This window comes from Dermochelys coriacea, chromosome 5, assembly GCF_009764565.3.
Source record: "Dermochelys coriacea isolate rDerCor1 chromosome 5, rDerCor1.pri.v4, whole genome shotgun sequence".
NCBI classification, from domain to species: domain Eukaryota; kingdom Metazoa; phylum Chordata; order Testudines; family Dermochelyidae; genus Dermochelys; species Dermochelys coriacea.
Genome location: NC_050072.1, coordinates 94,184,706 through 94,328,884, shown reverse-complemented (window position 1 = coordinate 94,328,884; position 144,179 = coordinate 94,184,706). Strand labels below are relative to the sequence as shown.

The window sequence follows — 144,179 nt, the reverse complement described above, 5'->3', positions numbered from 1 at the left end:
CTTCAGATGTCCTAAGAAAATTCAAAGTGCCTGAATTAAGCTGTTCTCAGTTTCAATAATGTGGGTGTTTGGAATTAGCACTTGTCACATTTATCTTGTGTCACAGCAGTTACAAATAATGACAGTTTAACAGGCTACCAAGGGAGGCTGGTGATAGAATAATAATATCTACCTCATATTATACTTTTTAATCCATCAACCTCAAAATGCTTTATAAAAGGAAGGTAAGTATCATTATCCCCATTTTACAGATGGTGCTACTGAGGCTGGTGGCTGAGGCTACTGTGGATGGTGCTACTGAGTGGTGAAGTGACTTGCTCAAGGTCACACAGCAGGCCAGTGGCAAAGCCAGGAATAGAACATAGAACTCCTGAATCCCAATCCAGCCCTCTATCCACAGGGCCAAATTACCTCTAAGTTAGATATTTGTAAAGTCTATCAGGGAAAGTTGCAGAATGGTTTTTCAGACAGTGTGTAATTGACTGTGGAACTCATTGCCACAAGACACCTTTGAGGCCAAAAATTTAGCAAGACTGAAAAAGGGATTATATACTGACTTAGATAATAAGAATATCCAGTTATAATAGTTAACACTAACATACTTTGAAAGTGATATTAAATCATATGCTTCATGGCAAAACCCAGTCTCTAACTACTAGTAATTAGGAGGCTTTTTTACACCTTCCTCTGAGGAATCTGGTTCTGGCCACTGTCGGAGACAGGATATTGGACTAGATGGACCCCAGATCTGATCAGTTATGACAATGCCCATGAATAAATAAAACAGTCCTCCCACAATGCAGGAGGACTGACTAGGTAACCCAATAGATGTCACTTCCCACCAAAATGATTCAGTGATATTATAAATCCAAGAGAAAAAAATTATATTAAGACGGAGTTAGAGTTAAGAGTGTGTGTCAGTAATTTAAGGGTAAAACACAACAACATATTACAAAGATGTTGTAATTACCCCCAAACAAACCTCTAACCCAGGAAATTCAAAGTTAAGGTTACTCTTAAAAATCCAAACACATTAAAGCATGGAAATGCATAGCTAAAACAGCCATACAATAATCATGAATGCATTTTAGCCTTCATGGTCCCAAATTAAGTTTAGTTTCCCCCTCATGGGGACAAAACAGGTTAAGACTATCTGGGGGCCTTAATTGTGCATTTCCATATCTTCAGTTTTTGTGAGATTAGCCTTAATTCCTTAGGTTCATAATATTTGGTGCGGGGGGGAGGGGGGAGAGAGGAAAAGAGATGTTGTTGTTCTAACTATCCAAAACAAAAAAATCCCTGTAAGATGTTTACCTTCAAGTTAGCAACATGTACTCCCACTCATAACTTTAGTTTAATATAGTTTTGGTCTGGGAACATCAAGGAGTTTGAATCCTTGCTGTAAGTGCAAAAATCCAGAACTTAACCTTAACTATGGAGCCAGGCTTGGCACCTCTGTAATACACCTGAATATTACACCCCCCCAAAAAATATAAGCTTCTGGTTTTTCGGTTGTCTGTGCCCAAACCAGTTTTTACATGGGTGTAATTACTGGAGCCAAGTGAGGTGAGACTCAAGCCTACAATTAGTTTCATATCAAAACAGCAACAATTGGTTTAGACTGCAGTATACTCCACAAGAAGACTTTGCAAACAAACTGACTTTAGGTCAGTCCTTCTAGTTTGATGTTATCATCTACCCTATCTTCTTTCATTAGGGGATATTAAAGCTTTCTTTTGCGATCATGTGGCCATAACAGAGATAAAAGGAAAGTTAAACAGAGCAAAAGAAGGAGACTTATAGCTCCTTTTGACTGAGGATTGCAAGAGTAATTTAAGGAGTAAGTATTACACAGACAGAGCAAATGAGGTAGGGAGATTGATACCCAAATTTTCAGAAGTGGCCTCTAATTTTTGGCACCTCTGTTTCTGAACACTCAACTAAAGACATCCAGTCCTGAACACCCAAAACTCCAGTTTGAATTCGTGAGAGTAGTGTTTGGCACCACTGATTATCAGATTCTAGGGCTCAGATTCTTTGCTGCTGCTAAGGAGACTTTAAACCACCTTTGTCCCCTCCCAATCCTGGATTGCTCCAGGGGTTGGAGTAGCCCTTGGGACAACTTAGACAGCCCTGGAGGGCTGCCTGAATTAGGGCAATGTCCTTGGACTGCCCTATTGGCCACAGCACTTCCTGAAATCTCCATGGTGCTGTTTAGGTCTTTAAGGGCATATTTATGCCACTCTGGCTCTTTTATCCAGCATAAAGGGCTGGAGTGTGAATGAGGCTCTCACCCTAGATGTCTAAGGTTGAGCATCCAGAAAATGAGGCACAAAATAATTAGAGGCTACTTTTGAAAGTTTGGCCTTATGTGATTTTGCAAGATAACTCAGCAAATAAGTGCCAGAGTTGGGAATAGAACTCTCTTTTGGCCAAGAAAAGTTTTCAGGTCTTGGAGAAAAATAAAAGAAACTGGTCTATTTAGATTCTATAACGCTACCAAGGCACCTCATGGGAACTGTAATCTGAGAGCCTTTTGCTCCAATTCTCCTCTATAAGCTAGGATTCCTGGTCAAACTACATCTCCCATGCTTCACCATAGCCTCTTCTCTTGGTGTGGAGAGGCAGTGAATCAGGGAAGTCACATGGCTACACTGCATCATGGGAGATGAAGTGTGATGGGGGCACTCAACCCATGGAGAAGAATAGGAGCTTGAGGCACCCAAATTACCACCCCCATGAGGCACCTCTGTAGCATTTCAGAACCTAAATATTTTGGGGTTTGGAAATTAAGTTTAAAAAACAAAAACGAAAACAAAAAACCCCACACAAAAACAGTTTTCCACAGAAAGCAGACTTTTTTGCCAGAAGTTGTTTGGTCAGAAATCCAATTTTACTTCATAACAGTTTCAATAGAAAATTTTCCACCAGTCCTAACCTGGACCAACAGCCATTGCATTACACACACCATTGCTCTTGAAAGGTGCTCAGGACTGCAAGCATACAAAAGCAGCAGCTATACAAACCAAATTCCTTGGGTTGTTCATTGTAACAACAATTAATAAGTTTACTTATCTGATACTAATGTGAACATAAGACGTGCTTCCATGAAAATTTCATTGCAAATGAGCAGGTTACTGGTGTCCCGTAATTTTCACATTGCTAGTGTGATGTACATTGCACATTAAAAGAGGCAGAATTATTAATTTTTGCTTGCAAGTCATGTTTTTAATCCTTGGTTTTTTTATATAAAGTACAAGTGCACAAAGGAAATGCAAGCATTCAATAAACTGAATCCACAGTATCCAAGAGTTTATACATTTACCCTTTTAAAAGATTTTTGGCAGTTGGTGCTTAAGATATTTACATGCTTAAATATACATTGGTTAGATTATTCATTTGTGGCTTTCTACAGTGCAAATATTTAAACTGCAATTAGATTTGTCAGAGTCTCAGGAAGTTGACAATGGTGTCATCAAATGTGGTTTAAAGGAGGGATAGGAAGAGAAATAAAGAAGCAGAGAGAAAAAGGAAGAGCACATGATTGTAAAGTGTGGGTATTCAAAAGCTTTCAATTGCATACAAGATGGTACCTGCAAATAACCCCAGTTTGAACTCTGCTGAAACACAAGAAGATTGGGGAAAAAAGAGCATGGGCCTTTGTATGGTTATATATTCCAGCAAACAATGGCACATGACAGTTCATAGCCCTCCTATTCCCTGAGCTAATATTTGGATACATTGTATCCCAGAGGCAATTTCTGAAGCCCTCCACCTCCCACAAAGCAAATTGGGAGTAAGGAAAGGTACACTTTTATCATCAAAGGTCAGTATCTTAAAACTCTACAGTAAGTCAAAGATGGAATAATTAAATGCCCCGTGAATAATTACATTACCTTAGAGGGCTAAATAAATGTTTATGGCCAGGATCCACTTGTGACAATCCATGAAGTTTAGGTTATTTGCTTCTTAGAGGAAGAAGAGTAAAATCACTCCCAACTCACCAGATCATGCACAGACCCCTCTCCAGTTGTCCTGCAGAACCCAGCTTTGATCTTTGAAAATTAAGATGCTCCCTTTTCCACCCCTGTAGCTCCTCCCCAGACAGCTTTGTTCCTTGCCTGTGTTTTCTTCTCAGAGGCAGCCCTTGGAGCGCAAAACCTTCCTTTCTTACTTCCTCTATCACCTGTGCTAGCAGAGTGGCATTGCCATTTCCATGGAGCCAGAATTGCTGTCCCTCCAACCCCTAGAGAGAGGTCTAAGAAATGCTCACTATCTGAGAACTCCCAATCTAGGTACTTACATGGAGACCATCAGCGTAGTTTGAACAATCTTTAAGATATTCAGAATGCTACCTTGGAAAATTTAGTCACTCTCACATGCTTAATGAGCAAGAGAACCTGATTTCTATGCTCATTTTTGGATTTTAGACCTTTTCTTAATGGAATAATTTAAGCTAATCCATCTTTTTGAAAACTGAAGGAATTTTAAATTCATTAAATGGGCATCACTGAACTCTGACTATGCTACCTTCTGTACCCTTTGGATCACCACAAACAGGCTTGGTATTTTCCAGGTTTATAAGCACCAGGATGTTATTGAACTGGTGAAAGGAACCTAATAATCAGTATGGCCTTATAAAGCAACACACAAATTGGCATAAGCTTCCCCCTTAGCTACTCTCCAGGGAATGAGGGGGAAAGATCTCCTCATTCTGAGACCCTGGTCATCTTCCTCCCCTGGTCTTTCCTTCCACTCCCTTAGCTGTTCCCAGTTGATGGTTCTTGTTAGTGCATCAGCCTCCTGCCTAATTAAACCATTGCGCACTCATCTCCCAATTAAGGCCAATCCTGGGGGTAATAGCTAGTACCTTTGTGACCAGAGTGCTGGGTCAGATCTAGACTTCTAGCACTCTGACTCAGGGACATATAGTAAAAATTTCAAAAGTGATTTTTAGGCACTTGAGTCTAAGTCACTTTGTAGCTTACGAATTTTCTTACCTGTAATTTTTTTCCAGGTAGCAGAGGTTGGACTGTGATGTTCTCTGGCCTGCCTCTTCGTTTAGTGAAAGCATTGTACATGTGCCTCCTGGTATTAACTGTGACCAAATATTGCAAATGCCGCTAATGTAAGTTTAAAAATTCGTAGTGACATCGCAAAGTCTTGTTCCTCACATTTTATTTATTTATTAAACAATAGCGACATCCTTGCATTTTGTCAAGTGGGATCTTCAGCATACAAGAGAGAAAATTACAACAGGTTTGTGAAAGAACAGCTGCATGTTAGGGGGCTTTTGAAAAATAAAAATAAAACCATTAATGAGATTCAGCTTCCCTTCTGAAGGCTGACAGCTGTTTAAGATGTCTTTCATTCCAGGGTAAGTATCCCCCATCCCTCACTCATACTGGATAACCCAGAGATATAATTTATGATGGATTCACAAACAAAATGGTCAATGGTTCAATACAAACCAAACATGAGCAGACACATTTCTAAACCCGTCAGTCATACTGCTTACACAATCTGTTGATCCACTGAACAAATATATGTTGAAAGATTAGGCGGGAGTTGACTGCCATTCAGCAAGATAAATGTAGAGTAGACTCATTTTCTGCCCGACTTAACACTTAAGGATTTGTATTAAAGGGGGATAGGGGGAGGAATTCCAGCCACCTAGATCATTGGAATGAGATAATCCTGCCAAGGACCTCACACAGAGGTGCCTACCAACCCTCCTTCACATGCTGAGCTGCCTTTGTTTTTTCTGCGCAAAATTGCTAAGAAAGCAAATGGGTACTCAAGGAGTACTAGCTCTGGCTATTCACACTTTTTGATGGCAGAAGGGGTGGGGGGGAAGTAGAAAGATGAAGATAGAGTTTTATACAGTATGGTTTTGAGCTGAAAAGAGCCAGCTGGGCTGTCATAAAGTCTCTTTGTGAGACAACAGTATAACAAAGGAGCTGCAAGCTATTAAGCCAGACTGAGAACTGAAGGCCTTTAAGTAGAAATCACCGTGCTCATGCTGCCCAATGCCATCCCCCGGTTAGACAGTATCTCTAACCTTTACTCAGCTGTTTGTTGACACTTTCTCCAGTGTGGGGATGAGGCAGGTTTTCTAGAGCTGTATTTGTCCAGTTTTGCCAGCTGAAGGAGACAGCCCTTGCCTAATAAGAACTTGTTTTAAAACCTGTATGTGCAAGGTTATCAGGACTATCCTGGCTTGTAACAGAGCAGGATGGATGGAGGAAGGTAATTCTGTTTCATGTGTATGTTCCCATTTGGGCACCCTGATACATGACTAATATCAGGAATGCTTACATGCAGTTGTCCCTGCATCATATAGTAGTTACTCTGGTAGACTTTGACTTAAATAGATAAGGGCTCATTGTGCTAAGCTTATCCTGTCTTCCAAAGTTTGTTTAGTTTATCTGTTCTAACATAGATTACAAACCCTTTAGCAACGGGGTGTGTTTTTAAATAAATGTTTGTACATTTTCTAGCATAATGGAGCACTGATCCTTACTGAAATACAAATAATAATGTCTTAAATAGATAGCAAATATTGTGCAATATTATTGAATTCTTTAAGGTAATTGTCAAGTTAAGGGTAGCTATAGGTCACTCAAATATACAATCACCAGTATCTGCATATCCTTTCAAGCTAACTTTCCTGTAAATCTTACTAACATTTTATTAAATAAAGATGTTTTTGCTTATACTGACCTAATACATATGGTAACAAATGCAACTTCACTCACTTTTCCAATGTGTTTGATATTAACATAGTTCTGCTCTCAGACACGGTCTGTTCCTTCTTTGATCTTTGTATCTTTATTGTGGTACTGTGGACATGGCAGATGGTTTATGTGCCTCTGAATACTACTATCCTTCATTCTAAAGCCATATTCAAACTGTAACCTCATGAGGCTCAGCAACAGAAATCAGCCATTCCTTGGCCTGTGAACAATCTTGTGATGATGCCCCACTGTACGACTATCACAGTGCATTCGGTACAACGCAAAGTGACACCTGGCACACACCAGTCAGCTAGAATTTGATGTGACCTAGGCTGTTTACACAGGCAGTCTCAACAGAGAGGGTATTGACTGGCCAGGGAGACTGAACTGCTCTCTCAGCAATAGACCTCGTCTCTCCAGGGCAGGATCGACACAGACAACTTAAGGGAGTAGCACAGAGATGTTTGCACTGCTGTTGCATTTGCTGCACCTTTTCTATGATCAAGGAGGGGAAAGGAATCTGTTTCCACTATCATCACTGGTTCTAGGTGCACTTTAAGAGAGAAAAGTGTTACCAAAAAAGTCAGTAAAGTGGAGACTCTTTAAACCTGTGACTTTCATTGCACTGTCTATTTTTTCCATTGATTTGTTAGTCATTTCTTTTAAACAATTTCCTGCTAGACAGTTCAGAGGACACACAATTTAAAAGTCACACCTCTGTCTGGATTTTTTAACCTATTATAGCTACAACTCTACCAGAACCATTTATGACTGTAAATGAAAGTCACAAAAAAACTTTTTTCATCTGTTTCCCCCGCCCCCAGAGGTACTTGAATTGGTGCACTAGACAGCACTTAGTAGATAGTCAGTTTCACTATTTCTCTTGGACAGACATTCCCCCCCTCCCCCGTGGGTTTGTGTGGGTCTTTCACACAACAGAAAGGGGAACTTTTTGTTTCTTTGTTTATTAGAATATATAATTGTCAAACTGCCAAATTTGGCATGGGGATATGTGGCATCTGAAACTGTTTTTTTTTTTTAATATTAACTTGATCGCAAGTTGACACTGTCCCCTTAGAGACCATACAATAGGTCTCCTAATTATGATTCACCTAGTGCTCATTTTTATTCTATTGTCAGATATCTGCCTTCTCAGTTTACCGGCAAGTTCATCAAAAGGGGTTAGCGAACAGCACACAGTGCTCTCTTACATCAGATTTGTTTAAACTTCACTGCAATTTTTAGCTTGAAAGGAATCATTTGAACATCACTAGTGATTCTTAGATTCTTCCATGCCTTGTGTTTATTTAACTTATTTAGATTTATAACTGCAAAAGAGAATCCTATAGGCTTCAGGCATCCTTGACAAATTCTTAATACAGCACATCATAAGTGGACTGTGGATAGTTAGCTGCTAATAGCACTGAGACAGGAGTGGGAGTCAGGGCATGTGAATGACAATAGACATCATGTGTGACTTAGGATAAATTTTTTCCAAATACATGTACTTCAAATTTGGCACCTAAATAAATGACCTGATTCTAAATATCTAAAGGTTGTGGGTGCTCATCACGTCAATTGTTTAGGTTACTTTGGTCTTAATCTTCTATACTCATCTGTAAAATGGGGTGGTGAGATAAGTTAAATGTTTGACAAGCAAGCTGAGATCCTCAGATAAAAGCACTTTGCACTAATATAAAGCCTAATAGGCTTGTTTGCCACCTCTCATGCTATAAAGTACATAGAAAGAAGTTTCAGAGTAGCAGCCGTGTTAGTCTGTATTCACAAAAAGAAAAAGGAGAACTTGTGGCATCTTAGAGACTAACAAATTTGAGCATAAGCTTTCGTGAGCTACAGCTCATTTCATTGGATGCATAGTGTCTCCATTAATTCCATTTGGGAGGTGAGGCACAAACTACAGGATTTGATCCCAAGGACTCCAGAGAAGTCCAGGGCCATCCATACCATCTATGGCCCAGTGTGCATATTCGCCCACACTTTGAAAGAGTCACTCCAGCAGAACCACTCTATCACGGATTAAGCAGTCAATGGTGGCCCCAGGAGATCTGGTATTTTTCCACTATGAACTCCACAGGGCTCTTATGGGGATATAATGTCATCACCTTGAGCCTATCCTCCCCCCACCCAAGACCTGCCCCTACATGGATCCCAAACCCATAGAAAGCCTTCCATAAGTCCAGGGGAAGACATTGCAGTGGCGGTAGCTGAGTTGCTTTGTCCATGTGGGCATGGCACAATCATTGCTCAGAGAGCCATCTCCGTGTATGGACCAGGGCAGAGAGACAATCCGATCCAGTATTGTTATCCTGTTAGTGTATTCCTAAAGCTCACATATCCCTCTCAGCCAAGGCCAGCACGTTATCTGACACACCGTACTCCATGCCATCAGACTTGCTGCAGATTGTTGGGTATTTATCTGCCTTCAGCCCATACTGCCAACATATATGGCTAGACACATCATATTTAGCACAGCAGTAACCTGTGATAGGCAGCATGGCTCTTTTGAAAGCCCTAATCCACTGAAATGAGGGCCGGTCAGAAACTGAAGTTAGTATAGTGAAGCATAAGAACAGACACATAGGGGATTCACAGTAAGGAAAAATAAGGGTCAGTGGCTCTTCAAGTAGCTCAGATATAGGGCCATTCTCAGTAGGTGTAAGCTTATTTGGCTGCACTGAGCTCAATGAAGCTATGCTGATCTACATCTGCAGCAGACCTGGCCCTCACTGTCTACAGAGCATCTAGCTTTACTTCCTGGAACTGGTTAACTGCATTTGCATTCTGCCAGAAGCAAGTATTCACAACCTTACCTTCATGTTATATTAGATAAGCTTAAGACATTCTAAACATATTTCCATGCAAATTTTCAAAGATAATTAAAAGAAACCCCACTTCAAATACAGGACCTTAGATTAGAATCTTTGCATGGAGAAGCCCCACTGTGTTCTAAAATACCAGAATCAGCAGAAGGTAAGAAGCAGCATGAAGCATGTATTTATTATGTCTTGAGATTATACCACAGATCACCCCTGCTTTCTGTTTACACTGAAGTGACCCTTCAAGCTCCTGGAGCAGTTTGTTCAGCTGTGTCTACAACCAAGGTTTTGTACTGTATTTCATCCATTAAGCCACACTTTATCTTACTAGTACTACAGTCTAGATAAAATACACAAACTTTCTGAATGGTCTCATTTAGACTGTAAGCTCTTTGGGGCAGGGACCATGTCTTCTTGTGTATTTGTACCATTCTTCGAACAATGGGGCCCCAAACCCCGTTTGTGATTTTGGTCACCACTACAGTACAAATTAACAGTATACACATGAATTCTACTGCTTAGTGCTATGATCATAGCGAATGTACAGTATATATTTAAATATATATATTATACGTTCTCGACCAGTGGATTGTGGTTACTGGAAAAGTTACATGAGGACAGTTCTAATACTCCCTGTGTGACTATTCCAATTACCACAATGCACTGTGTCTATATTCAGTAGAAATAGATCAGTGTTCCACACCATACTAATACGGCTGGTTTATAGTACAGTCTCATCCTTTATTTTGGAAACTGCTCTGTCAAGATTTATGAAGCCATTGCTCAGGATTAGCTACATGTGATAAGCGCATGCAAGCTAACAGTTTGATGATTTTGATGTTAGTTTAATTGTGCATCCTATTGTAAGCCCACCTCCATATATTCTAGACAGTAATCTTGATGTGGTGCTTAACTCTAGATAGAGAGGATTTAACTATTTCACATTTGGGGACAATCTATACCTTCAAATTAGCGGCACTGCGACGGGTACCCGCATGGCCCCACAGTATACCAACATTTTTATGGCTGACTTAGAACAATGCTTCCTCAGCTCTCATCTCCTAATGCCCCTACTCTACTTGCGCTACATTGATGACATCTTCATCATTTGGACCCATGGAAAAGAAGCCCTTGAGGAATTCCACCAGGATTTCAACAATTTCCATCCCACCATCAACCTCAGCCTGGACCAGTCCACACAAGAGATCCACTTCCTGGACACTACGGTGCTAATAAGCGATGGTCACATAAACACCACCCTATATCGGAAACCTACTGACCGCTATTCCTACCTACATGCCTCTAGCTTTCATCCAGATCATACCACACGATCCATTGTCTACAGCCAAGCTCTACGATATAACCGCATTTGCTCCAACCCCTCAGACAGAGACAAACACCTACAAGATCTCTATCATGCATTCCTACAACTACAATACCCACCTGCTGAAGCGAAGAAACCGATTGACAGAGCCAGAAGAGTACCCAGAAGTCACCTACTATGGGACAGGCCCAACAAAGAAAACAACAGAACGCCACTAGCCATCACCTTCAGCCCCCAACTAAAACCTCTCCAACGCATCATCAAGGATCTACAACCTATCCTGAAGGATGACCCATCACTCTCACAGATCTTGGGAGACAGGTCAGTCCTGGCTTACAGACAGCCCCCCAATCTGAAGCAAATACTCACTAGCAACCACACACCACACAACAGAACCACTAACGCAGGAACCTATCCTTGCAACAAAGCCTGTTGCCAACTCTGTCCACATATCTGTTCAGGGGACACCATCATAGGGCCTAATCACATCAGCCACACTATCAGAGGCTCGTTCACCTGCGCATCTACCAATGTGATATATGCCATCATGTGCCAGCAATGCCCCTCTGCCATGTACAGTGGTCAAACTGGACAGTCTCTACGTAAAAGAATAAATGGACACAAATCAGACGTCAAGAATTATAACATTCAAAAACCAGTTAGAGAACACTTCAATCTCTCTGGTCACTCGATCACAGACCTAAGAGTGGCTATACTTCAACAAAAAAGCTTCAAAAACAGACTCCAACGAGAGACTGCTGAATTGGAATGAATTTGCAAACTGGATACAATTAACTTAGGCTTGAATAGAGACTGGGAATGGATGAGTCATTACACAAAGTAAAACTATTTCCCCATGTTATTTCTCCCCCCCCACCCCACCCCCCACTGTTCCTCAGATGCTCTTGTTAACTGCTGGAAATAGCCTACACTTGCTTGTCACTATGAAAGGTTTTCCTCCTTTCCCCCCCCCCGCTGCTCATGATGGCTTATCTTAAGTGATCACTCTCCTTACAGTGTGTATGACAAAACCCATTGTTTCATGTTCTCTGTGTGTGTATATATCAATCTCCCCTCTATATTTTCCACCAAATGCATCCGATGAAGTGAGCTGTAGCTCATGCTCAAAGCTTATGCTCAAATAAAAGCTTATGCTCTAATAAATTTGTTAGTCTCTAAGGTGCCACAAGTCCTCCTTTTCTTTTTGCAAATACAGACTAACACGGCTGCTGCTCTAAAACTTATCAGAGGGGTAGCCATGTTAAGTCTGGATCTGTAAAAGTGGCAAAGAGTTCTGTGGCACCTTATAGACTAACAGACGTATTAGAGCATAAGCTTTTGGGGGTGAATACCCATTTCATTGGAAGCCTGTGACTGCTTCACTTGTATTTTTCAAGAGCACATCAGTTATTGCAGGAGGGGAAGTGATGTGCATGTGACATCTCTGGGATCCCCGCATATCGGAACCACACTGGTATTTTTAATATACCAATTTCTTCTTCACATAACATAAGCAAAACTCAAAGAGCCCAACAGTTTTCTACATTGAATCACACACAGAGAAGAACACGTTTACTCTCTCAGTGTTCTCTCTTTCTTCCTTCCTGTCTGAGCTTAATCTCTTCCAGTTCCTCTCTCATATACCTCTGTCTGCTAATTTAACATCTCCTACCATCTTCTCACCTCCACTCTCCCCATTTCTTTCCTTCGTTCCCTACTATAGTGTCTCCTCTTTCTCCTGAGCTCCCCCCGCCCCCATAATGGGGCTGATGTAACTTGCTGTCACTACAGAGTGCTGGTTGGTGAAGCTACTGGAATAGATGGTTTCCCTGGTTCCTACTGCTTGCCCCACTTTGCTAAAGAGAGAGAAACAATGAAAACTGGTCAAGGGGGGAAGTGGAGTGGGAGAAATGCAAAACTCGGGTAGCTCTGCTCAGAGACACAACAGTTCATAGGAGCAGGAAGGTTGCCTTACACCCTATTAATTCTCAAGACAGGGGAAGACAGATCACCAAGAAGAAATCTGGGATTTCCCAATCAAATCTGGACTTCTGGCAAGAATGGGCTGGCTGGGAAGTTACAAGAGAGCAGGAACTTAGACACCTTTCTGTGGTGACCAAAAGAACAAGATGTAGAATTTTCCCAGCATGAGGCTTAATTCATTAAAGGGATCATGATGAGAGACTAAGAAGTGGGTATTGAGGGACTTGGCAGGGCGGGGGAGAGAAGAAAAATTAAAGAATGATTAGAGTTACTTAACTGCGATGGGAAGGAGCATAGTCAATAAGGAAAAGAGGAAGAGAATTCATTTAATAACTTGGGAGAAGAGTAATTCCTTTGTGTAAGTATAATGGTGGACATGAGGTGGAAGTTCACATATGTAATTTTGCTTTCAGTTGTACTAGTAGACAGGTTCGGATTTCATGGAGCCTACGCAGAAAGACCTTATTTTCTTCAACAGCTTATCTTCCTCCCAAACAGGTCCTCTTGCAGATGCTTGAATTAGGGACAATGGGACACCTTCAGGAAGGAAATAAAATTTGCATGAAATAGAGCTACCAAAAGAACAAAACAGGTCCTCCCTTCCATCCTGCGTAGGTCTGCTAGACGGCTTCTCATTAGCCCCAGAAGCAGCAAGAGTACATGCTCCTTCTATATCCTGGAAACTCAAGCACAGAAAGGGTGGGATTTATTGCCATCCTTACAAAGCCTTATTTATGAGGTCAATCACAATTTACCTGTTCATATGAAATAGTACAAATAACTCAGCCCTCTGAAGAACTTGGAGAACAGGGTGGTTGTTCTTTTTAAAATCAGGAAAGATAAGAGGATAATCTGATAATTTAATAGACCTTTCTTATCTCCCACACCTAAGACTAGAGAGACAAAGTGTGTGTAAAAAGTGAATCTCTTTTTTTAAAAAGCTCCAACAACAGGAAAGAAATCAGTTAAAATGAAATCGAATTAAAGTTCCTTTTCTAGGAGGTGGAAGTTTGATTGCTATGGGATACTCAGACAATTTCTCTGAAGTGAAGCTGTTCTTATTGTTTAATTTCTGTTTTCTTTCATTTTGCTTTTCATAACATGAGTTTCTTCAGACCAGCATAGCAGCAAGCTACCTCCTAGGGAGCTGGAGAGACAGTCAAATAACGGGCAATGTTTTACTTTTGATTGAATGTCTTGCTTGAGGCGTATTTTCAGGCTTTGGATGAAAGCATGGGAAATTGCTATGGATAAACCTCAGACTTTAAAGTAGTAGTGTAGTGGGGAAGACACTTGCTATAACAAATATTGTAGTACATTTCAAAAACACCACATCAGAACACAATTCTATTCTTCGTAGAAGAAGATTCTAAGTCACCGTGTATAAGATTTTAAAACAAAAACAAACAAACAAAAAAGCTCCACACAATACAAAACCTATTTTAGCCTTTTCTACAGTACCCACAACACCTAAAAAGCAGCACTCTCATCAATAAGTATATTTAGTTATATTATTTGTCATTTTGCACAGCACAGAGAACAAGATTAACTGTAAAGCATTTTTAATAGTTCAGCCTAATGGTTTTAAGGTGACTTTCCTGTAACACTCAGCAGTTTGGGGCCTTTTGTGGCAATGACCTATATATATTATATATACACATATATACATATACACATATACATATATACACACACACACACACACACACACACACACTTCTTGTTCATCTACAAGACAGTTTGGTAGGTTCTACCTACCAACAATAAAGGCGGCAGATAGGACTGTGAACAAGACTTCCTCCATGTAAGCCCCTAGTCCACCTTACTCCCCCAGGCCATTTGTCTATTTTAATAAGGAAGCATGGAGACTTCACCTCACCCACTGAGCTGATATCTGCTCCTATTCCTCCCTAGCTTCTAATTCTGCTTAGGCCCCTTTTAAAAAAAAGCCCCAAACCCCACACATGGAAGAGCCACGATCTTGGACCCTTTCACACAAACCAGTTGGTGTTATTGCAATCAGAGAGAGAGGTTGGAAGACAAAGGCCTATACAGCTCAGACCCCCACAGAAGGCAAGGGGTTATTCTCAGGGGAGACATCTCAAAAGCCAGCACGTATGCTCACCTCTCTAGAATTTGATATTGCAGATTCTCCTGTAGTCCTTTCCATCATATTTGGAAACATGCCTGGATTTCTCTAGCTTCCCTCAAGGGCCAATATGGTCTGAAGATCCCACTATTTTAATCTCTTAAAAGATCTTTCCCCCTTACCCTCTTGCTGCATCACCACATGGAGCCCACCCAGGTGGCCTCGGAGCATTTGGAGGCTGGAGGAATTGAAACTGAGCATCAATATTCTTGAACTTCAAGTAGAACTGGAATCCTCTGCTTCCCAACTCTCATTCTACTTGTCACTTCCCTGAACAGGAAGGGGACACCTGCAGGGAGACCATTCTCAAAGGCCTTCCACCCAAGGAAGTGGAAGTTCCCCAGGAGAAGAACAATGCCTAAGCAAACTGGTTCAGCAACTGACAACAGGGGAATCTGTTATGAGATTTTAATGCATACATTACACTACTGCCAAAAATGTGTCACACATACAGTATACTGGTTAGCCAACCTAACCTGGTGGTGCTCTCTGAGCTCAAAGCCCACACTCATAAATGTGTGCATAGAATTGCAGAGTGGAACTGGAGTACCAGTTCTTTCACAAACCTTCGCCCAAAGATACTTGAAGTGGGAGCAAATCAAGGACAGAGAGAAATATTATCACTGCTCTCTTTGTTGTCCTTACTCTCCTCAGTCAGATCTCATTAATTTGATATTCCACCTTGGTTTCTCCTTGACCAGTGCTCCACTCTCATCCTCACCTCCAAGTTAACAGCTTAAAAATGAGCATAACAGCTTCCTTAAGGAAGCTCCGAGGAGGTTACAGTCAGATAATTAGAAGCAAAAAGCTCTTTGTCATCATCGTATTTGAAACTGGCACCTTCTGGACTGCAGTCTGGAACACAAAGGCTCATTCTCAAGCTCAGCAGGCTACAATGGCCTTCTTACCAACTTGTATTTCAAAAGGGTCACACATTCTGTCTATCAATAACATATCTCAGTGAGTGCAGAGTGGCAACATGGTCATCTCCTCACACATCCATAGAATAATACCAGCTGGATCTACCTGCCATGCAAGACACTTCCTTGGTCAGGTGTGGCAAACTAAACAATGAGGTAAACACTTACCCCATTGAAGGTTGCCACTTCGAACATTTCTTCTTCTCTATAGTTTCCTATAACTTATTCCTGCTATGGGAATTTCTAACTGGAGAGAGAGGGTGGACTGGCACCTTGCCTTCTGGCTACACCTAGCAGGATAAAAGAACACAAAAAACTTGTAGACTGGGCAAAAATTAAACCATGATGAATGGAATTATTGGCGAGTAGTTTTCCTTCCTACAGGCCAGCCAAATGAGTTTCAGATACCCACTTTGACAAATTGAAGAACTACTCTGAATTCAACACGAAGAAATCCCGTAAAGACAAGTGCAAAGTACTTCATTTAAGAATAAAAAACAAAACAAAACAAAACGCACAACTACAAAATGGGGAATAACTGTCTAGAAAATCATACTGCTGAAAAGGATCCAGGGGCTACAGTGGATGACAAATTGAATGAGACTCAACAATGTGATGCAGCTGCAGAAATGGCAAGTATCATTCTGGGGTATATTAACAAGAGTGTTGTATGTAAGACACAGGTGGTAATTGTCCCACTCTACTCAGCACTGATGAGGCCTCAGCTGGAATACTGTGTCTAATTCCAGGTGCCAGACTTTTGTGAACAATGTAGAAAGAGTCCAGAGGCGAGCAACAAAAATGACAAAGTTTAGAAAACCTGACTTATGAAGAAAGTTTTAAAAACAGGGCATGTTTAGCCTTGAGAAAAGATGACATGAAGCCCATAGACACTCTAGAAGCCAATAGAGTTGAGTCCAGGATTTGGTCTATGCCACACTATGGAAGTATAGGGGTTTAGCTTACCTCTCTGACATCACATCTCAGCCACCGCCTCGGTTCTCCCTTTCAAACATGTCTCAGTGTCCCCTTCGAAGACAGTGCCTCTCACTCTGGCAGCTGGGTGATTTGGCTCTCCAAATATAAAGTCATCTTCAGAGGTAAATCCAGAAGTCCAAACAAACAGAACAGTCTTTCTTATTGTGGGGCTCAGTAATACTTTGACCTCAGGTCTCTCTGACCTGCCCCATCCAATTTGCTGCAGTGAATTGAAAGAGTAGGGCTTCTTTTCTGGGATCCCTAAAAAATAAGCTGATATTGATACAATGTCTCGACCCACTCTGTTTGTCCCACCCATTTTCCTTTACTTGTATAGGGACGGGGCTGTGGGGACAGGGGGTGGAATCAGGGCATATCTCCACCAGCCCCACTCAGCCCACTGCCAAACCCAGGCCAGGACCCTGGGAGGCAGCGAGCCATTAAAAAATCCTGCCTGCCTCGGCCCTCTCTTCTCCGCCCTTCCCTGCTCCGGAAAGGGTGAAGAAGCTTGGTCCTGCCGGCGGCTGCTGCTGCAGAGCAAGCAAGGTCCCCCCTTCCCCGCCTCTTCCCCCAGCGTGCTAGATTTCTGCCCCTCCTCCTCTCCCTCCCTGCCCCCAATCAGCTGATGGCCCTTACAAGCAAGCGGGGGGGAAGCAGAGCCGCAACACGCTCGCTACTCCGGGGAGGCGGAGAAGAGATGGGGATGGGGAATCAGGGGATATCCCCTCCAGCCCCCTGCCGTGAGCCATTCAGGACAGGGGGTGGGGAGCACCCCAGCCCACACCCCCAGCCCTCTGCCCTGACCCCTGCACCCCCCACGACCCCAGCCTTGATTACTGCACCCCCACACCTCATGTCCTGACTCTTGCACTCCCTACATTCCCACTCCCACCCCTCGCACCAAATGGGAGCTGTCCAGATAAGCACTCCACCCCCAAATCTCCTGCCCCAACTCTGAGCCCCCTCTCTCATTCTAGCTCCTGGCCAGACTCTACACCCCAACCCCCAGCCCTGTGCTCAATGCACTCCCACCCTCAGCTCAGTGCAGAGAGAGAGGAAGAGAATGGCTAAAACCAGGGAGAAGGTAGGTACCCACCCCATGTGGGCAGGGCCGGGATCCCAGACCAGCAGCGGGCTGAGCGGGGCTGGCAGCCGGGACCCTGGCTGGCAGAAGCCGGCAGACGGAACCCCAGACCGGCAGTGGGCTGAGAGGCTCAGCCCGCTGCTGGTCTGGGGTCCTGGCTGCCTGCCCCACTAGCCCGCTGCTGGTCTGGGGTCCTGGCCGCCGGCCCCGCTCAGCCCGCTGCCAGTCTGGGGTCCTGGCCACCGACCCCTTGCCAGCCAGGGTCCCGCTCAGCCTGCTGCCAGCCTAGGTGAATGGAACCCCAGGCTGGCAGTGGGCTGAGCGGGCCGGCGGCGTAAGATCAGCATTTTAATTTAATTTTAAATGAAGCTTCTTAAACATTTTGAAAACCTTGTTTACTTTACATACGACAATAGTTTAGTTAAATAATATGTAGACTTATAGAAAGAAACCTTCTAAAAAACATTAAAATGTATTACTGGCAGACGAAACCTTAAATTAAAGTAAATAAATGAAGACTCAGCACACCACTTCTGAAAGGTTGCCGAGCCCTGGTCTATCTACTAGGCAGTTACAGGTGTGTTGTGAAGATGGCCTAAACACAAAGTAGCACGTCTAGAAATAGGATATGGGGGGAGGGTTCATTGCATGTTGCGTTATAAGAGAACGTGAAATTAATTTTAAAATTTTCACTCAGATTCTGGTTGTAAATGTCTGGTGGAGAATTTCCTGGCAGAGATGCACTCCTCACTAATTAAAGCTGGCAGAGTTGGTGTGCCAGCTACCTCCACCCCCAACATAGGGCACAGAGAGTGGGCTTTACTCTGCTACAGTGATCCTCCACTAGTGTGTGGCCCATTAAGAATCTAATGCCAGTGGTATAAAACAGAGCAGCACTAGGTTGATTTTACTCTTGCCAAGGCTGGGCCAGCGCAGGGAATTATCAAATTCTGTTGCTTTGAGATTAGTTTGAGAAATTTCTTTTGAACATTTTCTTTAAGACATTTTGAATTTGATTAAAAAAAATGCTGTTGAAATGCTGAAAGGTTGCTTCTGGGTGATAGAGTTTTATCTATAAGTGCCCCAACAACCCCTTTCCATCCTCCAAAAGGGAAAGAAAAAAACCCTATCAGTAATATTTAAGCTTCCTCGGGCAGGTTGGCTACAAGCCTGGCTAGGATAATAATTTGTTCCCTCCTTCAACCACACATAATACAGTCTTTATTCAGAAAATAGCAAAGTCGTTTCACACCAAGCCAAAGGTCAGTTTTTGCTGTATTAATAGCTGCTCTGGGAGGGTCAGTGTCATGCTATCCTACATTTTTTCCAGGGCCTGGAGATGCAATTTCCTACAATCTGCAGGCAATTTCCCACCAATTTTCTTGGGGAGCTAATAGGCTGTGACAGGAGATGGAGCTAGCAAGCAGCAGGCGGCTACAGAAAAGACAAATTGCATCTCTGCCACCTAACTGGGCAATCTAAATTGACAGAGTTTATAGCTTTGTAGTGTTATTGGGTCCCATGCTAACAGAAAATCATTCAAGCTGCCATCTGAATTTCATATTCTTTTCCTTCTGAATTTGTTATCATCACATATCACTTTGTAGCACTTTTACTGGAAACCACAGTTAAAAATGGATAGCATATGATTAGTAGTTTAACTGTCTTTTAAATAGCTTACTAGACATTGTTCACTTTTAAAAGACAGGAATGTACAGTTTCATTGTTAAATGTGCAGTGATGTTTTCTCTTTATTTTCATACCTGTCGGGGGTCTTTGCACAAGGCATGCGTCTACAAAAAGGGATTAATTTGTTGGCTAAATTCAAATGTATTGCATTAAGTAAACTAAGAAAACAAAAACAACAAAGCAGCCCTTGAGGGACTCACTTTTTGGGTGTTTAAAAACCCCTTGTCTTAGACCTCATTTGAATATACATTTGCATGCAACAAGACTCTAAAACAATAATCAGATGTTGCCAACACAATCTCTGAAGACCAAAAGTACTTGAGAACTATAATGTGAAACTGACTACTGTAGTTTCACTTCATCAATTTACTGACACACAACTAAAACTGAACTAAACAAAAAGTAAATATTTTAAATCACCACATTAAAATGATCTAGGGATTAGTAACAATGGCAAAGATTTTTAAAAGTATTATCTTAATATCTTTTTGTATATAGATAGGTATATTGGTAGCTTAAAGCAGCTAAACCCAGACAAAAACAATTTACACTGAAGGAACCACTAAAAATTAACCTCAGCTACTTTTACTACTGTTTTTCCCATTTCAAGTATAGTGAAAATTGTAGGACCAGGGTAAATAATGTAAACATCTTTTTTAATGGCACCTTATAAGTGAACAAGTTTCTAAATGATATTTTTGTCATTTAAAATAATTTTAATACTCAGGAAAGTATAGTCATTAGAAGTAGCAAGGTTAAAAAAAATTCCTCAACATGAATAAGCTAGGTAGAATAAAAAAAATTCCCATTTAAGTTAAGGCTGTCTGTTGGCAGAGAAAATTAATTTGTACTTAGTACTGGGCTTTATAAACTTTTACTATAATTCAGCCCTAAGGATTTTTTGAATTATCTCGGTAATGAAAAATATAAAGTTACTGTGAACAAATGTTGAAATATTCTAACATCCATTCTGAAATCCTCAATTTGAAACCACTTGCCATTTCATATTTGAGTTTTTAATGAGCTATTTAAAAATATTGCAGGAGTAGGGAAATTATAAATACAGTATCAAGACAATGACATGCACATAAAAATATCCGATAAATAACTAATCAAAACAAAAAAAAACCAAGCTACTCATTGCTTAATTAGCTGGACTGGCAACATGCACTGGTATTGTAGCTACCATGATTGAGTGGAGTTTAACAAATCAAAAATAATGCTGGATAAATGTGTATGGACTCATATCGAGTGAAGTACATATTTAAAGACTCAATCATCTTCCAGATCACCCAACTGATGTCAGCAGCACACATATTATACACTGTATTAAATTATTACACTCTCCTTTGATTAGGTTACTTCACTGGAAGCGCTTTGTATAATGGGTTAGAACATCTCAGGAGAATTGATATGCACTCAAATGGATGCAGAGTGAGGCACGGTACTGCACTGGGTCACTGCATGGAATGTGATAACACTCTGTCCCAGGAAGAAACAAGTGTCATTTTAATTTCATGTGAGCTGGAAATAAGAAATTTGAATAATTTGACTCCAAAGGCCTGGAAACGTATGCTGTGTGCTAGGTTACTAACATTCTGGACAGAAGTACATAGCTGAATCAGCCTCAATGAAAACATTTTGTTAAATGCCAGTATTCTTTTAGAATTCGCCAACAATAAAGTGGTGCATTTACTTTAAACCCAATTAAAAAAATTCTTGGGTTGGACTGTAAAAACAAATTATTGGGATCGTCAGAAGAATAAAGGGAAGCTTGGGCATTTTCCAAAATATCCTGATGCAGTTAAACTAATAATTCTTATTTTGTGGGTATCAAAATTGCATCCAATTTTTTCAGGAATGGTGTAATCCACTGTGGATTGCTGCAAGGAAGTGGAACAAAGTGTGAAACAAACAGATGGATTTTATTTTAAACAAATTAGGCCCACTACCAAGGATGTAACAAATGATTTCTTAGTTTTCCATGGTATAGGTTAACTTCCCTTTGTGACCTTCTCAGTCTGCTTGCTAGTTTTTTCCTGCCATTAAATGTTCTTCTTGAAGAAACATGAATGTTTATTATTTTCAGTTGCAAGCTACCATCTCCATTTTCTATGCTCATAACAAAGTGCATCAAAAGGCTAAGCATAGCAGTATGTGTGATTACTTAATCTCCAAACCATTTGTGATCTTAATCTCCTACTCATTCCTGACAGAATTCACAGATATAAAAGACGTTCAGGAAAGATAACACCTTTGTTCTGTGGACACAGCAAAAAGGCAGCCCTCGGCAAGCTATGTACAGTATCAGAATTTCATAGTACTGATTCCATTATCTTGATATGAATTAGTGTGGCATTAACATGGGCAAAATTTGCATGGAAAATTACAAAAAAGGATTAGTCTCTCTATCCAAAACTTATGAGAGGTGAATATAGGTAGCAGACCTCTCACCCACATAGTAGATAGCCAAAAAAAAAAAAAAAAACAGATCGCCAGAATGCACAGACTAGTTCAAGAGATTACTGCACCTCCATTTGTACTCCTTGCTTTCAGAAAAGATGAGAGATGCACCACACCTATAATGTTTAATATTCTGTATAATGTTGAGAACTACTTTTTTTTTCAAAAATGAAAGTAAGACTAAGTTACTATTACCGACCATCAAACTCATATCCCACTATTTATGGTTGGAAGATTTCATCTCAGATTAACAGAAACCACCAAACAATTAACTATGCTGATTACCTGGTATTTGAAAAATACATTTTAAAAGTGTGGCTGTTCCTGTATGTAGGAAACAGTGACACCTTTTTACTCCAGGCTTTTCCCTGAGCAGTTTTCAAATCCTTTCTGCTTACTTCAATGAGATAAGTAAGATACTATAATTTACTCGTCAGTGCTGCAGAGCCAACACACAACTGAGAGAATAAACCAGATTCTTTTTTGGCCCATGCATCATCAACAGATCTGCTAACTAAGGTGCAATTCCAGAATCTATATTGCTGCTGATCCATGAACCAGAAAGAACAGCTTGTTTTTCATATTTTAGGAGGAGCCTGTGGTGCTGGCAAGTAGAAATATAAGAAAGCCATCTTCTTATTTGTAAACTGTAGAGTTGATAAGAACGTCACTGAGATAAACACAGAACCCCACAATGTCAATTTTACAGTCACTTTTTCAGAGCAGAATTGCACTTTTACTTCAACCCAAGGAAATATAAATCCAGCTTTGTGAAGTACTACAGTCACACACATTGTCTCAAGGAAAGTGTCTCTAACAATACTGCGTCCTTTGAACACAAACTGCTTCTCATTCATTTTTCTCATCTCCTTTGTGTGTTTTCATTATTTGTTATGTTCATAATTTAAAGAATGGGCTTTTTAAAAATATTTTTATTTTACATATGTATTTGGTTATACATTTGTAGAACCAAATTTGCCAACACAATAAATACAAACAAAAATGAAAGCAAAACATAGAACAAAATGTTGCATTAAATATTTTTCTAGTCCTATTACCTAGTCCTGGACTAGATCTTGAAGATATTTAGAATTTGAATAACTTTAATCATGTGAGTAGTCTCATGGAGTTCAGTAGGATCACTGGGTAAAATTTGCAAAAGCATCTAAGTGACTTGGGTGCTTTTGACAATTTTACCCACTTACACAAATGATGTTGCTAACATAGTGAAGTGATTTCAATGATGGCCCATATTTTGTATATAAACGTGTATGCCAGATTGCATGATAGACAGAGAATCAGTTTTGACATTTACACAATGGCAAAATGTAATTTTACCATTTTAAATGTCTATGCACTTAATATTCCATTTGCTACACATACTTCTTTAAAATAAGAGCTCTAGAAATTTTAAAGCCTCTTAAAAGAATCCATCACAAGTATTCAGACATATTCAGGGTCTTTTATTGAGGGCTGGAGGCTTTTGGGTTGATGGGGGGAAAGTTCTTTGCTTTGAATGATATAAATAGGATTTTATGTAAATAGGATACATTACTGGGAAATATATCATAATGTCATGCTGTAATTCATAATATAAACAGACAAAATAGATGTGTGAACTAGTACAATGACTGATATTTCCACAAATCTTTTCTCCATCAGTCTTGGTTTACACTGACAACCAATAAATAATTTATAAGGCTTCCTTGCTTCTGTCTGACATTAAAGTGCTCTTGTGTGCTGTTTAGGCAATACAAAGTACTGAAGACCACACAGTAAGTCAAGGTAGATATTTCCAGAAAGGGGCTAAAAAGGAGACTCCTTTATAACTGAAGGGCAAGAAAAAAAAAACAGAGAGACGAGGTGAGTGAGGTAATATCTATTGGTGAAAGACAAAAGTTTTTGAGCTCCACAGAGCTCTTCTTCAGGTTTGGAAAAGGTAATCAGTGTCACAGCTAAATACAAGAAGGAACAGATTGCTAAGCATAAGGTGTTAACACATGTTGGAAGAAACCTAGCTGTGACACTCCAATTACTTTTTCAGACCCGAAGAAGAACTCTGTGGAGCTCAAAGGCTTGTCTCTTTCACCAACAGAAGTTTGTCCAATAAAATATATTGTCACCCACCTTGGTCCCAGGATATGAAAGACAATATAAGAACATAAGAATGGCCATAGTGGGTCAGACCAAAAGGTCCATCTAGCTCAGTATCTGGTCTTCTGACAGTGGCCAATGCCAGGAGCCACAAAGGGAATGAGCAGAACAGGTAATCATCAAGTAATCCATCCCGTCGCCCATTCCCAGCATCTGGCAAACAGAGGCTAGGGACACCATCCTTGCCCAACATAGCAACAACAACACTGCAAAGACGACGATAAATATTTTAAACCACTTTGCAGTTAGTCCTAGAATATCCCGAATACTCATGTCTCTGTGTGTGTCTTTCAGTGCCATTTCTGCTACTGCAGCAGCACACAACACAGGAAGAATTTTGGCCTGTTTCTCTCCCCAACGCACATCCCTATTCCACCCTTATTTTACAAAAAGTTACAGGTTCTACAGCTGCTGGCTCTTGTTGAGAAGTTTGCAGAAGTGTTCCAAGATTTTACTGAGCGAGGGAGCATCTCTTTATAAAAAAAAATTGGAAACATTTAGGAAGTTGATGTGTCCTTTGCAGTGTTTCATGGGAAAAGCTTGACAGCTTGATAGTCATGTTGAAATAATTGCAAAACTTACAAAAATATCCAGAAAAATAAAATGACTGAGATCAAAGAGCAAGAATATGGATTCAATATTAAGGTCCTGATCTGTCAACTTACGTGTGAGAGGACTGTTGCACCCACAATGAACCCCAGTGGGCTTCAGTGGGGATGGTTGTAGACACAGCAGTCTCCCCAAAGGCACCAAAAAGTTGCTGGATCAGAACCTGAAATAAATGTGATCAGGGATCTAGTTGTTCTCATCAAGAAACTGGATTTAAAAGTTCCCCAAATCTTCTATATAACATAAGTTTATCTTCACAAATAACATTCCAACTCTGTGGGTGCAGAGCCTAACCAGACAAATCAGGGGTTGTTAGTGAATTGCCATCGGATTAAATATTATACATAAAAGATGGTGGGAGACATTTTAGGTGTAATTATATTTTTCTATCCCTCTTGGGTTTTTTTTAATGCAAACTGGCATTTGCAAAGATTATAAGGAGCATCCCAGACTATCAAAAGCAAAGCATTCCAGTGCCATTTCCTTGAAAATATGCATGAAATAAAAAATATAAAAGGAAACTTTAATAAAGTTAACATATTAAAAACTTTAGCCCTATTTTTCCATCTAGCATTAGTCTCCTGTAAAACAATAAAAAGAGCACCTTCAGCTAAGATCAAGATCCCTCATGTGCAAAACTTCATGTGCAAAACGAGCTGTGTTTTGGGATCTGCAATTACTGGTTAGCAAAGTGCGATACAGACAGTAGGCTCCCAATAACTAAAATTTTTGAATAGTAGGGACAGTTTTAAAAGAGTACAAGCTTACTCAAAGTTACATTTATTTTTTTTTAAAACTCTTCTTTTTAAAAATGGTTTAACATTTTAAAAAAATTGATTGTGCAGTTATACCAACCATGCTTCTGGATGGTGAAAACCAGAGTGTTTCAGCCTCAGACCTCACAATGTACCAAAGGAGAATGAAAATTTTTAACCACATCTGGTCGGTCTATCATTGTCATACAGATGCACAGCACTAGGCACATGTATGGATATGTATAGATAAAGCATCAATTTTAAACGGCAACAAAACTAGACCATCAAGAATGGTTAACATTTTACATTCGAAATGCAAAGTTCTATATTACGGCTATTACAATTCTGTAGTGCTATGACATGGTTTCAGTAGAATGGTCACATAAATTGAAAAGAAAACTAATGTCTCTGCAGGCATTGGAAACCAGAGAGGAAATTTTCTCCCACCTGGGACACACTGTAGCCAGCTAATGAATCTCTCAACCACAGCCTTGTCTTCCTGGTAACTTTTTTTTTTTTTTTTTAATAAGAGCAGAGATGTGGGCCACTTATGAAACATCAGAAAGAAAATCAGTTCTTTGCAAATAAACCTTAGTTTGCCATTTATATAACCTAAAACATCAGTTCAAAGACTTCCCTCCTGTTCCTCTGTACTCTCCATATATAACATGCTGTTATTCAGCTTATTATCTAGGACCAAGGTACATATGTGACTCTCCTTAGCATAGTATCTGAGCTTATCATGCAAACATTAGTCCTAATTAATAGGATTTTGTCTATCATAACCAAATAACAGATGCAGTTTTCCAAAATATACACAATTTAAGTGCATCAGCAGTAGTTCTCACAAACTCTCTTCCCAGCTCTATCTTTAAAGTACATAATGCCAAGTCAGATAATTTGGGGGCTTCTAGCTTTGGTAATTGGCATCAAAGCAGAGTTCTTCAAAACTACAACAACAGTGGCAGTCAATGGCAGGGATACGATCCAATTTAACTCAGGGAGCCCTCACTAAGATTTCACAGAGCCTTAGATATACAGAATGACCATAAGTTGCAAGGCCACATCACTTCCTCAAAGAGAAACTAGAATCTGAAGTGGTATAATTTGTCCAATAATGTTTATTCACTTTAATCTCCCTTTAATAAATGAGAATTGATGTATTAATTTAAAATGTAGTTCTGAGTGAACTTAATTAATTAGATGTGTGAGAAAAGTCACCTCTTACTGTATGTGTTTTGGAGAGAGAACTCAGTGGGTTATAATTAGGCACATATATGTATATTACATCTGCCAAATCAAATACATATTGGACATCTGAGAAAAATTAGAGTTAAATGCACATCTTTATGAATTGTTCTTCAATTTTTATATTGGCACTAATTGATCAGTTAGAAAAAAAATATTTTCAGTTTTCTGTAGCATAAAACAGTTCCTACTGAATTTTATAAATGGGTCTGTGAAACTACTATTTTCAGATATGATAATGAACTTGATGGTTAGTAAATAAAGTATAGGACATAGTTTTTGCATTTTCCTATAAAAGGTATTTATATCGCCAGAAAGTCTTTAAATAGATCACTTAATAAGTGAGAGCAAAAAAGACTGTTGGTACTAAAGCCTTTACTGTAATAAACCAAATATATTTACAATTTATACAAATGTTTGACCTTCAACAAAAATACAAAAACATATCACAAGATGCAAAACCTGAAAACAAGTTCATCTGAGACACCACCACTCTACACAGGACAGAATGCAAGTTGAACTGCAAGGAAAAGAAAAGTAATCCCACATATTCAGGTAATGAGAAAGATCTGCATGAGGTCACAAAGAAAGAAAAATAAAAATAAAAGGCTTCAACATTCATCAGCAGACTCAATTTTTTTAAATCCCCCAAACCAAGGCTACATCTGTCCATCTTGCCTCCGTGTTTCATTTGGTCCAGGTAGCTGATACCTAGTTGCTGGATGTTGCCTTCTATTTTATTTTGTATACTTGGAGTTGTTTCATGTCAAGGTCTGAAAACGGATATTTTGTTCCTTTTTTAAAAAGTTAAAACCTCTCTAATTCTACAAATTAAGAACATTTGGCCCAGTTCAACTCTATAAGTTATGTCCCAGTCACATTTTTCAGTAGATGACTTCATAGACTGTAGCTTTCTTGTCTCCAGAGCCAGTGACTATGTATTTATCATCCACAGAGATGTCACAACTAAGCACAGATGAGGACTCCTTAGACTAGATGGGGAAAAAAAAAACAAAAATTTGTTACTAATTTGTTCAGTAACTGCTGTTCTTTGAGGCGTATTGCGTATGTCCATTCACTTCAGGTGTGTGTGCGCCCAGTGAACCAGAGGATTTTCCTTTAGCAGTACCCTTCGGGGAGGTGAATGCACCATCAGCCACCTTGTGCTGCTGCATGATGGTATAAAGAACAGAGCCACCCCAGACCCTCATTTCCTTCTAACCAGATGGACTCCGATATGGAGGGGATGGAGGGTACATCATGGAATGGACACGTGCAACACATCTCAAAGAACAACAGTTACCGAACAAGTTAGTAACCGTTTTTAATTCTTCAAGCGATTGCACATGTCCATTCCACTTCAGGTGACGCATAAGAAGTACAATCCAAAGATGGGTTTTGGAGACTACCTGAACAAGGACTGAAGAACTACTTGTCCAAAAGTGGCATCATCTTTGGAATGCTGAGATATAGCATAATGAATAGTAAGGTACACTGATGACCAAGTTGCTCTATAAATGTCTATTATAGGTACATGAGCCAAAAAAGCTGCTGAAGCTGCCCGAGATCTTGTAGAGTGTGCTACCATCCTGTTTGGAGGGGGTACATAGGCAACATCATAGCACAGATGTACGCAAGAAGAAATCCTCTGAGTTGAGACTGGAAGTCCTTTCATTTTTACTGTAACTGACACAAACAGCTGGGACAATGATCTACAAAACCTAATTCTGTCCAAATTCTCTTCTAACATCCAAGGTATGGAACCTCTCCTCATCCTTATGAGAACGGGGCTTAGGAACGAAAGTCAGTAAGTATATCGCCTGATTGAGGTGGAATTCCAATACTTTAGTCAGGAATTTCAGATGTGGGCACAAGTATACCTTGACCTCATTAAAAAAACTGAGTGAGGAGGGTCAGCTACCAAAACTCGTAACTCCACCATCCTTCTCATGGAGATAATAGCTACCAAAACCACTGCTTTCATAGACAGATGTGGTAAAGAGCAGGTAGCCATTGGTTCAAAGCAGGCAGACCCATCAGCCTTGTTATCACTAGATTTTGGTCTTAGGGAGGAATGGGATCCATGACATGGGGATATAGCCTGTCCAGACCTTTTAAGAATCTGACTGTTACAGGATTAGAAAACTCTGAGTGGCCTGCAATTGGTGGGTGGAGAATGGAGGTAGCTGTCAGATGAACTCTGATGTAAGTAATCAATAGGCCTTTTTGTTCAGATGGAATAAACAGTCCAAAACATGTTGGATAATGGCCATGACTGCAAAAACACCTTTCATAGAATCACAGAATCATAGAATATCAGGGTTGGAAGGGACCTCAGGAGATCATCTAGTCCAACCCCCTGCTCAAAGCAGGACCAATCCCCAATTTTTGCCCCAAATGGCCCCCTCAGGGATTGAACTCACAACCCTGGGTTTAGCAAGCTAATGCTCAAACAAGAACTGTTTCCCCTTCATCAGGGAAGCGTATCTAGTAAATGGCTTCCTGCTATTCATGAGAACATTTACATATTCTCCGAACACTCCACCTCTAAAAATGATAACCACGGAGCAGTAAGATGGAAAATGGCCATGTTGGGATGTAGCAAGCAACTGTAGTCCTGGGAAATCATGTTGGGTTCTGTAGATAGTGTCAAAGGAAACCTGGAAGAGAGGCTCAGCAGACTGGAGAACTAATGCTGGGGAGGCCAAGTTGGTGCTATGTGGACCATACAAACATGACTCTTCTTGGGCTTGGGAAGTAGCAGAATAGGAGGGAAGGCAGTTTGTCTTTCCAAGAAAGCAAGAAAGCATCTGTCAGCAATCCCTGACTGTGAAAAGGGCTGACACTTTATGAGTAGTTAACAGGTCTATGTGAGAGACCTGGTTTGAAAAATGAACCTCACAAGCTCCGACCTGACAGACCACTCATGATCTATGCTGAACAAACTGCTCAAGCACTCTTCCAAGCTGCTCTGAACACCAGGAAGGTGACAGGCTTGGAGATGAATTGCAAAACTCCCAAAGATGTATCACCTCTTGACAGAGATTGTCTGACCTGGCCCTTCTCTGTCTGTTCACGTAGAACATCGCTGCAGTGTTGTCCATGAGGACTTAGAACCATAGAATATCAGGGATGGAAGGGACCTCGGGAGGTCATCTAGTCCAACCCCCTGCTCAAAGCAGAACCAGGCTAAAGGTAGGAACACCCGGGCTACTGGAGCGTTCAGGATTGTTCTATACATTGTATTCTCTGAACTGGGAAGAAGACTGACTTGTTCTCATTGTTCAGCATAACCAGAATACTGAAGAGGGATTGGATCCTGGATCCAACTTCCACCTGTAGCTTGGATCGATCCCGTACCAGCCAGTTATCCAGATTAGGAACGAGGGACTCCTGCTGTCCTTAAGAATGCACCCCTGCCATGCATTTTATAAATACACAGACTTAGGGCAACAGATAGGCAGAAGGGTAGGATTGCAAACTGATAATGGGTCTTGTTAACCAGAAATCTTAGGAATCTCCTGTAGTTTTGAGGGGCAGCCACATGAAAATGTGCATTCTTCAAGTCGAGGGCAGCACACCAGTCGCCTGGATCCACAGAGGGGGAAGATGGAGGCTAGGGTTATCATGCATTATTTTACTTTCTTTAAAATTTTTACAAGTCCAGGATGGGTCTGAGCCTCCTTTTGCCTCTGGAATCAGAAAATAATGTGTCTAGAAACCTCAATAATGAGGGGAACCTCTTCTATAGCTCTCAAATGGAGATGAGACTGCACTTGTCAGAAGACAACATACTTGTGAAAAGAGGTGGGGAAGGAAGTTGGGGAGTGGAAATAAACAGCAAGATACTGTTTCACAGTACCTAGGACGCATTGATCTGTGGTAATATGGGCCCAAGGATATAGGGACTAGGAAAACAAGTCAGAAAAAATATGAAAGGGAGAAACTGGCACATCACGATGCAGTACTCTGTCCCCAACAAGACAATCTAACAGACTGCTGGGGATTTCCCTACTGTCTCAAAGTGTCTTCTCACTGAAGAAGAAATCTGAGGAGGAGGTGGTCTTCTCCTGTGGTTTTTCCCCTCATTTTCTAGAGTGTTCAGGCTGCATAGGTGGTGAAAACAGATATCTCTAAAGAGACTGAGAGCAGACTGCTTTCTTTTAGAGAAAGGCATGTAAATTCCCAACAATGTCAATGTGGCCCTCGAGGCTATGGACAGTCTCATCCGTCTTCTGAGAGAAGAGGGTAGGACCTTTCAAGGGGAGACCCTGGGTCATCTGATGGACTTTTTGCAGTGGACCTGAAGACTGAAGCCATGAACATCTGTGCATAGATACTGCAGATCCCATGGTGTTGGCTGTTCAATCTACCCCAACTAAGGATGTTTGCAGAGAGGTCAGATCCACCAGCTTGCCCTCATCAAACAGGGTTTGGAATTCCTGTCGAGCAACATCTCACAACTCGTCTGAGAACTACAGAATATTGTCACAGAGGGAGAAGTTGTATCTGGCCAATAAGGTTTGTTGGCTAAAGATATGAAATTATAGCCCAGATGTAGAATAAATTTTCCTATCAAAAATGTCTAATTTCTTCATGTCTTTGTCCTTTGGTGTAGAAGATGGTCAATCCTGACACACTCTCATTAACCTCCAACATAACTAAGGAACCTGGCAAAGGATGGGTATAAAAACATTCATAGCCTTGAGAAGGGACATGGCACCCTCTGTCAGTTCTCTTAGCTGTCAAAGGCAGAGGATAGCATTTGCCACAAGGATTTTGTAGATGATGTTGATGGGCAGAGCCACCCTGGAAAGCTCTGCTGAACCCATAATGCTGACTCCAAAAGCCTATGGGAAACTCTCCTGGAATCACTTCAGCAGGAATATCAAAAGAGGTAGCTTTTAAAAGTTCTCTATAAAACCTGACGTCATTCCCCGACAGGTGAGGAATCCTGGGGGACTACAGACTCGTCAGATGAGATGAGGGAAAATACAGAGGAGGCAGAGGCTAATCCTCCTGTGGTGCAGTGGATCAATGTTTGGAAGTATGAATCTGGTATTGAGAGTCTTCTTGGTATGGACCTTGTGATTGTCATCTGCTAGGAGATCTATAAAGCTAGGGAACCAGGGAGGATCTGGAAGTGGGAGGCATACCCCATAGGTTCCAGTAAGGCATAGATATGGCATAGGACACCAGCCACAATACTCCAAGGATCCATGTCTCTGTGCATGTGATAGGTACAAGGGACGGAATTCCTGCAATGAAGGTGAAGGGGAGAGTTGTCATCTAACCCAGGAGCAAGGGGCATAGGAGCCTACCTCACAATCGAGGAGGACCCTGATTTGTATGACTATGGTGGTACTGTGCCAAGCAGTGCCAGAGCCTGGGGTTGTCTCTCCAGAGATATTGGAGCTGGGAACAGCATGCTGTTTTACCTCTGGATAGAACTGAACGAGAAAGTGCTGGACACTCCAAAGAGCTAGCCCCAAACAGGATAGAGGGCTGAATTTGTCTCTGAGGTAGGTCCACAGACAGGGCCTTTCACTGGTACCAGCTAACTTGTCTCATGGACCATCAGAGAATCTAGCACCATGAGGCAGAATAGATCCTGTGCTGCCACATAGGTCTCCAGTGTCATCAATACCAAGAGATTTTCCTGGTGCTATTATTGTGGCACTGAAGGAGTCAGTACTGTAGCAGAGGTCCTTCTCAATAGCCCAGGCATGGGTGCTGGAGTTGATAACCCTTGATGAGAAGAGGTTGGTAACAAGGAGCATTTCTTCCCAGAGGATACCCTATCTTGTCCTCCAGATTGCTTACTGATGGATGGTCCCAGGGACCTCAATCTTTTAACGGATCCAAGATTTGGCTCCTCTGATAAATGGTCTGATCTTCCATGCTTCTTTTTTGCCACTAGAAAAGCGGATTGGTGCTGACCTTCAGAAGCAGTGTCCCAAGGGACAGTCCTCACCAATGCCAAAGTACTTGATGCCCTCCTTGACATGAAGGTACAGAAGGTGGATGCAGAGCGGCCTCCAGGAGGATGTGGCACAGTCTCACCTATCTGTCCTTTTTCTTCTGGGGTTTGAAGTCCCTGCAAATCTGGTAGGGATTTTGAATGTGACCCACAACAAGGCACTTCAGGCAGGTGAAATGAGGATCATTCACTGGCACAGATTTCTTGCTGCCAGCACAAGACTTAAAACCCAGAGACCAATGTATACCTCAGTACTGGGTATCAGTAACCCACAAATAAGAGGGAACCAATGCTTCAAGATAAACAACCAATAAAACCTTCCGTAATCTAACACCAATGAATATCACTTAACTATTTACATTAAGGAAGACAATTTCCTTAATGATGATCCCAGGCGGTCAGAAGGAACTAGGGGAGTGTCATGAGGGGACTGAGGGCACATATGCCACCCCAGTGGGTACTTTTAGGAGGAAAATTTCCAACTTTGGTGCCTTGGCTGCAGACACTCCTGAAGTGGAATGGACATGTGCAATCACTGAAAGAAAAATATAACATTAAAAAAAAAAAAATCCTTTCTTCACCCTCCCTCCAACACTTTTTGTTTTGTGAAGAAATTAAAGGGGTGGAGGGCTATTACTCTTACCTGGAATATACTGGCTCCATAGGGGGTCCTCCAGGCATTAAGAAGGTTATCTTTTCCAGTACTCACAAACCATTTACCTAGAAATGTAACAAAGGCAATGATAACATATAATAAAACATCCAACAACTGACAGATTTTACATTTTCAACTCACATTTATGAAGTTTAACTCAACAGTCATATTAACCTCAGGGGTTATTAGCTGCCTGATTAGCACTATTCAAAGCTCTTGGTACTAATCAACATGGTTTTTGCTTACATCTGTGTGTGGGGGGGATGTGGGGGTGGATATGAAACCCATCTCAGAGGAATGCTTTTGCTGCTTGTAATAATTATACTTTTAAAAAAAAAATAACGACTTGGTAAGTAGAAAGCACTTTACAAATATTAACTAATTCTCAACAGCCATAGGAGGAAGGTAGATGGGCATTACCATCATTTTATAGATGACGAATAAGAGGCAGAAAGGTGAAGTGACTTCCCCAAGTCAAAGTAACTGGCAGAGCAAGGATTAGAACACAGGAACCCCTGGCTTCCAGTGCCATGTTCAGGCCAACTTACCACAGTAAGCAAACTTAAGTGACAACACGCAGCTCTCATGCAGATGTAGTTGATACTTGTCTGGTTTATTTACATGTAGTACTTCCACATTGCTGCTCTCCATCCCCACAGCTAGCCATTCACCAGTAGGGCAATATCCAAGGGAAAAGATCTGGAGAAAATAAATGAGGAAAAGGTTTATCTTTTTGCAATGTTAATGAATGAAATATCACAATGGAGGAAAGAGACTAAAATCAAATCCAAACTGTTCATCAGCAAGAATATAGTTCCAATTCTGATACGAGAATAGGGGAATATTTAGTTATCTATTCATGTAATTCAAACTATGTTTTACGGGAGAGCGGGAAGTGAGATGTCATTTAGGCTATCATTGCATTTTTGTGAGCCAATAATCTATAGGAATTCCAAAACATAATGCATGTTTTGTCGTCTAACACAAAATAAAAATTTCACATTTGCACTGGGTTTAGTTCTTGAGTATCATCCTAAATAAACTGGCAAATTTTTAAAAAAAATTATAGGAAAAACTAGTCACCTGTGATGTGAAGTCATGCTGTTGTAGCTGTCTCCCTTCTCTCAAGTCCCAGGATCTGACAGTGTTGTCCAAACCTCCCGTCCAGAGCTTGGTACCATCATTTGAAATGTCAATACAGCTGGCTCCATCTGTGTGGCCCTGGAATTGCCTGATAAAACAAACCGGATTGAATAATGATTTCCTGCCAGAGCTCAAGGTAAACACTGTCGTGTTGTTAGTTTTGTATTGTGTGTGTGTGTGTGTGTGTGTGTGTGTGTGATCTCTTCTGAGTCTGCTGATGTGCGAGAGCCAGCCCCTCCCCCGGCTGGATATGAAATGCACACATTACAAAAACCACTTTGCAGGTGTTAGGGAAATGATCTGTAGTACAGCTAGCTAAACAAAAGCAGTCAAATATTACCTATCAGATTTTGGGAGGAAGGAAAGCTATTTAAAACCCAAAGTACAAGTACGTTAGCCATCACACCTGGAAAAAATGAATGAATCACCAAGATTAAAAGAACAGACTATCCAGGGGACAAACTAGTTATTTCTGTGTTTTTATTTATCTGTGAATCAAGAAGATAAATACCTAGCAGATTTGGTTACATAAATATTAGTAGGAAGGAATCCAGAAAACTAAAAACCAAACACCGCTACCATGACTGAATCAGTAAATTATGCCCTCAGTGGTAGTCGATCATGAGATCCCATTGACACTAAAGAGTATGTTTTGTTTTAAAGCTTTGCCTTAGGAACTCCCAGCTCTCGGCATCAAAGGGTCAACTCAAGTTTTCCTTGATCCTCAGACCAGCATCCTCTGAGATGCTTGCATTTTTCACTGGCGATTGGCTTTCGGGAAGTCCTATGCCTTAGTGTCAAAGGTGGAAGGGGAAGTGGGGGGAGAAAAGACTCTTTTGGGAGTCAACTATAAATCATAAATTACAACTGCCACAATAAAGGTCATGTGACATGTTCGGTTTTGAGTCACTGATCTGAAAACACAAGAAGCTATCAATTAGTAAAAGCAGCAGGCAATGGAAGATTAGAAGAAAACATACAGAGGTAAAAAGTGCATCACAGCCCTATGGCAGCTAGTCCTGGTCATTCATGAGAGTGTCATAAAATTTAGAAAGATTTTAATTTGTACACAGACATAATTTAAATATGTAGCAAGAGCGTACATAGAAGCTCTTACATCCACATCTTAGGACATGCCAAAATCAAATTTGTGGACCTAAACATTCAAAAGGCTTTATACTTTGTGCAAGTATGTGGGCCTAAATTCTAAAGAGTGACTAGGATTTGGGTGCCTCTGTTTTTTTGGTGCTCACTTTAATTAGGCCCAGAGTGTGTACTCAACACTTACTGAGAATCCATTCCTAATTTAGGCTCCATTTCCTTACAGCACCATGGATCTCTACAAATTTAGTAGCAATGGACCAAAAGTTAGCTTTTCAGTGGACCACTGCATTATTATACTATAAGCTATCCCAGGCAATTCCAAATCCAGCCTCTGCATAATGGCAGAAAGGGATAACATTACCATTCCGGGCACTCATATTTAGAAATGGATTCTGCCTCTAGCACAGTCATTGTTTTATCTTGAAGTCTTAAAAGGAAGTCAGTTGAGGAAATGACTTATCTGGGCATTAAGTTAATCATACTCCCTGTCAACCAATCCTAAAAGAATTAGAGATTGGCTGCAAAGAGTATTTTATTTATTAGCCTCCAAAAAAACAGACCAACTGTCAAAAATAGTTTCTTAAAAATGTGAGAGGAGAAAACTGAGGAGGAATGGCAGAAAAAAACAGAATACATGAAATCGTTTCAACTTTAATTTAACACTATTTATACTATAGTTAAATTAAACAAAATTTAAGAGCTGCTCCATGCCTCGTTTAACACTTTTGGTGCATCCCAATGCCAGTATAATCAACTGTACGTTTAAAAAAAAAAAAAAAACTCCTTCGTCTTTGCTGTTGTATTACTGCACAGGAAGTTTCCCAAAGAACACATGGTCAAAAGTATAATGCCTTGTCAACACCCATTTCTCATGCACAATGGACTATTGGTATTTCATGCCTTATTGATACAGTTGGCAGAATCCACACTCTTCTGAAGCACTTTTGGATAGTCCAATTTTGTTACCATAAGCAGGTGATTTTCAATACTTATGTAATAAGGGTCAAGACAAGACAAAGAAACATACCTCAATACTACCCCAAAGTTTGCATTCACCCTTCATCAACCATGAAGATTAAAGTGATATATATGCCATGGTCTGCAGTGATTTGGGGCTGATCCAAAATTCACTGAAGTCCATGGGAATTTTTATGTTGACTTCAGGCTTTGGATCAGGCCCTTTATGAGCTGGGAGAAGGTCTGCCAGGACTAGGCTGAGATTATCACTAAACAAGGATTCAATCTGTTCTCTAGATAACAGGAACTACCTACGTTTAACACTTTTGTCATGAAATACATTATGTAGGAACAATAAATATTCAGTAAAAATACTTTTGTAAAGTAAGAATAACTCACCTGACCAATGTCTGATTGTGCAGATCCCACACTGCAATATTCCCATCACTACAGCAGGAAAAGCAGACCTTGGAATCGGGGCTGATAGCCAGAGCGTAGCAGGCTGGAGCAGAAGATGTCAGCTCTGCTTTTATACGAGGAGTTGGTGCTGCCAGGTCCCATATGGATAATGTGCTGGCTTCCCCACCAACTATGAGGGTGCATCCATCAGGCAACAATTTACAGGAGCGGATGTAGTTATCTCTGTTCTGTACAATACAAGCCACCTCAGTTACATTAATAAATGCCTACTGATAATAACCAATGACATGATCCATGCTGCATCCAAGTTTTAAACACTAGGTTGTATTTTCCTGGTGCCAAAGTACACAAAATTCACCAGCAGATTCTAAATGGCTTCCATCTCCGACCTTTCACCACTGAGCAGAGAGTACAGCTGTAGGAATTAAGCTACAGTTTTCATATTGCAAGTACGGAAGCCTACTTTGTTTTGAATCTGATGGGTAGCAATTCTTACATCTCATTACAAACTGACAGAGCCAAGCTAACAGAGCCAAGAGCTTGCTTGCTGTACAAGTGCACTCTTTCTGCTATGACTGCCAACACTGCAGGAATATTTTCGAAAGAGCAAATGACCTCTTACTTTGGCAGTGTGAAGAAACCATCTATGAAAAACAGTTTGTAAAACCAATGCCGCCTTCGAGCTTTTTTCCTTAAACACTATTTTGTGCTTACCATTTACAGCTACAAACGCTGCACCTTTTATGTCTTGACTGCTTCTAACCTGTTTCTTGGGACTGAGACTGGGTCTTTGTCAGCCAGGCTCTTACCACATAACTGGTTTCACACTTGTGATAATGCTGCTGACTAAAAAGTACTAAGGGGAAACAGTCCAGGCTTCAGCCATTACAAGTTTTACTCCATAAATTATTGGCTGTCATGATTTCCTCATTTTAAATAGCAAAATTATTGTGATGAGAGCTCTGCAGCAGCCAAAAGGATAAAGCCTATAACTCAAAACATTCAAGAAAGCAATCTTACTATTTATTTGCGTTACACTTTCCTTACTACAGCAGAACTATCTTTTTTTTTTTTTTTTTTGCAGTAGCAGACCTTGCTGACCTTATTATATTCAGCAATAAGACTACATAACCTACATGTAGATAGCTATGAATACTGCTTCCAGGACTGCATCCTCCACAAAGCACATCATATATATTCAGCAATGATATTTGATGGCTAACACTGGGATAGTAATGAAGAAATTCACAGCAAAGCCAGACTTTATACCTTGGCTCGTACCAACACCACTGAATAGTGAAAGCAAACTGTTTTAAATAGGTACTGTAGGGATTTATAGCTTATACCCCTAGTAGAGCACTTGCCTTCACAGTTCGCATTTTACTGGTTGCCTTTCTTTCCAAACTTTTTCAGCTGGTTTTATTGGTTGTGGAGCAGAGTATGGTGTATGAAGCTTTCTGAGCTAGTTGAGCAGGCAGACCCTGCCTGCTCCATGATGTATACAGCACTGAACTCACTGTCAGCTCTCAACAAATGTACGTTTATGTTCAGAGCAAGAGCAAATACATATTAAGTTTAAGACCACTCCCCATACTGTAATCAGGCACACTGTAACTACCTTCTATGTAAGTGAACTGTAGCAAAAGAGAAATACTTATGGAATATTCTAGGCATCACAAAGCAAGCCTGACTGCATTCTCTTTCTGTCACTTTCATCTCATCTAATGGGGAAACCCCCATTATCTGTAAGAGGGAGAACGGGGGACAATTTTCATTTAAAAGCCATCTGTCTAGTGCAGTATATGATTATTACTGATCATATTTGTGATGAATAAACTACAATTTTCTCTCACCACTGCCAGCATTTTATTTTAAAAAATAAATAGTTACATACCTAAAGCAGGAAACAGAACTGTCTGATATTTCCTTATAATATGAATAAGATCCAGGCCTGGAGAGCTATTTCCTTATTGAGTCTCCAAGGAGAAGTTACCCTTGTGCACAAGTTCCTGTTTGCTTACCAGGCAGTCCAGCTGAGAGACAGGGCTCTTGTTGCCAGGTTGGCTAATATCCCAGACTTTGACACATCCCTTTCCCCCAGTGTACACGTGTCTTGTGGGGTTGCTGATGGTAACTGCACACACTACTTCCCCATGATTCAGAGTATTGATCTGACGAGCATGGCGAGGGATTCCTGGTCCAATGAGGGCATCAGGAGGGAAAGGTACAGGCTGCATCTGACCATCTGCAGTAACATGAAAGGAGTATGCTCTTTTTTGGGAAAGAGGGAAGAGGAGAGAAAAAGACAGAAAGAGAATTAAGTCAACCATTACATTGCTGAGTTGTGAGAAATAAGAGCAACCTTTAAGCAGTTCCTTTACTTGGCTAATTTTATTTTTCACATTATAATCAATGTAAGCTGCAATGCCAAATGCTATAGGCACAGAAAATTTGGGATGGGATGAGACCACTCAAAGCAGACAGTTTTATCTCCTCTTGCATGAGAAGTAACTAGAGCAAAAAATAAAAGTGCATTAAGTGGTACGATTAACAAGTCCCCTTAAAAAAATGTCTATATCTATGAGATCATAGCAACTACTAATCTCCTTTTAGCCTCAGGGAATTTAACCAAACACCTAGACTGCAAATATGAACTAAATGTGAGTCAATAGTGTAACACTGTTACACAAAAAGCGAACATCATTCTGGGATGTATTAGCACGAATGTTGTAAGCAAGACATGAGAAGTGATTCTTCTGCTCTACTCCACGCTGATTAGGCTTCAACTGGAGTATTGTGTCCACATTTCAAGAAAGATGTGGAAAACTGGAGAAAGTCCAGAGAAGAGCAACAAAAATAATTAAAGGTCCAAAAAACATGACCTATGAGAGAAGATTGAAAAAACTGGGTTTGCTTAGTCTGGAAAAGAGAAGACAGGGGACATGATAAGAGTTTTCAAGAACATAAAAGGCTGTTACAAGGAGGAAGGAAAAGAATTGTTCTTCTTAACCTCCAAGGATAAGACAAGAAGCAATGGGCTTAAATTGCAGCAAGGGAGGTTTAGGTTGGACATTAGGAAAAACTTCCCAACTGTCAGGGTGGTTAAGTACTGGAATAAATTGCCTTAGGGGGTTGTGGAATCTTCATCATTCGAGATTTTTAAGAGCAGGTTAGACAAACATCTACCAGGGATGGTCTAGATAATACTTAGTCCTGCCATGAATGCAGGGGATTGGACTAGATAGCCTCTGGAGGTCCCTTCCTATCCTATGATTCTATGAACAAATGGAGGCATTTCTGATTATTTGTACAGCTTTTGATATTTGCATTCGTGCCAGCGTCTGAGTACAAGTGAACTGAAACTGATGGGCTGGGATGTGGAGAATGGTAGCTGAATAAAGATACATATTCCTTGAAAAAAATGTAGACAGGCAGATGCTCCACATGTATTACTTTCGGAATACTCCATTAATAGTAGATAGGACCTAGTGTTTTGGAGTATTTCTTTTACAGCTCAAATACCATTACAGGACAAAACCTTTTCACTAACTTAACACATTTTATTGCCTCGGTGAGATCCCTAATTTTGTCCTAATGTTTTTAATACATGTCTGATTCACATCACAAAGACCAATACTACCATCAACACTGATGCCAATTTATGACAGTTTCAAAAAGGCCAAAAACTGAATGAACATGGAGAGGAGAATGAACTACCTGCTCACTAATATAAATTGGGCAGTTTGAGTCACACTATTTGGTGCTCTCCCTGGTTATCCCTTTTATTTTTTTCCTTAAAATATCCTTTTCATAAAAGGATGATCAAAGTACCTACCCTACACTCCAAATACAGCCTTCCTACAGCCTCTCAGTCAGTGTAAATCAGATGAAATTCAGTATTACATACACTTCTTTTACATATTGCACTATTTAATTGGCATTCTATCCTACAACTGTTACTCTCAGATTTTTCCGATTTGTGTTTTCTGTAATATCATGTGCTAGAACCCGGGACTGAAAAACCCACTCAAATGGGTTGAGTATGCTGACTAGGGATGGGGAGAGAATAGATAGAACAGCTGGCTCCTTCCCTTGAAGGAAGGGATTAAGCCTGAGAGTAGAGCAGCCCACGTGCTATTATTGTTTTCTCAAAAGAATAGAGGGAAGCAAGCTGCATTTATGTTAAGGCATGGATGTTTCTTATAGCTGGCCACATGTGGTGGAATTCATACTTGAGTAAATGCATACAGGTGAATGGGTACGGATGAGAGTGAGAGCAAGAAACAGAATGAGGGGGCTATACTAGCTAAGAAGTGAAGGAGAGAAAGATCTTCAGGAAGATGTGCGCAAGAGAAAATGTAAGACTGGCGGTAAAGAACAGAAGATAACATTGGGAAAGAAAGAAAAGTTTACAAGGGCATGAAGAGAAAAAGAACGGAAGGATACTCACTCCAAACAACACAATGTGTATAATAGGATGGAAAAGTTAAGTAAAGCCAGAAAGGGGAAACAAGATACAAGAAAAAGCATAGGAGACAAAGTTATATTGTTGCAAAACTTATTAAATGGGAAGTAGATTGATAATGCAAAATATAAACACAGTATTCTTTTAAATTGTCTAGGGCATGGCTTTTGGGGCTGTGACGACACAAGTATTCGTTACATGGGCTAACAGTAGATGTTGGGAAAACTTCTGAAGTCCCCTAGTAAAATAATTTGAATATAAAATGTTCAAGTTTTATCACGGTACATTCCCTGCATTGAACTGAATATACCATTTATCTTCATGATGCTGATAGCCAGACTCATTTCCTATTGCCCTCTCTCTGTTTTATTGGCTGTCTCAGGTTTGTAGCACTTCCTTTTTGTTCATTTCCTCCTTCAGGGCACAGGAACAAAGTGAACACTAGTCCTGAACAGTTAATATTTTGTATGTGACTCCACTAGTTATATCTCCTTTCATCCAATGAGTAGTTTCCATTTATAAATACCATTAGTATTTGATTCAGAGGGTAGTTCTTTATTCACTGAAAAAGCCCACTGTTCTAAATAACATAATTCCAACGTTGTTACTCTAAAAAACAAAAACAAAAGGGATGAACAAAATGAGGCTCTGATAAAAATACTATGTGATTATGTAATTAAAGACTGTCCCATAATGCATGTGCATGGGAACAAAATTAAGGTTGTGCAGCCAACCATAATTCTGGCATTTTCCTAACTTTTGACTTTGCAACTCTAATAGTGTTCTTTTACACATAGCTTTCTTGTGTAATTTCCTAGGTTTTTAAAAGTAATAAACTGAAAAAGCTGAAATTCTACATCAGGCTGACACCACCAGGGGTCATCAGCAGGTTTGGAATCTTTATATCTACCACACTGCACACCACTGTGCCACCTGAGCTCAGGGAGAAATTGATAGAAGACTATCATCCTCTATGTGGACCAGCCCTACAGTGGGTTTCACAGACATTTACAGAGAGCAGAAGAATTGGAATCTTGAGTTCCATTCCAGGCTCTTGAGGGGAGTGTGATCTAGTGGGCACAGACACAGTCTGTCTGCTCCCCCCAAGACTGACCCTTTCTGCTCTGTTCCACCCAGCCCGTGCCTATTGTTTTTTCCCCACCCAGCTCCTCATTCCAGTCCCATTCTCCTCACCTAGCCAGTCCCAATCTCCACTCATAAGGCTTCTCATCCCAATCCCAGTGCCCTTGCCCAGCAAATCCTAGTCTCAATTTCTTCAGACTCCCTGTTCCAGCCTCAGTCTCTGTCCCTTTTCCAGTCCCAGTCTGTTTATCCAGCCAGTTCAAGCACCCCTCCCCCACTGGCTCCTAATCTGATTAGTCTCCCTGGTCTTAATGCACACCCATGTTCCCTTCCCCAGTGGCTCCAGTCCAAGGCTTCTCCTCAGGCTCCTCAACCAATCTCACTGTCTCCCTACCCCGACTCCTTGTCTCAATCTCTTTGCCCAGCTAGTCCCTGTAACTTAGTTGCTAATATCGAAGAAGTCTTTATTGACCGGATGTGATTTTTCAAAGGCTTGTAATTCCAATATGGGCAGATTTTCCCAGAGATGGCAAAAGGCATAGTCCTGACACAAAGGTCACCCCTTGTCAAATTTTATGTCACCACTCCAAAGCATGGGGTCCTTGAGTTTTTCATTGAAAATGTCACCAGACTTTTTTTAACATGCGCAAAACAATATATTTTTCCCTACCCTCATTCTCGGAAGTGACTGAATTGTTTTTTTCTGAAATTTATTTTTTAAATTCAGCCTGAGGCAGACATCAGGCATGGCAAACTTAAGCCCAAACGTCTGAACTTTGGCAAAGTTAGAAGCAACTGAAACGAGGGTCTTATAAGCAGATATGTCAGGCAACCTTAATAATAAACACTGCTACCAGACCCAGGTATAAAACAAACACATACACACTAAACCAACACGATCAAAACATACATTTCTTACATTCTGTAAGAAGAGATTTATTCCTTTCTTTTTTGGTTAATTTTTACTCTTCCTCCAAGTCTCCTCATACACAAGAGCTAAGATTAACCCACAAGGATGCTGGATACTTCTAATTGTGTACAATGGACAAGTAACGGATAGTCTGTAAGTAATTAAATTAAAAACATATGACAAACCACCCCACTCCTGCCTGAAAAAACCCCTAAACGTTATTTAGGTTACAAAATCAAGCTCTTTAAAATTAGGAAATGCCAAAACTGAGGTTGCCAATGAACTAAATAAAATATTTAATTACATGATCACATATTTCCTGCCTCATTAAACACACAGGATTGTATTACAGTAGTGGTTAGAGGCTCCAGCAGAGATCAAAGCTTCATTGTGCAAGGTACAAACACATAATAAAGACAATGCCTGTCGCAAAGAATTTATAATCTACATAGACCAGACAGACAAAGGGTGGGAGAAGAAACAAAGGCATAGAGCACTGAAGTGACTTGCCCAAGGTCACACAACAGGTCAGATCTAGGAAGAGAATCCAGGTATAGAATCATGACAGCTGTGAGAGGCTGCAATTGGGCTTATAGTCTGGCTCTGGCTCTCTCTCACACACACACACACACACACACACACACTCACACTCATGGAGAAGTTTAAAGTTCCAGTTGCAAAATTTTTATTACTGGTGAAAATACACAGGCAGAAAGATATACAAGTAAAACATAACTCGACTTTTAGATCTCATGCTGGTTTTGCAGGGCTGGCAGTTATGAAGACTTTTTTTTTTTTTTTTTTTTTTTTTACTTGTAGATTGACCAGATTTGTTCTGGATGTGACAGATAAACATGAAGTCCCCCACCAAAGCCATTTTTTTCAGTCACCTTTCAGAGTAATAATCATACTTGTGCACATTCATTTTTTTTCAATATATGAAATCTTACTTTTGAAGGTTATTGCTTGACTCCCAATATTTTCAAAACATCAGATTTTCTAATATTTCAGTTTATTTATAAATTAATATGCACAAAGTTTGTTAGTCCTGGGGAAGAGGAGGGGCAGAGACAATATCTTCCCATGTGTGTAAAGTGCACATTCTATGTCACAATGATTAATCCTAGAATGCAAAATCTTGAACCTACTTTAAGGCTTGTACATTCATACCAGTGTATGTTCATTCTCTTTTAATACAAGTAATTCAATTATTAATAAGTAGTATCAAATCAACAATATGCAGTGTTGTTGTAGCCATGTTGCCCCAGGATATTAGAGAGACAAGGATGAGGTAATATTTTTTATTTTAACATTTCCCAGATCTGAAGAATAGCTCTGTGTAAACTTGAAAGCTCGTCTTTCTCACCCACAGAAACTGGGCCAATAAAAAGTTATTACCTCACTCCTCTTGTCTCTCTAAACCAACAACATGGCATAACATCTTATTGATTCTTTTTTTTTTTCTTTTAAAAATTTTTTAACACTTGTGAAAATGACGTGATCCTTCCTCAGAACAAGTACAGCATGGCCAGTGGAGGTGCAAGCAAATGGCTTTATTTATTCCTCAAACTTCCCTTGCAGATTTCCAGGCTACCTCTTATCTTAGTCATTGTATAAATAAAGACTACCTCCTCTGCTGCTTCTACAGAAGAACTGTATTTCCAACCCCAGGCCTCCAGCCCTGGTACACAGAAACACACACACACACACACACGGAAGAAAAATAGAAGTACTGTTGACCACAAACCTGAGGTACTTCCTGTGGGGTTGAGTGACTGATAGGAAAATATGCGTTCTTCAAGTCGAGGGCGGCATACCAGTCTGCTGGATCCAGCGAGGGGATGATGGAGGCCAAGGAGACCATGCGGAACCTGAGTTACTTCATGAACTTGCTGAGTTCTCACAAGTCCAGGATAGGCCTGAGGCCGCCTTTGGCATTCAGTATTAGAAAATATCGGGAATAAAAGCCCTTTCCCCAGTGTTCCTGAGGAACCTCCTCCACTGCCTCTAGCGATAGGAGCGACTGCATCTCCTGGAGCTGCTTGTGAGAAGGGTCCCTGAAAAGGGATAGGGAAGGAGGGTGGAAGGGCACAGAATTGGATGGAGTATCCCCTCTCTACCGTGCAGAGCACCGAGCAGTCTGACATGATACAGGACCATGCATGGTAGAAAGGGGACAGTCGGGAGGAAAAGGTACGGTGCGGTAGATCCAGCTCTGATCTGGTGCGCCATCCTCAACCCGACCTACAAAGGGCCGGTTTAGGGCCAGAAGGCAGTTTGGATTGGCCAGAGCCCTGACCTGAAGATGGGTATTGTCTCCTCCTGCCACTCCTGTTCCTCCTCCGAGAACTGTCCTGGCGGTTCTACTGAGGGAATCTCGAAGGAGGCTGCAGTCTGAAGTGTCTCTGCTGTGTGGCGGGAGTGTGAAGGCCCAAAGACTTGAGGGTAGCTCATGAGTCTTTCAGGCTGTTTAGCCTCTTGTCTGACTCTTCAGAAAAAAAAAAAAGAGTCACACCCTCAAATGGGAAGTCCTGAATAATCTGCTGTACCTCATAAGGGAGCCCAGAGACTTGGGGCCAGTAGCCATGACCCTAATGGCGGCATCTGCACCATCCAACGTGGCTTGGAGGGAAGCCTGAAACACTAGCTTCCCCTCCTCCACCAAGGCCTAAAACTCGGCTCAGGAGTCTGAAGGGAGAAGCTCTGTAAATCTGGCCATCGCCGCACAGGTGTTATAAGAGTACAGGCTGACGATGGCCTGCTGGTTCAAAATATGGAGCTGCAGACCCCCAGTAGAATAGACCTTTCTCCCGACAAGGTCTAGTCACTTAGCCTCTCTGTTTTTTGGGGAAGGCCCTTGGAAACTCTGCCTCTCATGCTGATTAGAAGCATCCACAACAAGAGAGTCCGGAGATGGGTGGGAATACAAATGTTTGTACCCTTTGAAGGGCACAAAATAACGCCTCTCATTGCGCTTGACAGTGGGCAGCAAGGAAGTTGGAGTCTGCCACAAGGTCTCGGTGGTGTCCACAATAGTCTTAATAAGTGGTAGGGCAATACGAGAAGGTCCTGAGGGGGTGAGGATGTCCAACATGGGATCAGCCTCCTCAACCTTAATGCCCAGACCCTGAGCAGCCCTTCGCAGCAACTGCTGCAGTACCCTGTTGTCCTCAAGTGCCGGGGCTACAGCTATGCCCACCAATGCCTCATCTAGTGACGATGAGGAGAAAGCACCTATAAGAAGTGGATGCTCCCTACCATCTGCTCCCAAGGGGACCCACGACTCTTGGAGCACTGTCGGTGCCAATGGAGTGCTTAGCTAGTGCTGTCAACACCAAGCCCAGTGTTGGCACAGCCGTTGGCAACACTGGTGGAATTGTTGATGGAGCTGGTGCCAAACTCCATCTGCACCAATGAAGGTGGCAGGCCAGTCGCCGGCATCGGTGCCTGCGCTGTAGTCGAGATTGGTGCCAGCACTGAAGTTGGATGAGTCACTGGTGCCGAGGTCAGTGCAGAGGCTGGAGGTGTTGGTGTGTGGACAGGTGCCAAGGCAAGCTGCTTGGTTGAGGACAGGATGAAGGTGGCTGATGCCACAGAAGATGCAGCGGAGCGGTGCCCTTGAATCCCTCCCTGGCTTTGGTGAAAGGCCCAGGGGGTCCAGAATGGCCACTGTGGTGGATTCTGCCACTGCGGTGGCCACACTTCGGGCCCTCTCCTGTCTCTCCCTGACCTCAATCTTCGGTTCCTACTCGTCCTAGATCGGTAGGAGTCAACCTCTTACTCCAAGGTCTCTTGAGACTGAAGACCACGGAGGAGCCGAGCTTCAGTGCCTCGAGAGCTCGGGGATCGAGTAGGTTCTCGGTCCGAGTGGGCTGGTGCTGAAGGACATGGAGAGGGGGAGTGCCTAGACATCATTGCCAGCTTCTGTCTTGACTGCACCTGGGGAGGGGTGGGACCACCAGCGCCAGAGGCTCCTCCCTCCTTGGGCGTGAGAATGGTGCTGTAAGCAGGTCCCAAGCAGCTTTGAAAGCTTCCAGTGTCCAAGGGAGCTGTAGCTATTGGCCTGTGGGACCGGTGACCGTGGGGAGCCCAGACTCTCCTGGGCAGGAATCAATGCGGCCCCAGTAGGGGATCCGGAACTATGGCCCGCTTAGGGTCTCACTTCTCTGGATTTAGACGGAGGTGACCAACTGTCCAGCTTCTTTTTCTTCTGGAGGCACCAGCAAGTGGGATCGGTGCCTGCTCTCCACCAGGCCTCAGGAGGTGCCATGCCAGTGCCAAGTGTCTCAGAACGAGTCTTTTTTCAGTGCTGAGCTTGATGACGGCACAGGGTGCTCTGCATCAAGGACGATGTGTTAGAAGCTGGGTCCCCTGAGCTAGGGCCTGAATGGGGGCGTAGAGCTGCCTCCATTCCCTTTAAAGAGTTCTAGGGTGGAACTCGTGGAAGATCTTACAGTGATCCTTTTGGGGATACTCCCCGAGGCACCGTAAGCACAAGGAGTGTGGATAGCTCTTTGGCATGTGCTTCGCGCAGGCCACACGGTTTTTAAACCATGGGGACCATGACATAAAACGGCTTTGGAGAGTCGAAATGCAGGGGACCCCCAACAACTCCAACTAGTCTAATACTAATAACTAAGGTAAACTACATACAAAGAACTGTAGAATGCGCTTGCTAAGCAAGGGCTACGGGAAGTTCCAGCCAACAGTCACTGGTGGCAAGAAGGAACTGAAGGAGGGGCGGGTTGGCAGGACTCTATATTGAGTGCCATGAAGGCACGACTCCAGGGGGTGCCCAGACTGACCCGACGGATGCTGCTATAGGCTTCCGGCCACCGTGCACGTGCATGCGCACACACACCTGATTGGAATGGACATGAACAAGCACTTGAAGAAGAATCAAGGTTTCTTGCTTGCTGGTTTAAATCATAAATAAATCTGAATTCATTTTAATTTAAATCAATCCACCCTGAAGCAGTCTCTCTGACCCTAGTTTACTGAGACAGTAAGTTGCTTTTCCATTTGTACACAGGACTTTGGATTGGTACCAGGAAAATACTGTTTCTCTTATGCACTACCACAATACAAAAAATAGTAATGTATTAATTTGTCTCAGATTAATTTGGTCCAAAATTTAAATTTGGCACTTTTAGCTCTCCATTTTCCAAATAGGATAATTTTGTTTTATGATTATGACCCTCCCAGGAGAAGTCCAGAATTGTTCTTTCCATTTCAGAGAAATATCTAGAAATAGCGTTTTCATAACAAAATTGAACTGCAGAATTTTAGTCCCATATATCATGCTAATTCTTCCTCAAAGCCAAGAAACTGATTTGACCAGCTCTCTCACTCTAGGTGTTCAACATAATTGCAAAAATGCAGCCGTTTTGGGTTCTGCAGAAAGGACTTGTATGGTAAACATTTAAACAAATGAAATGCCACTTCCTTATTAAAATTACTGACATTATTTTAAAAAGAAGTTACATTTTGCCTCTATCTAAATCTTGTCTATAACATTTATATGCTCCGAACTAGATTTAAAAAATACAAATAGAGCACCAAGAAGAACAAACGTCCTTAATACAATCATTCAGGGTGAATAAAAATCAATTACTTTAAAAAAAAAATCAGATTTTTTAATTTAGATCAGATTTTTTTTCCCTAAAATGCATTTTGAGGAAAAAACCTACCTAAAAGGTAGTTTTTATTAAAATACATTATAGCTCAAAGATATCTTATAATGGAACAGGGATTTATAAATTCTAATTCTATAGTATACGGCAATCTAGTCATGTAATGTTTAAGAAAAGTTTTGTAAATGAGTTCCAATAGTTCATGGATTAGGGACGCAATCTTATGGGGTTCCAGGGGCTTCTGTATAAATTTAGGTTAATCTTTCCATCTACCCAATGGGACTCAGTGCTCAGTCTAGAAGATACCATCAGAGATGCTTAGTTTTGCAATTCTCAAACTGTGGATTTGTGTCAGAGATAACGTTTGTTAACAGCAAAAAAAAAAAAAAAAAATTAAAAATACATACATACATACATACATATATAGAGAAAGAGGTGAGAAACAACAGACCTCAACCCTATTGTCCCTCTGAAAATTTGTGTACAGAGTCAAATCCCTTACCTCTCTCACTAAAAGTGCAAAGTTTCAAAAAGTTCAATGAATAGAAGATTGTTGGGGATGGAACAGATCAGGACAAAGAGAGGAAGTCTGGAGATAAATGGGAAGGGAGGGACAGGGAATAGAAACAAAAGTGAAACTGTTTGAGCAGCAAATTCCGGAAGTCTTGAGGTCTTTCTGAGTGTAACCTTCATTGATTTGAGATCTACCATACCATTCTCTCACAAGAAGGGAAAATCTTTAATGGCAGCAGCCCGTAAAAGAGACCCAGTTTGGGAATATTTTAATGAAAGTCTTCTACCTGTGGATAAGACAGGCAAGCATACAAAATGCAAACAGTGCAACAAAGAAATGCAAGGCTTGGTTGCCTGAATGAAACAACATCATGAGAAGTGTTCCTTCTCAGGAGGAAGCCTGTGTTGAAGATGATGAAAGGAACATGTCTGAACATACAGGATCTTCAAGTTGATAAACTTTTTTATTTCATACTTCTTTCTTAAGGACTGCCTGTCTTCCTTCTGGACTATTCTTGAATTCTCACATTTGAGCAAAAAATATAGTTATTACTCAATGGTACTATCATTTTAGATGCAGTTGTGATTGCATCCAGCAATCATCCCTCCATAATGCCAACTATAATAAACTTCAGAGCTAAGGGTGAACCATTCAGGAAATCTATGTTTGCTGATGATGTTTTAAAGAAAGTCACACCAGTGAACTGTTGGAAGTCAATTAAACACTTGAATTCAGAGACTGGTGAAGTGATAATCTCACTTTTAACAGTAATAACTTCTTCAGATGGTATAGAAAGAATATTTTCTTTCTATGGATTAATTCATTCCAAATTGAGAAATCGTTTGGGACCTGAAAAAGCAAAAAAGCTTGTTTTTTTTTTCCCCCAGATTATGAACAAACAGGAAAATGAAGGTGAAGATGACTGAGTTAGCTGAAGAAACCAATATTTTAAGTTTCTCCTGTTGACCTGGCTGACCTTATAGATTTAATTTTTTTAAAAAAAATATTTAACTATTTTAGTTAAACACTTATCAAAAACAAACCTGATTTTAAAAAACCTGGATGTTTAACTAAATTCAAAAATTCATATGCTTGTTTTGTTAAAATATGTTTGCTGTTGAAGAAAAAAAATTCAGAATACATAACATTGCTGTTTTAGTTAAATAAAACAATTTAAATGTCTGTCTGATGATGTTCCTCTCCAAATACACCATGGCAAGAAAATCCTCCAAATATTAATAATTAACCTGTTGAATTGGAGATAGTTCACCTCCCAGTGACTTCATAAATATCTGGTTCAATTGCCTGCTTTTCTGATATAGGTGTAAAACTAATCTGAAAAGTTTTCAAAATAAATCACTTAAAAAAATGTAGAAGACAGTTATCTTTTCCGTAACTGGTGTTCTTCGATATGTGTTGCTGATGTGTATTCCACATTAGGTGTGCGTGGGGACCATGTGGGGAACTTCCAGGCCCAAGGTCTGTGGTCGGCTCAAGAACTGACCCTACATATAAACGTCAAGGAGCTCAGGGCGGTGCGGCTGGCGTGCATGGTAATCAGGATCCTCACAGACAACACGGCCTCGATGTTCTATATTAACAGGCAAGGCAAGGCCTGATCCTCTGCCACGAAGTCCTCAGGCTGTGGGACTTCTGTATAGCCCACGACATCCACCTGTAGGCCCTTCCACCTACCAGGCACCTGGAACAAGAGGGCGGAATGCTTGAGCATGCTTGAGGACTTTTCCTCCCAACACGAGTGGTCCCTCCACCAGGAAGTGGCCCACCGGTTCTTCCAAAGGTGGGGAACTCCCCAGGTGGACCTATTGGCGACTCGGCAGAACCAGCGATGCCCCCGGTTCTGGTCCGAGAGGGTCTGGGGAGGGACGCTATCTCTGATGCCTTTCTCCTGTCCTGGTCAGGTCAACTTCTCTACGCCTTTCCCCCGTTCCCTCTAATCAACAGGGTCCCGGAGAAGATAAAGACGGACAAGGTCTGGGTCCTCCTGATTGCCCTGGCGTGGCCCAGGCAGCATTGGTATGGGACCCTCACGGGCCTGATGGTAGCTCCGCCGTGGCCGTTGCTGCTCCGCCCAGACCTGCTCTCTCAGGACCAGGGCTGCCTCCTTCATCCCAACCTAGCGGTGCTTCACCTCACGGCGTGGCTGCTCAGTGGTTAGGCGGAGAGGAAAGGACATGCTCAGAACAGGTTCAGCGCATCCTCCTCAAAAGTAGACGGCCCTTCACTCGCCACACTTATTTGACGCCCTCATCAGTTAAGGTGCACCTGGCAGCCATATCGGCCTTCCATCCGCCGGTGCAAGGGCACACGGTATTTACCCATGCTATGACTGGTCGCTTCCTTAAGGGTTTGGATCGTCTTTTTCCATAGTCTAGAACCCTGGTCCCGCAGTGGGACCTAAACCTGGTGTTGGCTCATCTCACGGGGCCCCCGTTTGAACCACTGGCCACATGCTCCTCGTCTCACCTCCCATGGAAGGTGGCCTTCTGGGTTGCAAACACGTCGGCCAGGTGAGTCTTGGAGCTTTCATAAGGACAAGGTCCAGCTTCGCCCACATCCTGTATTCCTCCCAAAGGTGGTCTCCACCTACCACATGGGTCAGGACATTTTTCTACCGGTCCTCTGCACCAACCCTCACGCATCCAGTGAGGAGCGCCGTCTCCACACGCTCGATGTGTGGCGGGCTCTGGCTTTCTACCTCGAGTAGACCAAGTCGTTCAGAAAGTCCTTGCAACTGTTCGTCGCCTCAGCTGAGCGTGCGAGGGGCCAGCTGATTTCCACTCAGCGGCTTTCCAATTCAATCACTTCATGGATCTGCTATTGTTATGAGCTGGCGGGTGTCCCCCGCCACCCATTGTTAGGGCACACTTGAATCGGGCGCAGGCCTCGTCTGTCTTCATGGCCCACATCCCCATCCAGGACTTTTGTAGGGCTGCCACGTGGTCTTCGGTTCACACATTCACCTCGCACTATGCGATCGTTTCCCAAACCAGGGATGACACCGGGTTCAGCAGAGCTGTCCTCTGTCCTGGGAATTTGTGAACTCCTACCCACCTCCAACAGATATAGCGTGGAATCACCTATTGTAGAATACACATGAGCAAATCATTCGAAGAAGAAAAGACAGATACCTTTTCCGTTACTGGTGTTCTTCGAGATGTGTTGCTCATGTCTATTCCATATCCCGCCTTCCTTCCTCACTGTTGGGGTTGTCTGACAAGAAGGAACCGAGGGTTGGGGGAGCGTGTAGCTCCCCTTATACTGCGCCAGGCAGGTGCCACTCCAGGGGTCGAGGGGGGGAGGTCACTCCCTCCCCATGGGTACTGCTAGGGGAAAAACTTCCGGCATCGGTGCACGTGGCGAGCACGCACACCTATTGTGGAATACACATGAGCAATCACTCGAAGAACCACCTACATCTATCTCTGAGTTGTGAGGAATATGTATTAAGGTTATAACAACCAATAAGAATGCACTTTTATGTAGAAATCCATGATTAAATTGAGCCTTCCTGACTAGTGTTTTAAATCAGTTTGATTTAAATCAAATCCACTCTGCAATCATTTCAATTCTATTTTAAGACAGCATGTTCTTTAATTATCAGGTTAATTGTCACAATGTTGCTACCATTTTGTAACTCTAGTATCAATGCTGAGTGCAGCAACCTAGTGCTAGAAGAAGTCAGAACTCTCACCCTGGGAAAACCTGTAAGAACGTTAACACAACAACCACAGGGGACTGTAAAGAAAGCTAAAAACTCCACTGGAATGACTAATCAAATGAGCAAATATGAATATGGCACTAAGCCAAAGAGAATATAAAATACTGCATGTTGCTCACTGTACAAGAGGGAGAGAGAGGACAAGGTGCACAAATTTGTCATACACCAGATAGTCATCTCTGAAAATAGTACTGATTTCAGGAGAAAAGTAATTACTGATTTGGAGACCACACCAGAAGAAATTGAAAAACAGAACAAGTGCTGCCAGGAAAATCTAAAGAAATTCACTCTTGTGCAACATGATGAATATACCACAAGATAAATTAATAATTGGCCAATAGCTAAAGAAACTGAAGTAGTTTTAGATCTGACCTCTTCCAAACACTACCGAGTATGAGATTTTAAAATATGAGCTTGAATCATTCGGTATGAAGATGGAAGTATGAAACTGGACAAGTGTTAAAAAGTAGCAAGTCATAACAGCAGTTAAAGGCAGACAAAAGAAAAATATAGAGAAACATGAGTTTCACAGTAATGGGGAAAATTAGCAGCGGGCTTCAGCAATGGAGGGAATATAGAAAGATGATACAGGAGAAAAGGAAAAACGCCACACAACCACAGAAAGAGGGCAGGAAAACTGAAGAATAAATACTAATTACAGCTTGACAGCAGGATGAAGAGAAAATGGAAGGAATGGTTCCCAGGGAGAATAACAGGAAAATAAAATATAAGAGTGTCTAAGGGGCACCTGCTCTCATCTGCCAAGACCAGCTAATTTGTGGCAAGGAGAACTGAAAGTTGAAACACCCTACAGCTTTCTAGGGCAGCATGCAATGGCCCAGAGTCACTGGTAACAGGATTAGGCTCTGAAGAGAACAAACTTGCCAGTGGCACATTTAAAAAAACAAAACCAGAAAAGGTTGGGAGTAAGGGACTTAAACTTAGTGATATAGCAGAAGGTGAAGCAGTAGAAAGTAAGGTGTTTTCCAGAGGGAATTCTTGCAACAGCAGCCAACTAAAAAACAAGAGCAGGTTCCTAAGAGGCAGCTTATTTTTCTAACAGCAATCTGTTCTATTAATAAGATCTCAGTGTGTACAGTGGTCAAAGAAGAACAGGTGCTTACAGAAATGCTGGTCCTTTGGAAAGAGAGAACTGAGTCAATGGTACTTAGAACAACAAAAAACAAGGGCCCCAGAGTAGGTACGGATCACTACAGTAACCAGCGGACAGATGGCAGGGGATTCAGTATTTCTAACTGAAAAACTTCCTCCTCCATCCCCCCTGCAACAGGATACACAACTAAAATGCCGTATCTCATGTGGCATCTCAATGTGTGTGTCTGGGAGAAAGTCAGTTTCAAATATAAAATTGGAGAATTCCCCTGCAGTTTGTGAAATTCTGTGACAGATGGCCACATTACACCCATACTTTGTACCAGAAAATTTCAATAGACTTATCTAACACAGACAAAAGATGCAACCATAAAGTTACTCTGGGCAACGGAAGACATCCTGCTAGTTGTGGATGAACAAGGGCTAAAATAAGTCTAAATCCTAACGCAGTCAATTTTAGACTACCCCCACCTCCTGGGATTTTAAAAGTTTACCATGTTTATTTATAGTAAGAACAAGCAAAGAAGGCAGCAACTATCAGCAAAGAAGACAAGACAGTCTCCAAGGAGTATGACTGAGTACGTAACTTTTAACTGCAAGTGAAGATTCTCAGAAGCAGTTTCAATAACTAAGATTTTGACTGAGAGTTTAAAGCTAAGTGACCAGAAGGAAAATACCATAAAGAACACAATATTTTTCATTCAAATAGTACTTTTTAAGCAATAGGAAACACATGGCTGATGTGCCTTGAACACTGCAAAAATGACATCTAGATTTGAGCCCCCTTCCTCAGTACACTTTTGATTAAATATTTCTGGAAGTCATGAAATGGAAATAGGGAAATGGTTTAATAAATGAAGTCCAAGAATTAAAATTACCCATATCTATTGGCCTATGAATGATCCAACAATAATTTATTTATAAAACTGTGGGCCACATTTCACTGAAGTCACTAGGAATGAATTTGGCCCCTTAAACAGAAAAATCTATTTTAAGAACTAGTCCACTCTGCAATATTTAACTTGACAGCCAATGTTTGATGCGCAATACCATCCTTAGACCCTTGTTAGTCATGCAGTACATTCAGTATCTCTTCTCTAATCTTTCCCTCAGGTGGGGATTTCATACATGAAATTCGGTCCAAGCAGGAGCTTCAGAGTGCCAACCTATTCGTGGAGTCTGCATGTAAAAGTGCAGTAAGTAGCAAAGAAAACAGATTTAGGAGGAGTACTTTGCATTAATTCCTATGAAAGAGGAAAAAGAGGGAGAAGAAACATGCACTACAAAAGGCACCATATTCACTACATAATTTAATCAGTCAGGATGACTGGCATGGCGGGACATGAGGCTGAAAAGCATGGTGGAAGCAAATCAAGGTATGTTCGTAAAGGTTCAACTTGTAAGGTTCAACAGTAAATGTTTCTTATAACTTACAATTCATACTAAAATTAAGTGACTGCATTCTTTTGAAAGCTGTTCAGGACAAGTGAATCTGTGTATGTGTAAGCACAAAGCTTCATAATAAAGTCATGAGGCAATCGGGAGACATATGATGCATCTGTGAGAGGAAGACGTAAGTGAAGAGGAGAAAATTTAAACCAATTTCACTATTAAATCAGGCAGATAGATTAATGGAAACTAGAACCATATTGCAGAGTATCTGTAATCAACAGGAAGAATTTCCCATATACAAATTTGGCAGGTATTATAGATAAACATTGCCAGGAGACTGAGCAGGTTGAGAGGGAAACTATACACCTATTATAAAGGAAATACTATCAGAAAATGAAGTTTTATCAATAATGTATTCTTTGGAAATTATGCTCTGTTTAAAACTGTGTACAATTATTTTCTAAAAATATTTAAGAAAACTGCTAAAATAAGAGGATTTTAGAGGTTGGGGTTTTTTGTGTGTGTTTGTTTTTTTAAAAAGAGGCTGTATGTATCTATGATTCTACTCTAAATGTGGAACCTAACCAGGTTTAATTAAGGCTACTTAAACCTTTACAACCTACTGAAATAAAACTGCTGCAAATGCTGAAGGTTCAACAAAATGCTCACCCACCAAACAAACACATATCTTAGTGGCATAATTTAAAAATGTTGCTTATTATGCCAACAAAACACTATATTGTGAAAATACAGAAAGCAAGACATCTTTAAGAGAATTTTAATATTCTATTCTGTCAGATAATTTTGGCTAACTATAAGACTGGTTTAACTTTATTACCTTTACTTCCTCCGTAAAAAATGAAATTACTTTAAAAATCTAAAACAGAATAAAATACTTTGTTAATGGTGACCGTGCTAAGTGCTCTTTTCTTTATATAGTGAGTTCAGAATTAATACAAGCATCTAATTTCAACCACTGCTGTGAAAATAAACCCTCTTACATTTATATGTCCACTGTACATCTTTGCCTGTGTATCCTGCTGCTCTACAGCTGCATATCTCTGAGGTAGTTTTCAGAAGTGCCTGCTTCATTATTCAAGTTACGTATGATTTGCCAAAGTCAGTACTTATGATCCCCATTAAGTGTCACTTAAATTTCTGAAGCTTGAGACACAGTGATTTCATCAGAGCTTCACTCCTTCTCAAATATCTACCAATACAAGGGGGATGTGATTTGCACCCTCTATTTGTAGTGGCTGAAAGACAGCTTGACATGTTTCAAATTTAAAGGTGAGCACTACTAGTTTCCAACTCCCTAACCTACCTCTAGTTCAATAGCAAAGCTTAAAAGAAAGGAAACTCAAGGATGTTTCCCATTAACAGCTTCTCTCCAGAAATAACTAAATGTTCACAAATGTGATTAAGATGACAGCTGCCAGTTGAGACTTTATAAGAAATACTCCTTATCAGGAGAGGACAACAGCAATCTCTTTCAAAACACCCAAGATATCATTCCATTTGGAAGTCTTGTTCGCTGATATAATATAACTAAGTGCTCTCACTGTTTCAGATGTTAATAAAGTGTTAAAAGTTACTTACGGTTTCCCCCCAGGGATTCCTGCTAGATTTGGAGGGATTCCAGGTACTCTCATGTGAGGAGGAGGATCAAATCCAACCTGGTAATGAAAAATGAATAAATCTCCAGCCTGTTGAATGAAAAAAACAACTCCCCTTCCTTCACCCCCAACTCATTTTATGTATTAAAAAAAATGGTGTAGAGCATTTTAGAAATGCAAATGTTACTTATTGGAATGCATTAAAGGGACTCTCTGAAGAGATTTATTTTTTTGTTTTCCAGTGTTCACACTGAAAAACTGAACCAATAGATGTACATGATCGTAACAGCTTAAATATGACAGTAATGATATGCTTAATATATTATGTGCTACTTTAGGATTTCCTAGCATTTTAAATCTTATTATATTAATTCATCTAGCATAAATACACACTTCAAGCAATCCCTACAACAAATATGGGCCAAAGTGCATTCAAGTTCATCCTTTGAAACGGTATACATAACTTAAAACCATAATGCATGTAGTTTTAAAGTCATGTATATGCCATTTACAATTTCCATCCTTCCTGCTCAAGAAAACTGTTTTCCAGTTAAAAAGATTAGCCTCATTCTAGAATTTAGAGAATATAGCACCAAGCCTCACATATCCTGCAAATACTTACACACATAACTTTACTTATAAATAATCCCAATTAATTCACCGGGACTGCTTGTGCGCTTAAAGTTATCCATACGCTTAAATGTTTGAAGAACTGGGCCCCTACTTAGTTTTACTTTATGGTAGTGGTGACTACAGAGGACCTTATTTGCACTGTTGCCAGGCTTAAGGAATTTTCTAACTTTCCAGGCCACAGAGCAATAAAAAAAACGACACTAACCAACTTCAAATTTTTATTTTCATAAAAAATAAAACTACAAGCACAGAAAAGTGGATAAAAAGCCTTCTATGTGCTGCAAGATTAATTTAGGATGTCTATAACGTGTACAAATCTGCTCCAGTAGGAGAAACACAGATGTCCAGAGAACCAATGAAGTGCTTTGTAGCTTCCAACACTACCTTTTTATTCAAATAAATAAATAAATAAATAAATAAATACATACATACATAGTTTGGCGTTTCTTAATGAACCAAAGCACTAACAACAAAAACTGAAACATACATAAATACACTGAGATCCTTTGTTTTCAAGGCACGAGTTTGTTTCTCTAGCCACAGAGTAAAATGAAACATACAGTGAATTAGTCAAGCCTCTGGCATTGTTATGTCCTGGGAGTTAGACAACGTTAAATAATGCCTGTAGCCTTTCCCAGTGAACCAAACCTCATCCTATTGAAATGGCAAGCAATGTGTTTCCTACCATAGGAGATCGTCCATAGGCAACCACGGCAGCTGCAGCTGCAGCAGCACTCATCTGCGGGGACATATTGTGCAGACTGGCATAAGCTGCCCCTGGACTGGTCAATTCTCCGTTCATGCCAGCATGAGGTACCATTCCAAATGGAGTAGGGTATGGTCCTGATACCGCCAAGGGTGTCCTCAAGCCAGCAGCTGCAGTTTAATGAAATAATGTGCTCATTTTGAATTCAAGTAATTTTCTTTCTATTTCTCTGCATACAGGGAAGAACACACTAATTCCAGATGGATACGTCTTTTGCAACACCCAGTCTTTCCCTCTGTCCACAGTCCCTTTAATGTTGTTAGGTACATTCTGAACTAGGCTCATCATCACCGCTCATCCTGGCTCTGTGTAAATGAGAGCTCTTATATGCATAGCTATTCTGATTACTTTTAATATTCCCTACACAGACTGCCCATTCCTTCCTTCATATTTTCCTCCTCCCCATTGTTCATGTTATTTGGTCTTTCTCAAATTCCTGCAATAAGACAGAGGTATAGCTTAGAAAACTGACATCTGAATATCACTCTGAATCTGTCAGGATTTACATTTCAGCAAATATTAGCTGCTTCAAATACAGGATAATGGACTTGGAAGGAGCTTGCATTCAGAATACTTATCAGAAACTTTAAAGAAGTCATTACGTAGTTTAGATTGTTTTCAAAAAAGATAAAAACAAATGTAAACAGTCAGTCTGAAAGAGATACAAGCTGCTGAAAACTAAGTCTGAACATCTGTTTCTTATCAAACCTCTTCAACAACATAAAGAATGAAGCAATACATTTATTTAGTATTCACAAATTACATATGTGTAAGATTAATGAAAGACTGAGAAAAGCACATGAAAGCAATGCATTACCAGCTTGGTTAACTAGAGGGTCCATTGTTGGAGGTTTTCCAAGTCCTGGACGAAGTCCTGGAGTAGCACTAGTGCCCGGAGTTGGCACATCACTTCGAGGAGTCGGTGTGCTGGATTTCAGAACAGGCGTGCTGGCTTTTTCATGCTGGTATCATTAAACAAATTAAATGAGTATTATTTTTAATCCTGGCCATATTACACAATTTATCACAACAGCAGCGGGGACACTGGGCATCCACTACCTACTCCATCAGCCAATTTTCATAAATCCACACAATGTTGATAGCATTAACTTGTGAGAGAGAAATGCTGACCTTTCCTACTCTTGCCAAAATTAAACAAGCAAAAAATGCCATTTTACCAAGAGAGAGAGTAAAACAACCTATTTAGAAGAAGGGAACCATGATTCTGCAGAACATTTAAAAGATCTGTGTGTATATGTTTTGTCTATAGTGAAGAATAAGTGTAAGCTATTTTCAGCTCCAAAAAGAAAACACTATTTAAAGTGAACAGTTTGCATTATATAGTAAATTTGGAAACCATTAGCTATAAGTGCACAGGAAAGATCAGTGTGAAGGAAAAGTTTTTATCAGTGAAGAAGGGGGTTGTATAGTACTATAAAGGTCTAGGGGAACAAGAACATGCTTCAACTTCAAGTGTATAAAATGAGACATCCGCAGCCAACAAGCAAGCCACTATGAACAGTAATTAGTAGTTAGACAATACATGAGAGAAATAGATAGGTATTTCCTCTGGGCTACAGACTGCTTTTAATACTCACCAAACTCATTTCTTTGGATTTCAAGGAAGTGGAACTTCCTGAGGAGGCCGTGGATGCTGGACTGCTAGAGGCATCTTTTTTCAGCAGGCGGTTTTTATCTATGCCATTCTCACGTGGCGAGTGTGCCGGACTTGCCCGTGGCGATGAAGGATCCTAAAATAAAGTAATACTAATAAAACAAAAAAAAAAAAATACAAATGGGGGAGGAAGGACAGCAGAAAACTGTGGCCATGGGCTTCTACAAAGCACTGCCATGGAATTACCACCATGGAAAAACTGGAAGGTTTTAACAGGCAAGTTTGAATAAATAATTTTTTTAAATATTAGTTTGTGTTTGTTTCTCTTCATCTGGTCAGTGGGGGCAGTTAGCCCACTGATTAAAATAAATCCAGTTAGTTTTGCATGCGAGTTTTAAACAACAACATGGTAATTTTTTCTTAAATATATAAAGAGGAGATTACAATCTAATTACAGATAAAATATGACAAGCATATGACAAACAGTGAGAGGGAAGGGAGGACACGAGTAACAGTAATAAGATTATGCAGTTCATAGTGTCCGCTGCATGATAGCTCTGAATAATGTAAACATTATTTTAAAAATTTCTTGTCAAACGATAACCTACTTTGCTTATCCCAACCCTCAAAGAAAATGACCCTGAGCTCGTGGCAAAAGTGAGTATGTATTGTCTATTGTTTTTTTCCCCCCCTCTATACAGACTGTCCATATTACCCCTCTATGTAGCAAACCTTCCCTCACTCCTTTCCCCACCCCCCCAAGTGCCTGCCCGGCTGGAGGCTGCAAAGCCACCAGGATTCCAATGGTTCCTCCACACTCTGCTGCTCTCCTGGGGGTCGGGTAGACGCCTGCAGGTGGTATCAGGTGCAGGAGAGCAGGAAGTCTATTAATCAGTTCTGTATCATATGCTCAGACATTGCTGTGGTCTGGGCTTCTTAAGATGTTGCTAGTTACCTAGCTCCCTGCTCAGATACCCACTTTCCACCATCCAATCCTACGAAACTGACAGTTGACAGAGCAGACCTCCTCTGTACACCATGGCTTGGTAAAGGCCCTGCCTCCCAGTGCTGCTAAAAGGCACATTGGATTAAGGGAAGAGGACTGATGGCTTCCTATGCTCCCAAAGTCTTGTATCTGCAGGACTTAAAGATGGGGAGGAGGGAGTTGGACTAGCCCCCTCCACTGTGGTGCTGCTGGCAGGAACTGCTGCTACCTACACTGTCTTTCCTGAAGAATGGTAGGGTTTTCTTAAAGGGCCACTCGCCCTAGGAAATTCTGTGGACATCTCTAGCTGCTTCTCAACTCTCAGTTTACTTTAACCCTGTGTTCCAACCCCATCCCTGCCAAAGACACATTGATTTAAACACACTGCCTGATCAACCTTGGTCCTGTACATACATCCCCATCTTAACTCTTCCCCACCACACAGAGGCAGTCATGACAGTGGCTGTAAAATGTTGGAATGCATCTTATGGGAAAGCTGAAATGTGTATGAACCAGTGCAAGAGGGAGCAGATAAGACAGCCCAATTTGCTCTGTCCCGTAATATGGCAGCCAGCAGGCATTACATTTTAAGGTTTTTCAGGTTAATTACTAATATTAATAAAAAGAAAATAGGCATGCATTATTTTTATATACATTTAGACAATAGTGAATTTTTCCTTCAATGCTTGGGCATTGCAGTTAAAACTGAGTTACCTCATTGGATACATCCACAACCAAGTTATCGTCACTCTTGTCCCCATCGCTGTCCTAGAAAAAAATTGTGTATTCCATTTAATACATTTGAAAAGCATGGGAAAAGTCTAAGCATCTGCTGTATTCACAATCTGAATATTAAATATCACTGTCCTATCCGAATTAGACAGACAAAAAGAGGAGAGCCACACCATTAACAGCAGAGAGCCCTTCGCCACTTTTATAAATGATAGGGCAAATATACAAATTTGATGAAAATAGGAGCACAGCTTTTCTTTCTTTTAGCTTTACATTACATTTGAGATAGTTGAAAGAATATTTGTATTTAAGTATAAAATATAAATGATGTATGGCTAGTCTGATGACTGTTTACACTCCGAGTGAAAAAGACATCCTTAACTGCTCTCATTGTTAACCTGTATATTTCAGTCCTAGCAACTGTAAAAGGAGAGTTGCAGAATTAGTTACAGTTTTCACAGTGCTTTGAACATGTAAAGCACAATGGCAAGGATTTTCAAAGAAGTTTCCTATGTGTACTACTTGTTTCAGAAGATTTTTCTAAGTCCAAGGTAATTCTCCTGGAGAAGTCCAGAGTCCAGTTTGAGACCATCCCAATTTCCATTTTAAAGCTTCATAATATCAAAAAGTTTTGAGCAGAAATTAAATGGCAAGATCTTGAATTTACTGTCCTATTTCCAATCCCACAATTCCCTTTAGCCAACTTATTTCTGCTTTCTAGACACAAATGCCTCCTTGTCATTAAAAGTGCTGCTTTTAGGAAAGCAGCAAACATGTGAGTGCAGTTGGAAATCTAGTAAATCTTTAAATATTAAGCCTGTTCCAGAGTGGAATTATTTTAAACTCTGTTTTAAGAGTTAAGTATTTATTTTATCTACTTATAATCCAATTCTATTCCTAGTGCTTCTACCAAAAAGAAAAGTTGTCCTGTTTTCCAAAAAAAAAAAAAAAAAAAAAAAAAAAAAAAAAAATCAAGAGTTTCACATTGTATATGATTCCCAAGGAAACAGACAATGGTTTAAGCATGCTCTCCTTTGAATAGATGAGGTTATTAATACCTCCCAAAACTGCTAGCACCTGGACACTAGTGAGTTGAAAGATTTTAGTAAATAGGAAAGTTTGTCAAAAGTTCCCAGCAACAAAACAAGATACAAGATGGTAGAAGAAATCACAAACTTTGGTTTCAAAGATGCAGTGGTAATACAGGGCTAGGTTAACAAAAGAGGGAAGGTGCCCCAGTCTGCTTATAGTTGCTCTGATGCAACCCCAAAATCAAAGAGACTACAAGGGTTTCACTGAGAATGGAACAGTGAATAGAATAGAACCTATTGTGATCAACACAAGCATCTGGTGAAAACTTGGGATCAAGTGAAGGAGATAAATCATACCCACAGATGTTGAGAATTATAATAGAATCTAATTTTCTTGGGTCAGAGTGACCAGTAATGCAGCTAATGCCTGACGCCACAGACCCAAGGCATTCTTGCCACTGTACAATTGTGTCACAATTGCACTTTTAATAAAAAGAGATCAGTCTTTCCCTCTGTTTCTCTGTGTGACTAACATTTCCATTCCCTCTCCAATTACTATTATTTCTATTTAATTTACATTAAATTCCCATGCTTATCTATCGTAATCTTAGAAGAAGGTTAAGGGGAGAAATGCTGAGCTATTGTAGCCAGTGCATATAATCCACGACCCTTTCTGCTGTTGGTTCTTTGGAACTTCAGGGGCAAGTAAAGCTGGTCAAAAGACAACACACAAGTTGTGCAAACATTTTACTGGTGGGTTTTTTTTGCGGGGGGAGGATGGGACAGGCACTGCTTTTCATAGTAATTTTGTAATTTCAACCAGCATAAGTAGTAGGTAGCTTTGTTAGGTTACATGTGGCAGTGTGTCTCAGAGACTGTACAGACTTAAGCTTGTGAGCTTGCAATACAGTGCTAAAAATAGCTGTGTAGACATTTGGGTTCAGGCTCCCAAGTTAGGGAAGGGAATGGATTTCACCACAAGTTACTGCTTGCCTTGCAGATGTACCCTCACAGACCGTGAGGCACATTCAAGCTACAATTGTGGCCACTATTACAATTTACGTAAGGGGAGGAAACAGGAGGTAAACAACTTGCTTCTGAATCCTAGAAGGCTTCTGACTCCTAAAGGCAGGCACAACTGGTTCCCTAAAACCCAGTGACAGTAATAATCTTGGGACTAGGTTAAGCTATTCAGTCATTGCACTATATAGCATGAATGAATATGAAGAATATCAATAAGTGTGGCAACAACCACATGAAACCTGAAATGCAGCTTTTAACGAGGGTGGATTTTTTTAATTAGGTTTTTTAAATTTAAATCAGTTTTTATTTTTGTTTTTAATAAATCTATTTAAAAATATAATTGGAATTATGGCAATTTATGGTGAGGCTTAAACTTATTATAATGTATTAAAATAATTTAATCTAAATGCAAAAATAATATTAAGCAGTACATATTTGAAAGTGCAGAGAGATTTTCTTCATTTCAGTTTATTCAACTATTTCAGTTCAGTGACTAGTTCATTCAAAATTAAGTAACTAATGGAAGTTGAAAATGCAGGAAAGCTTGTTTTCCTCTTCCAATCGATGAATGAAAACTAGGTATGAGACTATGAGATCTACTAGTTCTAAAATCTTAAAGACATGGTGACCAGAAACACTCAGATTCACCAACTACAGATAACACTACCTTTGTTTAATAAATCAGATTGTTTTAAATGCAAAACATATTTTGTTACACCTTTTGATAAACTTTCATATTATGTATGCAGCACATTTAAGATAGTTTAATTAAAAATTAGTATTCCATTTTTGTGCTCTTTTAACTGAAATTCCATCAAAATAGAGCTTAACATCTTAGGTTAAAATTAATCACTTAATAAATAAGAAATGCACCATTCACATTTTCTAACAAAAAATTAAAAATGAATTAAGAAAAATTAAGAATCCAAATAAATGTACATTATTCAATATAACTGCTTAAATAAATGTGGTGTATCCTCCTGATTAGCAAAAACAAACACCAAATTTAATGTGAAGCTATATTTAGTTGAGATTCAACGTGAGAACTAACCTTCTTTAGGAAACTAACCAAAAAGTATAAACACAAAACCAGATTATAATAGATTATTTAAATAAGGTTGCCTGTTTGCTAATTTAAATCATTATTAAAATGGGTGATTTAAATAACTTTGATTTAAATCAATCAATCTGCCCTGCTTTTAACAACTATTTCACTGTTCACACACAAAATATCTGCAAATAAATTAATCATTTATTTGAAACAGATTTGCTTACATAGTGGCTGGAATCCTTATCATCCACCTTTCTTTTTTTAATGTCATTGGAATATTCAGGACCATTCCTGCGTTTATCTGTGTTTCGCAGGCTGTCTGGTACCAACAGAGAATTACTCTGTAAAGACAAAACACAAGGTCAAATCAAAAATTCCTTCCCGAATTCCTTCATATACACCTGAAAATTAAAACTGGATGCAATAAATATTTTAGAAATGTAATACCTTCTCAATCTCTCGTTCGATTTAATTCAACCTCACCAAAGTCTTCAAAGGCAAATTATAAATTATAGAGATTCAAGCATTTTACATTTTGCTTATTCTTTGCTTAATCTTTGCATACATCAACCTATCAGAAATTTAGTTCGCTCGTCAGTAACTATTTGTGAGGTTACTTAATTTAACTGGCCTTATTGTTTTACTTTAGGAGAAACAATGTTTATTTGTGAGCATACAGTATTTTATATGTATTCACACACACAAACATACAATGGCATTTATAACTTTAAATTTACAATTATAACGTATTACCTAAGGATGTCTCTCTCATTTTTACAATGTCAAAAGCAAATGAAGCTTGGAGGATCTGCCCATTGCATGTACCATTATGAACACTACCTCTTAAAACAACAACAACTAAGTAGGTTTCAGAGTAGCAGCTGTGTTAGTCTGTATTCGCAAAAAGAAAAGGAGTACTTGTGGCACCTTAGAGACTAAAATTTATCTGAGCATAAGTTTGTGAGCTACAGCTCACTTAGCTTTCGTGAGCTACAGCTCACTTCATCGGATGAAGTGAGCTGTATCTCACGAAAGCTTATGCTCAAATAAATTTGTTAGTCTCTAAGGTGCCACAAGTACTCCTTTTCTTTTTAATTAAGTAGGTGTTAGCTACAGACTAAGATTACCCAGTGCTCATTTATTAGCTGTGATAATAACCTCAACAGGATACCTTCAATAAATTTACTGCAAACAGAAAGATTAAATATTTTCACTGCCAACATAAAATTCACCATTAGCTTTAATTTCACACTATTGCATTGTTTAATCAGTCTTGGAATTAAAAACTGAGGCCAATACACACACACACACACACACACACACAAGAGCAAAGACTAATCTTTTCTACAAATGACACAGGCTACTTTCATTCAGATATGCTAAGTACAAACTGTTGACCCAAAGAAAAAGGGCATTTTAAATATTTTTGGGTCACATGACACAATTGGACATGCCTCAGATTCCCATCTCCCCTCCAGCTAAAGAATTAAAAAAAGTTACAATGAGTTCTTTTAAGTTCGGGATTAGCATATGCAAGAGGGCAATTTGTTCAGTGATGTGTTAATGCCATGAACAATGCTGAATGAGTTGTGCAAAAAACTCCTATCAAAAAGACCTCATAAGCCTGGTTTCTAAAAGCCATCTAAAAAAAAAACCACCACAAGAACGAAGCATGGTGCCAATATACATTTACATACTTAAAAGAAAGCTTACTTTAGGCCAAATCAGATACAGTGGTGAGTCCATAGGAAATATTTGCATATAATTAAAAGCCATAGATATTTACTCTTAAAATATCATAAACATAACCTAATAGTCAGTTTGCTACTCATTGAATGACTCCGCATTTGAAACCAAAGCTTTGCAGTGCTCAAACATTAATGCTCAACCACATGGAGAAAGAAAACAAAACAGGGTACACAAGACAATTTGAATCCTCTTTTGCCTACTTCAGAGGCTGTACTTTAAAGCTAGCTCTAAGCTCTTTTATTCATGAGTATTCAAGCTACACAAATGCCAGAGGGCTTACATAAAGCATATGGGAGGGTCCAATGAAATTCAGTATAAAGAAGCTCAAAGTAATGTCTTTACCACAATGTTTTGCGGCTAAAAGGTGGGCTTGTTGGATGACTGAACTAATTACCTTGATAAGTATAGGCAGAATTTAACCCATCTTCTCCTTCCAAACACACACACACACACACACACACACGAAAATAAGGAAGCCAATGTTTTGGAAGTAATATATACTAAAATCCAATTCTGATGAAAAATTGATTTGTATTTTAAAACAAACACCCAATGTCTGCAATAGAAGATACAGCTTAAAGAGAGGTTTCAGAGAAGCAGCTGTGTTAGTCTGTATTCGCAAAACAAGTACTCCTTTTCTTTTTATTTATTTGAGCATAAGCTTTCATCGGATACATGAAGTGAGCTGTAGCTCACGAAAGCTTATGCTCAAATAAGTTTGTTAGTCTCTAAGGTGCCACAAGCACTCCTTTTCTTTTAGTTTAAAGAGACACTGTCAACTCAAATTTGACCACAAATTAAAAAGTAGTGGGGAAAAAAGCCTGCTTTTGCTCAACCCAAGGCCAACAGAAATTTTTCTTTTTAAAAAAAATGCTGAGAAATAATTTTTAAACCAACTCAAATATTGCAGTATTGAGAAGCTAAAAGGGAAACTAACAGAATGTAAAACTGACTTCATTAGTTTTCATTGTCCAAACTCACAGAAAATAACTGCAAAAAAGGAAAGACTAATTTGTATTTTTAAGACCTGGATCCTGCAAATTATTCCACATGGGTGTAGATTCCAATCATGCAAGAAGCTTGCAAAATCCGTGCCTAAAATATGTAGAGAGTAATTTTGGGTATTAACAAAGATAAGAAATAGTTTTATTGTATTTTTAAATTTAGTGTCCCTTTAATGTATAGTTCCTGCACCCATGATTGTATCCTACCTATGTTTACATGCACGTGTCTATACAAAACAATGCTGAAACACTTCTGTGCAATTCAGTATTGTAAAAAACAATAAAAAAAACTTATTTATTAATTCAAAAAGCATACATGGTACTATATAAACCCAAAAAGCATACTCATGCACACACACACACAAGCAGTTCCTATGATATGCATTTAATTACTAGTTTACAGAATAATAATTAAGGGCAAGGGTCCACAGTTTCTGTGATGTAACTTCCCCATCCCAATAACCACTAGTCATCCTATTCATTATTTTTTGTTACAAACTGGAATTCCTAAGAGCAGGAAGACTATAGATCTTGAAAACATCTAGTCAAATAGATAAGAGCATCTGCAAAATTCCTATATAGCATCACCTCTTGGCTCCCCAATGCTCTGGGGCAGTGGTTCTCAACCAGGCATACGTGTGCCCCTGGGGATATGCGGAGGTTATATCAACTCATCTAGATCAGTGGTTCTCAACCTATTTACCATTGTGGGCCACATATGCAGCTCTCTGTGTGATGTGGGCGGCAACCACACAATAGATACACTACTTGTATGGCACTGAGAATGTCACATGGGCCGCACATCAGTGCTGATTGGGCCGCAAGTGGCCACGGACTGCAGGTTCACGGATCTAGATATTTGCCTAATTTTGCAGCAGAGTACATAAGAACTTGTACTAGTGAAATCAGTACAAACAAAAAATTCATACACACAATAACTTGTTTATCCTGCTCTACATACTATACAATGAAATGTAAGTACTATTGTATGGGAGGGTCCAATGTACAATTATATTCCAATTGATTTATAATTATATGGTAAAAATGAGAAAGTAAGCAATTTTTCAGTAATAGTGTGCTGTGAGACTTTTATGTCGGATTTTGTAAACAAGTAGTTTTTAAGTGAGGTAAAACTTGGGGTATGCAAGACAAATCAAACACCTGAGGGGGTACAGTAGTCTGGAAAGGTTAATGCCCCAGAGCAGTGGTTCTCAACAATAAAGCAAAATGTACCTTATTTATAAAATGTTAATATCACCATTTTTAACTGTCACTTCAAATGCTACCTTGTTTTCTTTATGCCAGCTATGTGCAACTTCCAACATATTTTTTAAAAGCTAACCATTTTGACTGGATATAGTTTGGGGTATAGCAGACAAGATCATTATTTTAAAGGTCTTGGAAAAAATAAGTTATCTTATTGGGTACTAAATGCAGACTTGATCTATTGCAAACATTCCCAATTACTTTGGATCAGGCCTTAAATGCAGAAACTGTTTTCACCAAAATTTTTATTGGGGGCAAAGGAGTGGAGGAAGGAAGAGAGTCATTTGAAATTTGTGTGCGTGTAAATGGAGAGGGCAAGGCATGTTAGACCTACCCCCAATATAGTTTCACTACCCTGGAGGGTCACATTGGGGATGGATAATGGGTAGCAAGGAGCTGAGCGACTGAACTTATTGGCAATCTTTTTCAAGGTTATTCTTAAATAATTTTTTTTTAAAAAGCTGTTTTGCCACACCAACTTGCGGCATTAGGAAATCTACTCATGATTTTTCAGCCCCTTCCATCCCTCTCCAGTTTTCCAGACTGAGGGTTTCTCTACATGGGAAAAGTGACTGGAATAGCTATTCCTCAATAGTTCCCCATATGGAAACTCTTAATCCAGAATGCGAGTCTCTTTGGCCAGGTCTACACTTTAAATTTATGTCAGTATAACTACTTAACTCAGGGATGTGAAAAAATCCAGATCCCCTACCTCACATAGTTAAAACAACCTAACCCCTTTGTAGACAGCAGCACTGTCATGGAGATGAAGTATCTACACTGAAAGGAGAAGCCCTCCCGTTGGCACAGGTAGTGCCTTCACTTCATGCTGCTGCAGCATTTAACGGCAGACCAGCCCTTATTCTGGAATAAAAGTATCCACATGAGAAGCTATTGCAATAGGTATTCCAGTCAATTTCCCTGACAAGCACTGAGGCCTATGATGTTAATTGATCCTGCTCACATTCCTACATGACATGTCCAACATCTTAGAGTTTGAGATCTTGGACGGTTTGCGTGTTCATTCCCAGATTATGCCAACACTGCTCTGGGTTGCATAAAATCAGTCGACAATAAAGAAATTTATTTTAAAAATTAGATTTTACTAACTATTCAAAGGAAGAGTTACATTATCAGCAGTCCTGAAAACAATCAGTTTAGACTGGGTAAATTCAATGATTAGTCTGGGCAAGAAATGAAAATAGTACATTAAAATATTTAAAAGGTTTAAGAGCAAGCTTCAAAACGTCCACCCACAATTGATGAAAGTATGTTTTTTATGTATGTACACTTGTTACTGCAAACTGCTCCTTCTTTAGTTCTGAGTATCAGTTGTACAGAATTTCATCAGGTGGTATGAAAAGGTCTCCATTTTCCACTCATGTTACTAGCATTTTATGAAATACTGAAGCAACACAAATGACAGTAAACAAAAAATAGGACACAGATGACAATATCAAACTTTTTTACCCAGGGCTCAGCATGCCTCCTGCCAGCAGAAGTGACTTGAGGGTTCAGAGAACAGTTACCAATCAGAACAGAAAGAAAAGGAGTACTTGTGGCACCTTAGAGACTAACAAATTTATTTGAGCATAAGCTTTCGTGAGCTACAGCTCACTCCATCGGATGCATTTAGTGGAAAATACAGTGGGGAGATTTATATACACACACAGAACATGAAACAATGGGTTTTATCATACACACTGTAAGAAGAGTGATCACTGAAACCTGTCAATTAGAACAGCAAACTGAGAAGATTTTCCCAACATGTCAGATAAAGTACTGTATTTCCCACATGATTAATGCCCTAAATGGCAAATATAGGGCTGATAGCATGAAAGAGCAGGAGCTTCACAACACCTTCATGAGGCTGATATCTCTATAGATATCTAATCAGTTCTCTTCTCTCTTTTATGGCTAATTTAAATACAACAAATGAAATAAAAAAAGGTAGCCTTACCATTCTACGAATGACTGATTTTGAAATGTTAGAATTACTATTTTCCCAAAAGGAATAATAGAGATTTTATAGATAATAGTACAGACTTTTCATTCTGGATTGACATCTACACTGTTAACTGATTTGATTGTGTGTCAAAAAAAAATCTGGTTGACTCACTAAGAAGAAAAACAGCATGACACCAATTTTTGTTTTGTCTTAATTTCAGTAGACTAGACACTTAATTGAGGATAATCCTTCCTTTTGTGCTAAGAACCCAATTTATCACGGATTAAGAATGCAAAGTCTACATACAATCCAGATTGGCATAAATGATTAAATCAATTTTATAACAAACACTTTATTTTTCTCCAATGGCTCAACATTATTATTTATTTGGATAGATTCCCTCCAGTAACTCTTGAAAAAAAGGAAAAAAAAGTTTAATGTGACATTACTTCCTGTCACTGTTACCAGACAGCATAAAGGCAATCTTGGATCTCAAAGCGACTATGCTGCCAACAAAATTCGAACACTGAAACCACCGGCAACAAATGTGAAAGGAAAACCTGCTCATGGACGCAGAAAGAGAAGGCAGGTTCCCTAATGTGAATATAACGCACATTATTCAAATGGATTTTCTTAGCTGCCATTCTGATTCCCCTTAGGAACTCTTTCCCAACCTCAAGAAAAGTATGTGTGTCAGCAGTACAGACTGGGAGCCCAAAACACCTCATTTATCCTCTGTTATACTATGGCATAGGGAAGTTAATTTGCTTGCACACACCACATTGACAATTAGCTTTACATTGAACATAACAATTAGGTAGCAGAGTCCCCATCACATCTATGTGCATGCTTTAACTACACCTGGGACCCATTAAGACATTCTCGAGAGCTGGATTTTTTCCACTGTGCTTGGTCATTTTACAGATTCTGCTGTACATCTGACCAACTGCAAATGACTGCAATTATAAACAGATTGAACTCACACTTGTCTGTACTGTCAGCAGACAAAAAAAAAAAAAAAAAAAAGGCTGCTATGGTCATTTAGCTAACACATTAGACCTGATCTGCTGCACTGCTCACCAGCATTATCTGTCAACATCCGTATATACCAGGAAAACAAACATTTATCCTTTGTCAGAAAGAAAAGCAGGAGCAAATCTAACATCTACAACCAAAATATCAGAGGGCTAAAGTAAGCTCTGGTGCTCACTATCAAGAGAAAGATGACTATTCATGCTCCACTAGTAAAAACAAGAATAAACAGCATGAGTTGAATAGGAGGGAAGATCATTTCAGAGATCCTACAGGTGTAAATAAATAAGAGTAAAGATTTATTTGACTCAAGTCCTAACAACTTACAGTGAAGTAACAACTCTACCAGTGTTCTCTACCCAACCCCTAGCACCCTGAGATATTAGAACTTTCTTCCAGAAAAATAAGTTTCAGAAAATTAATGTTAAAATAAGTTGATTTTGTTTTAAATATGAAGTCTTATTGCTCTTTTGCCATCTTCCCTTATTTCTCTTCTTTTTATTCCCCCACACCCCGCATCCCTGTTTTCTTCCTCTACTTGAAATTAATTATAAATATTTTATATTTTTACAGGATAGAGCAGCACCTCAGATACTAAAAAAAGATATTAAAAAGCTGCCAGTTATTTACCTGCTCAGTGGGACAAGTTGCCTGAAAACAGGGACAGTAATCAACAAAAGTTTCTACGGCATGTGTCAGAAGTTTCAAACACCGAGAAACAGATTGAAGAGTACACTGCTGGATTTTTGGGGGGAGGAAAGGTTAACTGAAATGAGTGTGCACATTAATTTAATAATTATTTTTAATTTACATATACAATATCACAATAGTCAGAACCTATCATAAGCTAGAGAAACCACTACTGTAGACTGGTAATGACCTGCACAGAATGAAGAAGGCTTCCTACATAAAAACTGAAGTGTATTTGAAAAAGTTTAATTACAACTGGAACTTAAACTAATAATGGCAGCAACCACCATCATAAAAACTGGTATTGTCACATGATTATATGAGCAGTGAGAAATTCTAAATTGCTTTCCTTTGTGCTTTAATAATCAGAAGAGGTTAACAACAGATAAAATAAGGCTTCTGTTGAATTCAGTATATTCTAGCTAATGCCTGTCAAAATGGGGGTCAGAAATTATCCATAAATAGTTATGCTCCTCCGCCCATTCCTCTCCTCTTTTGTTTTGTGACTTTTGTTGCCAGCCATCAGCACTAGTGGCTTCTAGTTAGTTTCACACTAGACTGCAACACAGCATTCCACAGCTCTTGCATACAGGTAACTCTGGTTAGAGTTAATTGATATTGTGCATGCATTTGGACACAGGATTGGGCCTCATGTTTTAACTTGACATGGTCCTTAAAAATAAAATAAATGAGAGAGGGATAACATGGTTAAAATAAAAGAAGTACTTGTGGCACCTTAGAGACTAACAAATTTATTAGAGCATAAGCTTTCGTGAGCTGTCTCTAAGGTGCCACAAGTACTCCTTTTCTTTTTGCGAATACAGACTAACACGGCTGCTACTCTGAAACCCATGGTTAAAATAAGCATGGTAGCTTTCCTCTTACAAGCTCTAGGAAAGGTACCATCTTCTTGGTGAAGTATTGGTTCTTTAATATATAAATGCATACTAAGCTTTTCAAATTATTATTTATTCAAAATTTCATTTTAAATAGTTTACTTAAAACATTATGTCCACCACAATCACCTTCCCCAAGAAAGAGAAGCACCCAAAGAAATATTTTAGGATGTTTGTCTTTGGGTGTTGTTTGAGTTCTTTGTGAGTGGGGTGGGGGAGCGAGAAAGCTTTCTATTCACTGTACAAAGAACATGACTGCTTTATAAATATTGCTGTTTTCACAAATGGTAATCAAAGCAAAAATTAACTACTGTCAAACCTAAAGGTACTTTATAAGTCTTCTAAATCCATACTGTCAGAATTCTTGTCTTCAGACAACATGAATCGCAAGTGCATAAAAAAAGATTAAAACTCCACTATCTATGAATTACTGTTGATACAATACAGTACTTGAAAACATATGCATTTCTATGTTGTCCGAATAGACTGCTAGAACAGTGAGAGCATAAGTGATAAATGAATACCTGAGGTGAGTCTGACGGATGTTGCTATTGTACCCTTTACAGAAAAATTTGGACTAAGCTTGCTTGCACCAGAGTCTCCTAAAACTCTTATTAAACTTCAGTTACAGAACTTAGTTAGCATAACTGACTGGTCATCTTCATTAGCCATAGCCCAAAAGGATCACAATAGTTAAAATGTCTGCATTCCCACACCAAACTCTGTTAAGGTGGCTCAATTCTGAACAGCTGAGATCACATCAGCAGAAACTTGGCTGAGGTTATAAAAGCACACCTCTGTCTTCAAAACTGGCCAGTTTGAATTTTAAAGTTATTATTATCCTCATCAGAAATTGTGCATAAAATAACTTTTTGAAAAATAAAATCTTGCAGACAAATTTCACTTATACCAATTTCCGGATTTTTAGGATAAGAAGAGTGACAAGGTAAGGGAGAAAAAGATTTTGTAGTCCAGCCACCCAGATGCAGTGAAAGTATGTACAGTAGCAACTTCTATAAGCATTGCTCACACATAATCATCCAGAATTATAATACATTTGCTTAATGCACCTCCACATGTGGAGTATTTTACTCCCAGCTTTCACTATCTCACGCATCTGTTTCAAACCATAGTTCTAAACCCTGACTGAATGTATTAGTCTGTATTCGTGCACTGTTTGTTTGTTTTTTCAAAAAGAGCCTCACAAAAAAAACCAACCCTGAACAGCTTTAATCCATTAAGTTACATTAATACCTCACAAGATGAGCATTAAAAGCTTGCTTTTTATTTGAATACTTTTACCTCACAACTTAGAATAATCAACACCCATTGATTTCACTGGAAGCTCACACCAGTTAACTTCACTGGAAGTTATAGTGAAGTACTGCAAAGCAATATTGCAGCTACTTTAGATTAACAACATGGTTGCTAGCGTCTTGAGTGATCAGAGCATATTTCTGTCAGCAATTTTGGCAGCATCATCATATGCATTTAATATGCAAAGCCTCATTGAAATAAATATGCAAGTCACTAAGCTGAATGATTTAAATAGTTATCTGCATGATAAGAATATAGTACTACGTTAGGAAACACTATGATAAGATTTATAGTCATGTGAATATGACTTATGTAACTATGACCACTTGAATATTAGCCTTAGAAGGTGTTTAAATATAAAAACCATTTCAAAGTGACATTAAAGATGTGACTGAGAAAGAAAATTCAAACCAACCAAAACTCTGTCAAATAATTGTTAGTCACAAATATTAAATCTGAATTTGGATAACGTTCCATGGATTCTAAATATCTTTAAAAAAATAAAAAAGCAAACTTCTGTTTGCCATGAAACAGATACCCCAAAAGAGGAACTCATTTTATACGTGTTAAGTCACATGCTTAAGTTCATCTCTATTCAGCAAAACATGTAAGCCCATTTAACTGTTTTGCTGAACTGGGATCTAAAGCGTGGCAGACATCCAATTTTAGGTGGCATATCCAAACAGCAAGAAGGACAATCAGCATGTAATTTTCTTTACATTTACTGTGCATTCTTCAGGGCCCTGAAGTCCCACATTGCTTGCATGATCTTAAGTGACACCCCAGAATGCACTTATACTAGTTACCTCACACCCACAGCAGAGTAACATGGACTTGACATATACTGGCAAGTTGTGACTGTGGTGGAACTGTTTTAGTTAACTGTATGAGTTGAATTATAATTAAGAAAATGAAACTGCAACCCACCCAATGTACTGAAAAGGCTTTTCTGGCAGCCCTACACAGATGATCAGATTTAGACTGTATCTACTTTCTTTGTTGTGCATAATGAAGGGTTGCACAGAGTCTGCATTCTATAACATTACTTTGTCATTCTGGGCACCTAAACTTTAAAGTCAACACATCTCAAGTATCCTTTGCATATTTGCTATTTAAGCATACTGAGTATTTCTCAAATTGTCACATTTTTCTTAAAATTATTTGCAGAATATTTTTAGCAAAGTATTTTACACAGAACAAAAAAAAAAGTGGGGTTAGATCCATCTTTTGACTCTGAGAAAATACTTAACTAAGGGTGGGATTCTCAAGAGTACCAAATAGACTTAGGAACATAAAATCCCATTGTTCTATAATGGGGCTTGTGCTCCTCAATCCCTTCAGTGCTTTTGAGAATCCTACCCTTTAACCATTTCCACAGCTATACTGACTTTAATGATGCCACTGCACTGAGCAAGGAAATGAACAAAAACTGTTAATTCCAACTTGGAAGCAAGAGAAAAAGATCAGTTTATCATATAAAAAGCATGCAGGACATTTTTAATTAAGATATTTCCAAGCCCTGCCATTCAAATAACTGGCATTTACAAGCATTATAAACAAAAACAGGTAAGGGTCTTAAGGTTATCAGAAAATGAATAACCCTTCCTAGTGAAACTGCATCTTACATTGTTGTCTAATTGACAAGTAAGAAAGAATAATCACAACTCATTTTGCTCCATAAAGGACCAAATTCACCCATGGCATTAGTGAATACAGTTTCATTTTATAAATCAAAATAAATACTTGCTGACACCTGAATTTGACTCAGACACATTACTCAGACACAAAAGTGTGAAGAAAAACAAAGTACCACCCTTTGGCAGACTTTTCTTGGGATGGGGACAGAAGGGTTGGGGCTAAGCAAGATCCTTACTTTATAATGAAATTTTTATTACAGTTTATGCCTAAAAGAAAATTATTCAAGGGAAATTGCAGCTGATGCACAAATCAAGTAATGAAGACATTTGTATGGGTAGAGAGATTCAGTTAGAGAAATTACAATGCCCAAGAGACTGCAAACAGCAGTAATGTGTGGATTTTGATTTCTCACCTGTTCTGCAACTTAAACTTTCGCAGATTTTTTTTTAAAAAGCAACACCTTAATTGCCACTCAAAATGTGAGGAGCAATAAACATGACTTAAAAAAAAAAGTAGCTCCAGAAGCCAAACAAATCAAGTCTGATTAAAGTTCAAATCTTCGCCATTGCCATGATTTTATCATGACCACAGAAATTTTGTAATTAAACAGTTTCTTTTAATTTTTCCAACTTAAAAAAAGTACTGCATTATATGAACAGGGTACATTTATGCTTATCATATCACAACTCTGACTACACAGGAGGGAGAACAAGGACACCTACAGAGAAAAAACAGGTGTGAGTATTTTTTGTTTATCAAGTACTGTTGAAGCAGAAACATTTTAATGTTAACAGAAGTATTGGTACTTACTGTGCCCGGCTCTCTGTCTGCTCCCGTAGTAACCAAGAAATGCACAGACATGCCCGTTCAGACACAGAGGCAAGAACAGAAATAAAAAAAGGGGGGAAAAATTAGAACACAAGCCCCGAACAGTTTTAAAATGGCTTTTATTTATATAAGTCATTGCACATTCCTAATACAGTGATTTCCTGAAAATTACAGTATTTTGTAAACATGATAGATTTACAGTTTAAACATACACAAAGCCTAGTTTTTATTTCATGACAGAATAAATTATTTTTTTCAAAAATTAGTCAAGTGCAATTTTGCCCAATATTTAAATGTGTACTAGAACTTAAGCCTATGAAACTAAAGTAACAGATACAGTTATCTAAACCTTTCATTTAACACATTCACTTCAAAATTTAAATTCTCATTCCTGTCTTCCCTTCTCCCCACCGATTTAACAACATTAGTTTCTTTGAAAAAAATTTACCCAATTATGCAGTTTAACAATTATCCACAACATTGTGCAGGCACTGGTGTTACACTAATCATTCCCCAGGATGTCAAAATGCCCTGCAATCTATAAAGCAGGAGACACCTAATGGAACACCTATTTCAAATACTGAAAACTTCCAAGCTTAATTTTGCTTCAGTGGTAGAAATGCAGACACACTTTAAAAAAAAAAATTTACAACAGTTTGTTCTCGTTTTCATTCTATATAATTCGATTTCTTTAGAGATGCACATAATTTGCAGAATGTGCGAATCTGACAACGTCCTAATCAGGCTTGCCATGCCTCTCACCTCTGTGGTGTTCTGCATCATGATGCTTCTTGTCATCTTTTATTGCCAAGTGAGACTGCCCACCCAAAGCACTAGAGAGGGCAAGAAGGCCAGCACTGCTTCCAAGCGGAGGAATTCCAGGAGGCTGAAGTCCTGATGGGTGTGGTGTAAGAGGCACTGGAGGTCCATGGCCATGGGAAAGATGCTGAGCCTGCAACTGCTGCTGCTGTTATGGATGGCATTGATATTCACAGGACGAAGTAAGCAAAGCACATAGTTGAGGAAGAAAAGAGAAGAAAAATGTTGGTTAGCTATTCATAATCAATAATATCCTATTTTTACCCTATCTTCCTCTCCTCTCCACCCCACCACACTGTGTGTCACCTTCTCCTGATTTGAGTAAAGCTAAACCAAGCGGTTAAAAACACATTAGCCCTGAAATGGTGGGTGCCATTTTTAAGAAAAAATGTCTACCAAAAAGACAGCATACAAGACATTATTTCATGCTTAAACAGTCCAACTGAGCTTTTATAGAACCTGTGTTCCTAAAATATTTCAGTGTCTACACTCTAAAAAACCTAGCTAGCATCAGGCAGTTTATGTATTCAAATACAGCACTCCCTACAAGAATTGTAAAAAGAAAAGGAGTACTTGTGGCACCTTAGAGACTAACAAATTTATTAGAGCATAAGCTTTCGTGAGCTACAGCTCACTTCATCGGATGCATTTGGTGGAAAAAACAGAGGAGAGATTTATATACACACACACAGAGAACATGAAACAATGGGTTTATCATACACACTGTAAGGAGAGTGATCACTTAAGATAAGCCATCACCAGCAGCGGGGGGGGGGGGGGGGGGAAGGAGGAAAACCTTTCATGGTGACAAGCAAGGTAGGCTAATTCCAGCAGTTAACAAGAATATCAGAGGAACAGTGACAGGTTTCAGAGTAGCAGCCGTGTTAGTCTGTATTCGCAAAAAGAAAAGGAGTACTTGTGGCACCTTAGAGACTAACAAATTTATTAGAGCATAAGCTTTCGTAAGCTACAGCTCACTTCATCGGATGGCATCCGATGAAGTGAGCTGTAGCTCACGAAAGCTTATGCTCTAATAAATTTGTTAGTCTCTAAGGTGCCACAAGTACTCCTTTTCTTTTTAGAGGAACAGTGGGGGGTGGGGTGGGAGGGAGAAATACCATGGGGAAATAGTTTTACTTTGTGTAATGACTCATCCGTTCCCAGTCTCTATTCAAGCCTAAGTTAATTGTATCCAGTTTGCAAATTAATTCCAATTCAGCAGTCTCTCGTTGGAGTCTGTTTTTGAAGCTTTTTTGTTGAAGTATAGCCACTCTTAGGTCTGTGATCGAGTGACCAGAGAGATTGAAGTGTTCTCCAACTGGTTTTTGAATGTTATAATTCTTGACGTCTGATTTGTGTCCATTCATTCTTTTACGTAGAGACTGTCCAGTTTGGCCAATGTACATGGCAGAGGGGCATTGCTGGCACATGATGGCATATATCACATTGGTAGATGCGCAGGTGAACGAGCCTCTGATAGTGTGGCTGATGTGATTAGGCCCTATGATGGTATCCCCTGAATAGATATGTGGACACAGTTGGCAACGGGCTTTGTTGCAAGGATAGGTTCCTGGGTTAGTGGTTCTGTTGTGTGGTGTGTGGTTGCTGGTGAGTATTTGCTTCAGATTGGGGGGCTGTCTGTAAGCAAGGACTGGTCTGTCTCCCAAGATCTGTGAGAGTGATGGCTCGTCCTTCAGGATAGGTTGTAGATCCTTGATGATGCGTTGGAGAGGTTTTAGTTGGGGGCTGAAGGTGATGGCTAGTGGCGTTCTGTTGTTTTCTTTGTTGGGCCTGTCCTGTAGTAGGTGACTTCTGGGTACTCTTCTGGCTCTGTCAATCTGTTTCTTCACTTCAGCAGGTGGGTACTGTAGTTGTAGGAATACATGATAGAGATCTTGTAGGTGTTTGTCTCTGTCTGAGGGGTTGGAGCAAATGCGGTTATATCGTAGCGCTTGGCTGTAGACAATGGATCGAGTGGTATGATCTGGATGAAAGCTAGAGGCATGTAGGTAGGAATAGCGGTCAGTAGGTTTCCGATATAGGGTGGTGTTTATGTGACCATCGCTTATTAGCACCGTAGAGTCCAGGAAGTGGATCTCTTGTGTGGACTGGTCCAGGCTGAGGTTGATGGTGGGATGGAAATTGTTGAAATCATGGTGGAATTCCTCAAGAGCTTCTTTTCCATGGGTCCAGATGATGAAGATGTCATCAATGTAGCGCAATCAGCGGCACTGCGATGGGTACCCGCATGGCCCCACAGTATGCCAACATTTTTATGGCTGACTTAGAACAACGCTTCCTCAGCTCTCGTCCCCTAATGCCCCTACTCTACTTGCGCTACATTGATGACATCTTCATCATCTGGGCCCATGGAAAAGAAGCTCTTGAGGAATTCCACCATGATTTCAACAATTTCCATCCCACCATCAACCTCAGCCTGGACCAGTCCACACGAGATCCACTTCCTGGACTCTACGGTGCTAATAAGCGATGGTCACATAAACACCACCCTATATCGGAAACCTACTGACTGCTATTCCTACCTACATGCCTCTAGCTTTCATCCAGATCATACCACTCGATCCAATGTCTACAGCCAAGCGCTACAATATAACAGCATTTGCTCCAACCCCTCAGACAGAGACAAACACCTACAAGATCTCTATCATGCATTCCTACAACTACAATACCCACCTGCTGAAGTGAAGAAACAGATTGACAGAGCCAAAAGAGTACCCAGAAGTCACCTACTACAGGACAGGCCCAACAAAGAAAACAACAGAACGCCACTAGCCATCACCTTCAGCCCCCAACTAAAACCTCTCCAACGCATCATCAAGGATCTACAACCTATCCTGAAGGACGAGCCATCACCTCACAGATCTTGGGAGACAGGCCAGTCCTTGCTTACAGACAGCCCCCCAATCTGAAGCAAATACTCACCAGCAACCACACACCATACAACAGAACCACTAACCCAGGAACCTATCCTTGCAACAAAGCCCGTTGCCAACTCTGTCCACATATCTATTCAGGGGATACCATCATAGGGCCTAATCACATCAGCCACACTATCAGAGGCTCGTTCACCTGCGCATCTACCAATGTGATATATGCCATCATGTGCCAGCAATGCCCCTCTGCCATGTACATTGGCCAAACTGGACAGTCTCTACGTAAAAGAATGAATGGACACAAATCAGACGTCAAGAATTATAACATTCAAAAACCAGTTGGAGAACACTTCAATCTCTCTGGTCACTCGATCACAGACCTAAGAGTGGCTATACTTCAACAAAAAAGCTTCAAAAACAGACTCCAACGAGAGACTGCTGAATTGGAATTAATTTGCAAACTGGATACAATTAACTTAGGCTTGAATAGAGACTGGGAACGGATGAGTCATTACACAAAGTAAAACTATTTCCCCATGGTATTTCTCCCTCCCACCCCACCCCCCACTGTTCCTCTGATATTCTTAAAAAGAAAAGGAGTACTTGTGGCACCTTAGAGACTAACAAATTTATTAGAGCATAAGCTTTCGTGAGCTACAGCTCACTTCATCGGCCAATGAAGTGAGCTGTAGCTCACGAAAGCTTATGCTCTAATAAATTTGTTAGTCTCTAAGGTGCCACAAGTACTCCTTTTCTTTTTGCGAATACAGACTAACACGGCTGCTACTCTGAAACCTCTGATATTCTTGTTAACTGCTGGAATTAGCCTACCTTGCTTGTCACCATGAAAGGTTTTCCTCCTTTCCCCCCCCTGCTGCTGGTGATGGCTCATCTTAAGTGATCACTCTCCTTACAGTGCGTATGATAAACCCATTGTTTCATGTTCTCTGTGTGTGTGTGTGTATATATAAATCTCTCCTCTGTTTTTTCCACCAAATGCATCCCGTGAAGTGAGCTGTAGCTCACGAAAGCTTATGCTCTAATAAATTTGTTAGTCTCTAAGGTGCCACAAGTACTCCTTTTCTTTTTGCGAATACAGACTAACACGGCTGCTACTGTGAAACCTACAAGAATTGTGGTGCTTATGGATTATGACCTCTCAATTTCAGGTGCAGCTTCCTAGATCAGGTGAATACCTCTGCCTATATTTAAGGTTGCCTAACACTTCCTATTATAAGGCTCTGTTTTAAGATGCTTATAATTTTACCAAACTTTAACCATTCAGGATGAAATCTCCCATGCTGGGGGCATGCCTCAAACTGAAATTTTTGGGTCAAGTTTCTGCAAAAAAAGGTTCTGCCATTTCCAAGAACAAGATTAGGGGAAAATAAGTTGTTCTGCCTAAGTTAAAAAAACTCCTTCAATTAGTTTATTGAGAACTCCTGTTTTGAAGTAGGGATTTGAAATTTGGCAGGGGGTTTCCTTCATGTCAGAAATGTGCCTTTTGTTGCCCCTAAGTAAATTCATCAAGGTTTCTAAATGTGCAGTTGTTAGAATTTGGCAGCTAATTTCCACAAAGATTTCACTTGTAAAGGGCCTGTGCCACTCCAGGTATGCAGGGATTTTCCTGCAATTGCTGATCCTGACTGTTGTGCACAGCTGTGGCCCTGGGCACAGGAACTAAGGGCTAGTCTACACTGGCAATGCTAAAGCACAGCTTTTAAAGTCTACACTGGCAATTTAAAGCACTCTAAAAAAAATCCACCTCCACGAGGGGCATAGCTCCCAGCGCTGGTGCACTGTCTACACTGTCGCTTTACAAACACTGAAACTTGCTATGCTAAGGCGGGTGTTTTTTCACCCTCCTGAGTGAGAAAATTACAGCATTGTTGTAGCGGGGCGGTCACCCTGCTCCGGCTCAGAACGGGTTAAAAACCAGCCCTTGGAGAGGGCTGGGGCTGAGAGAAAAGGCTAGGTTGATTGGAAAAAGAGCCACAGCTGGGGCCACACCCCAATCAGGCCACAGATGGCCCTATAAAAGCTGTGAGCCAGGTGCTAGAGAGAGACTGCCTTAGCAAGAAGGACTTAGCTGTCTGGGAGAAAAGGGTACCTGGAGCAGAGCGGGAGTAAGGCCAGAGGAGCTGGGGAGCTCCAGGCCTTGCTAAACGCCAGGCAAGGTACTGGGGTTACAAAGGTGTAGCCTGGGAATAGACAAAGGTAGCAGGTCCAAACCGCCCTTGCTGATGAGTGGTTTACAGACTGCAGTCTGCCCCAGTGAGGGGGCGAAATGCTGACTGGCAATAGCCACTGAGGTAAGGTGTGGCTAGAGGGTTGGGGCACTGGGAGGGGAGTACCCCAAGGTAAAGGGGCACTGGGGGTCTGGGAGGGGCACAGGGGCCAGTAGCAGGTGAGACACTGGCCTCTAGAGGGTGCTCTGGGCTGGAAGAGCTAATTCCCGTGACAATCAGCAGGAGGCGCTGCACGCGAGTCCTCACTTTGCTAAGCTATAAATTGCCAGTGAAGTCTCCCTGCTCTAAGGGCTTGTCTAGTCTCTTCTGTGCTTTCAGTTCACCCTGTGCTAGCACCAAGGCAGTGTAGAAAAGAGTAGCTTTATCGGAGTGCAGAGGAAACTGCAACCAGACTGTGCGGCCGGGGGACATTGCAGAGGGTGCAGATTGGGACAAGAAGCCACTGGGTGATGGAAAGAAATAGGACTGGGAGAGGGATGGACTAGGACTGACTAGTCAAGGAGAGTGGATCTGGGCTCAAGGGCTCAGAGTGTGGAGACTGGTACTGGCTAGCAAACTGGGTCTGGGACAAGAATGGGGATGGAGACTGGGAGGAGGAGACAGAGGAGGGGAGAGACAGGCTGGAGGAGCAGAAGGGAGTCAGACTTGACAGAAATATCTGACCACTATAGACCCTTCTCTCCAGAACCTGGAATAGAACCCAAAATTCCTGTCTCTCCCTGTTCCTCTGCAAACATCTGTGAAATCTCACTGACAAAGTGCGCATTTCATTCCCCTCTGGAATGTGCTGGGCCACATAAAAGATGACAACCTACTAGTGCTATCAGTTACTCCATAAGATCAAGTGGCAGAGGAAAATTCAGATTCTATGTATGCCAAATTAGGCACCCATAATTAGTAGACACTTTTGACCTTAATGTCTCTGTCTCAGTTCCCCATCTAAAACAACCTCCTCAGGATGTTGTGAAAATAAATTTAATATTTGTGATGCACTTGACTAGTACAGCAATGAATGTCACAGAAAAGCCCAAGAGTAAATTTAATAATTCTGTCCTCAGAGCAGGTTGGAATAGCATGCACTAAAGGGGGCATGATCAATGACAAGAAAACAAAATACTGAATAGTTGCTCATTAAGTGATCAATTATTTCTGTACACTGAGGGAAGAGGCCTGTGGAAAAACCAGCATGTGATCATGTAATTAAAGATTGCATCATAATGCACACAAACAAGGACACCGAATTAATGTTGCACAGACTTCCACAGTAACTTTGGAGTGCTTGACTTTGCAACCTTAATATTTTTCTCATGTGTCTGTGTGTTCACATGTGAAGTGTTGGTTACATTTCTCAGAGCTATGCAATATTACATATCTAATGTTGGCATAAGATGCATATTTGCACCTGTTCACATTATTTGGTCTAATTACTGTTTCAAAAAGAAGTCTTCCACAAGGATTGCACATGTGATAGAAAGGGAAAGTTATGCCTTACTACATCTCCATACATATGGCCGAGGATCACTAGCCCCTGACTGACTGACTGGGCTTGCACACATGAAGTGGAAGGGGGGAAAGGTTACATTAAAATTGTAGTTTAAAGAAGCTGTTTCTTTCTTGTCTTGGGGTGTCAAATGAGGTAGGAAGGGAGCAGAGCCAAGAACAGCCAAGTATCTTCTCAGCTGCCCTTGTGCCCACACACAGCCAGTAGCTAGGTAACCTTAACAAGCAGACTGATCCAATCCTCTAAGTGATCTGAGCTATCACTTGGCACAGCATTATGGACCAGGGAAGCACTAATTACCTGAATTAGTGCAGCTTCCAGCCCACAGCAGTACTCCAAGAGTTCAGACAGAACGGATATTAGTAAAGTTATTGGACTTACACAGCTGAAGCTGTAGCAATACTTGGAATGTTATGAGCATTCCAGGTCTGTTGTTGTAGATACCTGCATTCTCTAGTGTACATCACCTGAAGTGCTTGGGTTAAACCTAGCTTCTTCCCCCCCCCCCCCCCCTTGGGCAGCTATTATACCTCACTCTCCTTTTAGCTAAGTTCAGTAGCTGTAAAGGTTTGGTGAAAGCATTTCAGAATATATCAATATTACAAAACAAATTCAGTTTTCTATCAGCCATCTGTTACTGCATCCATTCATAGTGGTGTCAGGCATGCATTTTGTTGGGAATCCAAAGAGTAGGGTATTCCTCTTTAGGGTATGTCTATGCTACCCGTTGGATCAGTGGGCTGTGTTCAATCCAGTGGGGATCAATTTATTGCTTCTAGTCTAGACACAATAAATCTACCTCTGAGCGCTCTCCCGTCAACTCCTGTAAGCCAGCTCCACAAGAGGTGCAGACCGAGTCTATGTGGGAGCGGTAGCAGTCGACTCACCGCGGTGAAGACACCATGGTAAGTTGATCCAAGTACATAAACGTCAGCTATGTTATTCACGTAGCTGAAGTTGCACAACTTGGATTGATCTCCGTCCCCTAGTGTAAGACCGCAATCACTCATTTCACCTGCATCCAATGAAGTGAGCTGTAGCTCACGAAAGCTTATGCTCAAATAAATTTGTTTCTAAAGGTGCCACAAGTACTCCTTTTCTTCATTTCACCTGCTGTACTCTGAAGTTCTTTCACCAAAACATGAAAGCAGCAGTAATGGGGAAAACACTTTCTCCAGTAGAACTGCAGAAGAATCCTACATGATCCTTTACAGAACTGATCTTGGTCCTTGCTGTGTCAGCAACTCAGAGGGACAGATCTTGGCCTATTTGTAAGGACTCTCCATTGTATAACGATCTGCAGAATGATTATAAATTGATAATTGCTATAAAGTAAGGGACTAAATTTTGGTCTCTTGCACTACTGGAGCTGTAGCACTTGAATGTGTATAATCTGAATCTAGCTTCAATTCAAAAAACTTACTTTATATTCCAGCCATGCATAGCCCCGAGAGTGCTATATGAAACACAGATGAAGACAATCCAAGCCCCAAAGAACATGTCCTGTGTCCTTTAGAAAAACTGTTACTAAAGGTATGGCTACACTATGCATCTTTTACCGACAGCTGTGCTGCTACAGCCATGCCATTAAAAGCAGCGCAGCATAGCTGCTGTTTGTTGTCAGAGCGCTTCTGCCAACAAAGCACTGTTCACACCAGCGCTTTTAGTCGGTAAAACTTATCGTTCGGGATGTGTGTTTAACACCCCTGAATGACAAGTTTTTCCGATGAAGTGCCAGTGTAGACTAAGCCTGAGATATCTCAGTCCTCTTCCCCACTCCAGGCAGCCTGTGCTATCTGCAAAGAGGGAAAATGAAAAGAGGGAGCAGGAGAATGGGTAATGGCAACAATCTGAGGACATATTTACAAAATAGGCATTCACCACTTTAGATAATGGTAACAATTATATTGTGTATAGTCACCTTTCTGTCACTTCAAAGACACTAATGCCTGCTCTCTTTTTAAGAGTTCACAAAAAGAAAAGGAGTACCTGTGGCACCTTAGACTAACATTTATTAGAGCATAAGCTTTCGTGAGCTACAGCTCACTTCATCGGATGCATTTTGAATTTTGGTTTTTGAATGTTATTCTTGACGTCTGATTTGTGTCCATTCATTCTTTTACGTAGAGACTGTCCAGTTTGAGCAATGTACATGGCAGAGGGGCATTGCTGGCACATGATGGCATATATCACATTGGTAGATGCGCAGGTGAACTTTTCTTTTTGCGAATACAGACTAACACGGCTGCTACTCTGAAACCTATCGTTACTTGCAGAGCAAAAGCAGTGTCCAATGGGGGGGGGGGGCGGGGAGGGTTGCAATGATGCATGTACAAGCAATTGTGTTGTGGTAATTAACCAGAGTATTTATTTAAAAATCTCTAATTCAACCAGAACTGCTTTGTTACAACCACCTCTCCCCAACTCCTTTTAATATTGGCAAAAGAACAATTCAGTTTATCATTTGAAAGCTGATTCAAGCAGCATTTATTTCCTCAATTTCCCCTCGCCCTCAGTCCAAAAGACCAAGTATTAAAAAACTCGGTTATACTATCAGGGGACAGTATTTCACTGGTCCTCTGGTTTGGAGTAAGAGTTGTCAAACTACAACTCTAGTCATTAAGAGTTGTGTGGGTTTTTTTTAAGCATGGGACTGCGACCGAGTAAATCTAGGTCCAATTCCTAGCTCTGTCAGGGGTTTCCTGTGATCTGCTGAGCAGGCTTAATTTCTGTGCATCAGTTCCCCATCTGCAAAATGGTGATACTACTTCCTTTCTTTAACTCATCTACTCTATTTAGATTGCAAGCTCTTTTTATACAGCTATATAATGTGATTTCTTAAGTGTCTAAATACCCATGGCCTACTTAAATTCTCCTGTAGTTTTACATTTCCAATATTCTTGCATTCTTCAACTACTGTATACTACATTGTATGCTACTAAAACAGAGGCTATGTTTCAAATTGAGGCAATTGCAATTCTGTGGAGGATAAAATGGATCTGTCTGCTATATATTGTGTAGATAAAAAAATCAAGGGCCAAATTTACCAGAGTAACTTCAGTGGGCCACATTACTAAGGGTTACAGAGCAAGATTCCAAATTTGTAAAGATTTAGAATCCTTTGCTTTTGAAAGATGCGCTAAGTCTAGATTATTCATATCTATTAAACAGAGGTTCTAATGATTCAAACCACTAATTTCTCTTTGGTTACCACCTCAAACATAAAGTCTACAGAGGTATGTCACATTAGCATATGATTGTACTTACCCAATACAGACTGACCTGTCCTTGGGTTCCTATGTCTATCTTACGTATTTATTTGGCTCCCACCACAGTCATATCTCAGCACCTCACTACATCCTGTGAGGTAGGGAAGTACTGTTACCCCTATTTTACAGATGGGAAGCTGAGGTAAGGCCAGGACCTGGGCCAAGATTGACAAAGGTTCACATTTTCAAAGCCATCACTGAGCTGCCACCTAATGCTGTAGGCACCCAAGTCCCCCAGAGTTTCCACCCATTGCCATTTGCAAAGCTACCTAAGCCCTGACACCATCCCAGAGCTAACAAGCTATTTAGAGTTATACCTTAAGTCAAAGCTACAGAGGCCCTGCAAAACTTCAGTCTCTGCTTTCAACTTCTGGGGCTCAGTCACTTGTAATGGAAGCATATTTAGTTTCTAGGTAAGTGGCTAAGCCCCAAAAGATCTATCTTGTGCCCCTTATTTTTCATGTGTAGTGCCTAGATATTAAGGTGATTGATGCTGTATATATTCCTTATCTATGCTGCATAAAGGAGTTGATGTAGAGCAAGTGGGGGGGACTACCATCTTGGGAGAGCTCCACCTTGTCACATATGCACAGCACATGAATATAGTCACACATTATATAAAGACAGCACAGTATAGAGTATACATGCCACTCCTATACACTCACACACTCATACTTCCTAGGATTGTGAGTGTTTTTTCAAAAACATGTCTTTTGCACCAAGCTCTGAAAATGGTTATGGGTAGTACATATTCAGCTCTTCCTATAGGGTGGTGCCTGGCACACCACTAAAAATGCCTTAAGTTACACTCCTACTAGTCTCATTATGGGCAGATGTAGCTTCTCTGTCCCTGCTTTGAGCAGCAGGCTAGAGTCAAGGTGTAGAGAGGAAAAACCAGCAGCCAGGGACTCTGAAATGAACAGGCACTCAGACGTTACCTGAGCCGGCTGAGACCAGGTTACAGACTCAAAAGGTGAAGTATGCTCAGCAGCCTGGACATGAGGTAGATGCAGACTTTTCAATTGGGACTTGTCATACTGCAGTTAGCCCTACAAATTCTACTTGCACCAGGGTCTATCTCCCAAGCCACAGATCAACACAGCACCTACCAAAGAGTAAAGCTAGTGCAGACAGTTTCACCACCCAAGCAGAAGCCTGAACCATATTCTTAATGCCTATTATGTACAGAGTGGTAAGCTTAGACCACCCTGGTGAAACTCAAGATGAGTAGAAGAGATAAGTACTGCTATTGCCAGATTTAACCACAAAACTAAAGCTGCCTCCCCCACAGCCACAAGTCTTTCTGCCACCTTCTTTTGTGCTAGGTGAAGTTCTATCTCACCTCTACTGCAACCCTAGAAATCTGGACTATGAACAAAAATATTGTATCCAGATGGTTTTCTCCCAATAATAAGTACATCTAATCAAATCGGGGGGTGGACGATGACAGATGAGAACAGCTATGAATGTATATGAGCATATGAAATATTTATTCCATGTAAGTTCTTATACTGCCCTCATCAGTATAGTGTCTGAGCACCTTCCAGTAGCTTATTAAGTGACATAGTTAATACGTGTTACATAGCATTCATTCTCACATACTTTCCCTAAGGAAGAAAGTGCATGTGTATTGTAATGCTGTGTTTGGTTTTTGTTTTATGTACATGCTGCTGTGTGTCTTCATTAGAGAATGCAAGGTCAAAGATGTGCAACATGCACTCTGAGCAGAAAGTCATACTATTTGTAAATTGCTAATTAAAACAGGCACACATACACTGAGTTTGGAGGAAGTAATGGCACTTTCCTAGAGAACAAACTGAGCTTAGTTTCTGAGTGGATATACAAGTTGTATCTAACTTTACCCCCATTCCCACCCTCACTTCTGTAATTCATAACACCTCTCAGGTCATAAGGACAGAGTACACATTGCAAAACGTAAACAGTCTCAGACATGTGTTTTGGAACAGCCATTAATGTCTCTTACCATACAGAAGGCTACGAAAAAAGGCTATGTCACTGTGTCTCACATCCTCAACTGGCCCCAGAACGAACAGGGTCCTAACTAAGGAAAGCTGGACTTTTCTACATACCCTCCTGTTAGCAATTGGTGCTGAATTTGAAAGGGAAGGAAGAAGTGTGTTCCCATACTTCAAAGCTGCACTGAGATAAACTGAGTGAAAACACCAACTTTATAGTCATACTTCCCACTTCCATCTCTACATCAATCCTGGTGAGTATGGAGTTTAAAGGACTTTTGGCCCTCCAGGATTCTGCTACCTATGGAGAACAGGGGGTGGTTCTGAAAGTATTTTAACACCTGTGATTACTTGTCTATATAATCATTTTTCAGGAAGTCTCTGACTCTGCACTACTACTAGGGCAGTTCCGTTGATGGTGGCAGAATTCTAGTACTAGCACAGAAAAGACTAGTATTTCTACCACCATGTCACAGCCACTAGTTCTAAGCATGTCCATACAACACAGTGGTAAAGGCACCTAAGCCCTTCCCGCATTATTTCCATTATTACCACTGGAGCTGTTCCAGTGGTACTGAAAAGGTGGGAGATTTCCTGAAGAATGCTTGGGCAAGAATAGACACTGTTTAAAGTCTTGAAATACTGTTCCTGCTAGAAAGACTTTCCAAATTTAGCCAAATAAAAAGTCTGGAAACGTTTATTGCTACACTCAGTCTCACTGCCTCTTCATCCCCATGTGTGCTACTGTTGCCTTGTTTAAATATAAGCATCTAATTTTAAAAAACCCACAGCTTTGGAAACTCATGATAGCTAGGAATCTCAGTTTTCTTGGACTCAAATATTCCTGAATGGCAACAAAAGCAGCAGTGGCCAGGAACACCTTTTTCAGGTCCTGCTAACTCAAAAATGGTCACCACTCTTCAAGGATACATAGCTAGTCACACTAACATACACCTTTGTTGCCTCAATGTTAAATCCACTGATTTTGTGGCTAATCTTGAAGGCCACTTTGGGTCTCCACCTGGTGCTGTATACAGCTGTTTACCCTTTAGGAAGCACAGTCCAAAAGAAATCACACACTTGCTCTAGTTGCACACTCAAAAGCATATTAGCAGCCAGGAAAGTTAAAGCCAGTAGCCACCTTGTAAGATAGAGGGCCTAACCGCTATTGCCCCTTATTTGTACTTCCACAGCCACACTTATAGGAAAATGTTTCAGCTAGAGACCTAGAGTTCTGAAGGTAGTCTAAGGGGAAGAGTGTCCTGTGGTGCCCTGGAGTACATTCTTGATTAGCATAAAGAACTTTGTAAAGTACACTGTATACCAAAACGAAAAGGAGTACTTGTGGCACCTTAGAGACTAACAAATTTATTAGAGCATAAGCTTTCGTGAGCTACAGCTCACTTCATCGGATGCTCACGAAAGCTTATGCTCTAATAAATTTGTTAGTCTCTAAGGTGCCACAAGTACTCCTTTTCTTTTTGCGAATACAGACTAACACGGCTGCTACTCTGAAACCTGTATACCAAAACAAATCCCAATACTAGTATAAGTGTGCAAAAAGGCCCACATTAAGGACAATGTTATCCTAGGCTTTCCAATGACAGCAGATGCCAAATGTCCCTCAATTTATCTTTTAGACACCATACACTTCCATCCTGGGTTATGCCAACGAGAGACAGTCAGCAGAGAAGAACATGTTTTTTTTAGACACCATACACTTCCATCCTGGGTTATGCCAACGAGAGACAGTCAGCAGAGAAGAACATGTTTTTTTTAGACACCATACACTTCCATCCTGGGTTATGCCAACGAGAGACAGTCAGCAGAGAAGAACATGTTTTCTCATCATTGTGATGTGCTCTTTTTGATGTGCTCTTTTTTGAACTATCTAAGCACAGCATCCATGAGGCTGGGGTGTTTGTCCATGAAGTTGTCAAATTAGTTGCATCTCTAAGTTCAATAATATCATAACCCAATTGTTGGTTAGTTTCTCCCTATCTGAGTTAATTTGTGAAAAGTGAAAGGAGTTAGGATAGAGCCTGGATTATCGGACCAAGGAGAACAGTACAAAGGGGAGAGGGTGAATCACAAAGGGAAGCACACACGGCTTATTTGCCAAGGGTGTCCCTGAACACTGAAGACAATACTACATTGGTTGACATTCAAAGAGAGTGTTCCTAACCATAACGGTCTAGAAACTAATCAAGCAGGTATATTCTGTAGCATCTTACTCCATCATGGAACTAGATTCTTACTTCTGGAATAAGCCTACAGGCTGGGCATCTGAAACCAATTACCTAACCCACTTTGGAAGTGGTTTTGGGAATAGAGGAGCAGCCTTTAAAAACACTTAAAGCATACTTTTCTATTTTAGACAAATGTGCAATTTGTTCTGGAAATTGACAAGTTAATGATTACTAGAAATTTGTCAGCATGTGTCCTGCTCTCAAAATTCTTCAACTAAAAGCAAAGAATAAATTTTTTTGGGTTAAACACAATCTTTGTAATTGTCCATCTACATTTATTTGCAGGTTCAGTCACTACACCTCTAAAATATAACCAATGCAAGCATGCCCATATTGTTTTGAGATGCAGAGATGATTAGATAAATTATGCACCAGTCTAGAGGTGATGCAAGTATTGTCTTTTTGCTTTTTTATGATGGACGTGGGGGAGGGTGAAATCAGGTTATAAAATAAGAAGAGCTGAAAGTCAAGTATCTACTTAATCCCCAACATTAAGCAAGTCACTTGTTCTCGAAATGATGAATCCTGCCTCAGCAGTGATAACTAAAAGGAAACAGATTACTTGGGTTGTATCTAATGTAAATACACAGTAAGAAATCCCACGTAATTTCAGGTACAGCAGCAAGTTTGTGTACTCACTTTTGTACATACATAAAAGTATAAATATCTGAACAGCAAAGCTTTAGCTTGTTTCTTATAGGCTGGTACACTATGAAGTGTACCAAAAAGATGCATAAGTATCTTGCACTCAGCTTTCTTTTTACAGAAAGCTTGTAAGTCATTGCTCTAAAACCCCGCACAAATATCACTTGGCACAAAATACAGATCACTGTTGAGAAGGATCTAAAGTAATGCTACAGCTGCTTAGCTCTTCCCTTGCACAGAATTTTGCATTCATTTCTGTTCTAGTCTGTATTTCTATTTTATAACGAAACATACAGCCTAGTTATTTATAGGCTTTCCAAGGATTAACTACACACTCATAAGAATAAACCCTCAAGAGGTTAACCTCATCCTCTTAAGCTTCACACACTACCATCCCAGAGATGGCTGGCAACCACAGCCAAGGAGAGAGAAATAATTCAGCAGTTTGCTAATCCTTTAGCCAATCACCTCATGCAACAGTGGAGAGCTCTTTTGGAGGTCTATAACTCAATCTGTCTTGAAAAGTATTGTCAATCCAAAAAGATACATGTCACAGAATCATCAGCAACTAATGTCAAACTAAGTAGTCACATCTGTATGCTACATTCTCTACCTTTCCAATTTACAGATCTGTAGTTCTAAATTAAGAATGTACACTTATATAAATGTCTGGATTTTATTAATGTTGCCTGTATTTAAGTCTTGCAAAATTATGTTATTGCTGATGTTAAGATAGACTAATTATAACTGTCCCTTAGCTCTTTCTGATGTGAGCTGATAGGCATCTTTGATTTTCCAGCTTGCTGCTTAATCATATCTAAAAAAAAAAATCCCTTCAAATTCTACCATGATAATCCACTTAATCCTTTCATGCCATGATCAGGATTCTCCCCAACCCCCAAACAGACTTCAGGCAAAGCTCTGAAATCAGTGGTGCCAAGGAGTTATCAGGTGCACTGATCCTTTACAATCAAAACTTTTCATTTAAGTATCTAGCAAATCTTCTAGTTCACTCAATCAACTTTAGTGAAAAATAGTAGTACAATGAACACTGACTGGTGTAATTCAAAAAATTACAGACATGTACAATGGTTGAACACGTACAGACAAGTAAAAGTAAAATACTTAGCTCAGCCAAACACACACATGTAGTGGCTTGACATGAGTAATTAGACAATCCCGTTAGTAAGGGGCTGTGGATGAGTATGTTCACAAACATCTCACAACTGATCTTCCAACATCTAATTAAAGAAGTTAACACTACCTGAATAATTTTATTTTTACTCATTAGTTTCTGAATGCAACAACGCACTCATTATTCCTCCAATCTAAATATACTTTTTCTTTTTATACATTGACTAAAATTGCCTTTACATTAGGTAGATAATTCCCCTCCTTTCCCCACAATATCTTGCAGTCCTGCTCTAAATTCAATTTTCCCAAGTAACTAAAGTAGTAGTGTCTGTATTTTAAAAGTAGCCTATCATGAAACAAGTCTTATCTACACTTAAAACACTACAGTGTCACAACTGTGATGCTGTGGCGCTTCAGCGTAGACACTACCTGGGCTGATGGGAGGGGTTTCTCCCAGCAAGGTGGTAGCTAGGTTAATGAAAGAATTCTTTTGTTGACCAAGTGCTGTCTACAAAGGGACTTAAGTCAGCTTAACTATGTTGCTAAACGGGGGTGTGGAGTTGCACACCTCCAAGCGACATAGCTGGGTCAGTCTCATTTTTTAGTGTCCACCAGCCCTCCATTTTCACTAAATTACAAGGTTTGGTTTTGCTTCTCCCCTAACCCAGTATGTGCGCCCAATAGAAAAACACACTCAGTCTTGACTCTTTAATAACGAATTAATGAGGCAAGAATGAATTTGGAAACAGTTATTTTGAATCATTATCCCAAGTCAGGGAATCACAATCCTTTTTTGAAAAAGGAAAGAAAATCAGTGCTCAGACAAATGCCAAGAATGCAGATTTTACCTAGTCAGGGAGAACACCTAACTGAACATCTGCTAAGAAAATGCTTAACTTTCTTCCCAACCCCAACATTTATGTTACAGAAATATCTTTAGCACTATGATGCCATAGGCTACTTGTTAGAGAATGCTTTGGCCTATTTTCATTTTAAAGAAGTCTTTCACGATCTTTCACACTCATAATAGAGGTCTAAACCCTTAAATTACTATTTCTTTTCTTAGCCTGAAAGACACTGCAGTTTAAGAGCATAGCCCCTCTATTGTTCTTTACACTAAGTCGGGTCCCTGAACAATACTGACAGCTGCTATCAAACTGGTCTGCGCTTACTTTCAGTGCAGCTGCTTATTGTAGGAAAAGCCAGCCTCCTGATGCCTCCTCCCCTCTGGGGAGACAGGTTGACACACTGCATGTTCAATGAAGGAGAGCAAAGGTCCACTGAATTGTCAACCCAATTTTATGCTACTCTGATTTTCCAGGATGCACACAATCCCTTTTAAACAAAATCAAGCATACGTCAGAGCATGAAACTTATTGTGCAGCATAGGATAATTATTGATCACCTAAAACTGCAAAAGATTACTGACATGCATCTGATTTCTGATATGCATAATACACAGATCTACACTGAAAATTAAAACACATTTGTACTAACTACGTGTTTATTCCCTCATTCACAACATCTGAACTATGACAGCATTGCTGAGTATTCATTCATAAAACAAGTGGAAATGCTTCCACTGAAGGATCATTAGTAGTTTAAAATTTAAAAAATTCGAGGTTCCTATCTATCAGATTAACGTACCTCTCCCTACCTCCTAAAAACCCTGCCCATAAAAAGTCTTAATTGTAAACTGTAGTTGTAGACCTAAGAGCACAGAACTGAACAGAACACATTCAGCAAATGCCACTTGGGACAACATCATAGCAGCGAGTTTGGTAAGATGAGTTTTGCTATACAGTAAGTCTTCACTGTCAGGACAATTTCTTAGTCTAATGACAGACGTTTTAAAGCACTTTTTAAAAAAAACAAAACACTGTGTGCAAAAGTGTCCTACAAGTTTAGTCCACTATGAAGACTTTTTTTTATTCAGGATCTGCACTCAGTGAAATTGTACACTTAACACACACAAGACGACACAGATCTATTAATCTTTGCTAATCAAATATTATTCATACAGTATTCTTGCATGTATATTTGATTTGATCTTCAAAATAAGGCAATTCATTACACAAGCAAAGCACAGAAGACTGCAGACAAATGCAGATGTAACTTTTATTAAACATGATTAGTGAATTAACTCAGTAACAGTCAAAATTTGAAAATAAGGGAAAAAACAGGGCTCCAATTTGAAGGGGGGTATGTTTATGCAACGCTAATCTGTCAAGTGTAATAAAGCAGCTTGAATAAAATTTAAGCTGAAAAATCCACTGAACCTCCATTTGAGGGAGGAAAAAAGCTATTAAAAGGAAATGAAGGTCACCCTCCCAGTTTATTTCACCTAATTGACTGCCAATAGCTTACCACAGGCAAACCGACTGCAGATCTGCAATTGAGAAACTGATGAAAGGAGAGTTTTCAAGCTGAGGCTCTCTCTTTTAATCCTCCCTCGTTCTTATGGGTTCTCCCCCCCTCCCATCTCCAGTTGGGATGTAATTTTAAGCACAGATGGATTAACTGGTTCCATTGTCTGTAGACGTCATTGGACTATGGCACTGTTAATCCGTACAGCAGCATGTCTAATTATCATTACAAAGTGTCTGAGGGAACTATAAAGACCAGCAGGGCATCTTCTCACAAGCAATTAACATAAATTGATAAATGAGTAATTTGAATCCGCTCAAGGCGCTCACATATGAATAAAATCAGAAAGGACGGCTTCTTGTTTCCGCTACTTCTTTCACTTAGTCTGGAAGGGCAGAAAACATGATATATTCTAGACTTAGCGATGGGGAAAATGAACTCATGCAGTGGAAGGAATGCACGGTTCAGAGACTTCATTAATGCAAAACAAATGACTTGTGATTGACAGCCAGTCACAAGCAAGTAGTATTAACTTATTTCAGCATAGTTAGAAGCACAAACTTGGTGAAAGGCTATTAGAACATTATGTCAGACAATTAATACTACTTCAAAAGCAAGAGAAGTTTCTTTTCATTAGCCAGCTACTTTAAAAAATTCATGAAAGATGCACAAGAAAGGAAAAGGAAGAAGACTGAATAGTTGTACAGGTTCCAAAAACTCAAATGTCACAAAAAGCAGGAGGCAAAACAAACGTAACTTAGAACAAGTATCATACAATACCCATGATCAATAGATAATAAATCTTTCCCAAACTCCCTGGTCTTTCTTGCAGCAAAGGTTTTGATATAATATATGGGTGCAGGGAATGAAAAGCCATTCTGTTACAAAATAAGCTGCTGTTAATTCTACCTCCTCTAAAATCTGAGTGAGCCAAATCAAATAAGTTTGAGCAACAATATTAGGTATCAAAACAGAAGTAGATATAAAAAAATTCTCAAGTTTATTTTAAAACAACCAAAGCAATAAGAAATGAAAGCTGGTTATACACACTGTAGGAGGTAGACCTGGAAGGCCACGTACCCCGATGATGGCATTTAGTTCAGCCATGGTCACTTGTTTGGCACGTTCTACTGCTTGGGCGACTTGCTGCTGATGCTATTTAAAAAAAAAAAAAAAAAAAAAGTAAAGTTAAAATTTCTGTTATCAAGTTGTTGAACCAGCTTCTCTTCCCACCCGATAAACACCAGTACATTAAAACAGAGACCAGAAACATTTGCAATATGCACAGAAAGTTTTTGTATAGAAATTTGCACAATAAGACAGAAGCCCAGGTTATCTATTATAGGTCATCTTATGCCAGTTAAGATGTAACAGTACTTGATTTGTTACTCATTGTTTAAGAGTGAGGCAAAAGTCATAAAGGTAACAAACGTTAAACTTTTGAAGAGAATATCTTCTAGTAACTAAATCATTAATTTCCAACTGAGATGAGAAGGGTCTGACAACTTTAAACTAATGTCCGTTTATAAGTCCATTTATAACTCCTGCATCCAATATAATGAACATAGTGGAGGTATCAACAAAAAGACTAGGCAGCTTCCTACATTTAATCCAACAAGAGCATCAACTAGTCTAATCCAAAGAAGGTTCCAAAACTGAACAGAAGGCTTTAATATGCTACAGCTGTAGTCAATGTTTTATACCCTTGAACAACATTTTGTATTTGAGTTACCAACCCAAAAATATCTGAATATTTTTGTACTGAAGGCCAACATTCTTATTTACACGGACCTTAACACTGGACTATTAAGTAGAACTTAGTATTGTCATTAAAAATGAAAACAAAATTGTTTTGTCATTTTACAGTTTTTCCTGAAGAGAATTGATTTGAGGTTGAGCTATTGTCACCAGTTTTTCAGTTTAAACTCAGATGTTAGACCAAATTAGCAAGGGGTGGGGGGTTGCACACTTCAGCTATAAACAGATGTTCCTCACACTTGAGCATTGTGATAAAACTAACAACTTAAAACTAGCTAATTTGCAAACAGAGAAGCAACATAATTGCACTTTAACAGCTGAACAGTTTTACTTACTTCCTGAGACAAAAACGGGATGACTTGTGCACAAATAGTATTCAATCTCTTGGCGATTTCTGTCTATAGAAAAAAAACAACTATTTTGGTTTAAACATGGATGAGGTATGTTATCATATATCAGCTACTTTACAAGGTCATATATTAAGTACAAGCATTGTCGAAATTCATAAAGATGTCTAGTGAAAGTATGAATGATTACTAATAGGTTCCTAATCAGGCCACTGACCTAGTTCGTTACTCTCGGACATCTGCTATGTCTCAAGTACCTAATCTCTATATACATTTAAGGAAAAATCTGGTCTTTATAAGTCATTTAACAAGTAAAGGATTTGTTCAAATCCAACACAAGCTAAAGCCTTTTAAAAGGCAGATTTATTGCTCAATTTACCAAGTTGCACAGAACAGTGTTCTAGGAAAATGGCATGTGAAGTGAATATCCTTTCATGTGATTTTTATCAGGTACTGTAAGTTTAGACAATGCTTTGAGAGAGCAAGATGTATTGCCTGCCATGAAGAATTTACAATTTAAAAAGTCAAGGGAAAAAAACAGTTCAAATAATGGAGAGGATGAAAGAGATACAGCAGGAAGGATTACTGAAGAGGTGCATATGAAAGAGGAGAGGGTGCTTGGCAAGTAAGTAGAGGCAGGAAGCATGACAGAAGGGCATGAAGAATGTGACATGGACAAAAGGAGCAGAAAGCAACAGAGGACTGAGAGCTGAAAGAAATAATAGACATGGAGTTGGGAAAAATATTTGCAGGACCTTGAAAATGAAGACTGAGAAGGTGGTAAAAGCAGCCAGTGAAGAAACTGAACTAATAGAGAAGAGACAGTGAAGATAGATTAGGAGGTTTTGAGACAGCAAGATAGAATCAGAAGTGTACATGAAATACCCAAGAAACAGGTCCAAGACAGGGCAGAGAGACTGATTTGGGAAACATCCATTTAGGAACAACTGAAATAATGGAGCAGATGAAGGAGGGAACAGAACCCTGAGGGCAAATATACAGGGCGCATGTCAATGATAAGGAATCACTGAAGCAGTGGATAACTTAACAGAACAAGACTACGGAATTGTAAAAACCAAAGGAGAAATAGCAGAGGAGAACATGATCAGTATCACTGAAGACAGAGTTCAGAGATGAAGAGGCAAATCTCAAACTTCATTATCAATTTTGCAAGACTTCCATTAAAATGGAAAAGGGAAAGGATGTTTTTACCTTCCTTCTCGGACACAGCACAGTCTAGAGTTGAGCACATGCCTGCTGGGGGACCAGGAACTCCCAAATTCTACTCCCAACTGTCACTGACATTCGTCTTTTTTATTTACAGAATTTAAGACATTTATACCTCTCTACACACCTATTATACATACAATAAGTGTCCTCCAACTTGCAGCAGTATCAGAACCAGAATTAGAACAACCCAGATCCCCTGACTCCATCTATAACGTAAGAGCTAGGGTTAAATAGAAGATAACTGTCTGATAGCAAGGATTCCCCCCCTATCCATTTACCTGAAGTCAAATTCCAATATTATGGTGAATAGAGGAACTCTTACTCAAAGATCTTAGCTGCAGCTTACAGCTGAAGATTCTGCTGTGAAGTCAATCACTGAACCTCACCCCACCACCCTAATGATCCTAGGAGCAGATTTTCTGCCCCATTCTACTCTTTGCACCACCCAGGAAGCATAATAGATGTGGAAGCCACCTGCAAGTTCCCTGCTGGGGATTCCCTGGGTGTACGGTAGTGCTCAGCAGGTGCAGAATTGGTAGAATTGTCTGAATGCTCCCTTCTCTACAAAACCCTTGACAGGGAAGCTGGAGAAGGGGAATGCACTGAGCTTAGTATCCTAGGGAACTATAGCCAGTTGATGCAAGTTAAAAAGTAGTCCCAGGGCCCTACAGCCTGCATCAGAGCTGAATCAAGGACCAGCAGGCAGTTACTTGATAGCTGTTCCACTGAAGACTAGCACAAGCAATAGTATTCCCTTAACGTGAATTTTTTTTTAAAGGGGTGAGAGGGTGGAAAGGAGGGGAGGGAAGGCAATTCTCTTTCCTCGGAGGAGGAAGGGGTGGTTGCTTCTCTTGTCATCCTGAGGAATGGGAAGGAAAGGTAATTGCCCAGAAACAGCTTTTTTATTTAAATAAATGTTGGCGGAGGGAGTGGAGATAATTTTGTTTGCATTCTTAGTCCAGAAGGGCAGAGTCTGAGTGGGGCCTTCAGTGCTAGTGCAATCCAAATAAAAAATGAATAGCAACAGTAATATAGGAAAGCTGTTATGTGTTTGTAGCAGGTTTAAAAATGATTAAGGTATTGTTGGCCAGTTTGTGCATTATGTGCGTTTTACTTAAGTGTTAGTTGCATACATGGTTACCAAAACTCACTCTTTTCAGGATGTTCCCCACACACTTGCCCCTCCTGAGATGGAGATCTGCCAGCAATTAGGATGCCAGTAGACTGCTGTGTAATGGGCTTGCATCCCCATGAGAGAGAAGTGGTAATATATAGTTCCTGATCAACTGAATGACCTAATTAAAATTGGGTCATGAGTCCTTTGTTTTCAGAATGGGAGGAGATGAGTTCTCATTTCAGGTGAAAAGCAGTTTTGATCAGAAGAGTAAGTCCAGGGTTCTCAAACTGGGGGGTCGCAACGTTATTACATGGGGGGGGTCGCAAGCTGTCAGCCTCCACCCCACACCCTGCTTTTCAGCCAGCATTTATGATGGGGGTTAAATATATACAAAACTGTTTTTAATTTGGGGGGGTGGGTGGGGGTAATCACACTCAGAGGCTTGCTATGTGAAAGGGGTCACCAGAACAAAAGTTTGAGAACTATTGGTCTGAGTGAAGGTTCTCTGGCCTGTAATCCTTTACTGTAACTGATTATGTGTTTTTTTTTTAAAGCAAGTTTTCTAAAATATTTGGTGTTTCATGGCAGTCTCACACTGAGGTTTGGGCCTTCTGTGCATATACAGGAATTAAAGAAATTGAATGAAAAATGGTTCAAAGTCAGCAAAGCAAGACAATAGGACTGCTGATAACTTTTCGATTCCAAGTAGTTCTCCATGAAATTTAACACTCATGGAATTTTCAGATTTCTTTTCCCTAAAAAAACCACTAAATGGGTCAGACAAATGTGAATCTCTTGATACTGGGGGAAAATAATCCGCCTTCTGACCTTACATCACTGAAGTGTTTCTACTATTTCTGAAGTATTTGAGAATTAGTTTATATCTAATCTTATTTCAGAATTTGTACATCTAAAATATTTACATAGTTCAATCAAATAAGTTACCAGAGATATTTGACATAAAAAAAAAATAAAAGGTTTTTGGGGCTTTTTTTTAAATGCACTGCTTCCGCTGTTCCCCTCAACTCTTAATTCTTGATGTCACCTTTTACTGTACATTGAAAGGTCAGTTGTTAAAACATGAGACAAGGTAGTATCTTTTATTGGACCAATTTCTTCATGTTAAAAATGGGAACTTACTACTTCAAAGGGGTTGCCATCAATTTGAAAATCTCATTTTCATTTTATGACACTGGCCCTAGTATTGTAAAAATTAACATTTATTACTACAGCTGAAAAAAGTTTAATTTTCAACTTTACGTTCATAGGATTAAACTATGGATAGACAGCACCATTGCCTATCACATGCTAGCATAAGAGCAGCTCCCAGGGACTGTTCTAGTGATGCACACGCCTACATATTTCCCAAGGCCCTGCAAAAGTGTCTACTAGAATAACCACAACAGCAAACCTGAAACCGAAGAGTCAGCATATGAATATGTACACTGAGAGCAAGAGGAGTGAAGAGATATTGCTCTTGGTCTCATCCAAAAGTCCCTTCTGAACCTAAACAATGGGGTAGCAAAACCCTTAACATTATCTGGGTATGGTTTGGTTTTGTTTTTTTTAAGTTCACACCCCCTATAAACCCACCCTTTGCTATTGAAGACCCTAGCAATCATAATTTATAAGTCTTCTGTGAGCCCATTAGTGGTCTTTTGAGCCCTCTCTTCCCCCCCCCCCCCCCGCCTCTCCACATGTTCCCTCAACTCCTATGGACATGCCTCAAATACAATATTAAGCAAAGTAGGTATTTTGGTAGGGAAAATGGAACACTAGGCTGATGACCCCATTTATTGGTCATTTCACCAAAATGCCTGGAAATTGTTTTAGATCAGGGAATTAAGATGAATAGTTAATCTAGTTATGTAATATCATTCACAATTTAGCTTGCCTTCACTGCCTATTATATCACATTTGCAACAAAGTGCATGAAAAGTTGATTCCATATCTACAGAGTGAAATTCTCAAGGGCTGATAAATCAAAACAGATTTTCACCAGAATATGCCACGTTTCAAGAGCTTACTAACATAGGAAAAAACAAGTTTCACCCATCACAGATTTTACCATCCTCTCAATCAAATAAAACTTTGTTTTTAAAATGTATCTTCAGAAACATATAAAGCTTGGAAAGTCTAAGCTTGAAAGATGAAAATGACTAAACCATGTAACATATATTGATGAGAAATAAATAGTCATCAGGTACATCTAGCCACAACATTCACAATTCCTACAATATCCATAGATAATACCACAATATTTAACAGTTACGTATATTTCTATTTTGACATTATTGTAACAATGATTTTCTATTCAGACTCATGAACCAAATGAGTAATTTTCCTTCGCACCTTCCTCTAGGGACCTTTTAAAATACAGAAAATTAAAAATTTCAGTTCAGAGAAAGATTGTTCGAGTATCCACCAAAAATCCATTAACAGCTAAATTTATCTATTAAAGGGATTATTTAATACCCAAACTATGTCAGTTTCCTCTCTCAAACACTGGAAGCACAACTAGTGACCACAGTACACTTAACTTCGCCCTGGCTCCTCTGAAGTCTTCTTTCCCCAAGGGTTTAAAAAAAAAAAAAAATTCCATAAACTTAGGTTACCTAGAAGTATACAAGTAATGAGTTAGTGCAGTTTCTAAATATTCACCTCTACCACGTTATTACCTTGTAAAGAATATTAGTTGCTCATTTAGCAATCCAGGAAAGAACACAAGTGTATTCTGTGTTCCTATACAATTGCCAATTGTGAACATTTCAAATGCAGATCCAGGGAGGACTACAACCATTTAAATCCATTACTGCAAGAACAAACTCCTAGAAAGAAATATGCTTGAAAACCAGAACTCAAATCCTTTAAGAGAGTCTGAATGGTTTAGCTAATCATGATGTAAGTCACCAATTTGAGGCTTATAAAGATGATATATTCATATTTAGTCATCTGTCAGTTGCTAAAAGTGTTCTTTTAACAGTGACTTGGGGGAAGTCTCCAATTTGATTCAGCTATCCTCAGATTGTTTTAACTGCCCTATGTAAGCCTGAAGACCAACAATGAGGGGTAAAAAAATTCATGCAGAAAGCTACTTGTGCACAGACATGAACACCAATTGTCCATGTTCTCTTTGGCTCACTGGCAAAGCAGACTGCACAGGCCTGCACTGCATGTGAAATCTCTTGTATCTGTATGGCAGCTCTTAGCAGAACATCTAAAGTGCCCTTAATTGTTTATGTTCTTAATGCAGAGCCTCTTGAATACATTCATTTTTAATAGCAGGCTTGAGTGTGGGGCCTATATCAAAGAATGACAAAGCAACTCCATTCATTGGTTCTTGCTGTTGCAATGATGGTCTTTTGATTTATTTGCAAATGACAAGGTTGTCAGACCCCTGATTCAAAGTGCTGCCCTCCTTTTTGAAGCATCATTAAAATTAACATGAAGGAATTCAGCTGCATTTTGCAAAATGAAGTTGAGCCTGCAGTGTTGTCTTCATATAATTTTTTTGCCTTGGTTCCTTCTAATTAATGACAAATATTTTGACCTAACTGTTACTAAGGATAAGTGTTTATATTTTTAATGTGTCATTTTGCTATCGTTGCATTCTTGACATAAATGACAAAAAACAAAGCAGCCATGCTTATTCCTGTATAAGATTGTCATACAGATCTTTTTAAGCACTTATGAAAGCAGTTTTGTACCCATTCAACAGTATTTATTTATTCCATATTGTAAACGGATGATTAATACTAAAAATTTTTCACAAATGTCTGATCCAGCAGATGATTCTGTACTCTAAAATACAACCTGCAAACAACTTTGTTTTTAAAAAGCATAATATACAATCCCATGCTGAAACCAACCTGGAACCTGCTAGTTTTTGCTTTGGAGGAAAAAGCACAATGTAATCTGAAAAGACATCACCCTCATATCAGGCCTTAGCTACACAAGACAAATACTTCAAGTTCTCACCATTACCACCACTAGCTCATCTTTCCTAGTAATAATAGAAGCAGCCCTAGGATAGAGGGTACACCAGGCATTTTGAATCAGGGTTACATAAGTCTCCTCTAACTGGGGCAAGCCAACATATAGTATAAGGCAATTGGCCTTTTTACACTAGGGCCCCCGACATAGGTAACACTGTAGGAACTAACCATATGTTAATAATGCAATAATTTTATTTATTAGGAGTATTCTACAAGTGTAAGTGGCCTTAGCAACAAGGATCCATAAAAAACACCTCTAGCCCTGTAAATGATGTATCAGATCTCAACCAACTTTATCTTAAATCATATATTTGGAATATTTAATAAGACGTGTTAAATATTGTCATTCAATACCATTATCTGTTTTCAAAAGGCACCTCAAAACTTAGAGCCCAAATTGAAAAATAAAAAAATATTAGCAGCATATCATGTAGAAACAGTGTGGTTAGTGCACTTTGTTAAAAGAGAAGTTTGCCCCCATAGATCTGAAAATAGCACTCCGTTAGTCACAAAACTAGATCAAGATATGAAAGCATTCAGTCTGATTCTGGTATATGTGAAGCTTGTGAGAACAGGATTTTGCATGCCACATTTGTGGCCTTTTAACCTCCTTATAATTCAGTTTTGTATGCCACATTTCATAATGCTACGATAATGTGGAGAACAGTTTAAGAGGAGTAATAGGAATAAATATCCAAGTCTCAGTTATCTAGTAGTCTTATAATTTAAGAAGTAAATTCTTTGCCAAAGGTGCTAGAGTCTAAAATATAAAAACCTGATTCAAAAAACACTTGTCTTTGCTTTAAAATGAACCTACAATCTACATTCAAACAAAAAGATCACTACAACTACAGAGGTTCTGCACCTTTTCCAAGGACAAAAAGAAAAGGAGTACTTGTGGCATCTTAGAGACTAACAAATTTATTTGAGCATAAGCTTTCGTGAGCTACAGCATCCAATGAAGTGAGCTGTAGCTCACGAAAGCTTATGCTCAAATAAATTTGTTAGTCTCTAAGGTGCCACAAGTACTCCTTTTCTTTTTGTGAATACAGACTAACACAGCTGCTACTCTTAAACTTTTCCAAGGACATCTGTGATTCTAACAAGTTTGCGTACTGTACATGAAGTCTCTCCAGACAAAGTTGTGCAGATGGCAAAAAAATAAAGGACATTCTAGTTGGGTTAAATAAAAGTTATTCATAGAAAGTGTTGCAAGATGACCATTTGCAAGACTCCCATTGACCTCAATGGGACCAGGACTTGACCCTTAGTGTGGCTTATCAAGATCATACTCTTATGTATTCTTTGTAAATCATGAAATAGCAAAAATAATATTTTACAGGAATTAGAAGATTAAACCCACTTTAGAGTAAGTAGTCACTAATATATTTCAAGTGTTACACCAGAACTCTATTATAGGACAAAAGCAGCTTTAAAAAAGTAAAAACAAAGAAGCATGTGAAATGCAGGCATACAAGTGATAAAAGAAGAAAACTGGTCCTATTGTATCAAGTCTTTGCCCATTAGACCAAAGCTAATTAATTACATTTAGAAGTGGCCTTAAAAAAAAAATGTAGTGACTAATCAAGTTATACAAATTTATCCTGTTTATAAAAGGCATCCTAATGTGTGACACGGTTGGAACTAGTATCTTAAAAAAGAAAAAACAAAAACACACACACACAAGGACAAAAATTAGACTGTCAATTCAAGTTTACAACAGCATTAGAAACTAAATTTAAGTATTCTGCCTTCATTTGCACTTTTCTACATGGAAGGCCAATCACAGCACTGAACTTCTGCATGAAGGAAAGTACTTCCAGCCATTTATACTGTGTAACCCTAACCCACCCGGGAATAAAGGTCAATGTTGCACTCTTGGTCATTACTGAATCATTTGAGATGATCTGTGGAGAGGATGAGATGAAAATCGAAGGATGTGAGAATGTTGCAAATGGCTTGACCTCAGACCAATTTTCATCTCCATCTGTCTAACAGACGTGGATAAAAGCTCTTTATGGGACTCACTTGACCGTTTTAAATCCATGCCGGAAACCAAGAATCAGTTAAACGTTGCATTAATAATAATAATAATAATAATAATAATAATAATAATAATAAAAATTATTTCACACATCACAATTCTGTTTACAAGTTTTATTCGTCATCAGTAGAAGTTCAGAGGTTTGTATTTTCTAATATTCCTGCAGCACTGCTGAAAAAGCAACACAGTACATATAGTGAAGCTTTTCAAAAAATCAAGATCCTAAAAAACAAAAAATGTGTTCATAACTTGTAAGTCCCCCCACCACCACAAAGAGGCACTTCCAAACTTCTTAGTTTCCAGTATACCTGCTAAAAAATTATTTAAAGACACTAAAAAATGCTAGTTGCAAATCTTTTTTAATATAATAACCTGAAAACTTAAATCATTTGAGGCTTTTTAATATTTAAGTCTAACACTCTATGAACTCTGCTTTTCATAAGCATTATTGAATTCAGGTTGAGCATTAAGATAAGCATATGTTATTAAAAACCATTTATTTACAACTAATACAGGCCCTTGTTTTGGCAATGGCTGGAAAAAGAAAAAAACCATGAAGACAACATGCCATTTAAAAGTTGAGGCCCCCACAGTATATCAATGTCAAACAACAGCGTGTCAAGCTAAGATTCAATTCAGGTAAGTGCCACTGCCAAATTTTCTTGTTCCCAGACGTGCTTTAAGATTATTTTATTGCTTAAAATTTAATTTGTTCCAACTCGCGTCTCCATGACAACGTTGGCTAACCCTGCAAATCATTTGGGTAATTGGATATCTTATCTTTCTATTGCTCTCAAATCGAATGATTCTGCTAGAATTGTAACAGCCAATCAAATTTACAGGCCTCCTGAGTAATAGACTCAAGAAAGTAGCCACATTCATCTCCTCTTTACAGCCATATTAACCAGTATACGACAAAACGGCAGAAGTCAGCTTTTAAAATATATTTTAACATTATAAACACTGTCACTACCAATATTCTCACCATCAGGAGGGATGAGGTTTTTTTACTCTGTGAAAGGAAAACTATCTAATAAGCAGCAAAGGGTACTAGTTTCAAATAAAGGGAACAATTCCTGTATTTGGGGCAAAAGCCAACAGTTTTACATGACAGCTCCGCCTCTGTCCCATGTTTGTATTTGTGCTCACTTTAAATCACAAGGTCAGGCAGCCACAAGATTATGAGAGTAAACCTCGGAAGACGACATCCTCACATTTGCTTTAATGTTTCCCCAATGAAAATGTAGGGTGCATGTAGTTTGTTTGGGAAGTAAAAATATCAGGATCCCTATTAAAGTCTCAAAGCATACTATGTATGTTTCACAATGCAGAAATTTACATTTTTGATTCCAGACCCTAGGCTACATTTTTCTGAAGCCTCTCAGATGTCAATTTAAGCTATAGAAAGGCCAAAATGTTCCAATGTAAGTATATATATGATGCACAAGTCAACTGTTATATTTATCAGATGTGGGTTTGGACTTCTTTCAACTTTAAAGTACAGTCACTGGATACATTTCAGTCTTCCAATTCCAATTTTCTCTGTAATAGCACAGTGAGCTGATCTGCAGCAGCTATTGACCAAGCACTGTAAACTGCCCAGCCCACTTTCAACTATAAATGCTGTTGAACCCAGGCCAACTGGCAGGAATGAGGAACGCTTTAGCATCTTGACAACAGCCTTTCGCACATCTTTAGTATGTCAGGCCTCTTTTTAAATTAGGCTTAACAGAAGGACACTTATCACATCTCCCTCCCAAATCCAAATTTTCATCATGTCCCACTTCATGAATTCTGACTTAACACTCAGCACTTATGCACATTCACAGAGGCCCGTAACTAGCCTTTCAGTTCCACTGCTTTGTTTCAATATCTAGCCTCGAATACACATGGAAGTCTTCTTAGGCCTCATAACTGAATAAATGTAAAACGAAGCTTTACCTCTGGTCAACTGTTTATCACCAAATTCTCTTCTTGAAACACCAATTCCACCTAGTTGTCACTGTCCCCTCCTAGGAACAAGAGCATCTCCAAAGCCATCCAACATGCATCCAACTTAAAAGCGCGAAGAACCTCAACCACAAACAGTGCTCCCACTAGCACCCCCTAAAAAAGGATACAGTATCTCCTTCAGCTAGACACTGGTGCTGCAGTTAGAATCTCTACTTTCTATACAGCATTTGATTCCCATTGATGCTTTGGTCCTTTACATTAAGGCCCTTCCTTTATAGGAACACAAAGGACTGAGAACTGACATTTTACTTCCATCTGCCTTCTCCCTCTTGGGCATCTTGTAACTACTTTAAATCTTACCCATTTTACACTTTTTGTAGCCATTTCTAAATAGCCTGTCACCTTTAGTAACTCTTACGTCTACCCTATGCTTATCATAGAATCACAGAACGGGAAGGAACCTCAAGAGGTCATCTAGTCCAGTCCCCTGCACTCACGGCAGGACTAAGTATTATCTAGACCATCCCTGACAGGTGTTTGTCTTAACAAGTAGACTTGGCCATTATACCAGTCTACATAGTCATACCCGTACACATGCACCGATGTGCATGAATGCCCTCTGAAGCTTCTATAGAAACTTCCGGTATCAGGAAGTAGCAATAAAAAAAAACCCAGAAGTGTTGCACAGCTGGGGAGGCCTCAGAGTTTTTCAAGTTAGATCATGAACTCTTTAGGCCAAATAAGCACTTTTTTTGGTACCTAGAACAATAGGTTTTGGATCTTGATCGAGGACCTTTGGGTGCTATCAAAATCCAAATAAAAGATTAGAATGCTGGTTCAATTTGGACTTCAGTAGAATAATTCAGACACAAAGTCAGCAGATTTGAGGCTCAAGAGAAGGATCTGCTTGGAGTTAGTGTAACATAAGGAAAAATTCACTCAGACCACAGAAACTGGTATAGCCATCCCCATGTACATCAAAGTATAAAAATAATACGCAAAGTCTTTATTGAAAGGTATGTACACTAATTATGCAACTTTTATACATTTACCACATCAGAATGACAATATAGTACAAGGGGTGTTGCAAATTTAACAACATTTAAACAAAGATTTTAGGGCATTGTTAATGGTACCAAGAAAGAAGTTAAGTGAAATATTTACACTGGCCATGTTCCTTTAAACAAGAGTTAAATCTCTTTCAGTTTAGCATTGATTTTGAATCTATTAAAATCCACATGCTTCTACACTGATATCAATAGGTCACGCATGTGAATGTTGTCTTAAGCTACTGCAGACATAAGACTCCATGAGCAAGAGCGGCAGTATTGCAAACAGTTTACCACATGGAGAATACCTGAAATCTTTCATATTCTATTTTACAGAACTACCCAAGCTAACTAATTTCCATCATTTCTTTTAATTAAGCTAAAAATAAAACCTTAACGGGATCTACTATAGGGCAGAGTACAACGATTGGGTTTATCAGAAGATAAGCACTTCTAAAACAATTTTAGAACTAGACGGACTTAAGCAGATTGTGTAAAACCCAAAGCTTCAGTTATAGATGCCCTTTCCTTATCTTGACCTCACAATAGCTGGGTTTTTTCCATCTCATGTGCTTAATACCTGATCAAGATGCAGCTAAACAAAACAGACCCATTCTGCTCCCCTTCTCCTAAACTGAAAGCTGTCTCTTTGTTTTCACTCACTAATCCATAGAAGCTTTTCAAATGGCACAAATAGAGGCAGCAGCATTTTGTTTTCTAAATCAATTTTCTCCTCAGCCATCAACTAGATGTTCCGGCACAGAGAAAGAACAGTCCTTCCCTTCTAATTCAAAAATCCATACTGCCATTGCCCTTGCAAACTGCTAAACAAGCAGTATCGGCAATTCACTTGTGTTCTGTAATATATTTACTGCAAATCCCAATGGCTTGCCTCCTAATGCAGTTTTCTATTGTGTCTATTCTTGTCAATACACTGACTGGTCACCTTACTTGTAAGTTACTTTGACCGACTGTTTATCCAAGACATCAAAAAGCTGCAAGAGGAACAAAATCATCAGTTGGGAAGAAACTCAGTTTGCAGCCCAATATCTTTAGCAGCTTAATTGCAACTGTGCCAAAGATGTTTTGTTTTGAAACACCTCCCAGAAAAGTACAAAGCAAAGGAGTACTTGTGGCACCTTAGAGACTAACAAATTTATTTGAGCATAAGCTTTTGTGAGCTACAGCTCACTTCATCGGATGCAATCAGTGGAAAATACAGTGGGGAGAAAGCTCACGAAAGCTTATGGTCAAATAAATTTGTTAGTCTCTAAGGTGCCAAAAGTCCTCCTTTTCTTTTTGCGAATACAGACTAACACGACTGCTACTCTGAAACCAGAAAAGTACAGGCCACATTCCAGGATAGAACACAGGCATATCCGTCCTAAAAATTTTGTTTTACAATTTAGTTATTAACACCAGTTTACTTAAGTTTGAAAGGAAATTGATGAATCAAAGTACAGGTAAAGCTGTGATTAGTTCTGTGTGTGTCAATGAAGGCTTGCTACATTTTCTTGAAGTTTGCTTAGGTGTTCTTTTTTAAAAAAATAAATAAAAGTTTCTCTTTTACTAACAGATGGATTGCTGAATTCTTAAAACATTGTCTAAAATCAATTTTTTCCCTGAATTGTCAGCTATGAAAATTGAAGTTACAGCACACATACGATTGAAAATCAAATGGCTCATTTTTTAAAGGGACACCAACTTGAAAACAAAAACAATTTTCGGTTTCTTCTGCTTCCAAATGCACTACGGATAAGGGAGACAAGCCCCATGGAAAGCTTGCTACCATCACATTGTTAACTCCGTACAGTATTCCAATTCCCACAGGCTGTGTCTGTATTTAAACTGTAACCTCTCGGACAGGGACCATCTGTTTGTTTCATGTTTGTACAGCGCCAAGTGCCATGGGGTCCTGGTCCACGATTCCTTGGTGCTAAAGTTATCTAAAGAATAATAATAGTAATAATAATAATAATAATAATAATAATAAAGTACCCATTTGTTTAACTTGTGTTTAAATCTGGTCCAACTGCTGACACTAGTTAAAAGGACTGCAGTAATAGTGTCTGACAAAGTGGCAAGCTACCTACTTAGAAACGGATGAAGACTACCAGTTCATTTAGCACAGTCCACTGAATAACTGACAGCTGGTAGTAACTACATCATTGACCTGGGCAAGCCAATGACCAAGAGGTGAAACGTTCTGTCTCATTACCAATCCTCTCAGCTTTCTAGTACCCAGAGCTCAGATTAGGTATACAATGATGACTGCGCTCATTTAGAAATATTGATGGTTCTTTTATATATTAATCATATTTGTAAAGTAAATGACATTTTGAGAGGGGAAGAAAATTATGATCCTATCTTGATGTTTCCTTTAAGACACAAACAGATTCTGTGCACCTTAAATTTCCAATAGTTAAAGCCACTTAATGTCGTCATTACACAGCATCAAAATCTTTAGGAAAAATTCATAAAATTATTGACTCCAATAATTAAAATGTAATTAAGAAAAAAAGGCAAAAAATTAAATTTATCTTTAAAACCTTTTCAACAATATCACCATCCTATTAAAGAGCTGCAGACAGCCAAGTAAACCTCTTAATTCTCCTCTATTTAAACCACTCCTGGAGATTGTGATGTTCTAACGAGATAGTAAAAGACTTGGGTCTTGAATAAAAAAGTGATTTCACATGACAGACTGACCTAAGTGGACATTTAACTCTTGTACTATTGGTTAGTGTATATGCAGTTAAGGGTTTTATTATTTTGCAAGAAGAAAGGCAACAAGCCAAAGAAAGTAGAAAGACACATTTGCCTGAAGGCAGGTCAAAGATCACAACTCAGAGACCCACTTGTCAATTTTAGGATGGCAGAAACTCACCACACACTGTAGTAGTTTATATAACTTTGTCAGTGGCTTCAAAAGTGATGGCTCTCTCTTTGGCTGCCTGCCACTGAACAAAAGCTAATCTTACACCTAAACAATTTGGACATTAAACACACAGGAAGCTTTATCTCCCGACTTATTCCAGAAGACGACAGACATGGCTGATGAAAATAAAGAGACATTGCTCTAATACCCGATGACAGCAGCCCTTCAAGTATAATATAGCTATTAACACCCGACAGACAGTATGCCTCGGCGCCAGCAGCTGCAGTGCATCCATTGCTGGCCATGGATGTCACAATAGGAAAGAATTGAGAATGAAAGTTAAGATTAAAAAAAAAACAAACCAAAAAAAACCAAAATGTCTCCCCATCATTGGAATGTAATGTCCTAAAGGGTATAAAATCTACATGCTATTGAAGTCAATATATCCTGATCATCATCTCACCTCTGCTACACACATCCAAACACTAGTTGAGAACAATTCTATAGGAGTTCTTTTTGTTTTGATTTATTAAATTTTGTTTTGTGTTCCTTCATTTCTATTTATTTTAATGTGGATACCTATAAAACAGCATAAAAACCTATAACAAACAATATAAGGAGTCTAATATAAGTGTACCAAAGCTAGTTCATGCCAAAAACAAGAAAGGAAGCTACAAACTGAACAGTGAGGATAAACATATTTGATAGACACTGCTCACTAAGCCCTGTCCGTGCTCCAACGTTAAAGTAAGGCAGAAGTCCTGGGAAAGGCATATGTAATTAAAAACTACTGTAATACATATGTACATGGGGCAGAGTAAAGGCTGTGGTGGCAACCTTAACTTTGCCATTTCCTGACTTGCGTGCATCACTTTCTAACTTAAGCATTCTTTTAATGCAGTACATTTTAGAATGGATTATTTACTTTTTAAAGGGCTGTTTATACCAACATTCAAGCCCTTGTGAATTTATTCCAGCCAATTTGTTATAAACTCCTGAATTAAAGATAATGGAATTGTTGATACAACATTAACACATAATATCTGTGCAACACACCAGCTTTTACATGAGAAGGCATGCTATAATTACATCACTTTTTATTTGGGTGACTTATTTTAACACTGGTGCAGCTGGTGAAGTGCCACTGAAGTAGTATAAAAAAAATACATCAGACCAACACTCTGAAGGGCTTCACACAGAGCAAGGGTAACATCTACACAGGAGACAGGCCTTCAGAACATTAAAGCTTGTTCAATGGAAAGTTTCCCCATCACTGCATTTTTCTGTAACAAAGATGTTGTCAGAAATGACAATTTCTTGTGTCCCCTGATGCCTTGCTAGCATTTGGTTATAAGCCATAAAGCAGGAATAATTTCAGCCTGTCAGGAGTCTAGCTAATGCCCAGTTTCCCCCTAGAGAGAATTCCTGTCAAACGTAATGAGAGCTCCAAAGGCCCTCTCTACAACATAATGAGCACTTAGGCCATGCTGGTGATCAGCCAGCAAAAAGCATCAATTTAAGGCTGGCTACACCCTAGGGACTAGACGTCACCAGTTTTAATAAGAATTATGATTATTATCTACCAAATGCCTCCATAGTATTTGAAATTTAGAAGGATGTTTTTCAATTTAAGACAATTTATACTGAACTGTAACAGTGCTATTTTGCACCTCTGTAGTTTAGTTCTGAATCTGAGGCTTTAAAGCAGTGGTTCTCAAACTTTTGTACTGGTGACCTCACATAGCAAGCCTCTGAGTGTGACCCCCAGCCCTTATAAATTAAAAACACTTTTTAAAATATTTTTAACACCACTATAGATGCTGGAGGCAAAGCAGAGTTCGAAATGGAGGCTGACAGCTCGTGACCCCCCCATGTAATAACCTCACAACCTCCTGAGGGGTCCCGACCCCCAGTTTGAGAACCCCTGCTTTAAAGAAAGATTCTGCACTCAAGTGGAAGATTGTATATGGAAGACACGAGAACCCACTAACTCTAAAGCAGCTTATTTTCTTGTCAATTTTCATTTTTTGGATTGCCATGCACTTCCCCAGAAGTTTGTTCTTTCATCCCTTACATTATGATTAAACAAAAACAGACATTAAAAATCACAATATTAGGCACACCCAAAACATACTGCCTTTCACAGCTGGACTATTGCAGGTTATAATACATTATTTCATTTATTTTAAAAGTTTCTATGCTATATCACCACAGCAAACAAACATTACACACCATTTATATGTAATCATTACAGCCTGACAATACACAGAAGCTGTGGTCAATGTGGAAATATGAGCTCTGAGGTTCCTTGATTTTGTGGACTTAACTTTAGAGTGACAAAGGTTTACATTTTTAGTGCATTTATACACTAAATGTATGTTCTCATCAACTGTTCCATTATTTTAAATCCATCTACAGGATAGTTACAAGAACTTTTGATCCTATTATAAGTTTATACAATACTTGTAGCAGAGGAGGTTTGCCTTTAGATATTAATTTTATCATAACTTATCAGCAAGTCACAATACACCATTATGTTATTTGAAGAAAAGGAGTTTTTTCCATTGAGCTCAAAGTAGTTGCCTGAAGTAAAAAACTGACAAGGTTCCAAATCTAAGTTGCAAAAGAAAAAAAATAAAGATTCAGCTCTAGATCTAATCTGAGCATCACAAACAGTAGCAGAAATCTTCTCCCTACAAAATTCATTGTTATCTCAAAACAAAGTTGTCATATTTCTGTATTAGTCAATATTTCAAATTTAAACAAAATACAACTCTAAATGGAGCATGTAAAGCTACACATCTAACTCCACATTACCAAATTTGATATTTTTCAGGGCATGATACGTTTTAAGAAAAAATATCAAAGAGTTCAGAGTTACAAAAACAGAATTCAGCTCTGAAATATACTTGCTTAATGAAAGTCTTTGAATGTACTGAAGATCTGAAACCTGAACTAATCAATTTCTTTGCTGTGCCCCAGCCGGTCAGCCATGCTCTTTAATTTAATGAAACAAGAGTTTTAGATGAAATAGCACATATACATCAAGAAAGAATTGTATTGTTGCACTTTGAAATGTGTCCAACTGTGCAACTTCATCTAATGATAATTTTTTTAAGAGGCCATCGATTTCTGAAAGACTTATTGTACTAGCATCTTAATGAAAAAGTGAATGTCAGCATATCTACAGAATACTTACACCCTACCATTAATGCTTTCTTTGGCAGACAATGAGTACTCAATTGAGGGTCCTCTGGGCTGAGCAATCATTTAGCTTTTCTTCTCTTATGAGGTCCTTAGTGCCTTGTTCCAGTTCAATACCTCTTTTTATTCACCATTATAGTGGCCATAAGTGTGAATTTTATGGGAACTTGCAAACTCAGTCATAAGAATTTTTCAAGTCACTAATCTTTTCATACTTTTAAATTCCTAGGTTTTCAGCAACTATCAACATATGCTGCAGACGCATAAGAGACTGACTGATTCAACAGATCTAGGGCTGTACCAAAAAATCTATTTCCTTATAAACCATTTAACCATTTAACTTAAGTGTCTTTGTTTACAGAGACAAGCCATTTCCTATATATTTATCCACATCTTTCAGAACCAGCAGCAACACAACCATTCTGTTCTGCAGACCTTATTTGTCCCGTCATTTTATATTAGGTGTGTGAACGATGTTTACTAGTCACAACTATGAATCAATCCACTCTTTCTGACAAAGTGCACTAATTCAAATATAAATCCAAAAGCTGCGTTTTAGTACCCTAAACACATTACAAGTTGGACTATAAATTTAGTAGTTATGAACTTAGATGAACATCTTACCTGTTTATGCATTTCAATGTTTAATCCATAGGACATTTCATAATACTGCAAATAAAGGAAAGTGCAATTTAAAACCAGCATACGATAGTAAAGCTGTAGAAAATATTTGCTGTAATAAACAAAAAGGAAAAACAAATCTTTTATACTTACCATCACATAATGCCTCTGCATTTCTGTCTTTTCACTTGCCAGTTTCTCACATTCCAATTTAAGGCTACAGAAATAAAACAGACACTTTAATGTAAATGTTATGACAGTTGTTTTGACATCTACCTGTCCTATTTTCACTTTGATAGCTTATTAGTCCTTTCCCTTCAATGTAGATACCATAAACTTTAGCCTGGTATAACAGGAAAACTGAATATGAATATAAAGAGTACATAGCATCCAGCAAATCAGATCAGTCTCATTTTAAATACATACTAAGTAAGGCTTTAATATCAACACACTATGCTTAGGGTGAACATCAAAAATTGTCACAACCCCCAGACTATGGTATTGCCTGAATTCACTACAGTTTAAATATGAAGTAAAAAGATCTTTCTAGGTGACTAGGAGTTAGTGTACCAGAGTTCAACAACATAACCACAGTAGAAGACTCACCTGCATTTTAGTTCTAAATCTTTACTCCAAGAAGTCTCCTGATTTTGTGCTTAACTATTTTGCCAAAGCCTTGAAGATGTATAGCCTTTGAGCATTATTTAGAATTTGATATGCCTTTTCTTTTTATATACTTATGATAACAAAAATAAAGTGAAGGAACTGTAGTTTCAAATAACCTGTACCCTTACTACTCCAACAGCTCTAATTAAAAAAAAAATATATTAAATACCGTTTTTGTAATATGGACTGGTAACTGATTTTTTTTTAAATTAAAGAAAATAGTAAATATCTATCAAAGTGGTTGCTGTGCATGCTCATCTTTTTTATATGTAACAGTACACAGTTTAACTTTTGCGATTTTTAAATATAAGAGCTATCAAAAATAAGCCCCAGAAGCCTTGATAAATTGGGTTTTATCTGTATAGAAAAACACTAGATACAACATCATGAAGGCCCAATCCAAACTTCAAAAAGAAGGAAATTTGTACATGGAGCCTTCTATTCATCTCTGCTCAGCCACAGGATACAGCTACACACCAAGAGACAGGTTTCAGATAGCAGCCGTGTTAGTCTGTATTCGCAAAAAAGAAAAAGAGTACTTGTGGCACCTTAGAGACTAACAAATTTATTTGAGCATAAGCTTTCGTGAGCTACAGCTGAGTTGCATCCGAGGAAGTGAGCTGTAGCTCATGAAAGCTTATGCTCAAATAAATTTATTAGTCTCTAAGGTGCCACAAGTACTCCTTTTCTTTTTTACACCAAGGGACACATTCCCTGTTAATGCCAAAAGTACTGTCTATGCAATGAGGGAGAAAATACACCCTTGATATCCGCAGAGACCTCAGCAATAAGCACAAGAACTAGCAACACAGTTACCAGCTTCAAGGATGGCATAGCAACCATAACTCAAATCTACCACACCAATGAAATTCACTTATCTGTGGCAGCACATTAAACTACTTGTATGCTTTTTTAAAATCCTTATTTGCTCTTTCAATACTGTTTATTTTCATTTTTATATTTTTGCATTAATATTGTAAACGAAAAAGTGCAAACACACTACATGAGAACTAATCGTAACATTTTCTGCTACAGAGTTAGGGTGGATATTCTCTCAGAATACTCTGCACTTATGTAGGTTTTGCATTTAAGGATCCTACCAAAGAGTTAAATTTCACACTCCCACCCTGAATATTTTACAGATGGTCACAAACAGAGTATTAAGTGACCAAGCTGGGCTTAGAACCTACTAGTCCCAAACTCAGTCACTCTCATTTTCACCACTAGACTCCACTGCTTCCTACTGAACTTCTAGCTCTTATTAAAAGCTTATTTCAACAGTGCTTTGGTACTGGAATGCAGGAACATGAGGACAAAGGCACCCATTGACCTGCTGTTCTGAACACAGCCAGTTACAAAATTCCCAAGAACAAATATTGACAGTTATTGTGAAGCTCTAAAAACACACAGAAAAAAGTTCATCTGAACAGCAGCAAAACAGGCTGCGAAAACAATGGCAAGGAAAGAAAAGAAGGAGTGAATGACAGGGCTTAACTGCGACTCCACACGCCACCATCTGGACACGGATATAAAACACCACTTCTCCCACCAGCGAAAGTGGAGACAAGAAAAAAGAAACACACCCCACTGAACAACACGTTGTGCACTAGCCTGAATCCTCAAACGCAGTATGTGCCTGAGGCCTATGGTGCAGGAAGAATTGGTTATGAACAAAGCATGCTGCACCCACCTGTGATACTGAGCTTGGAGGAACTGAAACTCCTCTTTGATCCGATCCAGAGACTCTGGAATAGTAAATTTAAAAGGCTGGCCTGCAGCCTGGTGCGGTGTCTAGGAAGGCCAGCAGAGGAAAGAGCAGGCACAAGAAAAGAAAAAAACGTTTAAATAAAAAACAGTGGGCAAGGCCCTAGGATAGGCATGAAAAATAAGTTACTTATTCCACTGTCTGCACAGCTCACTTGTTAGGAACCATTCCCCAGCACCATGCCACCCTACACTCCAACTGGGGCACCTCCAACAGCAATGGGTCCCACACTCAAACATTGCACCCCAGGAAAGAGAGGAAGCTTAATTCCAGCACAGGGTACAATAGGAGAACGCTAGGGAAAGGGGGAAGAGACTTGGGGACCCAACTCATCCCTCCACCGGGTCATTACTACTCACCACCCCTCTCCCAAAAAAAAAAAAAAAAAAAAAAAAAAAAAAAAAAAGTTTGTTTTCACTCCACCCTAGGATATAACTCCACAGAGATGGGCAACAGGATCCACCCCCAGCCCTTTACACTTGTCACCACCATACCAGGGAAACTAGTCGGTGCTAACTCCTCCCTGCAGTAAAATCACGTGCGGAGGAAGGGGGGCAGCACATATCCTGTCTCTGCTCCAGCCAGAGTTTATTTGGCCGCAACTAAAGAAGGGGGAAGGAGCCAACCTGGCGGCGAGGCGAAGGAGTGTCCCGGCCCGCCATTGTCATTTACATGCAAATAAATTACATATTAAAACAAAGGGGCAAGAGGGAGAAGGAGCCCCTCCCCCAGTACACAGGCAGGGTCCACGGTCCGGGAAAGAGACACACGGGGAGCCCCCCCGGGAGGGGGCAGGAGAGCCAAGAAGTTGCCCCGTGGCCTGTTGCGGGTCTGTCGCTCTTGGGGCAGGAAGCCCTGGGGCCCGCAGGACAGCGAGGGCTGGAGAGCGAAGCCCTCCAGGCAGCGAGAGAGGCTGGCTGGGCAGGCAGGGGCCACTCACGCAGCAGGGCAAAGGGCAGCGGGGATCCCCTCTGCCATAGCGCTCCTGCAGGGCAGGCCGGGAGGGTAGCCCGGCCCGGGGGTTACTTACAGGGTGCCGGCTCTGGGGGAACATGGCTCTGGCCGCCGCTTTGCTCCTGTGTAGCTCAATTCTCCACTCAGTCCCCAACTTTAGATCCCGAGCCCCGAGCAGCCCCCGCGGGCAGACGCCGCCGCTCAGCGGCCCGGCCGCGGCATCCTCCTCCCGCCGCCTCCTTTGTTGTTGTAGGGCTGGGGGCTCGGCCAGCCACGCGCCCCCGCCGCTTTCTGAAAAGTCACCGGCAGGTGTCGGCTCCCTGGGCGCGTCGGCCCCAGCCGGTCCCCAGGCCCCGCGGCCCCGCTGGGCGGGGGTGGTGCAAGGCGGGGGGTGGCTGCCCCCCTCGCTGTCCGACCTCCTCCTCCTCCTCCTCCGGCCGCTGCTTCTGTCTGCGGAGTAAATAATCCCCTTTCGCAGGCGCGTAACTTGTGCAATTGTAAGACCGGAAACTCCGAGCGGAGGCGACTCCTCTCCCCACAGCTCCTGCCCGCAGGGGAAATCCAGGCCGGGGCGCGGGCGGGCTGGCACCGGCGGGACACTCAGAAGATGGGGGCGCCAGAGAAAGTCCCCAGCGAGCGCCGCGCTGCTCCCGGGCGTTGGCGAAGGGGCCGGTCGCAGAGTAGCGGGGGCCGGCTCCAGCGGCACGTGCAGCGCGGGGAAGAGGAACCACGCACCGCGGAGACTCCTCGGGCCGTTGCGAAGAGAGGCACCAACACCCACTCCCCTGCTCCCAAGCCACCCACCCCGCCGGCGGGACTAATCAAAGGGCAGCTCCTCCGCGCCCCACCGCCACTACAGCCTCCTCCGGCCGGGCGCGCATCGGCGAGCAGCGACTCTCACCAGCGCCCCGCAAGCGCCGCGCGCAGCAGCATCCTGGGCTCTCCCGAGCCGGCGCCTCCGCCTCCGCCTCCGCCTCGCCCCGCTCACGGCCGGGACAAAGTTCTCTCCAGCGCCCCGAGGTGACCCATCCAGAGAACGGCGGCTGGGGGGAAATTTGCTCCTTTGCAGCCCCGCAATTACAGCCGCCCCTCCGTGGCCAAGAGTGCGCAGTATGCACGCTTCGCGGGGCACGGGCCGGGGAGCGCGGCGCTAGCAGGCTCGCTACAAACGGGACACAGGGTATCCGCCCGCGCCGGTTACATTAACACGCGGTTTCACACTCCTCTAGCTAACCCGCCACCCGGCCCCGCCCACTCGAGAGGAGGAGGGGATCCCTGGCCAATCGCCTGCTCACGAGCCAACGTGGGGTGCTGATGTGCCCCTCTCCACTGCCCAATGGGACAAGCCTCTGGTCCCTCCCGCTCTCCTGGCGGAGCTACAGGACTCTTCCGAGCGGACCAATAGGAGACCGTGGAACACTCAGAGAGGCCGGGAGAACGGGAAGGTCGGTGGGAAGGAGAGGGGAGAGGCTGAAGTGTCAATCAAAGTAACGTGGGCGGGGGGGGGGGCAGCGAAAAAGGAGGAGGAGGGAAAGGGAAGGAAGGGAGGCGTGTATTGCTGGGATCTGGTTTATTCCTCCACTTTGCCCTCTCCCCTTTCTCTAGTCTCGATCTGTGAAAGTAACACGGAGAGAGAAATACTGCATCCTACCATAGAGCAGGACAAGCTGCAGTTACACGGACACACAGTCCCCTGATTAAACACACGAGCTGGGGAGGGGTGGAGCGCTACGCGCCAGGCTTTGAGGTTAGTGTTCACATATCTATCGGGATTACATTTTTCTTAGAATAATTCATCTCCGCGACCAGACCCACCGTGGAAAACTGAAGCCCAAAAGAGAATTTTTCAGAAAATTATGAACATGACAAAATGGGGTTTGTAGGGAAAGACGATTTACCCATAACATTTACTAGTGGCCCACTATGTTACACACAGAGACTTTATGTTTCAGAGTAGCAGCCGTGTTAGTCTGTATCTGGAAAAAAAAAAAAGAAAAGAAAAAAGAAAAGGAGGACTTGTGGCACCTTAGAGACTAACAAATTTGTTTGAGCATAAGCTTTCGTGAGCTACAGCTCACTTCATGGGAAGTTGTTGTTATAATACAGATATATAGCCCATCCAAAACAATATCGAAATCACATCAAATGAAAATCAGGTCCCGTTCTGCTCTGTTTTCCTCAGGTTTTTATCCAAAAGAACTTAGTGCTGTTCATTGCTGTAAATTGAAAGCACATTTGGGCCTATGATTTTTGATCCCAGAGTTTACTTTCTAATTCTGAGGGACAAATTTGGCATGCATACACATTTAATTTATAGGTTACATACACACAGGTGCACAAACTGTGGCACCTGCTTATACTCTACTCCCGCTGAGAGAAAATATAGTAAAGTAAGATGAAAGTCTCAACTTGATCTAATGCATTGTAATGCACAAACTGCAATTTAGTTACAATGACCTTCAGACAGAACTGAAATTGTCCATTGGGTAAAACTGACTTTTTCCAAGAGGGTTCCACTGGAGTTAAGTAGTCAGAAACTTCCAATATTATAAACAGTTTTTGGTCTATTTGAAGTAGATTGGGGTCAAATAAATTCCACATGCTCCATGTATGGCTACTGCCCTGCCAAATACTGACACAGCCCACAATGGGATGTAAACATCTTCAGAACACATCCTCCAGTAACAACCATCTTATTCATAACAGAATTTAATAATCAAGCATTAGGTACTAGTAGCTTTAAAATAATACTTTAATAAATAATTTAAATTTAATGCTTTAAAATAATTTAAAATAATGCTTTAATAAACGTTAATATACTTATTCAGGTAATATATTTTACCTAAAGGAGAAGTCCTAAAATATCATAGGGAGTCACTGGAACATAAAAGGAGTAATTTTATAGTAAACATTTTCTCACCCTACGATTAAACTTCCCTTTAAACGTTTATGTGATTTATTCATAATTGTATTAAATTTCACTATGTAATTTAAAATAGAACTGATTATGGCTAAAATTCAACAGGAGTGAAATCTCTAAACAAGAGCAATTTATGGCTTTATTCAATTCTCAGTGTTATTTATTTAACTGCATTATTACCAGTTTTACCTACAATAAAAATGACAAAAGGTGGGGGTGGGAAGGACAAAAAACAAAGCAAACTCTCATTACCTGCGAGTATTTTGCAAAACACCAGATGAATTTTGCACTCCTCATGGTTTTGAAATTGAGTGCAATCTCATAAGAAAGGAGGTATATTTTCTTCTTTCACCGTTTCCTAGGGGCAGTCAACAAAGGTTTGCTTTTCAGTAGAAGGCAGTGATTGTGGCACCAGACTGTAAATTTGTCTTGTAGTCCATGCACAGGACTGGGAGTCAGAATTTCTGAGAGTTCTATGCCCAACTCTGCCAATGGTTTTCTGCATTATCTTGGGCAAGTCAGTTCACCTCTCTGTGTATTGGTTTATCCATATAAAAATAAGTATTAGCATATTTAGCTACCTCACACAGGCATTAAGAAGCTTAATTAATTCATGCTTATAAAGCACTCTAGATTCCCCAGATGCAAAGTGCTATAAAATACAAACCATTATTATATATGCTATGGGTGCACCTGGTAGTTATGGAACCTGAGACAACATAACACTTTCTTATCCAGTTTTGGTTAATACTATGCTTAACCTGCTGGAACAAGTTGTTAATGAGATAAAAACAGATAAAGCATTAAAACAACAGTGTATTCTGGAACAAGAACAGAAGTGGATTTTTTAATTGCTCACCTACATGAAAGTTGAAATGTCTTGTGATCTTTATTTACCATATTTAAATTTTTCAGGGCATGTTTTAACAAATACAGCTCTCTGTTTTCCTCATACCTTTTAACAAGTGCTTTCTGACCTATTGAGATGCTAGGAGAAGAGACTTAAGGGTATTCTGAGCCTCTTCTATCAAAATCAGTATGGAAGAGCAGTAAAACCAGAAGTAGAACTATTTGGGGTTTGATTTTTTTTTTTAATGAAAGCTGCTATATGTATAAAATAAGTAAGTAAATAAATAAATAAATAAATAAACTCTTTCACATATTTAACTTACCGTTGAATACCAGGGTTGATGGAAGGGAACCAAAATCTGTTCTTGGGTACACCTATGTAAATGTAACCTGAATTTAATTGGAGTCTATGATGTTCCTTAATACTTAAACCAGTGCAACAAGAGCAAAATTTGGATAAGTGGATAAGCCTATAGAAAGCTGTATCCCATTCAAGGTAATATATTCTCCTAGATTGTTATGCTGTAATACTTATACTACTAAATTCTTTAACTGAATTAAAACTAATGGTGTTTAAACAATCAAGCTGCATTAGTCTTATGTTTTAAATAAACATACAATTTGCAGAGGCTGCCTTCAATATTAATATACCAGAAATCTTTCCGATTAATCATAATTTCTACTCTTCTGTCTGAAGTCTGTTAATTTTCCCACTATGAGCATATTAATGTAATGTTCTTACTTCAAACAGCATAAGGGCCTAATTCTGTTTTGATTATGTACCAATACTCATATTGAAGTCAGTGGGAGTTTTCGGTGAACAAACAAATCAGGATCAGGCTCAAAATGTAGTTTTAATATAATGTTAGGTTTCAGATATAGCATCTTGCTCTGTTAGGGAAATGACATTCAGTTTGCACCTTAGATGTTTATGGGTTGTTGTTTTTTTTTTCATTTTCAGTTAACATTATTGGTTACAAGCAATATGAATATATGTTTTCAATTTTTTTAAAATTCACACAAAGTGGCAATATAATAAAATGCCAAATGATGTCAATTATTAGGACTTTGCTAAAGCAGAAGAAAACTCTTTCTAAAATTTGTAATTTATTTCACTCTTCTCCAACCCATAATGCAGTGAGAAAAAATATGTAAAAAGGACAATTATAAAATTCAATAGATTTTATGCTTTTAAAATTCTGGATTTAAGAGTTCATTGGATTTTTAGTCAGAAAAAGAAAGTACATGTGTTTAAATATTTGTTTGCAATGTGCAAACAGTACAGCTAGGAGCCAAAAATAAAAGTGCCTGAGTCATACAGTACATGTAATACAGTAGTGCAATATTGTTGGGATTATAATTGTTATGATGAAATGCAAAAGGAGTATTTGTTTTTAAGATTCTACCTTATTTATAAAATCAAATGATGTGAGAAAGTTAAAAGAATTAAATTTCTCATAATTCACTATCTTACAGTTAATAACTGTTCTTTACATTTTTTATGATTTCAACTTTTTTTTCAAATTAATAATTTTCCTTATGCACAGGAATTTTTGAAAAGTTCCAGAAGAACATCTCTATGTTACCTTCCCTCAGTCTCCTGCTGTTAAAAAAATTCTTCCAGACTAAGTAGGAAAAAAAATCAGTAGCAAATCATGCAGCAGTAAAACCTCAAATAAAATCAAATCCAAAGAATCTCTTGTGGTTTCGCACAATATGGTAAAATTAGAGATTGCAGGAAACCAACAAAATTAAATTGGGAACATCTGAAGAGAAATGACCAGACTTTATGAAAATGACACATTGACTGGCCAGTATGCTTTTTTATCAACAATTTCTTTGTTGAAGCACAGATCAAAGGAACCTGCATATGTTTTCATTTTGTTCTAAGTCTAACTAGAAAAATACATCCAGATGTTTAATAAGCATTCTGTTGGTTTTTCTGCATTGATTAGATATGTTGGTACTGTTTGCTTACAAGTGTAGCCGGATCATTAGCTAATGCAAAGAAATGTTTGCAGTGAGTTGCTAATTAGGTCTTTTGGAAACTCTCCACGCTCAGGAACAATTTGTACAGTGGCCAGAAGAATTTGTGGTACTTGAGGAGTTGCTTTCCCTTCTGTGTCTGGGAAAAAACAGTCAGTCACTTTCCCTAATCTGCTTTTGCCTACAGGGATTGCAGTTTGATCCCAGTGGGTTGAAGTGCAAATAAATTAGGAAGAGACCACACACACACAAATCTCTTCTATCAGTCAATCTGCAGAAATGCTATTTGACAAAAAGTTAACCAATATGTAGTGTTTAAGACTAAAATGTGTTAAATTTTCCACCTTAATGTTATCAAATACACAGCATTTTTTGAGCATACTCTAGAGACAGATGGGGAAGCCCTTTATGATAAATGAGTGTACTTGAATCCATTACTGTAGTACTTATAATTAAAGTAGCTCCTTTACAACTTCAATACTTTTGCAGAGTACTTAGAGACAAAGCTTAGGGGAAGTGAATACATGCCTGGTGAAGGAAAAGGAAAGGGTAATTAGAACCACAGGGAGGGACTGAGAAAACTGTTTGCTTTCATAACTTTAATCTTTTATACTGTGTTAAAGTTAAAAAAGGTGTCAGAGATATTACCCATTTACAGTGTTGTCAGAGAAATAGTTTTAGACTTCATGGCTCCGGCCTGATAAGCTTCTAGGTGCAGTGTCACCTTTCAAAAGATGCTTGACAATGTCAATGACCTTTATAATGAAGACCACCTGTCAGTACATCATGCTTTTGCCTCTCTCTACAGAGAGAAATCATAGAAGAAAGAACAGTGTGTATTTTATATAGCAAGCACACACACACATGCACACACATCCTGAAAACACACATATGCTTAACTTTATTCATGTGAATAATCCCATTAAAGACACTGACACTGCTTATGTGAGTACAGGTAAGTATGTTTGTTAGACATTATGGGATCAGCGTTGTATATAAAACATACACGCACTTTTATAAATGAGGCTGTATGAATCCAGAGATTGTATTTTCCTCTGAGTTGGAAAACACTTAGAACTATTAAGATTGCTACCACAAGATAGGTGGTAATAGTAAAAATAAATGGATAATATACCATTGGTACAAATGTTAATTTTTATAAGCTATGACACTTCTCTCCTCAGGTCTACAGTACTCATAAAACTGGTATTTTGCAGCTGTTATCTACTATGGATGCATCAATAGAAACTCCACAGTAGAGGTTCTGTTGAGATTGTATCTAAAGCAGGACTTAAAATAATTCTGCTTCACCATGAAAATGAATGATTGAATTTAATCTCCAAATTTGGCACTCTAAGTCCTAATAGGACAACTGAATTTTTCTATGTAATTTTTAAAGTAAGAGTTACTTTTGTAAATTAAACATTTATAATACTCCCTTTTTTGAAATGTTGCCCTATTTCTTACATTTCTTTGGGAGCCTCTAGCTAAACAATCGCATCTCCCATGCTTCAGAACCACATGCATTATGCAAAAATCTCAGACACAAGTCACTTTTAAATTGTAAAATTAAACACAAAAGGAATTATTCCTCTTATTTATCATAATCTAATTGGCTTTCACCAAGACTAGCCAACAGAACTGCACAGAAGGATCAGCTGATTCTATTTGCCCTTATTGTCAGCCTGCTTCCTTGACAAGAAGTAACATTTTGACAAACAAATGACATTTTTCAAAAATTGTGTTATTTATTCTCAAAAATGGTTTTTGTCAAAATCTTTTGACCTGCTCTATCCCTAACTAACCAGTGGTGCCTTGCACATTCTCCTGTATTCCTGGTGAATCAGGGAGACAGACTGGGCAGCAAGAGTGAGAGGAAAGGGTCTGGAGAAAAGCTCTGTGAGGTCATGGGGAGTAAATAGGAATGTGGAAGAGGTTTGGTGAGGATAAGGGGCTCAGAGGGAAAAGGATTATCTGCTGGAAAGTTGGGGGGAACATAGGGTTGTGGCTGTGAAGGGCACCTGGGGTGAGAGCACCCCAATGTCTGTGCTGATGTATTGACACCCAAACGGCTCCTTTGCTGCTCCTGACTCATCACCTGAGCACTGCGGCAGCAACACCCTGAGGAACCCTTCAAGCACTGATCAAGACACACTCTGGGGAAATCTTGGCCCCACTAAAGTTGATGGGAATTTTAACATTGACTTCAATAGGAACAGGATTTCACCCTCTGTTTCCCCACCAATTCTGCCCTGGCCCTCCAGCATATTGAGGCCTTGTCTACACTGGGTTTGTAACTATCTGTGCAAACCCCCAGCTTAGACCCAAGATTTAAAACGGGGGGAAATTTAGGCTACCGCTTTTATGTACTGGGGAACCAAGGCAGAAGCATAGAGGGAGTCTTTCAAGCATCAATGCCTGGACACAGAGACACCAGGCTCCCCCATCTCTTCTATCTAAACTAGCTTCAGATTGACGGCCCTACCAAATTCAAAGCCATGAAAAACATGTCATGGACCGTGAATCTGGTCTTTTGTATGCTTTTACCCTATACTATACAGATTTCAAGGGGGAGACCAGCCTTTCTCAAATTGGGGGTCCTGACCCAAAAGGGAGTTGCAGGGGGATTGCAAGGTTATTTTAGGGGAGTTGTGGTAGAGCCACCCTTACTTCTGTGCTACCTTCAGAGCTGGGCAGCCGGAGACAGGTGGCTGCTGACTGAGGGCCCAGCTCTGCAGGCAGCAGCATAGATGTAAGGGTGGCAATACCACACTGTGCCCTCCTTCCTTCTGTGCTGCTGCTGCTGGTGGTGGCTCTGTCTTTAGAGCTGGGCTCCCTGCCAGCTGCCACCGCTCTCCAGCTGCCCAGCTCTGAAGGCAGTAGCACGGCAGAAGTGTAGCAGTACTGCAACCCCCCCTCCCCCACAATAACCTTGCGACCCCCCCCCCCCCAAACACACACACAACTCCTTTTTGGGTTAGGATCCCTATAATTACAACACCATGAAATTTCAGATTTAAATAGCTGAAATCATTAAATTTACAATTTTAAAAAATCCTATGACCGTGAAATTGACCAAAGTGGACCGGGAATTTGGTAGGGCCCTACTCATATCCCTGCCATGATACAAAGGCACTGGACTCCCATACAGTCCAGGCTACTCCCCATTGCACCTTACAGTAGCTCTTTGGGGAGCCAAGTTGAGATGGAGGGATTATGTGAGAGGAGTGCTGGTCTGCATGGGAGCCAGGAAGAGGAACAGGATTGGGAAGCATGGAAGACACTGGAGCTATGCAAGGAAGCACATGGGGTTAGTTGATAACATATCCATGAGCTAACCAGGTGAATAACTATCAACTCTGATATCTATACTGAATAAAAAAGCTGAGAAATCCCTCAGAAAAATGTTACTTTTGAGTTGATTGTTACATGCAAATCAATCACTACATGCTTAAAAAAGGAAAGGAAATAGCAGTTCAGATCCCCAACACCCCATTTACACCCCACTTATCTGTTCCCCTTCTCAACCAGAACTACCACCCTTCTGCCATACACAGTCCACATAAGCCAGCCCTCATCCTAATCAACCACTATGCAGCCCTCAATTCTGACCATTCATATAATACACCAGTGCACCCAGATATGCAGATTTAAATTTTATAATTTATTCATAACAAATTGAGAACAATCATTAATAAGCTAGGTCATCCAAGCACAACTTTTTTAAACATTACAGAAGAACATTTATTGCAGTCTGTGTCCTATTTTTGATTACATTATTCTGATATTATACTACTCAGCAGTGCAGTTACGTTGGTGTAAAACTAGTGTAAAGGAGTGAAGAATCAGGTCTACCATTTGCAGTCAGATCTCCCCTGACTTAATACAAAAGCACGTTCTGTGTGTGTGATAAATGAAAGCCACAGCAACCCTGTACCAGTCAGCAAAACACATGAATGTGTAACTAATAAACATGGTGGAATACTGAACAGGTTGAATACTGGTGTACAGGATAAAGCCGTCTTAAGTCATGGTATGGGAGACAGTTCAGGATGGAGAAGCAGAACTGATAAGTGGAATATAGATGGGATGTTGAATACAGAACTGTTGGATCCTTGCTTTTTGTGGTTTACATAAATAGAGATGAATGCATCCCTTAGCTTAAAGTTAATGAATGATTTTGTATGGGAGATTTAACCTCTCTGTATAATATATAATTTAGTATGGGCGATTATGGATACAAAATTCTTCATTAACTTAGAGTTAAGCTGGCTAGTCTGCAGATCCCACCAACGCAAACCACAAAAAGCAAGGAAATAAGTAGGACGTTTGTGAACATACATATATATCTTTTTTAGTATAAATATACATCACAGTATATTGAATGGAATGTTTTTATATTATGCACATGGATTAGTAGTGACTAAGTGTTAATATATTCCCATTAATTCCAGGTTTTCATATCACTGGAGTAGATACATTATTAGTCTTCTTGAACTAGTTCAACCTGAGTGTATTTCTGCCAGTGCTCTCCACGTTCACAAGTGAAAAGAGAAGAAGTATTTGTGGCACCTTAGAGATTAACAAATTTATTTGAGCATAAGCTTTCGTGAGCTACAGCTCACTGCATCCAATGAAGTGAGCTGTAGCTCACGAAAGCTGATGCTCAAATAAATTTGTTAGTCTCTAAGGTGCCACAAGTACTCCTTTTCTTTTTGCGAATACAGACTAACACGGCTGCTACTCTGAAACCATTCACAAGTGAGATATCCTTGAAGGACATGGACAGTATTTTGGGCTTTGTAGAAAGCTGCCAGTTACATAGACAATTAATAATGAGATTTTATGAAGTTGGGCACCTTTTTGAACCCATTCTAATGATTCATAATACAGGCAGTGCACATGTTTTGTTTTGTTTTGTTTTCATTTTTGCTTTTAGATCAAAGAGTAGGAAGCATTTGACTAACAAAAGAAATAATTAGTTAAGCATTTAGTGTTATATTCTATACTCATTGCACATAGCATATTCTGCAGTCTTGCAGAACAATTGTAGAATATGCCATGTAATTTTCAATTAAGTGCACTACCTAGACTGAAGGCCAGTTACTTCCATGCAACTTTGTTTGGAAGCACTGAATAATTTTTTTTTTTTCATTTAAAAAACATCTTTTAAAGTTTATCTACATTATGTTATTTTCTTAACTTTCTTTTTTTAACAACTTGAACTTGCTTATATCCCTTATAAATTGGTTTTAATGATTACCATTTATTCAAACAAATACATATTTTTATTTTGAAATGATACCAGTAAATCAAGCAGATATGATGACTGCTTTCTAGATTAAAGGATCTTGGTCTTCAGTCTGAATTAATAGTATATATCTTCCATTCCCTTGAATAGTGTTGAAATTACAGTTCAATTCAAAACATAATACCACACATTTTGAAGTAAAATAAACTTGGGGAAAAATTATGGTCATTATCATTGCTTAGCTTTAGCTCTGTGACAAGCCCAGTCTATCCTGAGAAAGGGGTCATATTTGAAAACAGCTTTCAAAAATGATTCAAACACAGCTCCTGCTGAACCTTTTCCTGGCACAGTGGATTGGTGACTGTAGATAAGGCCAAAACATGTTTTTAAATGGTTTTTGAATATGGTTCTAACTCATGCCAGCCAGTCAAACCATGAGCCAAATTATGTCATCTTTAATTGAGCAAAACTCCCATCGGAGAATTGCTCAAGGAAGGATGGATGAATTTGACCCTATGTTTGAAAACAGTAGGGACGTGGGTGAAATCTTGGCCACATTGAAGTCAATGACAAAACTCCGATTAATTTCAGTGGGTCCAGGATTTCATCCAATATGCCTGCTTTTTATCCTGCAAAATGATGAGTGCTCTAGGAGGTGCTGAGCATCCTGTCAATGAAGATGTACAAGGAAAGTTCTGGGAACTACACACCTGCCAGGATCAGGTTTTAATCTGGTTTTCAAACATAGCTCCCTTCTCAGCATAGATTGGGCATCAGTAAAGTTGTTTATAGAGTGTCTGTAAGGTTTTTGCAGCTGTATGCAAATTTATGGCCATCTTGTCCTGCAGCCACTTATGCAACAGTCTCTAATAATTTTGCTGCCTGTATAATAGAGCTGGGACTTGTTACAGATTGATTTACAAGACTTTCCAGGATGTGTCCACATACACACACAAAAAGCTTTAAAATGCTTTACTTGGAACATGTGTACTAGCTATTGGATTTTTTAAAACCCCACTTTTTATCATTTGCTCAGTTTCTGTAGCCTTTTCACTTAATTCCACAGAAACTTCTAATGGCCACATACTAAAACTTTTAAAATGGAAATATTCTGATTGATTTCAAGATTAACTTGACAATCCCCTGGTGCATTGTTTTATGGTGCATAAAGTTGAAACTCACCAGTAAATCTCCAGTAAAAGCAAAGAACAAATTTATCTGGGTAATAAGTATTTGAAAAGCAAGAGATGGTGGCAAATAAATTTTATTTTTAACTACTACTTCAGATATTTGCTTTGCTGTCTTTTTTCACTGAAAGTAGTTGAGAAAAAAACTTTAAATCAAGACTTGGGCCTAGTTAGATTATTTTTCAGTAGCAAGAATGATTAATCTTGCATACAAGTTAGGCTGTATTATATTTTATCCTCTGAATTTAGGTTTATTTCATATCTAATACACAGTTATCAGTTGTGTGCTAATAAATAAACCTTTTGACTAGGGTTGCTTTTAAACTAACAGAGAAGGCATGACTTCGATGATAAAAGCAGAAGCATTGGACTTCTCCAATTTTTTCATGCTGAGTGTATTTTTCCAGCATCCCATATAAATAAAAACAGTTATAACAAAAATTACAGATTTTCCCCAACATGAGATCACATGTGACAATAGGTACTTATGTTATTTAAGGTTCTCAGATACCACCATGATGTACACAATACAAGAGCCTGACTAGCATAGAACAGAATATTGCAACTCCTGATTTTTTTCACAAAGTTCAAAAGAGACTTCTTATCAGGTAAATTGAGAAAATGATTTATCTATAGATATTTTAAATCCACACATTCAACTCACAAATAAGACAATCAGTGCATCAAGACCAAGACATAAGTAAAACTGATTCACCCCAAGTAAAACTTTCAGTTCTTGTAAACAACACAAACAAGTCAAGCCTACGGTCACCTCACCATTATTGTCCCATCTCTCTCAAAGTTACAAATGGTTATGCAGAATGCACACACTAAAAAGCATATCTGTCTTATAATGTCATAAAAACACCCCAGGAAATGCAGTTCTCTTTCTGGTTTTACCCATTTACACCTTCTGTTCCTCAATAGAAATGGCAAGCTGCAATTGACACCTGAGAAAGCGTTACAAAACACTGACAAGTATTAGAGTAATGCTGAAGAATGTAAACAGCCTGCCTCAAGGAATATTACCTTTCTTTAGATTATCTGTTTTCAAATGTGTGTTTCTATGAAAACAGGCACCTTACGGTAATTCTTATAAATAAATCAGTTCCCAGACAATACATTTAATTAAACTGACATGAAGGTTTTAAATGTATATCAACAACCTAAGGGAAAAAATGTTAAGAGTACACTGTAGTTTTAAAAAAAGAAAAGGGGTACTGTGGGAGACACAAGAATTCCTTTTCTTTTTGCGAATACAGACTAGCATGGCTGCTACTCTGAAATCTGTAGTTTTAAAGTCAGCAAGATAGGCAATGCAAAATAAAGGTTACACTTTAAAAAGAAGTTTTAATGAATGGAAATGCAAGGTAGACCGTCAACCTTAACTCTGCCCCGTATCCCACTATCATCCTCATGGCAAGCAAGTCTAGGGGGAAAAACAGTTCAAATGAGTTGGCAGTTTTTCAAAGAGATATTATTAAGGGCACAAGAGCAAACTATTCCACTGCCTAGGGAAGATAGAAGGTATGGCAAGAGACCATGATGGCTTAACTAGGTCTTCAATGATCTGAAACTCAAAAAAGAGTCCTACAAAAAGTTGAAACTAAGTCAAATTACAAAAGATGAATATAAACAAATAACACAAGTATGTAGGCACAAAGTTAGAAAGTCCAAAGCACAAAATGAGATTAAATAAGCTAGAGACATAAATGATAACAAGAAAACATGCTACAAATACATTAGGACAAAGAGGAAGACTAAGGACAGGGTAGGCCTGTTACTCAATGAGGGGGGAAAAAACAACAGAAAATGTGAAAATGGCACAAATGTTAAATGACTTTTTTGTTTCAGTTTTCACCAAAAAAGATTAGTAGTGATTGAACATCTAACATAGTGAATGCCAGTGAAAATGCGGTAGGCTCAGAGGCTAAAATAGGGACAGAACAAGTTAAAAATTACTTAGACAACTTAGGCCTTTTTTACACTACCAAATTTTATCAACAAATGTGATGCTGACACTCAAAAATCGGCATAGTGAAAAATCGGAATGTCATGTTCACACTCGTTACCTCTGTTGGCAAAGCGTATCCACAGTTGGGGCACTATCATTGACAGTGTGAGCAACCCACTGTGGGTACCTATCCTACACTTCAGCTCGACACCTTCTGTCACTATGTGTTGTGGGAAGGCAGAGCAGATCACAGTGCATCTTGGGACCGGGCTTAATGTCCTGTGATGCATTGCTTTCTGTCCCAGCACTCCATGGGTTTCTGGCTTTCTTTCGCAGCATTTTTGAAATGATCCTTTGCTGTGCACCCCAGCAATTTTGTGAGAAGGGATGGATCCTGCACTGCTCTCCTATGCTCTGTTAACTGTCATGAAGACATTGTGGATGGCAGTGCAATTCATCGTGAAGTTCCTAACTGAAAAAGACTCCCAGGTGCCTGACATGCTGCATGACATGGATAGGAGCAGGTTTAGATTGCTTTTGGCATTCACAGAACAGCAGCGTAGGGTGGACTATCACTTTTGGGCTCGGGAAACAAGCACTCAATGGTGGAATCATATCGTCATGCATGAGTGGGATGACGAGCAGTGACTACAGAGCTTTGGGATGAGGAAAGCCACCTTCTTCAAACTATATGTGAAGCTCGCCCCTTTACTGCTGCGTAAGGACACCAGAATGACAACTGCCCTATTTGTAGAGAAGCATGTGGCAACTGCTGTGTGGAAGCTGGAGACTCCAGACTGCTTTCGGTCAATCATGAATCAATTTGGAGTGAGAAAGTTGACCGTTGTTAATACAAGTGTGCAGGGCAATAACTTGCATCCTGCTATGAAGGACTCTGACTCTGGAAAATCTGTGTGAAATAATAAATGGGTTTGCAGAAATGGGTTTCCCTAACTGTGGAGGGGCAATAGCTGGCAGACATATTCCAATTGTGGCACCAGACCACCTTGTGATGGAGTACATCAATAGGAACGGCTAATTCTCCATTGTGTTGCAGGCACTTGTGGATCTCTGTGGGCATTTTACTGACATCAACACAGGGTGGTCAATATTGAAACATTTCAGTTAAATACACCTTTTTGACACATGCATCTTCAGGAACACCTGCCTGTATAGAAAGCTATAAGTGGACTTTCTTTCCAAACCAGAAGATTACAGTGGGGGATGTTGAAATGCCCTTAGTGATCCTGGGAGATCCAGCATATCTCTTACAGTTGTGGGTCATGAAACCTTACAGGGAACAACTGGACAGCAGTAAAGAGTGGTTCAACAACAGGCTGAGTAGGTGCCAGATGATAGTTGAATGTGCCTTTGGCAGATTAGTGGTGTGCTGGAGATGCTTTTATGGCACGTTACACCTTAATGAGGATAATATTCCCATGGTCATAGCCGCATGCTGTATGTTGCATAATCTCTATGAAGCTAAGGGTGAAAGATTTGCTCAGGGTGGAGTGTTGAGGCAAACTGCTTGGCTGCTGATTTTGAGCAGCCAGATACCAGGGCTATCAGAGGAGCCCAGAGGGGAGGAATTTGAATCAGGGAGGCAACACTTTGAAAATGAAAACCAATAATGTATCTCTCTGTGATTGGTGCGGCAGTGTTACATTACATGTAGTTTTCCTCGGAAGCAATGGTGAAGTTTGGGGCCTTATATTCCAGTAAACAAATGATTAAAATGCATGCGCATGTATTGGTAGTGCCTGCTGTCTCAATTTGTAGGAATCAAATAAAGATGAGTTACCATTCGAAAACTTTGCTTTTATTGCACAAGAAACAGCATACAAACACACAAAGATGCTTGATGGGAAAGGAGGAACCAGGGAAGGGCAGACTTTCACAGCTGTGCATATGTCCAGCTATCATAGTGAAAGTTGTCCGAGTGGGTGGAGTGAAGGGGAAACTGAGAAGTCCCAGAAAGGGGAAAGGACTATTCGGGTGGAGTTTTTTTTGTGGGGGGGAGAGGAGGCATGGAAAAGACTTCTGAATGTGCTGCAGGGAAGGGCAGGCACAGATCTGTTCAGTCTGCAGCATTATTAAGGACTTCAGCATCTGCGGTTACTCCTCTATTACTTTAATCATCCGCTCAGTTGTGTTCTGATTCTCTTTTCTGTTCTGCATCGTGGCTTCCCAGCACTCTTTGCATTCCCTTTTCTCTGCATTGGAGCAGTGCAGTACCTCCTAGAACATGTCTTCTTTGCTGCATCTTGGGCATTTTCTTATCTGGAGGACATACTCGGCTGGGGTGTGTGGAGTGTTCCTGAAGGCCACATCTGCTGAAGCACAAGGGACAATGCACAGAAGCGGGATTGTTAAATTCGCACACAATATTGAAACATTTCAGTTAAATACACCTTTTGCAACATAACAATCACTTTCTCAGTGACCTTTGGTAGGTACACATCTCTGTGAACACTTAAAGGATGGTGAGTGTTGCGGGAGGTGTGTGTGGGGGGAAGCGGGAGGCGCTCCACACAGGGAAAAGAGCTCATACTCTGCAAGGGTCATGGTGAAGCCGCCCAGGGAAAGAATTCTAAAATTATCCCGCACTTTGCCACAGGCAGGGATTCTAGCAGACATCTCACTGCCAAGGGTAAGCAGGGAAACAAGGGTACATCTACTCCATGTTTGTGGCTTCCACGTTGCGCCCTATGCACAAATGATTGCCAACTCACATGGGGAAGCTTCCTACAATGGGGGAAGGAACAAAGCTGCTCTGCCATGGAACTTTTGGCAGAGGATTGCTGAGAACTTCCAGGAAACTTTCCTGGAGATCTCTCTGGAGGAATCCTGAAGGTGGACAGGGGAGAATTTTAGTAGATTTGTAGATAAAAAGTAAGATGTGAAATAAATTCACCTCAATTACAGTTAGAGGGTGGGATGGGATCGGAAGACAAATGTTTCTAGTCTGTATATGAAGGATAAAAGCTGAGATCATGTAGCTGGCTTATGAAGGGATGTGTAACTGGAGTTGGGTCTAACAATTGGGCAGGTGACTCATTTGTACCAGTTGACTGGTACATATCTTAGTGTGTTGAGAATGTGACAGTATAGTGGAGATCTTGTTGTGAGTGTTGACATGTCTAAATCCCCTCAATTTATTTGAATATCTCAAACTTGTTCTTCAAAAATACATTATACCTTTTTAAAATCTCTATTTCACTCACCTTTCCTTTATTTCCTGGGTACAGTAGTCCTGCTAGCTGCAGATGAACTAGGAAAAGGAGGCTACTTGCTGGAGTAGCAGAAGTTAGGATTAGACCTTTGCCTCCTGGAACATATTCTGAAATGTGTCTGCTGTTGAGCCACATAATGAATAGGTCTGTGGTAGGATGAGGGTATCTGGCAACTTCTACTGTGGTATATTTATCTGGTTTTAGTGAAATTAATTCACCAGAGCCATTCAGCACAGAGACGCCTATGGTCTCTCATTTTTACAGCATTACAGGTTTAACATCATATCACCACCAGTAGGCTTTTTTTAAGGTGCTAGTTAACTTCCCCCCAGTTAAAGTTACAACCAACCTACATTATATTTTAGCCCCTGCTATAACTTTGGTTTGGAAAAACTAGTTTGTCCTGAAACCTGCCATATTTAGTCTGAGGGCAAATGAGAATGTTTCTGCAAAGCATGTGGAAAACTAGTCAAACTTTTGTCTTTATTTTGTCTCCCTTTATTTAAAAAACAGTTTGTTACTACCTTTAAAATGTACAATATACGTTAGTTAAATCTCTTGAATATCTCATGTGCTGGCTATATTTAAAGAAAACAAGTTGTAGTTAAGCAAAGTTATTAATGATTTTGTTGTGTATAGGTTTTGACCCAAACCTGCTCTCACTGGTTATGATTCTAATTCTGTTCCTCAAGTCTGTCCTTAAACTTGCAGTTTTCTGGTATGTGTATCAGTATCTCAGCTGGTGTTAGGAGGGCAATCAGAAAATGCAAGTCACAACTTTCAGCGGCCCAACAACTTTGATTGCACGTTCCTATATATTTTATTGGCAAAATCCAGTTTTTGAATACAAATTTCTAAATTTGCTTTCCCTTCCTCCAGAAATTAACCATTTTAGTCATCTTATAAGCAGAATGGTGATTTGATATAAGAATATAGATATAACCAAGTCACTTCAAAGAGAGATCTGGGATTTTGGCTTGGCCTGCCTCTAAAAGTATCCTGAAATGATCTAGGATTATATTTTACTCCTTCCAAGCCAAATTTGCCATCTCTACTCATGTTTGGAAACACTTACATGAATATTTCCACTGAACTCAACAGGACTACATCCTATTAATTATTATTACCAGTAGAAAACTTAATGTGAAGGCTGACATTTCATCCTTGTGAGTAAAAACATGCCACTGAAGATTATAATATACCCATTATTTATCTGAGATACCATAATTACTTTAAGTTAAATACACTTTTGAGCCAAGTAGGCCTTCAGGGTGGGATTTTCAAATGATGCCCAAGTAATTTGGGAGTATGGAAGCCCAGAAACAGTACAAAAGAGAGAGGGCTTCCATGTAAATGGCCTTGGCCTCTTGTGAATCTTTGAGCAACCATTTCCACTAGAGTGGTCGAAAATTTTTCAACTGAATAGTTTTCCATTGGAAAATGCTAATTCAACAAAATCAATATGTTCTGCATGACACTGTCAATTCTGTTGAAACTTTCTGTTGAAACTTTCAACAGAAGCCAGACAGGTTAATCTACCTGCTTGATTCCCACAGTTCCCAAGCTCCCCAAGATGCCCAGCTCCAAGAACCACTGGTCCCTGGGAAACAAGCAGCCCACCTGCCTGCACCCAGTCAGCAGTGGACACACCAAAAACTATTTCAGTTCCCCCAAACTGGAATTTTTTGGAATTTAATTTCCATGACAAATTTTGAGCATTTGCCTTTTCTATCCCAATTCAGAATGATTCTTCTTCCCCACCCCACTGAAATATTTTTTCTGAGATGAAAATTCCATTTTCTGGCCAGCTCTAATTGCCATACACCATCCTGCTGCAAATGATCTGGTCTCAGGAAATGTCTGCTAAAGGATTGTCATGGAGTTTTTATTCCCAGGGCCCCCTCTTGTAGCTCTTTCTATGGGAAGGAGAGATTGCATTCATGCTCATTTGGGCGTAAGCTGCTGGGGCGTGAGCAGCTTATCTAGTGAGTGGAGCAGGATGCTTGTGGTGGCAGTTCAAGTAATGACAAATGAAGATTAGGCACTGGTCCAAGGATGAAGCCGGAGTCAGAGTGGAGGGGCCAAGGTGAAGGTCATAACCAGAATCAGAAGCCAAGGCGAAGAATTAATCAAGCCATAGGGTGGAAACAGGAGTCACAAACTAGTATGTATTCCAGACAAATAGTCCATCTAGCCCAGTTTCCTGTCTTCCAACAGTGGCCAATGCCAGATGCTTCCGAGGGAATGAACTGAACAGGCAATTATAGAGTGATCCATCCCCTGTCGTCCACTCCCAGCTTCTGGCAATCAGAGGCTAGGGACACCCAGAGCATGGGGTTACATCCCTGACCATCTTGGCTAATAGCCATTGGTGGACCTATCCTCCATGAATGTATCAAATTCTTTTTTGAATCCAGTTATACTTTTGGCCTTCAGAACATCCCATGGCAACGAATTCCAAGGGTTAGCAGTGTGTTGTATGAAGACATTCTTCTTTTTTTTTTATTTTAAACTTGCTGCCTATTAATTTAATTGAGTGAGTTCTGGTTCTTGTGTTATGTGAAGGGGTAAATAACACTTCCTTATTCACTTTCTCTGTACAATTCACAATTTTATATACCTCTATCATATCCCTCGTAGTCATCTCTCTTCCAACCTGAAAAGTCCCAGTCTTTTTAATGTTTCCTCATACAGAAGTTGTTCCATGACTCTTAATCACTTTTGTTGCCTTCTTTGCACCTTTTCCAATTCTAATATATCTTTTTTGAGATGGGGTGACCAGAACTGCATGCAGTATTCAAGGTATGGACATACCATGGATTTATATGTTGCCATTTTGATATTTTTTATCTTGATTATAATCCCTTTCCTAATGGTTCCTAACATTGTGTTAGGGTTGGGGCTGGGGCTAGGGCTGGTGCAGAGAAAGGGCTGGGAACAAGGCACAAGAAATGGCTGGAGCAGGAGTCAGAAGTGAGAGCAGGGTAAGCAAAACTGCAGGCATGATACACATTGGGCAGCTGCTGTGTTGTTGCTGCTGCAAGGTTCAAGTAGCAGACTGCTAGTTCTCCTGACCAATCAGGAAGCACCATTTGGAGGGGACTCTTTAGGCCCAGCTGACTTTGTTGGGTGGCATAGCAGCCAGACTGGGAGTCAGCTATGCCCCTGACATTAGGGCTCAATTCTGCATCCATTAAAGTAAACGGCAAAACTCCCATTGACTTCAGTGGTACAGAATCAGGCCTCAAGTGGATTAAAAAAGTTACAGAGCATGAATGTATGTAAGACAGTTTTCAAACATTGACAAATGGGTTGTTTAGATTAAAAATTAAACTGTAATGGGGCAATTAGTCCACATTATGGAGTAAGGGTCAACTCATTTCATATGATATGGCAATGCCATTTTTGATTGATAAGAAAGCAACTAAATACTTTGAAGCTAGTGAATTGGATTGCCTTGGACATTTTTTAAAAAGGTATGCTCTGGTTCAAACAGGAATTATTCTGGGGAAGTTCTATGGCCTGTGTCACGTAGGAGTTCAGACTACATGGTCATACTAGTCCCCTATGGTTTTATAAATGATAAGTTTAGTTTCAGCTGATTTAAATTCTAATTTAATCTGATTTCACACTCAAATTTTTCTTAAAACTGCAAAATTGATTTTTGGGGGGATTTATTGTGTGCATCATCACAGCCAAATTTTCTGCTGGTGCAATTGGGAGAATTGTCACTGGAGCCAATGGAGCTGCATCCGTTTACACCAGATAATTTGGCCCACAAATGTCATTATAATTGCATGAATATTGGCACCCTTCTTTTCAATAGTGCCCTTAGATATGAGGATATGTTTAAAAACTAAGATTTATTCTTTTTATGCTTTTCATGACTTCATGACACATGACTCTACTGTCTGATTAGTCTTCCATTCTAGGCTTAAAATCAACAGTTGACATTTTTATCTTTCCAATATTGGACTTCACACTGCATGTCATTCAGGTGGGTGAAGTATACGCTCATATGCAAACAAAATAGTAATTCATGTTTATGACTAAAATAAACAATTATCTGCCTATAATTTCCAGTAAACATCCGCTTCTAAAAAACCACCTCCTTAGAAAGAGAACACACTTCCTTACTGCACAGAAAGCCCAAAGTCCTCTAACAATAAAGGCACCTCTTTATTTCTTTTGCTCTGTGTAACAAATATACATTTGCACTCTATAAAATGGCTGATGATTTTTTCCTAAAGTTTGGCCATTGGGCAGGCTGGAAGCTAATGCTGCAAAAATGCAAAAAGAAAGGGGAAAAAATGTGATCCGGGTAACTACAGGCCTGTTCGTTTGACATCTGTAATATGCAAGGTCTTGGAAAAAATTTTGAAGGAGAAAGTAGTTAAGGACATTGAGGTCAATGGTAAATGGGACAAAATACAATATGGTTTTACAAAAGGTAGATCATGCCAAACCAACCTGATCTCCTTCTCTGAGAAAGTAACAGATTTTTTAGACAAAGGAAATGCAGTGGATCTAATTTACCTAGATTTCAGTAAGGCGTCTGATACCAGGCTACATGGGGAATTACTGAGTTAAATTGGAAAAAATGGGGATCAGTATGAAATTGAAAGGTGGATAGGGAATTGGTTAACAGGGAGACTACAACAGGTCATACTGAAAGGTGAACTGTCAGGCTGGAGGGAGGTTACTAGTGGAGTTCCTCAGGGATCAGTTTTGGGACCAATCTTTTTATTACTGACCTCGGCACAAAAAGTGGGAGTGTGCTAATAAAGTTTGCGGATGATACAAAGCTGGGAGGTATTGCCAATTCAGAGAGAGACCGGGATACGATACAGGAAGATCTGGATGACCTTGGAAACTGGAGTAATAGTAATAGGATGAAATGTAATAGTGAGAAGTGTAAGGTCATGCATTTCGGGATTAACAACAAGAATTTTAGTTATAAGCTGGGGACGCATCAATTAGAAGTAATGGAGGAGGAGAAGGACCTTGGAGTATTGGTTGACCACAGGATGACTATGAGCTGCCAATGTGATATGGCCATGAAAAAAGCTAATACAGTCTTGGGCTACATCAGACGAGGTATTTCCAGTAGAGATAAACAGGTTTTAGTATCATTATATAAGGCACCGGTGAGACCTCTTCTGGAAAACTGTGCAGTTCTGGTCTCCCATGTTTAAGAAAGATGAATTCAAACTGGAACAGGCACAGAGAAGGGCTACTAGGATGATCCAAGGAATGGAAAACTTGTCTTATGAAAGAAAGAAAAGGAGTACTTGTGGCACCTTAGAGATTAACAAATTTATTTGAGCATAAGCTTTCGTGAGCTACAGCTCACTTCATTGGATGCATTCAGTGGAAAATACAGGGGGAAGATGAAGTGAGCTGTAGCTCACGAAAGCTTATGCTCAAATAAATTTGTTAGTTTCTAAGCTACCACAAGTACTCCTTTTCTTTTTTGCGAATACAGACTAACACGGCTGCTACTCTGAAACCTGTCTTATGAAAGGAGACTCAAGGAGCTTAGCTTGTTTAGACTAACCAAAAGAAGGTTGGGGGAGATATGATTGCTCTCTATAAATATATCAGAGGGATAAATATGGGAGAGGGAGAGGAATTATTTAAGCTCAGTACCAGCGTGGACACAAGAACAAATGGAGATAAACTGGTCATTAGGAAGTTTAGACTTGAAATTAGACGAAGGTTTCTAACCATCAGAGGAGTGAAGTTTTGGAATAGCCTTCCAAGGGAAGCAGTGGAGGCAAAAGATCCATCTAGCTTCAAGATTAAACTCGATAAGTTTATGAGGAGATGGTATGATGGGATAACATGATTTTGGCAATTAATTGATCTTAAAATATTCATGGTAAATAGGCCCAATGGTCTGTGATGGGATGTTAGATGGGATGGGATCTGAGTTATCCAGGAAAGAATTTTCTGTAGTATCTGGCTGGTGAATCTTGCCCATATGCTCAGGGTTCAGCTGATCGCCATATTTGGGGTCGGGAAGGAATTTTCCTCCAGGGCAGATTGAAAGAGGCTCTAGAGGTTTTTCACCTTCCTCTGTAGCATGGAGCACGGGTCACTTGCTGGATGATTCTCTGCTCCCTGAAGTCTTTAAACCATGGTTTGAGGACTTCAGTAGCTGAGACATAGGTGAGAGGTTTTTTGCAGGAGTGGGTGGGTGAGATTCTGTGGCCTGCATTGTGCAGGAGGTCAGACTAGATGATCATAATGGT

General features: G+C 39.9%; 1 protein-coding gene across 4 annotated transcripts; it reads right to left on the bottom strand.

The window, feature by feature from the left end:
* Positions 1 to 26,208: 26,208 nt before the first annotated feature.
* On the bottom strand, positions 26,209 to 125,775 carry TLE1 (TLE family member 1, transcriptional corepressor). Of its 4 annotated transcripts, none has more exons than XM_038402103.2 (20): positions 120,622 to 125,775; positions 119,517 to 119,617; positions 117,314 to 117,377; positions 117,164 to 117,208; positions 99,058 to 99,120; positions 98,015 to 98,119; positions 78,624 to 78,828; positions 77,844 to 77,860; positions 65,718 to 65,834; positions 62,371 to 62,424; positions 60,655 to 60,807; positions 59,874 to 60,018; positions 58,976 to 59,166; positions 57,641 to 57,717; positions 39,211 to 39,460; positions 37,169 to 37,416; positions 34,649 to 34,796; positions 34,114 to 34,264; positions 33,554 to 33,630; positions 26,209 to 27,922 (listed from the first exon to the last, which is right to left on the bottom strand). In XM_038402103.2, the coding sequence occupies exons 1-20, from the start codon at positions 120,643 to 120,645 to the stop codon at positions 27,815 to 27,817; spliced, it is 2,343 nt and encodes a 780-aa protein (XP_038258031.1). In that variant the 5' UTR covers positions 120,646 to 125,775; the 3' UTR covers positions 26,209 to 27,814. The 4 variants fall into 4 exon arrangements, with proteins under 4 accessions (XP_038258031.1, XP_038258032.1, XP_043370313.1 ...); XM_038402104.2 differs by having other exon boundaries at positions 98,045 to 98,119; XM_043514378.1 differs by lacking the exon at positions 120,622 to 125,775 and adding an exon at positions 120,086 to 120,104.
* Between the last annotated feature and the right edge of the window lie 18,404 nt (positions 125,776 to 144,179).

Coding starts and splice junctions, on each gene's coding strand:
- TLE1 (XM_038402103.2), bottom strand. CDS start 120,645: ATGTTCCCCCAGAGCCGGCACCCT. Junction 119,618..120,621: donor TCCCCCAGAGCCGGCACCCT/GTAAGTAACCCC, acceptor TGGCCTTCCTAG/ACACCGCACCAGGCTGCAGG. Junction 33,631..34,113: donor ACTTAAGTTTGCTTACTGTG/GTAAGTTGGCCT, acceptor TTACATTTCTAG/GTAAATGGTTTGTGAGTACT.